The sequence below is a fragment of the Chelon labrosus genome, assembly GCF_963514085.1.
Source record: "Chelon labrosus genome assembly, chromosome: 6".
NCBI lineage: Eukaryota > Metazoa > Chordata > Actinopteri > Mugiliformes > Mugilidae > Chelon > Chelon labrosus.
In genome coordinates, this window is record NC_140342.1 from 18076646 (window position 1) to 18189018 (window position 112373).

The window sequence follows — 112373 nt, forward strand, 5'->3', positions numbered from 1 at the left end:
CTTTCACGTATTCTTCTACCGCCGCTCTTTCTGAGGATTTTGTTTCTCCAATATTTCAGAAATAACTTTATATCTGAGGAAAGTTTAACCTGACATGACATTAGTCAGTTTTATGCTGGTGGAGTGTAATGGGACCTTCAAACCTGTAGGGGGCAGCAGAATCAAGTTACACTACACTAATCTAACTCTTCAAGGTTGATTATTACAGATACAGAGCATCGTCACCATTCATTTGGTGTCTGAGTACACCGGATGAATGTAAATCCTTTCTTTTTTTTGCTCCGTTTTTGGTCTCAACCACCTCCTGAGGTAAATATGTGGTACTTTAAATTACACTGGCAGCCACCCACACGGCTTCAGACTCCTCTTTAAGCCATGATACACTTAAAATATATTGCACCACTGTTTCCTGTGTAAGTTAAAGCTGCTTTCAAATTAGTTTTTCAGCTGACACAATCATTTGTCAAAATCCTGAAATGAACACGCACTGCTTATTCTGCATTAAAGGGGATCTACTGTTTTTTTACAACCTGGACAATCTTTTTTTACAAAGTGGAACACCGCGTATATCCATATAGTGGGAGTGATTGGGGCACCGAAATGCAGCCTCTAAATAATGCATTATTTGCCGCGAAACTCGTTCATTTTACCAATGTTTTGTCATGATATGCTAGTGCTATTCCCCGTTGAGTCCGGAGTTACCTGTTATCATCATCCCGGGTCTGTAGATTGACCTACTAACCTCTGACATGGGTGATGTCATCTCTGCACCTGTAATTTGCTACTGCTAGTTTTTTGCAACGTGGCTGAATATTTTTCCAATTCTGAGGTTGCGGACGACGACTTTGTTTATGATGGACGTTCTTACGGTTTTGAGCCAGACTATACAGATGAGGAGCTCGTTGAAAGGAGGATTGGCCAAGGACAGCTGGCCAAAGAACAACAAACCGCTGCATCCGTAACTCCGGAGTAACGGGGAATAGCACTAGCGTATCATAACAAAATATTGGTGAAATTAATGAGTTTCGCGGCAGATAATGCGTTATTTAGAGGCTGCGTTTCGGTGCCCCAGTCACTCCCATTATATGGATATACGCGCCGCTCCGCTGGATCTAAATATTGTCCGAATGACTCCAAATGACACCAAAGTTATATGGGTGAGTAAAGGCTCCTATTTTATGCCAGAAATAAGGTCCAGGTTGTAAAAAAACGGTAATTCCCCATTAATCTCAACAAACAATAAAATGCAAGCAATACTAAGTCATATTAAATATTACAGTAATAGTAACAGTCGAGAGCATTGAATGAGTAAAAATATATAGTTATAACCATCACTAGAAAGACAGTAATTGAGTGATCATGTGTAAACTTATATTTTTGTCTATATTAAAACAGGAATAAGAGGCACAACTCTCCTCAGTCACCACACACACATCTATGGGTCTGGTGAGGCTGCAAACAATAAAACTTTCCTAGCTGCATTACAAGAAATTAACTGTGTGAAAGTTCCTGTTAAACATAACGTCCTGCTTTCATAGTATTGGACAGTACTGGCCGCATCTCAGGTGCAGTGTTTCCAGTGAGTCTTGAGCTCGCAGTGCATTCCCTCCTCCACCAGATGTCCTTCTTGTCTCAGTCACAGCTGAGGACTCCCCCTCGGGATGCACTTTCCTGTCAGGGATTTTAAACTCCACTGATGCAAACGAAGACAGGCTGCCATTTTTGTTTGTCCAAGTTTTAGAGGTATCAATGGTAGGGGACACCCTGAAGCCTCTCCCTCTGACGCTGCCTGAATCCTTTTTCCCACTTTTGACGCTGGACTCGTCCAGGAAGGGGTCAGAGTCGCTTCCGTGGGGCATGTTGAAGTAGCTGCACTTTGGGGTTTGAGGTTTCGCCATCTCCTCGAGCTCAGAGGAGGATATGGTTGTGAGAGGGTTGGTCTGGATTTTATGAGGGGGTGGGGAATCCTCGCTGTTGTTGTCCTGACCGGTGTCCATGGATGTGCTGTCCAAATTATCGTACATTCCCAGAGAGACTGGAGGAGACTTTCTAATGAGATGGTTCTCCTTTAGGAGCCATCTACCTCGATCAATCAAAACCCCATCAGTGGAGTTGAATGAAATGCACTGGGCGGCCTGCGCAGGAGCTTCGGCGTCTGCTTTTAATGAGCTTGCAGCACTGAAATAAGACAAATCCCTAGAGGCCTTGGTGCCTGAATCACTGGAGGAAAAACTACCTGAGCTTTTCGAATTACTTGCATAGGACAGTTTTGAGTTGGGCCGCTCCACATTTGCTCCTTTAGTCCTGACTGGAGAAGGTTTCTCTGCCGCCTCTTCTCCACTCTCTGAAACGATATCTACAGACTCCTGAGACTTGTATCCGCCGCTTTCTGATGTTTCTGGTCTGTAATCAGACAAATCGGAGGTGTTTGGGCTCGGGAGACGTTTCAGACCATAAGAACTGTCCTTTCTAATCTTTGTGACCGCGGTCAGAGGGGTTTGCACGACTCGAGCATTGTCAGGCTCGATCCTAATGTTCCCTTGGGTGTCGTATGTGAATATAAGCGAGGAGGACTGGAGGGCGTAGTTCACAAAGTCAAGTAATTCCTGCGATATTTCCGCCGGATGGGCTGAACTGTTGCTTCTCGCCTCGTCCTCGTCGAGTTCGTTGACAGTGTCCGTGCCGTTACCCTTGTCGTCCTCACAGGACCCCTCATAGGAATATTTAGTTGGCGATTCGGCGTTGGGTTCGGCATTTTCTTCTTCACAGCTACTAGCGTGTGGCTGCAAACAGGAAGCCTCTTCTAGCTCGTTTTTGCAATCCTTATCGTCAGACAGACTGTCCTCTGTGTTGTTTCCTTCTTTTGCTTCATCCTCCGATGGTTTTTCAGCCTGATCTAACTCCTCGTTTAACTCCTTTTCCTCCTCGTTGTCCGCCTCCTCTTCATCGAAAACTTGCCCAGCTAACTCCTCTACAGCCTCCTTCTCTTCTGTTGATTCTTCCTCCTCACTAGTTCCTGTTTTCTCCGTGTCCTTGTCACTTTCTTGCACTTCCTCATCTGTGACTTCCCTCGATCTAATGTCTTCTGTACTTTTTACCCCAATATCCTCCTCCTCCTTCTCCTCCTCCTTCTCCTCCTCCTCCTCATGTTCCCTTTCATCTTCCTCCTCCGTGTCCTTGTCACTGTCTTGGACTTCCTCATCTGTGACTTCCCTCCATCTAATGTCTTCTGCACTTTTTACACCAATATCCTCCTCCTTCTCCTCCTCCTCCTCCTCATGTTCCCTTTCATCTTCCTCCTCACTGTCCTCCTCCTCTTCGTTGTTTTCCTCTATAACCACCTCTGTTATCTCTTCCTTCTCTTCTTCTTTTCCCTGTTCCTCATCTTCCTCATTTCTCTCCTCAATTTCCTCCTCCTCCTCCTCCTCGCTGTTTTCCTCCTCGTCTGCCTCTTCCTCAGGCTCATCTTCCTCATTTCTCTCCTCAATAGCCTCTTCCATTTCGGCTTCCTCATCTGTCTCCTCCATAACTTTCTCCTCTACATCAATCGTTCTCGTAACGGGATCGGCTTCTCCTTCCTCCTCCTCCTCCTCCTCCTCCTCCTCTTCCATCTCTTCCCTTTTATTTTCTACCTCCTCTTCCTCATCTCGCTCCTCACTATCTCCCCTTATTTCCTTCACCTCCATTTGCACCTCAGTTACCTCTTCCTCTGCTTCCTCTACACCCTCAATCATATGATCTGACTCCTCATCGTTTACCTCCTCATCCATCTCTTCAATCGCATTTTCTACTTCTTTCTCTTCACCCGCATTTTTATCCACTTTTTCTTCTTCCCTCTGACTAATCTCCGCCCCTTGGTTCTTCTCAGTTTCCTCCTCCTCCTCCTCTCTGTTTTCTTCCTCGTATGCCTTTTCCTCTGGCTCATCTTTCATCTCCTCCTCTGTCTCGTCAACGCCTTCTCTCTCATCGGTCTCCTCAACGCTATCACCCTCTCTTGTTTCATTGGCCACTAATCCTTCCTCCATTTCCTCTTCCTCTCCTCCCTCTAATCTTTCCCCCATCTCTTCTTCATCCGCTGTCATCTCTTCCTCTGACCCTCCTACAACTTTCTCAACAGATTCGCCACCACTTCCTACGTCCGCTTTCTGTTCTGCCTCTTCTTCCGCCTTTTCCTCCCTTTCCTTATCTTCCGCTTCGTTCCCTTCATCATCATCCATCTCTTTCAGATCCTCACATTCACTGATCTTCACCCCTTCTCCATCATCTACTTGGTCCGTTTCTCTGTTTTCTTCTGTTTCTTTTTCTTCATTTGTAAATAACTCTTCTCTTTCTGTCTGTAATTCCTGAGCTTCATCAGGTTCTTGGTTTGACTCTCCTATAATATTTGTCTGTTGGTTATAAGCTGCATCATTACTCGGCTCCGGTGATAGCTTTGTTTCATCGTTGCATTCTTTGACAAACTGCTCAACATCTTCCTCCGAGTCCGACTGGTTTCTTTCAGGTTCTACAAACGTGCTCTCCTCTGCGGGATAAAAACTTTTAGTGTATTGGATCGCTGACACGATCTCTTCTCTGAGATCCTGTGGCATATTCAGCTCCTCCATCAGCTCATCGATGCCCGAATGCTGACTCCCAAACACATCGCCGCCTTCCGAGGCGACGTCCAGCGCGAACTCGGTTTCCGAAACTTTGGGGGAAAGCGGCTCACTCTCGAGCCTCTCCCTCAGAATCTGGAAATCCTTCCAGCGCTCTCTCATCTGAGAGGACGCTCTGCTTTGCAAATCAGTCAAACTCGCCCTCTGCTCCTCCTCGTCCTCTATGGCGGAGATTTTCTGCAGGGATTCCATCATTAGCATGGCCTCGGAGGTGGTTCTTGATTGGCTATTTTCTCCTGCTGCGGAGCCTTTTACGGTGTCATTTAGAGTCACGACTGACAAGAACGACAAGAAGGCCTTACACGACGAGCCGAACACTGAGGCTACTTGTGTAGGGAAATCTGGAAGACTGTGGGACTTTTCCAGGCTGGTCGTCGTGTTGGCGTCCGATGCTCTTCTGATGCACTGAATCGATGAACAAAGTTGCCGCAAGACGGGTTTTATCTTTGCTTTTGGGCTCAACATGTTGGATGAGGATGCTTCACTGTCAGCCGGACTGAGGTTCTCTGCAGATTTGTGCAACTTCAGCCTGCTCTCTTGCTGCACGGGGTCAACCCTGACACTTGGCATTGAAACACATAAACCCAGTGCTTTGTGTTCGGTGTGCAGCAGGGTGGTTGCAGGCCCTTCGTGGTAAAGAGGAACTGAGAGACAAGAAACAGATTTCTTGACTGCACTGCCGGGGTAAGCATAGTATTCCTCTAAATTAGTCTTGCATTCACTCTTTTCATCTGATTCAGAATCACCGCCGATCTGAAATACAACCTTCGGCCGAGGTTCGGTTTCATCTGCGGCTGCCTCCTCCGTGTATGGCACTGCTTCTGGGCTGACGTTCTCCAACCAGTTCTCGACGTATTGGTGGATTTCAGAGGGTGAAGGATTGAGAGAAGGCAGAGAAATGCTCTCGCTCTGCTGTAAAGACATTTTAGGCGACGATATCGTGTTTTCAGTCATGGATTTTGGCTTGCTAACTGTCTTCTTGCCTGACAAATTAGATTTCTTTGTTTGTAAAATATCTGATATGTTCTTTTTCATTTGAGGCCTTCCAGTTGGAGAATTTACATTATGGCCATTGTACTTAGCAGCTGCTTGTCTCTTTGGAGGGTTTTTTTTCACGTTTTCACTGCTAACTAATAAGGCTGTGTCCTTAGGCTTCTTTTCATCTTTCATAGATTTCTTAGACTCCTTTTCTGATTTCTTTTCCGCCCCTTTACTCTTCTGACCACTTTTAGCACTTTCTGATGAATTCAAACTCTTCTTTCTCACACTGGCATCGCTGCTTATCTTTTCAGCAGATGAATGTTTGCTATTTTTTGACGTGCCAATCGTGCCTTCCTTTGTTTTTTTATCGGGGCCGCTTGTTGAAGTTGAACTATTCCTAGTTGACTTAATCACTTTTTTCTTCTTCATGCTTTTGTCTTTTTTTACCATCTCCCGGATGTGCGCGTCTGTTGGAGTTTGGGCTTCGTTCTCAGTCCCGGAAGACAGATTGTTTGCAATCTTGTGTGCGAGAGATACTGATTCTGATGACAGTGACAACATCTCTTCTTTTTGCCTGTGTAGTGAGTCAGCAGTGGGTGGCTGCCAGCTACAATCTATATCACAATCATTGCTAGATGAACGAGGCCCTGAGTCAGTGGATGGTTTGCTTTCTGGCGCCGGGGTGGAGCCGTGCAAAGGAACGCCGTCTACGCTATAGTCCTCATTTGCAACGTAGTTGTCATAGCAGCCTTGACTCTCATAGATGTGCATCACAGTCTCTGTCACCTCCATACCATTATTCTGTATCTGAAGGACTTCAGCTACCCCTGCCGACCTGAGAGAAGAACTGGAGCATTTGTTGCTCGCTCCTGCAGACGCTGTTTTCCGCGGTTTCGGTATTGGTCTATTGCTGCTGCTGCTGCTGTGTCTGACAACGCAGTAGCCCTCAGTCGTCTCGCCATCAGCCGTCCTCTCCATGTAGGAATAATGTCCCAGGGTGCTTTCTTGAACCCCTGACTGTGTCACCATCTTCACGCTCTCAACAGACGCCTTCTTGTTAACATGTCGAGGACCTGGCGTAGGAGTACGTTTGAAACCGGTTTTTGATTTGCCCAAAGTACTCGAAGTATAGCCTTCGTACATTCTTTCGTCATAAAAGCCGACGTCCTTTCCAGCCCCAGCGGGATGGTTCTCCTCCTTCGTTTCGTCCTCACCAATAGACGAGGAGGCTTTGGCAACGGCATTGTTTGAGTCAGGTGAGCTGTTGCCTGACTCAGAAGCAGAGGCACAAACTGTCCTCTTGCTAAGGCTGGTGCGGCTGAGTGTGGTAGTCCAGTGGAGCATCTCCTCCTCTTTGATGGTCAGATGAACCTTCATCTCCACCGTCATGCTTCCATCTTGATTCACACGGAAAGACTTTTCAATATCGTCCTCCTGAGGTAGAATGCAAGGAGGATGATCCTTGTCCACCCTCTCAGTTCCACACGAGTCCACGGACATGTGCCGCTGGTTGACTTCTGTTTCAGGTGATTCTTGGTGGTGGTGCGGGTGGCTGCTCATGCTTCCATTTTGAGACTTGTTTATCTGGTTGACAATATATCGCTCCGATGACAGGGAGAAGTTCCTGGAGCCTCTTCCACTGGAGAAAGATTTGTTCTTCTCTTTGATTTGTTTGATGAAAATACAGGTGGGGGACAGAAAAAGAAAGAAAAATATTTCAGACATGAGTCATGTAGTATTCATGTTGGTTTGATAGGTGTATTTAAAGAAACACAGGAATATGCCCATTTGCTTTCGAGCTAATGTCTTGTTTAAAAAAATATAAGCTTGAATCTGTTGCCAAGTAGCTTTGCTTATCATAAAAGCTGGAAAAACCGTATGCCCACCAAACTGACCAGACAACCAGTAAATACTTCTCATTTTTGTATGCATTAAGTAAACAAGCTATAACATGAGTTTGCCATGTAGCCCGACTAGCTGGTTTCCCATGTTTCCACCCATGTTTACGCTAAGCTAAAGATTTTGGGCTGCAGTGTTATATTTACTAAACTGACACTTAACAAGAAAACAAATATTTCTCAAAATGTGTAACTGTTCCTTCAAAGGTTCATTTTCATTGCCAAGAGAGATGTTAAGTACATTCACATGGGAGGTTGTTGAGAAAGAAATATGTACGGTGGTCAATATCGAGAGACAAAATCATTTTTTGTCATTTACCATTATTTACTATGTTGGTCTAAGAATATACTGTACATCATATCACGAATACTAACATTTATCATACCTATGAGACTTCTTAATACTTACGTGTTCTGAGTTGCAATGTGGACGGTTCCGCGGTTTCCACGTACATGACCTGTCCCACCTGGCCAGCTCTGTGATAACCAAGGTTTCCTAATCTGAATGGCTCGTTGCCCGCTGCCACAACAACTCCAGAGCACAAGATGAGTGCACTGAGTCCATCAACCTAACGGAGGAGGATAAACAAGTTTCACACAATGAAAGGGAACAATATGTTTGTTTGTTTTTTTTTCATTTATATACTACGGTTAATTTGAATTTATCACACACTTTATACGTGTTCTACTCCTGAGCTTCCTTGAAGATTTCTGTTTGCAATATCACTTAAAATTTGCTTGAGCAAGTAGTACTATTTATTCATGCCACACGTTACCTTAAATCACAGATAAATAACGAGGTTCTGATGGTGTTGGATGTTTTTAAACCTTTAACTTGAAGCTTCCTGTTGCTGTTGAAGGACATACGGGATTATAGTGTTAACTCACTGTGGGGTAGATATTTAGATAGCAGCTCTTAGCTCTTCTTGGAATGCTTGTATCGTGTAAAGTAATATATAAAAAGCCCTGATTCTTAATCTCTGAAACATTTATGACAACAAAAATTAAGCACAAAGGTTGTTTTTTTAATTTTAGTTATGTATTTAGTTGAGCATCACCACTAAACAATCATCCTAAAAGCCATAAAAAAATACAAACATATAGACTAAATTTACTCATCAGTTCGACCACAGCCACTAAGTTTAAATCTTTTTAAAATTTAAAAATGAACATCTACGGTTGCGTGACATCTGGGGAGACTCCAAATGATGGCCGGACTAAGTCCATGTGATACAGTGGAAAGCCCAGGAACAATTGTCAAACCAGGTGATTATCTAAGTGAGGAAATAGAGAATAACAACTGTGTTTGTGTCCGTCTGTCTTGAAGATATAGCCTTAGGTATCCTGAGATAGAAATAACAGTATATTAGGGTCAAGAACCGTCCCACAGACCCACATGGCATGGCCCTAACAGAAAAGCACATTTTCAGCCTAAAAAATATATATATTTTTCAGGGATCGTCAAAAAAACTTAAACTCTGCAGCTGTTACATACATCTTTAGTAATCTAATGCGATTCAGGTTGACTAACCTGCCCATAAAACTAGCTTGCATCGGACCAATCTAAATTTTTAACATTAAAAAATATAATTGATTATCCAGTTCGCCCTTGTTCACCTTTGTATCTACCAATGTGGCTGAGGAAGATATAGGTCGAGGTAGACAGCTCTTTGTGGATATAGTACAATCAACTGTATTCTCTAAGCCATGGCCCCTTGAGCTTTCCAATCAAATTTGAAGGATTATTTCAATCCCCCATATTCATTATGATTTGTAAGTCATTACTTAATATATAGTATATTTAATGAGTCAATGTGACTTTAAACAAATAGGCTATATTTTTTTGTCCACTCTATATAAAGCTGGAGCCAGCGGCTAGCTACTTTAGCTTAGCATAAAAAATGGAAACTGAGAAAAACAGCTAGCCTTGCTCAGTCCAAATGTAACAAACGTAGTCTTCTACCAGTTTTAAAGCTCACGGGGAAACAGTGTAGACATTACCGTAAAACAGTTTGTGGTATCAGCTGGTTGCTTGTTTCCTGTCTTTATGCTAAGCTCCCTTGTTGCTTGCTTCATCTTTTGAATGTGTAGGTTTGAGAGAGGTATTTCGTTTTTGAACTGGTAAAGATGCTAACCTAGATCAAGCTAACATTTCATCCATTTCACTGACGCATCGATTCCGACCACTTACTCTTCTGCCTTCCAAAGAGTACAGCTTCAGCACTGGGAACTGCAGGATATGGGAAAGGTAATCCAGCAAAGCGTCAAAAGTTGGTGCTGTTCTTTTTTGCAACACAATTGTGCGTTTGACCGTGGGATCCCTGTTCTTGATGACCTCAAGCCTCTTTGGTGTCCGTACCGCTGCCCTCTCTGTGACCCTTGCTGGCCTGATGGTGACTTCATTCCTTCTCTCGAACTGACTAAATCTGAGTCCTCGACGCCTCAGTTGTCTTGCGCTGAGTGGTCTAGTTGTATTCCAAGGTACCTGCCGCCGGTTCACCTCATTCAGATTTAGCGGCTTCACCCGTTTCTGGTCAGAACACACATAAGCTCCTCCGTCTTGTAAGTCATCTAAAGCCCTAACCACATGAGTCCCCCGAGGGGTGGTGATGGTCCTCACTCCAAACGGCAGAGGCACTTTCTTAGACAGAGCGTCTAGCAGAGCATCAAATGTCTTGAAGGTGCGGGCGTTGATGACCATGCGATGCCCGCTGAATTTATAGTCACCGCTTTTGTAGAAGCACACTCGTTTGGAAGCCGAGGGATCAGAGATGGACTGTAAGGGTCGGGAGGGTAACGTCTGTCCACTGCCAGAGGACAATCCCTGGGCAGGGCGCTCCTGGACGGGTGTGTTGCTCATATTGTGCGGAGGTGGCTAGCAAAATAAAGAATGGACAGAGATCATAAGGATTCAGAATTTTAGGCCAACACATGTAAATCGTGTCATGTGGTAAATGCACTGACCGTAGATATCAGTAAAATGTTTTACTTTAAACTGCCTTTGTGTGAAAGGGATTGCTTACTCCATTGGTGATATCAGGATTTAAAGCAACTATTAACATTAGGTGACTAGATCTCATTGCAGTTAAGTCTAGACACTCTTAAGATGTGAGATGTGGTATTTTTCTGGATAAAAAAGTAAAGTATTCATGACAAAACATATGCTTGTATACTTCCTCTTCAGATATGAGCTCCATACTATAACACATTGTCAAATTAAATTACACAAATATTGTATCCCATCTAATGCTGCTTCCATCTCGCAGTAGTTCTCCACTGTTATAGGACCACTATCACGCCATCTTACTTTTAGCGTCAGTTTTGTCTCCTAATTGTCTTGTTGGTTATTTCAAACACGGTTGACTAAAGTGCTATGTCTTTATTGATGGATAATGCATGTTTGCCTTGTACTTTAGCATATCTACTACATAATACAAAGACATACCTAAGTTAGTTAGCCTATAACGTCATAAATGTTAATAGGTTGCAAAAGAAAATCTATGTTTTTCATGAACCACACCAGGATCGAGTGAGACTGCATCAAGTTTAGCTAAGCGTGCCTAATAAACTGGCAGTTTATTAAAGTTGGTTGTAGAATATATTCATATATTAATAGATAATATGGATGTGGTTGCTACAGAAAGACAATGCAACAGAATAGAAAATAGCATCATTTGTACGTCAAAAGAAAACATCATGTGTTAAAGAGCCTTTAGAGGTTTGTCTACAGTAAAGAGAACATATATGGTTTTAGGGAACAACGTTATGGCAATTCTAATGTAGTTCCCTGTAGCTCAAATAATAACCCACCAACAGTACTGTGAACACAGGTCGTACACAACTCAAAGATATCAGCCATTCAGACAAAATTACATCCCGTGGCTAATGAAGACAATAATTATCTGGCAGACAAACAAAAAGCTTACCTTATAGCTCACATTTCAGCTTAATTAACCGCTAAATTAACAGCCAAAGTAACAGAATGTGCGCCTCCGTTACTCCTCCGTGCGCTGGTCAAAGCCTCTCAGCAGCGCTCGAGGGCTATTTTGAGACGCGCAACATCATGGCCAATTTGCTTAATCTTTGCTCACACTTAATCAGCATATCAAGATAAGGTAACAACAAAGGGGAAACGCAGAGGAAGTGTGCCGCAGCAGACTGGGACTTCTTTCATTTGTGGGAAAAAAATAGTTTGTAGGAAATATTGAAAAACATTATTTTTCTCTTATGGTGTGGGACCATCATTTGCATTGTTCAAAATGGCGGAACATGTATTTGTCTGTATAAGAAATCTAACTTTATATTAAAAAAGAGATAAATGTTCCATTGGTTTTCTCTGTTCTCTCCACCACAAATTTCTCTCGTCATTTGCACTGGAAGTTAAAGCGAGAAGCAAACTAACTGAATGGACGAGTAAGTAAAAGGCTCAGTGAGTACCGCAATTAATAAATAACAGGGAAAGTAGTGGTAAAATATTGTGAAAGTATGCAGACTCTCTGGGGTTAAATGATATAAGTAAATCTTTACCGCTATCAGGAGATACCACAGGTGGCTAGGACTGTTTCTAATTTGCAGGCAGCCTGCATAATCAGATTTGAGAGGTCTTGGCCTAATAGGGATTAGGTTAAAGATTTTGCGCACTTGCTGACAGCATGAGGCAGAATAAGGTCTTTAGAGAGCACTTTTACCTCACAGCAGGTATTGGAAATCCACCGTCAGATTTCAGGTCACACAATGCATCCGTTTTTGGACTTGGTGAGTTTCACGCTACATCTAAATTAGTAAAAACAAGTAACATAAAAATGGATTTTAATTGTGGCTTTTTTAAATTGTGCGCTAATGGCCTAAATGCATCAGGAGGTGAGCGCTGTGTCACTAGACTGCAGTTACGAGACAACTTGCTAATTACAACTGCCCCTGACTGGGTAAAATCTGCTAATACCTCCCACGACCACGTGCTGTGTCCTAGAAGATAGAGACTGGCTGGTGGTGGCTAAGGGGTTAAGGAAGGTCCTGGGATGGTCACGCAGTCCGGTACAAGGAAATGGTCCTTAACATTATTTGTTCAAAGCGTGAATGGACGTAAAATCAATGTAATATTTTGCACTATTACCTCTTGCTAACTCGTCATATATTTGACCTTTTTGTGTTATGTACTTCATGTACTGTAATTGCCAGCAAACAACACTTTTTGCTCGGTTAAATTATTCAGACCGTTCGCAATGATTGCCTAACCTTCAATCACTGGGTGGTAATGTCACCTGCTGATCTGTTTGGATTAGCAAGATCCAAATTAGCGAATCAGTCGGTGCCACATGAATGCAGCATAAGATCAACAGCGTGCCATCACCGTGGCCTGGATCCTTTTACTCAAAAGGTCACCGGTTCGATTTTTGCAGTAGCCATGCCTTCATCATAAGCCAGAGTCCGACCTCAAAACACGGAGTCTCTTTCATGGATTTTTAATTAATCTCAATGATATAACTGCTATTTTTTTAATTATTTGTTTAGGACTGAAAATGTCAACAACAGTTCTGATTCAAAGTGAAGCCGTGTTCACTGTCACAACTTGAATATCACCACTCTGTCCAGAGTAATGTGATTTTTTTCCCATTCTTTATTTTAATTACTATCATAGATGTGAGGACATGGACTTATTTTATTAATTTAAAGGGCAGTGGAGCACGTGAAGACAAGGCATTCATGTTTTTTCTTGCTTCCTCATCTTGTTAATTGCTGCCGAATGTTAATTGTGATTTCTCAGATCAGGCCTTGCAGTCTGCGATCATAAGCCTTCAACTAATTATCAGGTGTCTACTGAATAGTCTTATATTTATTCATTTATTTATTTATTTCGTTTAATTAGAAGTTTGTGAAAATAGCCCCATCACAATTTCTGACATGTAGAGTTAATGTTTTCAATTTGCCTTTAGTCCACAAACACTCAATAATTATACTTAAACACGAGATAATGTTGCAGTGTTGATATTATCGTAAATATTTGGCTATTTAATGCTCTGTGGTTTTATTTAATATAACTCTGAACAATAGTCTGTTAATATTTTAATCTGAGTCGTCTTCACCAACACAATCTATTGTTGAACCAAGATGCAAGTGGCACTTTGGCGCTATCTAACGACCGGCAGCGAAACTAATTAAAATGCTGGCTTTGTTCAGGGAACCAGAAGAACAGGCATTTGTGCAGAATTAAACAAAAAGCAGAATTATGTCTATCTTTTCTGATTAAATCAACGGGGCGATGATTGTTATGACAGCTCCATCTTGAGTTCTGTCTCGATTAACTCCCCCTTGAACTCATCGTGCATCGACTCGTCAGGTCTGCTACACAGCGGAGGGTCAGTGTGCGGTCCCGGTCCGCCAAGTAGACGCCGCCGCTTTTACTTCAGTGGCGTGGTCTTTGTCGCTAAATTTCCTCCTCGCTCGCTCCTAATACCTTTGAATTTCCATCGCATCAGTCAACATGGGCAAAAAGGAGGAAGATGAGGTCATTAGAATCGCGAAGAAGATGGATAAAATGGCGCAGAAGAAGAACGGGGTGAGATGTGTGAGGGGAATGAATGCTTACCTGTCTGTCGTTTAGCCGATCGGGGACTGTTATGGGTTTAGCTGCTAGCTAATCGAGCCTTTAGCCGGTACCTCACTGTCAACAAAATTCTGACACCGTGTGTCATTTCACTACAGTATTATCTTCAACACTGAACCACACATTCACCCTAAACAGTAATCTCAACGGCTAGTGTACCTGAATCTATGGGTAACTAGCTAGCCGCGTACAACTAGCAGTCTTGCATGTCTGTTTATGTTAGCTGCTAGGAGTTAGCCACATAGCATCCCACTAATCATTGCTAGCTGTGTACGTTGTAACGCGATATTATGTTGTTGTCGTTTTAAGATTTGAAATAAGTATGAAACACCAGAAATAATACGAGTAAAAGCATTTTAATGTAATTTTAGTATACGTTAGGTTCGTGTAAGCGGCTAAGTAGCTAGCTTAGTTCAGTTGGAACGCTTAACTGTTAGCCGCCTAGCTGCTGTAATTGCACTACAAGTACGGTGTCGTAAAACAATAATAAAGATGCACTTGTGCGCATTAACAAGTAACTTGCCAAATATTTTAATTAATTGTTTTTAAAATGTTACGCGAGAATTAAAAATGTTATTACAGATTTTTTTTAGCCATATTTAAATGGATTATTATATCTGACCACCGAAACAAAATCGAAACTGAATGTTAGACATGAAAGAAACGGGAATCATCACACTCTAAATTAAGAACAATTTTTCCTATATATCTTTATAAAAAAATAAAATAAAATAAAACACTTTTGCAAATTGACCAGTCTATTGATTATGTATTTTTTTTTTTCACCTGAATGGAAACGTTTTTCACTAACATCCCAAAATGACAATCCCCTCCTCCCCTCTGTTATTCTTTGCAGGCCGGGGCTTTGGATCTGTTGAAGGAGCTTCGCTGTGTCCCCATGACTCTGGAGCTGCTTCAGGTATCTTTGCTCATTTTCGTCCTCGGACCTTACTCTGGACACAGGCAGCGTTCAAACCCAGAAACTCTGACACAATGTCTTCTCACAGTCCACCAGGATCGGGATGTCCGTCAATGCCATACGCAAACAAAGCACAGACGATGAGGTTACATCCCTAGCCAAGTCCTTGATCAAGTCGTGGAAGAAGCTTTTGGGTAAATGTTATTTTCAGTGACCGTGTCATAATCAACCGTGGCATGCGTTTTGTACCCTGTCTTTATAAATCAAAATATGAATATTTTTTTATGGAAACACATTGCACTCCAAGTACACTAGCTGTCAAAAATGTCCCGTAGCTGCTTACACCTATCCTCAACCCACTGAGTTGAAAGAGAGCAGTTCAGCATCACAAACAGCCATCAGTTTTTTGTGTAATACATGCATCCTCTCATATACTGATTTTTATTAATGGTAAATAGTGTTGGAACTGTGTAGCTGGCTACACTTGTGCAGTGAAGAAACAATATTATAAGAGAATACTTAAGAGAAGCTGTTCAGCTCTCCATGGTTTTTGAAATGATTATGACAGAGTTTGACTTTACTAACTTTAATGTCACTCCATCACTCTAACTTACTTGATATTGATGCTTGCACGATTTCTATCCCTTGCTCTCCAGATGAGCCCGGAGGTGGAGATAAAAATTCAGACGAGAAGAGGAAAGAACAAACGACGCCCGTTTCTCCCTCACAGGGAAGCCCGGAGGCGAAAGAGGAAAGGTAACAAGAAAAAAGACTTAGTGCTTGTGTGTAGAAATGAAACACATTTTTACGCATTTCTCAGGATTTGTTTTTAAGATGTGGTTCACTTCAGATTTGAATCTTTGTCATTCTGCTCCCATAGCAGCTCCAGTAGTAGTTCCAGCAGCAAGAGCGAACCCACCGAAGTCTCGACCAACACGCTAATCAACACCTTTCCTCGTGCCCCGGGTACCTCCGACTCCATCAGGATCAAGTGCAGAGAGTTGATATCCAACGCTCTGCAGACTGGAGGTAATCTGTTATGACCCACTTTTAACATTACGTTTCTGTCGTTACTATCAAATTGTATATGCAGTATTTCCCAACTCCTTGAACCCTTTTCTTCTTCAGACGATCATATTGCTATCGGTGCTGATTGTGACGAACTCGGAGCACAGATTGAGGAATATATCCTTTTCATTGAGTGCAACTGAAGCATGAGTTTGTGTTGTGTAAGGTGGAGTGGGATGCTGGGATATTATTACAGTGTTTTAAATAACTGCTGTTATTTATTATAGTGCTTATTATATGAATAAGCAAATCGGAGCTATACTGTGTCTTAGTCCAGTTGTTGATTTAGTTAATGGCTCAGATTTAAATTTCCTTGACCTGCTATCACGCATCTTCCAAGAGTTTAAGAACACAGACATGAAATACAAGAACCGCGTGCGAAGCCGAATCTCAAATCTGAAGGACGTGAAAAATCCTAATTTAAGGAGGACTGTGCTATGCGGGAGTGTAACCCCCGAGCGGATGGCTAAGATGACTGCGGAGGTGGGTCGGCGGTTGACAGCACATCGAGCACTTCATTCATTGTTGATCCGTCCCGCAAAGACGGATTTAAATTCCCTTCCTCAAATGCGTCTTTATTGGTTCTCTCTTGGTTCGGTAGGAAATGGCCAGCGATGAGCTGAAAGAGATGAGAAAGAACTTGACCAAAGAGGCTGTCAGGGACCACCAGATGGCCACCACTGGGGGCACTCAAACCGACCTATTCACTTGCGGCAAATGCAAGGGGAAGTGCTGCACTTACACACAGGTAGAGATCTGTCTGCAGAAGCCTTCGCAAACGCGATGACGAAAATACGTGTGCGATTTGAAGTTGTCAGACGATCATTTATAATGTCCAGTCGGTGTGATACTGTAATGTGCGGTTTGCGGCTTTTCTTCCATTCCTTTTCCAGGTTCAAACTCGCAGTGCTGATGAGCCAATGACCACGTTCGTCTTCTGCAATGAGTGCGGAAATAGATGGAAGGTATGTTGCCTGATGCGTGTTTTGTTGATTCAGTCGTGGAAGACTTCAAAGTCTTCCGTCCTGTAGACTTCCATCATCCATCAGTCTGTCTCCACAGCAAGACCATCGACAGTCTTTTGGCTGCGTGGCGTTGTCAGAACATGTTGTTATAGGCCAGGCGCATACATGCAATAAACGGAGAAGAGACGAAGTAGAGACCATAAAATCTTTCAGAAGAAAAGAATCGGTTGCCTTTGCAATCTTCTAGACACAAATGGAGAGAGGGTTCAGGATTCACGGTCACACGTTTGAAGACAACAACGTTCATATTTTACCCAGAGAAGACGGAAAGAGAAGTAAAGTAACCCATCCTTGTAAAAATGGAAAACCGTTCTCTGAACTCCCCCAAAAAGCTTTTCATCCTCTTCCACACCTTGAGTCTGGAGTCTCTGGCCATTAATGGGTTACTCCACTGGAGTACTGCTCAATGTGCAAAAGCAGCACACCAGCCAGGTTCATCTGAACAACATCCTCTAATTGCAGATGAAACGCAGGGTCGTAAATATCCATTTCCAGCACCTTCTCATTGGAAATCTCACAGTGGCCAGAGACGGCTTTCGCGTGATAAGTCTCTGTAGGAGCCGCACAACGAAATCAGTTCAGTGTGAGGGAGATCCAGTACATGACACAGCTAGGGCTGGGCAATTAATTGAATTTTGATCACGATTTCGATTCTTGGTTCAAACGATCTCCAAATTAATAAAATCGAGTTGGAACGATTCTTTTGCCATTTTCCGTTGTCTGTGAGGTTTTTCCTGAAAGAGACGCGCATGCGCAATTCAGTCGCTCCCCCAGAGCATTCAACGCGGCCCCACGAGCTCTGTGTGTGTGTGTGTGTGTGTGTGTGTGTGTGTGTGTGTGTGTGTGTATGTGTGGTGACCTGCAACACGCATCTTATTCAGAAAACAGCGCGGTCCCGTTTGGTCGATAAAAAGGGTAAAACAAGTTCTCTTGTATGGCAACACATCTGCACCCAGTAGCGGTTTTAGGCACGGGCGAACCGGGCAGTCGCCCGTGCGGCATTTTTTCATGACACGAGCACTTGGAAAATAAATAAATAAACAAATACATCTGCGCCACTACATGGTTTTCTATTATCTGTCATATCTGTGTGGGGAACTGGCAAATTGTCGCCCCCTGCAGCTGCAGGCGCCCCTGCTTTCTGAGAAGGTGCCATGCACAGAAGGTGTGCGTGAGAAAGGGAAGAGGAGGGGGGCGCGGGGGACAGTTCACCTCTGGGTCTCTCCCAAATTGGAGGGTTACAGTGAGTTTTTTTTTTTTTTTTTTTTTGCCGAAATGCCGAATAAATGCATTTTATTTTCCAACTCAAAAATAATTGTTTGAAGAATCGTGATTTCAATCTTGACCAAAAAAAATCGTGATTCTCATTTTTTCCAAAATCGACCAGCCCTAGACACAGCCCACCACTCTGAAGCCAGAATGAATCTGTCAACAACACATCGCATACGTTTTATTTATTCTGTGATTCTTGAATTACATGAGTTGGATGTTTTGACATTGTTTATAACCTTATGTTAACAAAAAAAAAAAACATACACTAGTGTTATCTACAGTTTCTGTTAAGTGTTTAGGTGGTTTTGGATTTATTGGCTTAACTGGGGTTAAGACTTTTTTCAACAATATATAACAGGTGCAGAAAATAACTGTAGCACGTTTTCTTCACCAAAAGCAGCTGACTCACACGGGATGTGAATTAAGCCCTCATCAGAGTGTGCTTCTTGTCTGACAGTAAATGTGTGACACTGGTTGAATGTGTGTCACACACCTGCCTGCTGCGTGAAAGCGCTTCACTGCTTCATATTGTAATTCAGTGCACTATACAAACAAGGGGGAACTTAAAAGTCTCCTTTTCAGTTTACTGGATTGATTATCAATTTAGCAAAGGCTCATGTCGGCATTTGTTACACAGTTGTTTGTTAATCTCTTGGTCTTTGGTGTAAATCTGCTAATATCTACATATTAATTGCGTGTCCCTTTGTGTGTCCCCCAGTTCTGCTGAATCTCCAGGCGTCATCCATGGCACTCCGGACAAGTAGCAAAATTCCTGGACCAGGTTCTGTCGATGTATCTGCAACAGATTGGAGTTTTGTACTCTGTGGTACATGGTGCACAACATGCCAGACAAAGATGCCACTGCGGTCACCGTTTGAATAAATTTCTTGTTCATAGATTGAGCTCATTGTCAGTTCCCCAGCGCCGCCGCCGCCGCCGCCGTTGCCCCCCCTCCCCTCCATCCATCCCCGAAAAAAAAAATCTTTTACCGTTGTTATTAGTTGTTCCTCACTGTCGGGATATATGCGATCGGTCGTGTCTCTTTTATCTGCATTTTTTTACATGTAGTTTTAACACTTTGGACAATGTTGTTTTGCTTTCCCACTCACAACATTGCATTGTTTTATTTAATTTCCCAATAAAGTGTAATCCATTTGATTAGAAAGAAGTGCTTTTCATTAGTTGTCTTTTATGATGCTCGTCCAGTCCCTCCTGGTTATGTAAATCTTTAACATTATACTGACGCAATTAAGGATCTGAGAGGACGGATGTTTTGTGTGTGTGTGTGTGTGTGTGTGTGTGGTGGAGTATACATTTGTAATTGGAGGAATATTCATCACATCAAAGTGAATGCTGATGTGTGCATATTAATCCGTCTAGGGACTGGATAATGTCATTGGCTGGACCAGGGAAGATGCACAATTGTTCTCCACCCCTCTTTCTATTTTTTTTTTATTTTTTTAAATTGCCAGGTGCAGCCACTCTGTGTTGATGAGCTGCTGTGCTGCTTTACCGACACACAAACTGAACCCAGAGCCGTTATGCAAGATTAAGACTGTCTAATCCCTGAAAAGAAGGTTTGATGTTGAGGAATCGCTGATCAAAACGGATTTAATTCAAAATGTAGTCCAAGTGTGCGACATATTTTTTTGCTTTTTTTTTTTTTTTTTAATTGTCCTGTTTGTGTTAAGTGCCTCTTCTTCATGTGTATTATATAAAAGGAGTCTGCTTCGTATTGACTTTTTGTTTGTGCCTCTTTCAGCCATTTCACAAACATAAATTGAATTATGAATTTCTTCATTTAGATTTTTTTATATATTTTTTTCACTTTTTATTTTGCACAAACATGATTCCGTCATAGGCCGTGAAGCAGTGTGGTGAGCTCCGGTTGGGACCTCTCATGTTCTCCCTGAGCCTTTGTGTGTTTTCTCTGGGTGCTCCCTCCAGCTTCCTCCTGCAGTCCCAACACATGCATTTCACTTTAATCGCTGATTCTGAATTAGTTGTGCCTGTGAGTGTGAATGGTTGGTTGTCTCTCCGTGTTAGATCTGTGATAGACTGGTGACCTGTCCACAGTGTACCCCGCCTCTTGCCCGATGCCAGCTGGGACAGGCTCCAGCCTCCTTGCAGCCCTCGGGATAAGAATGGATGAACCACTGCATGGTTGAACCGTTTTAGACCTAAGATCTTTACAAATGAAGCAAGGTAAAAAGTAAAATATCACAAAGTTATGTCACTATACACCGATCAGCCACAACATTAAAACCACTGACAGGAGAAGTAAATAACATTGACCATCTTGAGACAATTCAGTGTTCTGCTGGGAAACTTTTGGACCTGGGATTTGTATGGATGTTACTGAGACATGTGGCACCCACCCCATAGCAATGACACTCCTTGATGGCAGCAGCCATCCCCAGCAGGATGCAGCCTGACACAGATACACACACAAAAACGGTTTAGGAACAACTCAAAAGAACATGAAAAACAGCACAAGGTGTTGACCTGGCCTCCAAACTCACTAGATCCCAAACTCATCAAGTATCTCTGGGATGCACTGGAACAAGGATGATCCACAGGACCCAAAGGCTTGTTTTGGAGGCACAAGGGAGACCTACACAATATTAGGAAGGTTAATGTTGGGGCTGATCGGTGTATGAAACTGCCCCATGAATCCACCGGCTGACTGGGGGCTTTCTGTGTGGAGTTTGCATGTTCTCCCTGTGTCTGCGTGGATTCTCTCCAGGTACTCGGGTTTCCTCCCACCGTCCAAAGACATGCTCGTTAGGTTTACTGGTGATTCTAAATTGGCCGTAGGTGTGCATGTGAGTGCGAATGGTTGTCTGTCTCTCTGTGTTAGCCCTGCGATAGACTGGTCGACCTGTCCATGCCTCTCGCCTGTGGTTACAGAAGATGAATGAATGATTAACTTATTTTGCCCTAACATCCTCCTGCATTGAAAACACCCAAATCTACACAATGGTAGAGAACTGTTTCGCTGATTATCTGCTAATTTATTGAAGACATACTCATACTCTTTCCAGTAGAACGAGTGACTTGGGTGAAATAAGTTTCAGGGAAACTTGAAGACCTCGGGGGTTAAGTGATCAAATCATGCCACGAGCCAGTAAAATTATTGTGCTTTTATTTTTTATCTTAATCGAAAATGCCCACAAGTCATTATTTTCTTGGAGAGTAGCAGAAAAAAATAAATAACTAAACCATATACTGTAAACATTCACATTATTTTTTTTTAAAATGTATTCTTCAGTAAACTCAGCGCAAAATAACACATTTCATATAGTAAACAGAAGAAGAAACAACATTTATAGGCATCACTCCAAACCATTGGCTTAGATTGTGTTTTGAGGTTGATCTGCACGGTGCACCCATCAGCTCAAATTGCACATAGTTAAGTTACACCCTCCTAAGACGAGCAGAAGTGAAGCACACAGGTTGGCGAGGCGTTGCAATCAACCGCCCGTTGCCCAGTTTGCCCTCGGCTGATAAAGACCGTCGTCCCCCACCCCTCCCCTACCCTCTCCTCTCCTTTCCGAGCCACCAAAGTGAACTGATGTAGTCCCGGCTAAGGGATCAAGACAAAACACGCGTGATAATTTGGCCAATGAGAGGGACAATTACCAGTGAACTGGCTTCGTGCTCCGGCAACTGCTCTTGACGGCAAGAGTCTGAAAACAACAGGTTGCCCATGAGAAAGATGTCGTAAAACTTGAATGTCAAGGCACTTCCCCATGTGAGGATATTGTCTTTGAGTGACACGTCTGTGAGGCAACAACGTAATTCAACTAAAACTATCAGAATACACAAAAGTGTTGGAAAACTTGGCAACTCCAATTTTTAGTCTCTCGTCGAACATGTGGACACAGTTTACGTGGTGGCTTTGGTGCTGCTGCTTCTAACCCCGGCCCGAGCCCAGCGTCCATCCTCGCCGCCAAACAGTTTTACATCAATAATACTATCATTGTGTCACAAGTCAAATCTTCCAAGATGAATCTCACACAGCGGTGCTTTATTTTTTAACACGTGTGTCATTTCTGGGTATAGCAAGTTCTTGTTTAGTTTATTTGTAATTATTGCTAAAACGTAGAGTTTAATCAGTTCTCTTCCAATTAGTCTGTTAACGGCCGGTCAGCATCCACAGGCAAACATCTAATCACATAAATAAAGGATAAAAGTAATTTTTTAAATAGTATTTTGGGAACGCTTTCTTGCAAAGCCAGACAAGAAGATCATCTTACCTCTGCATGAAAGCAGAATCTGTGTATTTCTAAAACTCTTACTATATAAATAATAAATGTGCATTCTGGTTTAAAATATATTCCCCATATTTAGTTTCAATTGATAAACAAAAATACTTTATCTGGTGAATTTGGTTCTTACTTCTGGTAAAAAATATATTGAACTTACAAGGTGTGCAGTGAATAACACTTGATTAATAAAAAGAAAATAACAATAATAATAATGAAGTAGGCAATTCTCTGTGGTTAAGAGTAACGAAAGCTAACGCACCCTCCCATCATCGATTTAAGTTTCTTAAGGGAACAAATTGCACGCCGTGACAAGAGCTGCTGTCACTTTCTCTTCCTTCACCCGCTGCCACGCTTGTCTTTTTTTTTTTCTTGGATCACGCGCAGGTTCTATGTGAACTGGAGTTGCCAAGTCGCTGTCACAGGTACCAAAGTGTGAGGTTAGGAAACGAAACAGGGTGAAACCAAGGTAAAATCATACAGTACCCCACAAAGCTGCCTGCAAGTAGAGCTAACACGTAGCCTTTGACTTGAGCTTTGATTTTCATACGCAGTAAATAGAACCAGGCGTTTCCACATAAAATACCCCACAATTCCATTTTTACTATTTACAAACTCATAAATATATAGTCTACAGTAGGAATCATTTCCCTCCCCCCAAACAATCATACAAAAAAACAACAGACCATAAAAAACTCTGAACACAAATAAAATAGATTATTTCTATCAAAAGAAAGCAAAAAGAAAAACCAGAAATAAAATGTATTCATATTCCTTTGGAGTGTTTTGCTATGTTGATCTGTAGCAGTACTTGTGATGTCGAGCCCTCGGGAGATTTTGAGACCTGAGTGTCTTCGGTCAGGTGCAGATCACAATAGCGCTGAGATCCCTGGGAGGGGGGCCAGGCCTCGAAGCCTGGCTCATGTAATCCTACACTGAACATACAAAGAAACATTTAAAAAAAATAAATAAATAAAAATCAGAGTGAAGGATTATGGGGGGAGGAGGGGTAGTGGGTGGGGTTGGGAGGGGGGTAGTTAAAAGATCACAGGTCATCACCGCCCTAAGATTCGGGGGACTGCTCTGACAGAGTGTTGAGCAGGTTTTTGTAGGCCAGGGAGTTCATGTAGCGGGGATACGAGTCTCTTTGCATTAGTGTGTAGATCTGCAGCTGGGCGTCGTCGAATGTGTGCGAGTTGGGCTCCAGCATGTTCCTGTTGATCGCCTCTCGCACGCGGGAGTCGAGGCTCACCTGGGAGTCAAGAGAACAAACTGTCAGGAAATAAACTACGAAAACAACAACATTTGACTTAAAAAAAAACATATTGTTCACTTTCTAACAGGCAGATGTGATAATAAGTTCTGGGGTCGAGGCCCAGGCAAAGACGGTATGGTCCCCCTAGTCAAAACTAGCAAAATCTGTCATAAGGTAGATAGAAAGTGGCTCTGGGAGGGTTGTGGAGTCGTGTCACTGTGGGTTCTTCACAGGTTTAAAGGGTTTCATGGATGTCATTGCAAAATATGCCATTTTTTGCCCAAACAATTGCTTAGTTTGCCTGTCCTGAAATGACGTGGCATGCGAGTGGTCCGATCACAGCTTGAAGCACAGTGCGGACACAACCAAGAAGCACTAAAGACGCATTTGGAGTTTTTTTGGGCCACCTGTGACCGTGTTCTCTTAGTAATGTGAACACAAAGTGTGTCCCGGCCACACTACAGTCTGCCATGTCAGCGGACATCCTCTGCGCAAGTGAGCGAGTTCGCTGACAAGAAGCTAGCTGGTTAGCTTAGCTGCGCATAAAAATAAGAAACGGGGATGCAGCTTGCTTACATTTTGCCTAAAGATAATAAAAATACACCTTACAGATGTCTAAAGATAACAACATAACGTGTTTGTTAAAAAACGGACAATGTCTTATTTGGCGGCGGTTTTCTTTCTGTTCCTTGTTTGGGACCGGTAATCTCAGCGGGTTGCCTGGCAACCGCTCAAGGGTTGAGAGACAGGCTGGCATATAATCCCCTAAAAGACCTTCAGTTTTTCAACAGATTAAAGAAACCCTGTCCAATGTGATAATTAGCATTAGAGATGCTGGTAGGTGGACTATTTTACCAATGGACAGAGGTAAGGTAGCTTATTCCACAATCTTTATGCGGAGCTAAGCTAACGTGCTGTTAGCTGTAGCTTAATGTTTACCAAAAAGAACTTTAAGCATTGTTAATCTTGACCAACACAAATCCAAAAAAAGAACTATTGCTTGAGATAAGACGCTCTTTCAAGTTTTACTCTTGAAACACAAACATTTCTCATTATAATCATCGTGAAAATCAAGCCGTCAGACCTCTTTAGGCGACAGAATGGAGATGTAGTCCTCGTAGATGACCCGGGCCTTCTCCTCTATCGCGCTCTTATTGGTCTCTTTGCTGAACTCCTCGCAGGCCAGCCAGAAGAGCATGTTCTCCTCGCTGAACTCAGTGCGAAGAAACTGCCGGAATGAGTTCCTCCCACCCGGGCAGCACATCAGCTTGTCGAACGACTGGCCCCACGAGCGCACCTCCTCCAACGTGGGTTTAGGACTGCACAGGACACGAGGACAAGGAGGTGAGTGGCTTCAACATTTTGGAAGAAACAATAACAATAATAATAATAAAAAAAAAAAGGTATTTAATAAATGTGTGGCGGTTTGTGCTGACCAGTCTTCACAGTCTGCGGTCCCTTCCTTGACGTCATACGATGCCTTTCGGTTCCTGTCATCTCGGTCTTCATTCCTAGACATGATGTAAGTTCTCTTCAGTCATTTATTCATTTATTAAATAGTGATATAATAATCTTAATGTAAATATCTATATTTATATTCCGTGTATGGTTGTGTGTGACATAGACGTTCTTTCACTGTCACACTCAAGTCTGTGTAGACTGGATATTTGTAGCAATGCAACAAATGATTATTGCCATCATGATTACTCTCTTGATTGTGTATTAATTAGGGGAAATAATGGTCATTTTAATTACCCAAAGCCCAAAAAGATGTATTCAAGTAGCCTGATTTACTTTACCACTAGTCTGAGTAATACATGACGGAGAAAACCACCACATCCTCACCTTTAACAAGCTCAGAATAATAGGCTGTATATACTATATCCTTTTAATTTATACGCATTAAAACCTCTTTAACCGACTAACTGCATTCTTAGAGTACCAGTACCACAAACCTTTAATACAGTAAATGGTAATATTAATACATACTTAAGTTAGCTGTATGTATGTAACTGCACCTTGCACTATATGGCATTGCCAGACCTAATTTGTTGGCCAAAAAAGTTGATTACTGGCCAAGATTTTTTGAATTCTGATTCTGTCCGAATTGACATTAAGAACTGCTGCAGCACACATTGACCGCTTGTGATTCTTTGCCTAACAGATGTATTCCCAGCAGATATACGGGTGACGTTTCCGTTGCATTCCATGAATAAAATATGGCCCGTCCTCGACAAACGTCCACAGATCACATGCAAAAAAAATGTCAAGAACACAAGACACGAGCCAAAAGCCTGCTGTTGAGACACGGCGGCTCAGACTGCGCTGTCGGGTGTGCGGTAATGTCAGCCACGCTGGGCCGCCGATGAGAGGGTTCTCGGTCGGGGGAGACCTACCAGGAGCAGCTACAGCAGCAGCACCAGCAGAAGCAACATGCATTCGAGCCCCGTGGGTTGGCCTGGCCCGGCTGGTCCTGCTGGGCCGGTGCAGTTCCCCCCGCTGCCGACTCCTGCTGCACCGACATCTGCCTCTTTCGCATCTCCATCCGCTCTGATCCCATGGGCTATAGACAGAGGGGAAGGGAGAGGGAGGCACTGGGTTTTAGTCTGTCAGGAATAGTATTAAACTGAAATCTTGTCTAGTGATGCATTTGTGCAGTACGAGTCAGTGCCAGTGCAATATGGGAGGTGCCATAAGACAGTAGGGGTGATGGCAGCGTGGAATCCCGACCGTGAATCCCAATCTGCCAGCACTTTCACCGGGATAAAGACGGAACTGTCATTTAGATTACACTCACCAGTTGACACCCAGTTTGTTATATGTGCAGTGCTGCTGATGCCGTCCGCCTGAATGTGCATGTGCAGGCATGCTCAGAGGTCACACTGTAAAGGAATGCCTGTTTCCACTATTGAAAGTACGGAGGAGTAATTTGCTGATTTTGCCTTCCCTGCTGTCAAATATGCACTCGCCCGGGAACATTTCAGCCCTTCTCATGTGGCAGTGGGTTCCTTTACACTTTCACTGCATGTGGGGGGGGGGGAAAAAGGGATCACGGGCTCAATATCCATAATCCAAATTTGAAAATATCCCATTTCTGAATTAAAGGATTTCACCGGATCTGACTGGAGCGGTGAATGACACACTTGCAAATAACGCAAAGAGGCAAATCTCCACTTTACACTGAATTCATCATGTGCATGAAGAGCTGCTGTGCTGCAACTGTGGCTATGGATCTCTTGGCGTGTTCATCAGAATCCACTTGGTCTGTAGGCCTATAGGCTACAGACAGAATGACTTCTTGTCTGATTTTAACAAATGTGTCATCACCGGGTCAGACACTGCCAAATCCTGTCAGATCATTTATGTAACAAAGCTGTCGCTCCCAACACACGGCATCACCCGGCTACCATACCTGACACAAGAAACGATGCATTGGGAAAAAAGAAAAAAAAAAATGTCTGAAGATTTGGTACATGAGAGGAGGAGGGAGGGAGGAAGGGGGGGGCCTAAGGGCGCAGCTTGCAAATCTATAACCGCAGCATCGCTCTATCACATCCTTCCACTGAATACAATACCATTTGGTCATTTCTAAAATGGATCCGCCGTTTCGCTCAGATTTGGAGCAGGCTTCTGCTGCAGAATCCGCGCGCCTCGCCAAATGGCATGTTTTACGCGTTAGGTGTCGGGTACTTCAAAGCTGACACAATCGCAGTACGCTGTGGCTTGACTCAACAGCCAGGGACGATGAGATGGGGGGTGGGGGTGGTCGCATCCATTCAAAGGATAAATCATGATAACACCCGAATAAACCACAGCGGTCTCCTTACAGCAGCACGAAACGCCGACGACGCCGGGATCTAATGGCTCCTCCTGAGCGATTTTAAACACCAGAACCCGGTGCACACCACGTCCGTGGAAAGTGCCACCTCGAAGAACCGTAGAGCTTCATCGCCCTGGACGACCACCGAAAAGACACTGCCGAGATGTGTTAAAAGCCCGCTGCACAGCTAGATAGTGACATGCCGTTAAAAAAAAAAAAAAAAAAGAAGAAGAAGAAGAAAAAAAAAAGAAATGCCGGGAAACGGCCTCAAACGCAGCGCCCACGAAATGCCCCTGCAATGATACATCGGTTTTCTACAAGTACTTACAATTTCACCATGTATGCACAGCGCGAAGAGGTAATTCTTTGCCTTGATTACATCCGATGGCACATAAGGCTTTTTTCCCCCCCGACCGGCTGCTTCAAGTCAGTACGCATGCGTCTTCTCTCCAACTCGTAGTAGCCCAGTGAAGAGCGTAAAAGCCCGACAGTAAGGCACAGGTTTACTGCGCCTTGTGTTTGAGCGACTCCAGAAACGGATCATTCATGCACGGCGTCAGTTTGGATTAAACAGGAATAAAACATTATTATTTTTTTTAATTATTATTCAATCATCATCAATCATCTAAATATCAATTATCTAGATGATTGATATTCATAAAGGTTAAACTATATAAAGGGAAAAAAACAAATAATACTAAAAAGTGTCAGAAGAATCAGCTAAAAAGAATCAACTTTAGTTTGAAGTCGCTGTCTATGGTGCTGAAACAGCAGCTAAAGGAGTGAACAGGCAGACAGTGGTGTATAATGTGATACACATATATAAAGGGCCTAAATACAGGCAAACTCCAGGGGAGATGCTGCAATACATGCATGCAAATCCACATCTACACAGTCTGTTTTATTTGCCCTCAAGTGGTTTTATCCTGAATATGTTATATCGCTTTGACAATCAAGGGGTTTGCACTGCTTCTCCATCTCTAACAATCTCCCTCTCTAACAATCATGACCTTACATTTCATCCACACTGCCTACACTGCATCCTGGTCTGTTCCGTTTCCACCTCTCTTTGCAGATTACTACCAGGCTCCTGTGTGTCTCAAGTAATCCACAGTAAAGGCCCGCAACTGATGAAAATGTGGAAGGCAACACTGCCATCTGAAGGCAGCTGGAACTACAGCACGATATGAAGGAATCGTGTGCTGACTTATAGTGCCTTAGTTTCCACGTGCAACCCTGAGAGCCTCGGCCACGTTTCATAAGATGCCCTCTCTTTAATACGACCCCAGTGGTTTATGCGTATGTGCACGAGTCTTATACTGCATGGATCAAGATGCAGAGTCAAGCTGGAGTCAATGTGATCTGTTGCACGGCATCACTAATGGCTTTCCTTATAGAATGCACGCACATGCCTTGCTTTCTGTAATCACCAGATGGCACTCTGCGCTCAATACCTGTCCATTCTGCAAAACTCCACAGCAGCGCGCCCTTTTCCACGAACTTCATTTACACCAGTGCATTTGCGCTCCTGCCTTCCGGGGGCCATGCAGTCAACACCATGAAAACCAATCTCGCCAGTTGCACATTAAGAAGTGCCACAGGATGTGAGTGTGGGGAGCCTGTGGAGAGCTGTTCTTGCACTGTCCGCACAGACCCGGCGCTGCTCTGTTTCACCGCCGATGGACGTCAAGAAACGAAGAGGGGCGTTGGATTGCGTTCATTTCCTGATTGATCACCGCATTTCTGACTGCGCTTAAGTGGCGGCGTGCCCGGAGCATCCACACATCCTTACCCCACCACCCCTGAGATATTAGACATGTGACTTTCTCTACAGCACTTCATTTAACACCTTCCCTTGTGTTCATGTTACGCAACACAGACCCACAAATAGCGCTGTGAGATTGATACACACACACACACGGGCAACGAATGATACTCGTCCTGTTGTGACTCGGTGCACACACTCTTTTCCCTCTCAGGGCACAACGCCAAGTGGAGGAGGGAGTGTGTCTGAACACACAAGGTCGCAGGGGACAGTAGGCCGACAGAGCTGTGTGACAAGATGAATAAAGTATTTTTCAGTGTGTGATAAAGGGGATTCAAATCACAGTCTAGCTTAAAGGAAAGTAACTTCCGATTCAATCACTGCAGCTCAACTTGCAGATAGGGACCAGATAGGGAATGTGGTTACCACTCACACCAAAAGACCATCGTCTCGGAGTACTCTGCAGGTGAAGTTGTTCCGTCACAGCGTAAAAAAAAAAAAACGGCAAGAGAATAAAGTAGAGTCTGAATTTAATTTCCCCATCCAATACATTTCTCCGTCTCCCCCAGGTGTGTTGCTCAAGTTGCTCTTTGTACTGTAAATGTCAGGCTCAGGCTTAATAACGCGTAATCAGCGCGTTAATCCTCGTAACCAAGTTACGCCGACATCTGTTCTTTTGTTTTTTAGCTTAACGCCACATTATCAACACAACTGAATAAGCGGCAGGTCTCCTTCTTCAGAACACTATCTGCAACGTCTAGATCACAGGTGTCAAACATATGGCCGGCGAGCCATAAGCGGCCCGCCAAAGTGTCTAATCTGGCCACTTTCAGTGAAAATAACTGTTATTCCTAATTTGTCCACTGAGACCCAGGACTAAACAGCAGACGCTGTTACTTTTTTTAAAAAAAGGATACTTTATTAAATGTAAACTTTCTCCTAATTTACTTGTTCTTCTTTGCACTAAAACAAATGGAAAAAGTCCAGAGTTGTCGTTACTTATACGTTGTTACGCTATTATCCTACTGGGTCAGGCCCCGGCTGTATGTGGCCCCCGAACTAAAACGAGTTTGACACCCTTAGTCTAGATTAAGATTAAAATGAAAAATGCAAAAGCAAAAAGTAATACTACAAATAGATACAAGTACAATACAAGTATGTGTTTGTGTGTCCATATTTATATATATTTTGTGTACACAACAATCCTGTGTTCATATCAATACCTTATTCAGGTATACAGAGAACTACTTTTAACCAGAGTCAAACTCCTAATTCCGAATTCCCATGCGTGTGTGCACACACGGTCAAATAAAGCCGATTCTGATTCTGAAATGGATTAATGATTAAATCTGACTCTGCTCAAGATGTGAGCAAGTAAACAGAGGCTAACGCTGATGCTGCATCTCTTGGGAGGACTTGAAGCAACTTCCTACTGAACAGACCAGGAAGTTGCTTCAAGTCCTCCCACACCATAAATATGTGGTACATTCTATACCTTTATTCATCTTAATGGTCTCTATTGTAAATGTGTTATTGTAGGTTTGTCCTTCGTGGATCCCTGCGTCATCGCTCTCCCTGTTTTTTTTTTTTTTTACCCCCTGAAACGTTATCTGAAGGGAGATTTTATTATCAGAATCCAGTTTCTAAGGACTGAGAGCGTATCCTTTAAGATATAAATGCCCTTGACGTCGTTTTGCGGTATAGAAATACATAAATATATAAATGTTACTTGAATGGACCTGACTTGAAAAAGTGAAAGTACTCGCAAATGTACACACAGACAATAAATGTGCACACAGACAATACGGTTCACTACTTGGTATGTACAAGAGCGACTAAGGACATCAATAGTCACTAAGTAGAAGGAGGTCTCTCCGCTCTGTTGACGAGGATTCTGAAATGAAGGTTACAAGGCCCCGTCTTTTTCAGGACATGCCAATTATCATTCCCGTAATTGTATCTGGACTCTGTGATAATGTTTCATTCCGATCATAACAACTGGAGCCGTACCAAGCAGACCCAAGAATTTATTGTACTCTCTTGTGTACAACTGTGCCTGCTTATGATAAAGCTATGCCATTTATGTGATAGAAAAACAGGTGCACATCTACAGAGAGTAAAATGGGTGCATAACAATCATGAACTGACTGCATGACCGGTCACATTACATGCCCGATATTAAAAGCTTGATGTGAATCATTATCACCCTGTTTCCTAGAGGTCTGACCGTGTAATTCTGATGTTCGTGGTTCGAGTACGGCTGGGGACATTTTGTTGCATCCTTGAAAAAGGCCGACAGCTCCCTGGCTCTTAAGCTACTTTAAAACAGTTTGGGCGACACAGCTAACATTTTAGTCATTCCTGCTGGCGAGAGCGTGAGAGACTGATGATTTCATGGAGTTATGAACTTAAAAGCATCCTGCAGTCAGAATAAGTGAAAACACCTGTGTAGTGCAGGGTCTCATTTACACCTGTGTTTTACCTCCTATATCATTTAAAATGTGCAGTGAAATTTTTTCCATATCTGAAGATGGCATATACTGCAATATATCTGTAATGTTCGTACAAATAATCTTCTTGTCTTTTTGCATGTACTATGATTCGTGTATTTCTGGATACTGACAGAACATTAAAGTGTGGATGCTTTCAGTTAAACTATGAGGGTATTCAAAGCACTAAATGTAATGACACTAACTTAGAGGCTGTTTCATGGACAGGTTTGTGACATTATTTCATTATTTCTTTGTCAGTTAAGCGGGTAAAAGGTCTGCAGATGACTCCAACTGTGATGTTTGGGAGCTGTTGTAAATAAAGACAAAGCTTAAACAGAAGCAACTTTACTTGTTTTAGTTTTCTTGAAGACAATTCGGCCCTCGTCCAAGAGGCTTCTTCAGTTCCTAATGATGGAGTTTAGGTTTTTATTAGGAACATTTGTGGGTGGTACAACCTGAAGCTCACCTGACTAGGGTCTGTTAACGACCTGCAATTAAATCCTGTCCTGCATTTATCACATTTGGTAGCGCTGTAAGGACTCATTAAGGCGGGCGAGCTTTGGCTCATTAACAGACCCCAGTAGCGTGAGTTTCAAGTGCGCATGAGTGGCTTCGAGAAAATCTCCAACAGTTGCCTTTGTTTTAGCTGTGTTTTTGTACCATGACCTGGATGACCGAGAAACTTTGCAGACATATTGCGTTCTTAAGAGCTACCAGAGTAAGTGATGCAGGCCTGGAACTGCAGAAACAAACTCCATCCATCAGAGAGATAGCAGAAACCACATCAAGAGTTTGGTGCGTTCAGAGAAAAGGCCTATTGCAGGGCTAGCACAGAGAGACAGACAACCATTCGCACTCATACCTACGGCCAATTTAGAATCACCAATTAACCTAACCAGTATGTCTCTGGACAGTGGGAGGAAGTGGGAGGTACCCGAAGTGAACCCACGCAGACACAGGGAGAACATAACAACACAGAAAGGCCCCAGTCGGCCCGTGGATTTGAACCCAGAACCTTCTTGGTGTGAGACGTCAGTGTGCCGCCCCCATCATGTATGCGATGGATATATCTTTTGATAATGGATAAAAAAAAAGCAAAATAATTGTCAAACAGGACGTATGGGCCTATAGGACTCTATATGTAAGTGTTACAATATGAAACAGTTTGAATTCAAACCTTCCTGGTCATGGGATAACCATCTGTAAAGTAAAATGACCTGAAACGACTCCCATCCAATTCTAGAAGCTCTAGATCTCCTCCCCCGTCGTCCCCTCACAATCCCTTCCTCTCCGTGAATAGTAACGTAGCTCTCCTTACTACAGAAAGCCACTGGAAATCTTTATTTATCCAGTTACCGAGAATCATTCCGCTGCCAAACTCCAACTTAAACCACACTCTAAGCCTCTGTATTCACAGCACTTAGCTCCTTCTTATTAAATATTACACCTGGGTGTTGATGCTGGCTGCTGGCTGCATTTCACCTTCCTGTGTGTCAGACTTTGTTTGGATGTGTGATGACTTGTATCACACTATTTCAAGGCACACTATTTTCTTCTTTTAATCTTCTTAAGCCTCGATCAGACGGGAAGTGCGTCCCTAAATAGTGCAAAAAGGGCTGCTGATGCTTAGGCAAGAGATCTGCTGTAGCTGCAATAACAACAACAACAACGAAAAAAACTAAATACGGAGGATGTTTGATTTGCTGCAGGTATCTAATGAAAAGAAACTAACATTACCTGAAGCATATAGAGCCATGTTATATTACTGATTCCTTCACAATTAAAATTAAAATTCTCTTAAAGACTCTTAAAATTGACACAACAACAAAATAAACCATTAGCTAATCAAGTAGTTTCAGTTGTCGTTTTACTAACCTGGATAGTGACTGTATTTCCTTCATTAAAATTAGCTTCATAGTAATAATCAGTGGTAAGTTTAGGATAAAGTGGGTATTAAAAATACTACATGTCCGTACCTCAAGGCACACCATCTCCTGCTCTTCTCGGTCCGGGTCATTGTAGTCAACTGAGTACCCTGCACCATGCTGGCAGGCCCGGGCCAGACTCCGTATCCGCTGCCACATCAGGGCCTTGGTGCGCCTGATCCCCCGCAGAGCAGACGTGGGCCTGATCTCCCACTGCTTCACCGCTCTAGCACATGGCATGCTACGACCATGAGGCCTCACTCGCCACGTGAGGCTCGAGTCTGTTTGAGACCATAAGAAATCCACGCGTCTTGCTCCGTTCCTCTATGTTTTCCCGGCGTCTGTCCTGAAGCACATTGTGGCGGAGAGAGGGAGAGAGACAGGAGGAAAAAGCATCAGTGACCCTGACGAAGAGCAGAGTGTTTACAAAGGAGAGGGCAGAAGGGGATTAGGACAATGTTCCCACTCGATGCAATCCTGATTCCTCTCTGCTTTACTGCGTCTCACCAGCTTAGGCCAGATTAAGCCTGGAGGTCTTAGTGTCTGAGTTAGATGGACAGAGAGGAAGACTAGTGACAGGCGTGGAATCATTTGTGATTGTAAATGCTCCTTGATGAGTTCCTTTGTAATACAATAGATTAAATCATGTTGGTAGTAGTGGGGAACATATGGCCCTGATGTACATGCCTCATCATTAATACACACATACACTCTGGTGGCAAGTTTGGTGCAAGTTTTTTGTTACCGAGGAGATTCTGGCATGTCGTATTTGGTCGTGCCGCTCATTACAGACGGATAAACACTGATCAAAGCTCTTCAGTGTGAGCAATCAACTGACTTCAGCCCTCTGTCATCCTCACAGAGCCACAAAGTTAAAGCACATTGTCGACCGATAACAAAAGCTGATTGTAACTGATTGGCGGGAGTCACATGTGCTGGCTTGTCATTTTCTAGCTCTTCGGGATATTTTAACTATTACTGGAAGGGGAAATACAGCTTTAGTTTTGGCTCTCCCTGCTTTTCTTTGCAAGCTTTGCTTTGTTTTTATTGTCTATTCAAATTCATATCCATGGTTTGGCAGAAAGATTGTGGACAATCCCTTTTTTTATATAAATTGTCATATTTTATTACAGTAACCTTTCAGATCCTCAACATAAGATAAAATAATCCTTTATCCTTTATTTATCCCACGGTAGGGACATAAAAGCAAAAACTACAACAGGCTACAGTAAGAAATAAGACTAAGAATAACAAAAAATAAATCCGAATGAGCAACCTACATTTACGGATTTACATGTTGCTTTATTTGTGGTGCACAACTCACATACAAATACTGTTACCTTAAATATTTTCTGTCGGTGTGAAAAATCCTGAATTAAAAGTCTGTGTGTATCACTGCAATACTACTTATTTAAGTAACAGTAACTCATAAAGCAAGAAAGAAAACGTCCCTGTAAGTGTATTTAACAGTAAGCAGTGTGCGACTGGACTCTTATCAATGATGCGTAAATACATCAGTGACTTTTTACTGCTGTATCTGATTGGACGGGAAGCTCATTTATAATACTTTAAACACATTTGGTAGACATAAAAATACATTAGGCTATATGTTTTACATGCAAATTCTTAATCTGAAAACTACTAGTGACAAAATTTAACTGTAATGAAGTACAATGTTTGCACTGAGTACAAGTAAATACAGGAAAATAAGTACCTTAAATTTCCAGTCAAGTTCAGTTACTTAATGTACTTAGTGAATGTCCTTTCATTACTTAGCTGTGCAAAAATTAAATTATCATTAATATTATTATCCTATATTTGTATGAACCACTCCTAAAACATCCCAGGTAAAATGAACTTCAGCTACCCCTTAGTAAAAAGTAGTATACTTGAAGTTCATTTTATTAAGTATGCTTGAGTATAAGTATAGGTATAGGAAATATACTACAGACCATGTACTTGTAGTGTACTAGAAAGTATATTAATTTAATACTTCTACGGACTAAATGGGAACATTTTTAAGTTTACAAAAGTACTCTTTCAAGTATACCACAAGTACACTCGCCTATATACTGCTAGTGTACTAGGTATGTACTTCTAGTCTACATTTTAGTTTATAAAAGTATACTTAAAGTATACTTAAAACGTTCCAATTTAGCCAGAAGAAGTATTAAATTAGTATACTTTCTAGTACACTACAAGTACATGGTCTGTAGTATACTTACTATACTTATACTTATACTCAAGTATACTTAATAAAATAAACTTCAAGTATACTACTTTTTCCTAAGGGACTTTATAAGTGATTACAGTGTTTTTGGTATTAATGTGACTTTTTCAGCAGTTTCAGGTTTTGTTTGACGCTTATTTACAACTTCTACCCTTTAAAACTTATCAATAGCCTAAATATGTGTACTGCGGTGTTGTGGGAGTCTAACTGGAGTTTATTTCTGTCATTTAGAAGCAAAAACTTATCTGTCCTGTGTAACTTCTGCTGCAGCCTGAGGTTCATGTGACTGGATGTCACATGACAGATCGTGACGCCGTGTTGTAGTCAGTCAGCTGCTCGCACTGGACAGTAGTTGGGTGAGTAACTCAACCGTTTTAATCCGTTATTTGTTGTCATTAAGATTAAAAACCGGCAAATGTATGCTTTCACAAACTGTGTCATCTTAAACGTTACCGCACGTGTAGTTATTTCTATTTTTGACCAGTTACAGAACGCCTTCGAAGCTAGATTAGCACGGCTAGCTTAGGTTAGCATTCTCAACTGATTTTGCTACTGGTTGCTAGCTAGCCCCTTAGCTAACGGTGCTTGTGCCGCTGTTAGCGCTGTAGTATCGCCGATTTAATTGTATAAAATATGCCTAACTACAGTTTAAACACGGTTTAGTATCGCAGGAACTGTACCGCGATGCTTTATGTAAATTCTTCCATTATGACTTGTCGTGACATTGCTTAAGCTAGTTGTCTAGCATGACCTGCTATTGCTAGCTGGTACAGTTGTTTGTTAGCTTGTGTCAGAATTAAAGTTCTTGGTTGAAATGTCCGCACACGGAGAACTGTTGTTACTGTTATTAATGGTAGCATTTGCAGCTCATGAATCCCTCTCTAATAGCTTTAGTTCTTTGCTCACCATCACCAGCTAACCATCCTAGTTACCTGTCTTTTTTTTTTTACTCCAGTATTAAAAATGCAGCACATCATCAGGGGTTGTATTGTTTGTTTTGGATAGTTCTTGGTTTTCAGATTGTAGAAAACGTCATTTTTGCCTCCAATGTTGTGTCACTGTTCACTGAAATGATTTCTGTCTTCATCCAGGTGGTGTTGGAATTATTTTGCCAGTAATATACTGTAAGGGACATATCACAAGATGGATATCCGCGGGGCTGTGGACGCTGCAGTCCCCACCAACATCATTGCTGCAAAGGCTGCAGAGGTCCGGGCCAACCTGGTCAACTGGCAGTCCTATCTGCAGTAAGTTCACATCGCAACAGCCCATCAAGTTAACATACACCTCTATGATCTCTTGCAATTCACTGCAATAGCTTTACAAAGATTATAAAATGTTTTTGATGACCTGCTCCGTCAAGTTCTCCTTGGTTTATTATTAGGGATGTAGTGGTGGATGTGTTGTACTTGAATGCATCATATTCTAGTGTGTCGTCCACCCATTTGTATACACTTCGGCTTCAAAGAGTCTATTTCGTGTGAATCGGAGAGGTTTCAGTGCTCTGTTTTGCCCAGCACAACGGCAAACCTTTGTCTAAATATATTTTTTATATTTTGTTATTTTGTGATATTGTATTGAAACTCTCCTTACATCTACTTCTCGAAATCCATTACTGTAATAGTTGCCGACTGTGGTAATCTACCAGCTCTCCTCTAGTTCCTGGATTGTGATTCACTGTCTTGAGTTACACTTCCTGTTTTAAACTGTGTGTTTAAATACAGTTAAGCTGCTTTAAAAAAAAAAAAAAATCTGTGATAGAATTTCACAAGTGTAGATTTAATGTGCGTTTCCTTGTATTGTGATTGCCTACCTCCATATTTAGTGTTGTGTTTTGTCTTCACTCGAACATGTGGTATGTCCAGGTTAATTGCCATATTGTTCAAAGCTGCCCCATGCAATTTGAAGCAACAAATCAGCGACAAAGCAAAGGCACCACTCCAGTGGTTGTATTGTGCTAAAATGGCTGTGTCTTGATTTTCTTGTAGGAGTCAGATGATCTCAGCAGAGGACTGTGAGTTCATCAAGAAGTTTGAGGTGGCCAACACTGAGGAGAAACAGGTCATTCTGACCAATGAAGGACATCAGGTATAAAGTCATTCTACACTATCAGTGAATGTATTTATTCAATGCTTCTGCTGCTCTGAATCCCCCTAAAGCTTTAACACCAATGCTCACTGTGAAATCAATTCCTGTAAACCTAACTTCAGACTCACCGTCTTGCATTTATCTGACCTCAAATCGTGTCTGGACCCTTCACAGCAAAGACATTTTGTTCAGTTATGTGTTATTCTTTGTTGTTGTTCCTCAGTGTGCAAAGACATTTCTGAACCTGATGGCTCACATCTCCAAGGAACAGACAGTCCAGTACATCCTGACTCTGATTGATGACACTCTGCAGGTACACAGACAGAACCGCTGGCTTTGGGCAAATGGGGCATGCATACATACTGTATCTATAGACATTTTTAGAAGGCAATAGGACCATTGATCGAGCTTCTCTGGGAATGACAATTTATTTATGTCTTGTATGCATTCAAAGAATTAATACACCTCAGTTTTCCATGTACACATAAAAAGTGGTAGATTACTTTTGTGTGCTGTGAATGAATAGATAAATAAAAATCACTTTTATTCACTTTTTCCTTTTAATACCAATACTTACACACTGCTGACAGATTCCGGTTATTCATTAACTGATTGTACCTTTAATCTTGATATCGTCCCACTTTGTTGTGACTGTTTTGACATCTTGACTTATTGGGAAATAATATTTTTTTTCAATATCAAATGATTCCTCGTAAAGTTGGTCTGTGTTCCAGACTGCCAATTGCTTTGCAGTGAAATTTACTTTCCAAGAGCTCATCCAAGATTTCTTTTTGCCAAATGTCCCTCAGGAGAACCATCAGAGGGTGAACATCTTCTTTGACTACGCCAAAAAGACTAAGAACACCGCCTGGTCCTACTTCCTCCCAATGCTGAATCGTCAGGACCTCTTTACTGTCCACATGGTGAGTTAAGAGATTTGAGTTTGCAAAAGCATGAGCAGTTAAAATCCAAGCTGCCCCTGCAACATTGGCCTTGTTGGTGTATGTTTGTTATTGGGGACATGTTCGTAGTGGGCTGTGGATAAGAACAGAGAAACTCTAGCGTGGTATTTTTAGGGAAGGACAAGATAATTTAGCCGGTTCATAGTGTGCTGAATAGACTACACAAAAAAAATAAAGGTTTTTCACATCCAAGATGGTGTGGTCTATTAAAAATTTCACAGCCATGAATCTTTCACAGATATCTCTCTTTCTAATCATAGCGAGGCATCAATAATTCCTCACAAAGCAACCTTCCACTTTTTCCTCTAACAGGCAATTAAAGTAATGACTTCCCCCTCGTCTGCCCTTTTCAAATAAGAAATGTCCACCTGACAACAAACTATGATAGGACACACACACAACCTGATTAATAATACCGGCCAGATGGCTTCCAGCAGGTGGCCATAATGTGACCCAAGTCTGTAACACGGCACTTAAGTCAGTCTCCATGCTGAGTCTTGCTTTTAAATTACAGCTTCAGTGTTTCCGTGCATCCTCTCCTGGCGAGGAGGAAATTGGAGGACACATCTGAATCAGGACACAGTGTGCACTTACCAAGCTGAAATTGTTTATGAGATATTAGATGCAGCCTCAGTCATTTTGTGCTCTTGTAGATCATGGTCCGTGTTAAGTCTGTATTTTGGAGTTTCTGGAGCAAGGTATTTGAAATTTGATGAGCTCAGCGTTCACCCTACCTCTACTTAAGATTTAGCTCTTATTTTTAAACTCCCTCATCATCTTACTCGCTCTCAAACAAAGCAGGAGACACTGCAGTGAGCTGTCAGCTATCTGTCATTTTTATTGCCATATTTTACACACAAAAATCCATACAAGTACCATAAAACAAGTAATAAATATATGTAGTTGGTTACTGGCTAGCGTTATTGATGCTTTGCAGTAAATTTCTGTCGCTGGCAGATAGAAGCTAAAGCAATCTGAATATAAAATTTCCCCTCTTTGTTTATTAGGCAGCGAGGATCATTGCTAAGCTGGCAGCCTGGGGCCGGGACCTGATGGAGGGAAGTGATCTGAACTACTACTTCAACTGGATCAAAAGCCAGCTCAGTTCACAGGTACGTAAATCACAATTCTGTCGCAAATGTGGTTTGTTATGTCTAAAAAGCTTATGGTAAAGAGATGGTTTTAGCTTTTGGAGGCAACACTGAACTGCCTGGTATTTTCTTTTACTGTGATTTTTCTTACATCAAACTTTCAGCTGTCTGTTTGTCCGGCTGCCGGGCCACTACAGTACTGTACAGTTGTAATCAGTAGAATATATGTGTATGTGTTATATAGTGTATATATGTATAAACATGTTGTAGTCATCTAGAAAGGTCCAATTAATTGCAGTTTATCTTTCTGGTAGCATGAATACACAAATCCAATTCTGTAGCTGTATTTAATTGATTTTTGATAGAAAATAATTCAGTTTCCTTTTGTACATCATGGCACCGGTTATTAATTTCTTAGATACTGGCACATCAGCCTTTAGAGACACAAAACCCTTCTTTCTCCTATGGAGTTTAATTTATTTCCTCTTTTTTTCCAAAGGGTCTAATCATCTAAACAGAGTGATTTCTCATTCCTGTCTCTATTCATATTCCCTTCATTCAGTTCTCCTGTTTGGGCTCACCCTAAAAACCTTGTTTCAATCAATATATTTATTCATACTGGGTTTGAGCGGACGTGCGAGACCTTGATGTGACAGCTGCTCTGTGGGTGCTGGCTTTGCCTTGGCGAATGAGCTGAACATTGCGATTTCTGGTTCCTCTTGTGCTTCTGTGTCGTACCCCACTGTATCGAACGCATCCCAAGGTTGCCCACAAAACAAATATTCTTTCACAAACAGGCCTCTCTTCGTTTTAAACACTGTCCGTAAAATATGTTCTGAAACTGCTCCTTGAAATTGCATTTGATCTTCATCTTTCTCCTCGACAGCCGAGCGGGGAGTCCGTGAGCATCCCCCCCCCCCCGTCTCCGAATTGCATTTGTGGTCAAGCCGATAACTGTGTTAGTCCACTGCCACTGTGACTCAGCTCAAAGCGATGGATTGTGAAAAATTTTGCACCTGTTTCTTTTGTTTATCTCTCATTAGAATCTACATGGTACAGGTCCAGAAACAGGAGCAGGAACTATTTCCCCCAGTGAAGTGAGTATGAGTGAAGTGCATCCTTCGGTCAATCTGGCGCTTCCACCCCAAAAAAAATCTAACAAAATTAAAAAAAAAGAAAGGAAACAAACGGCAGGGTTTGTGAAAGCTGGCGTCTGTCAGCTGTCACTGGACTTTCACATCTTCTCCTTCCTCCCTTTTTCTCTCCCATCTTGTTCTTGCACTCCAGTGTTTCATGAATATTCCCAGGCTGTTGGAGACATTAGTCTGTTGACATGAGCATTTCCAGAAAGGCTCCTCCGTTTAGACAGCATGGTGTTTGCTGCCACTGGTTGATTTTAACTGTACAAGTGAAAATTGCATGCCGTGAGTCAGTTCTCCTTAATGCTGAAGGCGCATGACAAACAGGACAATTGAAATAGCTTTTGCACAGCAGCAGCATCATACTACCATTTAATATCCCAAACTTTGTAAAGTAATTATTCTGAAAAGCGTGCTCAGAAATAAATACCGGAACGCTGTGTAATAACTCATCTTTTCCTCTGCATTTTCAACCAGGTAACCTCTCTTCCTCTGCTCTTCTGTCTTCACCGCTGCCTGTTTCTCTTGCTGGACCTCTTTGCTTTTACTCTGCCTCCTTTAAATAACAGATTAATGTGGTCTACTTTCTCCTCTCAGCTTCTTCCACTCTAATCTCAATTTCCATTATTTTGCTCAGGTGTGATGGGACACCTTTTCCCTGCTGTGGCTCTGTATTGTACTATTAGTCTGTGATTTAGCATGTTTTTGATGTTTACATACTGTAGAGTGCATGTGCAATGCCTCAGGTTTGATAGGTGGTGGTAATGCAAGGTTTGGACTGGTCTTCTTTCGTGTGCTGTCTCTGCTTGTCGACTACTTCTAAACAAACGCGACTTTCTAACATCTCGCTTACTCTCCTGACTGCACAGCCAAAGCCCGTGCTTCTGCTTCAGTAAACGTTTCCCCTCTGTCTTTTGCAGAGCTCTCAGTACGTCCAGTGTGTGGCAGGCTGCCTTCAGCTGATGCTGAGGGTCAATGAATATAGGTTTGCCTGGGTGGAGGCTGATGGAGTCAACTGGTAAGTGAGGATTTCTTACGCATAAGGTTCCTGCAGTTTGTCACAGTCTGGAAAATATGAAAAACAAAGATTTTTATGATTAATCAGACTTCTTAAAGCATATACTTATTATGCAGTGTTTCCCATACAATGTTAATACTCTGTACTCAATGAAACCTGACAGAGAACGACACGGTCAACTCACGTAGCATGTGAAGCTATTTGTGTTGTTCCCTTATAAAAATATACATTACCGCCACTTTTTAAAACCCAGTATTTGTGCTCTTTAGCTCTTTAGACCATGGAGATTTACAATTATTTAAAGAGTGTCGGGCAAAACCCAGAGGAAACGACTCCAGACGTAACATGAACTAGCTTAACTTAATAAGCGCTAGCTAGCAAAGTTAGATTGAAAGTCAATTCATCTTACATACATTTACCCATAGGATGCCACGTGTCAAAAGCATTATGTTTAGTATTGCTGAGGATGAACTGATAAACTACACAGGCTGCTGCTATTTTTTATTAAATCCAATAATCTTGTTGTTACAGTAATTTAAAGATGGATTGATTAAAAAAAAAAAGCATGCTCATAAAAAGCGCATTTGATGTGCCATATACTGTATAAATAGTTTTTAATAGCCTGGATAGCATGATATTTATGGCCTTTTATTAAGACCCTCATGAAATTTCGTGGGAAACATTTTATTATGCCTATGGTCTAGAACAAACTTTTACTTTTTTAACCGACAAATCTGTTTTTTGTTGTTGTTTTTTTTTTTTTTTTTTTTACTAATCTTGCTTCTTTTCTGCTTTATAAAAGTGCACTGGCAAAAGTTCGCTTAGCAATGGGGTTATGTGTGCAAATAACAAGCCCAGACCAAATCAGAGTAATCTGAAAGACTTTCCAGAGTTTTATTCATCCAAATGTTTGTAGACTTGTGTGAAGTGAAGTTTCTATTATGTTACGAAAAAGACCGGCCACAACATTATTGACCGTGAGACTCAGTGGAATTGGTCGAAATAACAGATGGCCTTCAGATTTTCTATTTTGTTTATTTTTTTTATGTGTGTGTTTAAAAAGATTATTGGCCAGTGTTTCCCCTCCTTCAGTTCTCCTTATCCAGTTTATAAATTGAGGAAGAAAGCATATCAGAAAATCACTTTCTCAGTGGATGTGAAGTTTTTTGTTTTTTTTTACTTGCTATGCCATTTAGATTATCCAAAAACTTCTGAGCATTCAGTTTCATACCATCTGTGACATGGATGAAATTTATTCAGGAGCCACGTTTCTCAAAGGAGATGGTAGTAAAGTAAAGTTCTCAATTAAGTGTAGTAAAGCAGCCTTACTGCTTAGCGTGCACGGGACAATTACTGCACATTTATGATACCACATCTCTGCACTTTACAGCTATTTCTGCAAATGTATGACTTGCCGTCTGTCATTAGTAGTGTACTCTACATTTTGAGCAACTCTTCCGCTACCCATAGACTGCCTGAAGCTTTCAATCTCAGCCGTCATCAGAGATAATGGAAGAGCGGCGTGTAGGTACACAGCTGTAAAAGCTCCTCTATTAGCCAACGGGTAGCAGACATGAAAGTGGGTCCTCTACCCGGCACTTTGTGTTTTTTGGCCATTTTAGTCTTTATTTATTTATATTATTCTTGTCCGTTTAAGCATCACGGCGGTGCTGAGCAACAAGTGTGGCTTCCAGCTCCAGTACCAGATGATCTTCTGCGTATGGCTCCTGGCCTTCAGTCCTCAGCTCTGTGAGCAGTTGAGGCGCTACAACGTGGTGCCAGCCCTCTCCGACATCCTGCAGGAGTCTGTCAAAGAGAAGGTCACTCGAATCATTCTGGCTGCCTTCAGGGTTAGTGGAGAGATGCTCACTTTGTGTGTATGTGTGTGTGTGTGTGTGTGTGTGTGCCTCTAAAATGCTACTTTTCACTGAAAAAGGCTAACTGAATGGCTACTCCATTTTAGTAACCCCTTTTTCTTTGCTTACTCTCTTCTGTTTTGGCAAAAAAGAGGTAGCAGCTGATTATAATGGCTGTTATCAACATATTTATAGTAATAATAATGTATCACATCACATTGTAAAGTGAAAGGGGTCACTTTTGATGATACAGTGAATATGTAGACTCTTTCAACTGTATTGTGTCTGTGCACTCTCGGCGCTCGCATATTGTAATTTTCTACCTCAGCACCAAACTGTTTTCATGGAAAAACACACAAAACAATGTGCAGATAAAGCAAGGTGATGAGCTTAGTGGAGCATTTAGAAGCAGGTGGAGACCAAAGACAGAGCTAAAAGAGAGCGTATATTTGACCTTCATTCATCAAGTTGCTAGAAACAAGTATTGGCGAAAACTAAATAGATATCAAGTATGTCTATTATTTATACATTTATGGTAATAATCCATTACATCACAGTGTAACAATATAAAGTGATCACATGTGATGATTAACCCACATAATCTGCAGATTACTTCAACTTTGATGTTTTCGTTCACTCTCAACAAGCTCATTGTTTCAGATTCAGATTCAGAAAACTTTATTTGTCCCCGGGGGGCAATTTAAGGCACAAGTGAGCAGTTTAACGTGCAAGTACAGACATTTTAAGGAGCAAAAACAGAAATAGAACAAGATACAAAATACAAAGTATATACAAGTTACCATGCCATAAATGAGAGAAAGACTATCCAAAATGTCCATGGAGAATGTAAACAGGCTGTATAAGTAAAGTGACTCAAGTGTAAATGTAAACAGTAAACAGTAGTTACAGGGGTTATATATTCACAAGTTATAGCTGAGGTAGAATGGGTAATAAATAAAAACAACCAAGAGTCTCTGGTATTGTGTAATTCTCTGCCTCAGCAGGCAACTTCGTTGAGGAACAACAAAGTTATCAACTTGGTATTAGAAGCAGATATTTCTGTCAGGAGTTGGTGGAAACCAAAAACAGAGATAAAAGAGGATGTATGTGTCGGGTGGTTAAAAATGAGACTCGAGTCATATCTGTTTTAAATCCACAAAGAAACCCAAATCTGCAGATTTCTATACAGATTAACTGTTTTGGTTCACTCTCATAGCATAATATTCTGCCTAGCATGCAACTGTTTTCTTGGAAAAAGACAGCAGACAGCAGACAAGTAATGTAATGAATTAGTCGGTGAGCACAGTGGAGCATTTAGAAGTAGAAGAGATGTTTTTTTTCCCCCCATCAGGAGTTGGAGAGTCGATATGTGACTAGAAGCAATCCATAACAGTGTTGGGCTAGTAATCACTGGATGAGACTGTTTGCTAACTGTTTGCTAACACGATCAACTTTAACGAGGCTGATGTCAGTATTGTGCCAACGTGTTTCCTCTGCCCCGAAATTGATAAAGCGATCAGCTATTACAAGTTTGAGAAACTGCTTGAGAAAGTCCGTCGGTAAAGATTTCATGCTCATATACGACAGTCACTGTGCATTTTTCAAATCCTTGCATGACGCTTTCATTTTCGTCTAGGAGGCCTGGCTCTGTACTCTGAATTACAACAGCGGCAAACTAAAATGACAACTCTTAAACAATAGCCTGTAAAACAAGCGAGCCCATAAATGATACACAGAAAATGTGATATATGATTATTCTGGCCTTTCGGCTTCCTGCTGTGATTGCTCAAAACATCTGTTGAATATTTAATGTAGTCCCAAGAGATGTGTTCTGGACTTGCTCCGTTGTCTGGTGTTTATGTCAGGTAATGAAATCCCTGTAGTATGCTGCGACAGAATTGAATTGGGCCCATTTATCTCCCCGTTTTTAACTGCAGAATGTTACTGAGTCTGACAGGATGCCAATGCCATTTTGAAATGTACGAGAAAATGCTCTGAAAAATCAATGTGGCGACTTCCATGTCTTTAGAGGACTGAGTTAGAAGCATGGAAATTATTACTTGGTCCCCACTTATTACACATCTAAAACAGAGTATATTAATATTATTAACAGTAATCATCTTCTTTGTCACAATACATTTACCCAGTTGACGGTCTGCAGTACCTGGCTGCCCTTGGCGCACATCAGGTTTAATACCAAACAAAGTATTGCTGTCGAGTCGGGAGAATTACAGCCTGGAGGAAATATGGATTTTTATATAAAAATGTTCAGTGATAGGTCGGCTTTGTCCAACCCCGCGACAACAGAGAGCCTGCGACCTTGCTCAGAGCACAATGGTGTGATAAATGGCACTGATTACATGACTGAAACATGAGCTCAGATTTAGCAGATTTTCACACCCGAGGTAGTTTATTTTTTTTTGTGCCTCTCTTTCAGCCAGTGTCCATCATTACTTCACTGCTGTCATTGTGACCAGAATCAGTAGACGTCGTCTATGTACCTTTTTTTAGTGTCGTTTTATACTCGGAGACATTCTTTTGAGACGAGGTTTTTAAGGGACGCCGTGTGCTGTATTATGTTGTCCTCAGTGGGCGGCCTGTGTTCCTGCTTTTAATTTCAACCAAATCCCCCTTCAGTGCACCTCTCATGCCGCTAGAGCTGTCACATCAAGCGTGCGGCATAAAAAGGAGGGGCTTTGTTTTTAATTGGTCCAAAAAGTTCACACTGAGTGCTCCATTACAGCTAATCAAAAGCGATGGTGGGCAGCGAAGGGAGACCCTGAAACATCTTGACGTTAAGTGGGTTTTCCCTGGAGTTATTAAGCTTTACACGCAGTGAGTGTGCGTGTGTTAGAGTTACAGGTGCTTTGAGACCCAGTGTTGTGTCACTGCAGATTTTTGATTGCTACATACACCGATCAGGCATAACATAATGACCGCCATCCTAATACTGTGTAGGTGTCCCTTGTGTCTCCAAAACTGTTCTGACTCACCAGACAATGGACATGGGCCTTCTGAGGGTGTCCTGTGGTGTCTGGCAACAGGATGTTGTTAGTGAGGTCCTTTGGGTCCTATGATTTGAGGGGGTTGAGTTATTCCTAAACAGTTTTTGTGTGTGTGTGTCTGTGTCAGTCTGCATCCTGCTGGGGGTGGCTGCTGCCATCAAGGAGTGTCATTGCTATAGGGTGGGGGTGCCTGGTCCTGGTCTAGGTGGGTGGTACATGTCCTAAGTAACATCCACATGAATTCCAGGTCCAAAAGTTTCCCAGCAGAACATTGTATTGTCACAAGATGATCAATGTTATGCACTTCTCCTGTCAGTGGTTTTATTGTTTTGGCTGATCGGTTTATATTAGGACCTGTTACAGAATTAATTTACAAAATATTCAACAATACTCCATGGTTAGCTGTTTTCCCAAATGTCCCAATTATGCAAATAATTCTGCTCGCCACACGGGGCTAGCAAAGTGACATAAATTATACAGACCATCTGGAAGTCCTTGAACGTATCCTCGGAGGTAGTACTTGTGTGTTTGTTGTGTGGCACTAAATGTTCCTGTTAGAAAACGGATATTTGTTGCAGGTATCCTCTCACTGGTGGCTTCAAGTGGTCCAATCAGGGCGTGGAGTGTTTTCCACCGTCTCCAGTCTCATTGCTGGAGCCACTTTTCTTTTGAGCCACTCCAAAGTTTTCCAGCAGAATATTGTCTTCTTGTCTCTTTGACTTTGTCCAGACAAGTAAAAATATACTTGAACATTGTGTTCTTGTTGATGAGGAACGCTATTTCATCCCTTTCACACTCACACATGACATCTGAAATTCAAACTTGGTTCAACGGGTGTATGTAAACGCTGTTTATCACAGTATATGAGATTGGATTTTCCCAAATCAACCGAGAAATAGAAAGACCAGACAGTAGTTTTTGCCCATATTTAACATCACTTTGAATTAAAAATCACACAAAAATGTTATTGTGCCATAGGTCTAACCTGCATTATAAATACATCATAGTTAACCACAAAGTCTATTAAAATATCAACGGCAAGCTAAAATCCAAAGAGATTTAAATTACAGTCTTATAAATACACAAATCCTTATTTATGTGTTTGTACTTCATTATTTGTTTTCTTATCCATTCACTGATTCAATAGGACTTCTTGGAAACATGAATATGTTAGCCCTTCACTGAACTGCCCACATACTAGTTCAGTATTTCATTAACAACCTCTTTACCTTCATCTGTTGTTCTCTCTCTGAAGAATCTCCTGGAGAAGTCATCAGAGAGGGAGACTCGCCAGGAGTACGCTCTGGCCATGATTCAGTGCAAGGTGCTGAAGCAGCTCGAGAACCTGGAGCAGCAGAAGTACGACGACGAGGACATCACCGAGGACATCAAGTTCCTCCTTGAGAGGCTGGGGGAGAGTGTGCAGGATCTCAGGTACATGCAGGGCTGTCACTTTCACTACGTTATTCATTTTCAGTCGTAAGTACTTACAGTATGTGGAGTACGATGTATGTAAAGAATATTTATGGATGAATGCTCTCATTATAATTAAGGGCATTATCTTGCTGTATACTACAGTCTTATGAAAAGACTGAATTCAGCATTAACTGTGAATGCTGCGCTGATTACACAAAAGGCTTTAGTGTCAGCGCGTTCCACCGCACCTCTCAAATCACCGCTCTTCATATCAGACAAAGTTGCTTTTGCTTTTACAGTTGTGATCCTTTGATTGTCCTCCTTAATTGTTTTAAAATACCTTAACGTATATGTATTTTATCTTTTTTTTTTTTTTTTTTCAACAGCTCATTCGATGAATACAGCTCTGAGCTCAAGTCCGGCCGCCTGGAATGGAGTCCTGTGCACAAGTCAGAGAAGTTCTGGCGCGAGAACGCTGTCCGCCTGAACGAGAAGAACTACGAGCTCCTCAAGTAAGATGAAGCGTGTACTTGTAGCGAGACGGTTAATTTTCTCTATGGCTCTCGAAAACTGGGTATATTATTACGTCGACACTTCTGTAGCAGCAAAAAGAGGATCTGATGAGAGCGCAGCTTGTTCAGATACAGAAGGACACAGATGTATTCTTGTTTCCACTCTATGATGTTGCCACTAAAGGGAATTCATATTTGAAATCCCACTAAAATTTTGAGGCATGATTCTAAAAAGCTTACTTGAATTAAATGAATATAAAATTAGGCTTTTGAAGTTTTAATAGGGCTCCTAACATTGACAATTTTAAACGTTTTCAAATAACTTCTCTCGCAGCATTGATTTAGAGATGACAGCTGGTTGGAATAACCATTTTTCCAGACCGATATATCTCAGTAAGATCAAGGTTTTAATAGCTCAGCCAAGCTCAGGCGTTCTGTTGTGAACAAAATCAACTCAACGGCTCTAAGAAGATGTGTATGACTACGCCGTCACAACATAAAGTCCGCCAAAACTATTTAACTGGCCCGGCAGACATTCATCCAACTATATATCCGTGTGTGAAGGAATCCCAGGCTGGCTTCCAATGCCAATATTCAGCTGTTTGAGTGAAACCGTTCGTGCTGTTGCAGCTCCACATTAAAAGCTATCCGCAGACAGCGCAGTGGATCAGATAAATGTGCTGTTTGGTTGACAGATTAGGATTGGTACAAACAGAATCAGCCACTATGAACTGAAAAACGCTACAGGCTCTTAACAACTGTAAATTCACGTTCATCGGCCCTCTGGAAACACCTCAGGTCATACCTTTAACAAATCTGACACACACTTACTCAGACAAAAAGAGATAAGACATCAGTTTGTGTTCACGCTCTTTGTTATTCCGGTCACACGCCGTCGTGCTTATCGACATTCGGTTAAAAATCCTAATCTGCCGCACACACAGATAACACATCGTCTCATCACTGTCCTCTCTTTAATCAGCTCAGACATCATCACAACTTAAACGACCCCCTGAATCTCACCCACGCTTTGTCTCACGTGATGTTAAAGAAAATGCCTCGTCTGTGGTCTGATTTTAGGATTACCTCAGTTTATTTTATATTAGAGCAAGTGAATGGGTACTTCCAAAACTGCTTGTGTGGGAAACAGTCTCAGCTAATGTATTTATTTTTTTAGGCTTTCTATTTGAACGCACCACCTTGTGTCTGCCTTTCTTTAACAGGATTTTGACCAGGCTTCTGGAAGTGTCTGATGATCCTCAAGTTATCGCAGTGGCAGCTCACGACATCGGGGAATACGTGCGACATTACCCACGTGGGAAAAGGTAAGGCAACTTATTTTCTTTGAGTTTCTATCAAAACTTAAAGCCCCTCTGCTGGATCTCTGACTTTGGCAGCCATTGTTGCTGGGAATCCGTTTAGCAAATGAGATCGCATCAAGCTTGTAAGCATTGCTGTCCCCATGTGGACAAGGATAAATATGCTCATAGTCCAACTGGACTGGAAGCCTTATGTCCAATCAAAGTTTGGATATAGTGAATGAGTTTACTCCATATGAATAGTGACATATTTGTGTTATTTGAACAGCTGTCTGTCAAGGTTACTTTCCTCTGAGTGCCACAGAGAGGACAAAAATATTCCCATAGTTGCTCCCGTCACTCACAATGTTTGCGCGCACGTGTGTCGATACATAACATTAGTGACAGAGGTCAAAAGTACGTATGGTTTGCCTTTAATATGAATGAGTGGATAGCAACACCAGTTTTCAAGAAATAGAATCGACCATCAGTGAAAGGTAAAATTAATAAATAGTTATCATGATTTTATGATGATTATTGCATAAAAATGAAACCCACCGTGGCTCCAAGATGCCATTTGCAATTACCCTTTCATTATGATCTGCATGCTCTAATTAGATAAAGTGTTAGCTGAATTAAACAGCCTTGGAAAACAGCATATTTCAGGTTTGGTCCTATTTGAGAGGACGTCACGTTGGCAGTTTTACATGTACTGGAAGACTGAACAACATCATTTGCATGTTGTTCAACAGGTTCACTCATCCTGAGCATTTTCTTCCGTTTTAGTCGTTGAAAAAATGCCCAAAATCATTTCTGTAAGCCTGGCTGGAGCAGGTATCGTGACATTACAGCAAGTAAGGAGAACAGAAAAGTACTAAAATGAAAAACCTGCTATTTTGTTTGTTTATTCAGCTACAAATGAAACATCTCAAACACCTAAAGCGAGGGACAAAATACTCAAATTTCACTTTTTTTATTTTGACTCCCGTCACAAAAAAACACCTGTTCAAGAAAAATATATTGTTTGTCATAGATATTTAACAAGCTTGTCTTCCTGACGCTAAGTTTTGGTTGGAAAAAGTGAATAAATTGGGTAAAATGAAAGCAAGAACTCCTGTCATATGCAGCAAATCCAAACATATATTTGGTTAAATTTAGACGTTTAATCTTAAATCTATTGAGGTCAGTCAGGGCCTCAACATTTCTATTCATAAATACTCTATGATAAACAGATGAATATGTTTTTCCTCATCTCCCATGTCAGTCTTGCCACTCGGTATTTAAAATTTCAGGGATGATGTGCCCCATTTCCAGTGTAATTAAACCCCACTATGATCGTTTTCCCCTGAGATAATGTAACCGTACCAGTGCAGAGTTCCTGTACTTAGACCTACTTTCCCTTTTGTCTATTTCAGACCATTTACTTTATATTATTATTGAAGCACTATGTGGGCCTGTTTTCCCTTTTACAGCGTTACCTCATTTTTCAAGGCCGGTGACCCTTTATAAGATGCATCATTCAGGCTGGATTAGATTACCTGATGGATCTCTGAATGACCTAAAACATGAAAATGGCACCTGTTTTCAGTGTATAAAGGCCTCTCTGCCATTATTCCTCATAATCCTCCCATTTCAGGGTGATTGAGCAGCTGGGTGGAAAACAGCTGGTTATGAATCATATGCACCACGAGGACCAGCTCGTCCGCTACAACGCCCTGTTGGCCGTGCAGAAGCTGATGGTCCACAACTGGTATGTGCACCGTTACAGCCTCACTGATGTTTTCTGTTTAATGCGAACGGCTCACGTGAACTAGTCTCATAAGGTTTTGCTTTCTGACATGAAAATATATCTGTTACATCTCCATACAAATGAGTTGCACACCCTCATACATGCTTTCATATATTCTGCCTGATTAGACCTCCCCCTAGGTTAAAGCTTTGTGGAGATATGTTGGAAATGATGAAAGTCAGTGGACATCCGTGCTGATAAGAATACTTATAGGCTGTTTAGGCTTCTGCGTTGATTGTTTGGGATCAATACAGCTGGAGCACATTGATGAAAGGTTAACTGAGGAGGTGAGAGAAAGCTAACAGATGATTCACAGAGATGTCAATCAGTGCCTCTACAGGCCGGAAAAAAGTCTGAAGATTCTTCCTTAAAGGATGGATTTTTTATTATTATTATTATTATTATTATTATTATTGTTCTGCCTTGAATCTAGACTGTAGGTACTCTGCAACACGTAATGTGTATTGGTCTGTGCAGTAGCTTGACATGCACCTCCCCAGAAATATAACTACACGTTGCAGCGACACAGACGGCAGCAGCTGTGATTTGTCCAAAATGCATTTCCGCATAAAAAAAGCAGTAAAAGAAAATGTTGTCCAACATTTACAACTCCAAAATGAGCCCGCCAGTTCCAATCAACAAGTAGTACACAAAGCGACTCAAAGCCAGCTAGTATCACTATTCTGACAAACCAGTGCACCACCATCAATGCTTACTAAGGCATAGGCTCTGCTTAGATCTGTTGAGAATAAACCAAACCAAAGCTTTAGAGTTTATAAATGTTTCTTCAAAGGGAAAGTATGTTTTTATCTTATTGAAATCTAATGATTGCATGATATCCAGAAGCCCGTAATTGTGCAATATGAAACTAGTGTCATGTGGAAGTTTTAAAGCAGAAAGTGAAGTGGGAGATATCTTGTGTCCAGCATTCAAGGGTAGAAATTATGAGTAATGGCATATTCATAGATTCAGTGTTTTCCAATAAAGGCGAAGAATAAGATGGAACTTAAATACTTTTAACAAGATTAAACGTATTAAGAGATAAATTATTATTCATCAGGTTGTTACGTCTCATCTGTCAGGAAAGAACCTCTTAATATTCTCCCTTTGTACATTTGTGATGTTGTTACAGCAGCTAACCAGGCTTATGGTTGGAGAGAGAGCTGGTTGTCCAAATATTTGTTCTCATTTACTTACAGTAAACAGTCAGTAATTGTGTGTAATGGTCCACACAATCCTGAGAGGAGGTCTAATGAGCCAAAATAACTAGAAACACCTGCGACAGGGCCTTAAATAAATATTAAATATGTACAATCAACTGGACTTTAGAGGGGAAATAAATGAAGCAAGTGTGGCTCTTAATTCACACATTTGCTTGACAGGTAATTTAACTTTTTATTTATGCATTGCTGTCTTAAAAAAGCACAGAATTTAAAGTTTGAGGTACATATACGTCCACCAGAAAGAGAGGTTTATTTTTAACAGTTAAATGAATCCATGCATAACTTGGCCACAACTCTCAGGAACTTTCAGGATCTGCCTCAGTCGAATCAGACGAAGCAGCAGCACCGTTACAAACTCTACAACCTTTATTTTACATATATAAGCTCATGACTGTCTATAGCTTCTCACTTATCGTGTTTGTCTGCTTTTCTTCCTTGTCCTTGTTTGCTTGGAAACACTAAAAAGCAACAAGTGGAAATGGATTTGCGTTGCCGCCACTATCTAAAACACACACTCAGCTCCCTGAGCCACTGTGTATGGAGGTATTGTGTTTAATATCAGGGTGTAGTGCTTCTTACCCATCTAAGTAATGTTCCATGTAAACTATATGATCACTGGAGTGAAAATGTAATCAGGAATATTTATTCACGGCGACACAAAAGGTTTTCGGTCTATTTTTTGGTAACCAAGAAGAAAGAAAATCTGATTTCTACTGTTATGCTTTAACAGACATGAATGCTGTGACAATCAGTGGACGATTTAAAAGAAATGTAATTATTTATCTGCAAGTTACGTTTAGGAAAAAAACTGGAAATGTTTCTGCAGACGGTAAATAGGGCAGATGCACGAACCTGCTAAAAGCCCAGGGATATTTTTGTGACGTCGATATCTCTCTTAGGACATACACCGATCAGCCACAACATCAAAACCGCCCGTCTAATGGTGCACAATATTCTGACAGTTGCGACTCACTGGGAAATGGACACAGGCCTTCTGGGGGTGTCCTGTGGCGTCTGGCACCGGGACGTTGGTAGTTTGAGTCTTTGGGTTCTGGGAGGGTCCTCTGTGGGTCAGGCTTGTTCCAGTGAGTCCTGCAGGTGCTCAAAAAGTTTGGGAATCTGGATATATCACCTGGTTAAGGGAGCGCTTAAATCCTCCCGCCATGATTTCCTGTCTTTCTTCACCATCAAATAAAGGCAAAAAAACAAAATAAAAAAATATACTGTATGAACATAGAAAATGAAGAGGGAGAAAACTGAAGTAATAAAATAAAGCATTGCCGGTCTAATTTGCAAACTCATGTAAAATTCAGCGCACACCTTCATACCGGGACAAAGTTAATTAGATTTTATATGGAAATGGACATTTCATCACTCACAGTCTGTTTTTAACTTTGTGAAAGCAGCAGCGGGTCATTTAAAAGCCGAGGACACTAGTCACAGTTAAGGGCGTTAATCAGTCCCTGTATTTCCTTTGACTCTTTACAAGACATGACACACCTACGCGTTCCCTTTGTGACGAGCGCAGCTCCAGGTGACAGCTTGCTGTACTTGAGCTGTCAGAGAGATGCAGTGATTGGTTTGTTTTTCTAATGAAAGAATATAATTAGCTTGAAAAAGAAAAGAAGAAGATGAAAATAGGACATTGTTGTTCATGTCATCTGGCCGCGTTTCCACTCGACAGGACCTATTATGCGAGAGGGGGGTTGTGTCTTAAGGTTGTTCCGTCACACTGCATTATCTGCTGCCTACACTCGTCGCTTCCTTGATAACAGAAATGTGTCGGCGCGTTTTAGAATGAGGAAATTACAAAAAAAACATTTCTTAAAACTGAAAGATTTTATTTATTTTTTTGCCACTGTGTCTCACCGCACCCACCGTCACCTTGAGTGGGTTGCCTTGCCGTTGTTGTTTCCAGGAGAAGATCTTCTCGTCCCTACCCACCTAAGGCCCCGGCTGTCATGACAACTGCACAGATGAATGTGTGAATACTGTTATTTATCTTTGTGCCCTTTAGTGTGCTTTGAAAAGTAGTTTCCTTTAATGTATTTCTGGATCGTGAATAAGTTTGTTTGCTGTTGAAGCCCGTCGGCTATTGACAGTCCCTCTGTGCAGTACTTGTCTCAGCGTTGAGACGGAAGTACAGTCCACCCTACGGAACTCGGTTAATAGACTTTTTAATGATATAAAATAATGGACTGCATTTCAATAGCTGGCTTTTATGACCGTCATAACATCCAAATCTGTGTTCAAGATCAGTGTGTGCTCATTTTTAAAAAAGCCAGAGGCAAAGGGGGTGAAATAAATAGCAGAAATTGTAAATTGACCTTGGTTAGAGATTCAAGAGAACACATTCCTCTTTTCAGTCCACACTTTAATGTGGTGTGGATTTAAAGGGAAGAAATGCAGCTTTGTATTGCAATTTATTTAGTCTATTTACGTTCCTTTATGAACTGAGACAGTTTGTCCAGAAATAAGCCTAAAGCATGCTAGCCTTGATAGATTATATCATGTATTTATTTATCTCTTTTTCATGTTCTTTGTTAATTATGTGCAAAGTACAAAATGTTTCCTGGTGAGCTTTTTTGCAGATGCAGACATGCACTGAATGCTGCCTTTGTTGTGTACGCAAAATGTTTGCACCGTAAGTCCTGAGAAAACTGTTGCTAGGCAAATGTCGGCATCTCGAAGGCGCCAAGGCCAACAAATGTCAATATTTTGTTCGTGCATTTTATGAAACTACAACTAAATTACGGTTCATTAACTTCGTCGGCAGACACGCCACAACCTTGAACTTGGACATGAACAAAGAAATCCAATTTGCGAGGTTGTGAATACCACGAAAATAGTCCTTAGCGTCAACACGGTAAACACAACCCAATCTGAAGGCAGCATAAAAATAATGTCTCTGATGTCAATAAAAGCATCGGTGGACAATGCAGTGACCTGCTCATTCAGAAGGTTAGCGCTGTTTGTGGTCTTGATAATGTCGATGGTTACTGTAAGCCACTTGTCCTCACGGTATGTAGGCTGCCTGTAAGCAGTGATTCATACTTGCATTAGCTTGTTTATAAGCCCACATGCTTTGATTTTACTGCTAACTAGGTCAAAATGCAAGGTTAGTAGGTTTCAGCTGCAGTAATCTATAAAGTTTTGTGTCATTGTAAGGTAGCTGAACCTGCCCTGGGGCTGCGAGGCACCAAGCCCACGGTCGGCACATTTGCTGGTGTCGGGCAATCAATGAGAATCCGTGATCCCGGCTTTTCCATTGCGTCCCGAAGCTTGTTATTCAGCATGTTGAATCTACTCTGGAGCGAGTCCGTGAGAGGAATCACTTAGAGAACCACCGGGCGAGAATTGGTCGTGACAGAAGTTCATAGGGAACACACGGAAAGCTCTTCTCGTTTGACAGCTCTAATCTAATCTTAGCATTCGAATTCACAATTGTACGGTCATCTGGAATGAATAAAGTGTAGACCAGCTGATCTGCATGACGCAGGACAGGCCAGCTCTGCGTGATAGTTTGTAGCTCTCCCTAGCTTCCTAGCCATAGAGAGCCGAAGTCCCGCCCCCTCTACTTCCGGGTTATGGGACCTACCTTTCGAAAAAATATGAACGGCAGTCTATGGCGAAAGATAAATTATTTTCTGGTCCCGATCGACTTGTGCCTTGGATTATACATATGTTGTTTTTCAGAATAAAAAATGATTTTACATGTCAAGAATGTCACAGTTTGTCGCAAGATAGTTAAGTAAAACGCTATGGAAAATACGTAATTAAACGAACTACAAGTCCAAGTCGCTTACCGCTTACCCGCATGCTGGCGCGTACAGAACCGACCAAAACTCCCTTCGTGTAACTACAGCTCTCGACATGACCCGATTTATAATGATTGTCACCTCGTTTGATGCTTCTGCCTTCGTCCTGGAAGAAGACGGTAAAGCTCAACAAGGAGACAGCCATAGTTCTCTAGTGACGTACATTGTTCGAGACAAGAGATGTAGTTCACTAAGCGATCTCATACAAAACCTTATGTTGTTCAAATAATTGATCTCTTGACGTGAAAAATTATCTTTTAAATTCACACACATCATATGTGAAATTCATGCCACAATTCGAACGGGACCAAAAAATAATTATGATCTCTCCATAGACTGCCGTTCATATTTTTTCGAAAGATAGGTCCCATGACCCGGAAGTAGAGGGGCGGGACTTCGGCTCTCTATTAGTAGGTCTTTCAGTTTCCTGGAAGTTGCTTCCTTTTCAGAGCGTATGTGCCAGCTGGATGTTGGCCTTTACAGCATGTTCAGCTCTGCAACTTTTCTTTTTTTTTTTTTTTAATATCCCCCCCAGACACAGGTGATGTGAGGTGAAGTCACAGTCAGCCTTTGGTAGATGTTTGTTCAGCTTGATTTGTCTGTACCTTGACACCTCCACACTTGTGTTTCAGTTCTCATTTCTAAAAGTTCAAAACTTTCATGAAGCGTCTGCAGGTGAAAACACTCAAACTCCTGCGCGTTAATAGATCGAATTTGTACATTGAACGTCTTTTATTACATTCAAGTACGAGACTTTAAGCAACATTGAAGCTGATCATCACATCTTGCGTGTTGTAAAGCTGCCGGTTTTTCATTTACAGTGACACAAAAGTGAGGTGGACTGTAAGGTCAGCGCAGCGTGTTGACTATCATAAATTAATTGATGCGGAGTCATACTCAGAGCCACTTTAGTCAGTTTCTTTTCGAATATCGCCTCACATCACGCGGTGCTTAACCTCCACCACTCATTTAGCCGTGTAGGTTTCAATTCATAAAGCAGATGCGTGGACGCACGTCTCAAAGTGCGTCAGCAGCACAAAACTGACTTTATAACTCATCCTTCCAATTACCGCCGCCTGCATTTATTAACTCGCAGGCTGTATTTTGAATTAGCATGTAACCGCTATTTGCAAACTAGCTTAAGGTCGACAATTACCGTGACACCACGGGTGAACTCTTACATGAGATGGGGGATGTGAAACAAAAGCTGTGTTTGACAGATTTGTATTTGCATCTATGCTTTTTTCCCATTTTTTTTTCTTGTTCTGTGGTGGTTCTATTATCGACATACTAAACAAAGAGATAAACATTTCAGTGCAGATCTGGAGGCTGTAACCACAGATGAGCAATATTTGGCATTTTAAGGAGGACAGACATGAAACAGTAACACATAAAAGTACTGTGAAAGGTTGCTCTCTGTGACGGCTGCAGTATAAACTCTCTGCTGTGATTCACACTTAAATTGGTGCAAATATAGAAACATCCCATCCTGCAAACATAAAATTAGGAAGCGGTGGCGAAACGACGGTCTTAATATTCGCTTTTTAATGAGACGAGTCTTTTTTTTTTATTATCTTTTTGCATTTTTTTAGGCGTCTGACAGATATAAGGTGATACAGAGTGTGTGAAAATGTTACTGCCAAGACGAAACCTGAAAGAGAAATGTGACCTTTTTAAAATAATGGCATCGTATTTCAGCACTTGATCGTGTGTGGGTCGGAATAACCGCACGGATCTCATGTAGTTCTTTCAAAATGAGGGCTCCATCAAAACCCTCATTAAAGAAAAACAAGGACCATAGAGCCAGCGAGTGCGTTAACTGAGAGGAACAGTTGGACATTATTACATTATAATCAGTCCATCTCAAGATCACAAACCACAGATACTGTGTTTTTCATTAACTTAAAGAAGTGATTGTTGATGCTGTAATGTAGCCAGGAAATAACTGTATTTAATCATTTGTTGTTTAATATAAAAGAAAATATGACATATATTTTGTGACTCAAGTTTTTCAAATGAGAAGGTTTGATGCTTTTCATTGTAAAATGTCATTTTAACCTGAATATCTTCATCCTTTTGTGATGTTTTATAGGCTCTGGGGTTTATTAATCTAGAAAACATGCTTCACATTATCTGATGATGAAGATGACTTTGCACAGAAAACAGAAACTCCACAACTTGACATTTTAATAATTATTTTTTTTGTAAACAAACAAGATATAACATGTTTTATCAGTGAGCTTTCACTGTGGTCAGGTTTAGTTCTCCCTTGTTTCTCTAAGCAGAGCTGAGATAATTGGTTGCTTGTTGTAGTTTAAGACGAGAGGTTGATATTTTTTCTCCATAATTCTCACCAAGAAAACAAATGAGCATGCTTCCCAAGTTGTCAAACTATTCTTTGGTCTTAATTTGCATCATAACGCCAATATGTGTTAAGCCTTTTGTAGCCACACTCACTTGACATCAGAGTCTGTTTTGCCTGAAATTCAGACCGACTTCCTTCGCCCACAAAGTTTTTGCACCTGAAAGTCGGTCTAGGGTCGCTTCATTCATCAACTGACATGGCTCTGATTGGTTGCAGGAGTATCCAATCATGTGCAGGTCCTTTTTTTTCTGGGTGTTTTCTTGCCCCACCCATTTTATTGAGAACTTATCAGGGGGCAACTTGTGGGCACTTAGGAAAGTCAGGTGATCCATCGACAAGTCAGCTGTTGTTCCTGTTACAGAATGACGACGTTACGTCCTTCCATTTGTTCTTTTGAGTCGAATTTGTCAGCTCTACCAAGTACACAAATCTGAAGTTCGAAGACATATACACCGATCAGCCACAACATTATGACCACCGACAGGAGAAGTAAATAACATTGATCATCTTGTGACGGTTCAACGCTCTGCTGGGAAACTTTTGGACCTGGCATTCATGTTACTTAGACATGTACCACCCACCTAGACCAGACCAGACACCCCCACCCCATAGCAATGACACTCCTTGATGGCAGCAGCCATCCCCAGCAGGATGCAGCCTGACACAGACACAAACACAAAAACACTTTAGGAACAACTCAAAACACATGAAAAACAGCACGAGGTGTTGACCTGGCCTCCAAATTCCCTAGATCCCAAACTGATCAAGTATCTGTGGGATGATCCACAGAGGCCCCTCCCCTCAATCTATAGGACTCAAAGGCCCCCACTAACAACATTGTGTTGCCAGACACCAGAGGACACCCTCAGAAGGCCCATGTCCATTCTCTGATGAATCACAAATGTTTTGGAGGCACAAGGGAGACCTACGTGACATTATTAAGGTGGTCATAATGTTGTGCCTGATCTGTGTATATGACTACATTGCTGCAACTCCTCTTTCTATCATATCACAAAGCCCACCAATACAATTGGGCTCGAGACATGTCTTTGCAAGCATAATGAGCTCCCAACAGTAGAAGACCAATTTCCCCCTCACAAAGATTTAGTGGACGTAGTAAGTTCAGGCTGACGTCCAGGGTTGTCTGTTATGACTCTATAGTCTAATAAAGTGAATTTCTCGTCTTTCACAGGGAGTACCTGGGAAGACAGCTCCAGTCCACTGATCAGCAGCAGGCTCCAGCGGTGGCAGCCCGAAGCTGAACAGCTCCTGTGCATGTGTGTTAGTGTGTCGTCGTGTGGATGAGTGTGAACTGTGCGTACATCAGTCTCTGCCATTTTAATAATCAGCGCATCACTTTGTGTAATGACTTGAAAAAGAAAAAAAAAACGGTGTGGTTTCCCCCTTCCAGCCGCACCCCAGATGATCCTCGGTGTTACTTGATTTGATTGTCGTGCTTCGTGTCGTTGCCTCCAAGCTAAGTGACGTGTGGTGATTGAAGTCGCACTTTATGTCTGTGATGATGTACAAAACTACAAAAAAGTTATTTAAGTCTTACCTGTAAAACGTATGAATCTCAATAAAGATGTTTATCTGTGGCTCGTCTTTGTTTTCATCATTGGCTGGTGAGCTTACAAATGCAAAGATTAGTGAGTTTTGTTACCAGACTTTATTTCGTTTGCTCAAAATCTGCCATCGGGGGAGCGCCAAATGTAGCAGTGAGAGGAAAATTTTGCGAGCTAGTGAAATAAAAATCAGTTATTTATGTGTAACAGTCCTCTGCTGTTTGTGGTGAAAATGGAGGTAATGTAGAAAATTATTTGCTGGACTATCAAATGTTCTTCTCAAACAAGAACAAATAGAACAAATATCCTGCTTGCTCACAGAACATTTTTCCCAGTCTTAAATTCTCAGTCTGGACAAAGGAACAAGACATCAAGTGCAACACAAAAAGAAAAACAGTTCATGGTGCAGTTTAATCAGGAGAGAGCAAAATCTGTTGATGCTCTATGACGTTGCACAGCAACGTCATAGAGCAGAGTTGGGTTGAGATGCCCTGGACAACCAGGTTGGTGGAGGGTTTTAGTCCCAGTGATAGAACTGGTAGTATGAACAGAGGTGAACGGTTGTTTCTTATTGAAAATTTGCCTAATGACAATTTTCTTGTTAGTTTGTGCTTGTGGTCGTGAATATCAGTTTCTGTTACTGTAAGGTCAATACCTTTGATTTCTGAACTGTAAGACATTTTGGGTTTGACTTAACATCACTTTACAGTCACCCCACCCGGTAATTTTTGCCACCTTGATCCAATCCTTTAGTGACAAATGAGACCCGCCAGAGTCGCCTACAATACGGACTTCACACTGGCATTAACCGTGGATCCTCATCCAAAACTGCAGTACTTTAAAATGTTTTGATCTCTTGTCTAATGAGTCTACAAACGCCTCCCGCTCAGCATTTAGAGTGACTCAATGGACCAACTTCAAGGTCTTGGAGTAAATTCAGTTTCAAACCATCGCAGTGAAAGACCAAACACCTTCAGTCCTCGAGGACAATGCTAAGACACGTACGCATATCCATATCCCATTTGTTTTGAGTAAATGTCTTTTCAAGGAAAACACCTTTGTCTGCGGAGCATTCCCGTCTGAATATAAATTAAATCAGCAGGTCTCTGACTTCTTTTCATCTGACCTTGACTGTACGTAGTTTTTGTTTTTATTTCTGCTCATTCAGCACACACCGTATCAGCAACAATCAACAAGTTCAGGGTCTCCCTGTAGAGGCAGCTGTTTGAATGCATTTAGGTGTTGATGAGGGACAGAACCTAAGGCTGTTTTTTTTTTTTTCATCTTCAAGTATTTATTTTTTTCTCTTTAGTGAATCCCTTAAGACCAAAACGCCCCTATCAATGTCAACACAGTTGTAGGGGAAAGGTGTGGGTGTAATTATTATTATTATTATTGTGGTTTCCAATCGTTATGCTCAGTCGTAGGTTTCTGATGTAAAGTTTTGACAGCTACAGACGTACTTTAAGAAGCTCTTATATACTGTAGTGAACATTTAGCAAAGAGCCAGTTGTATACTGCAACAAAGGGATAATTAATTCAATCACAGCTGCAGATTGGCAATAACAACAACAGAAGGGTTTGGCAACTGATGTCATATGTGGTCTGCAACAAGAAGGGCTTCAGTGAAATCACGATAAAAACTAAAAACCTGAAATAATCACATGTAATCAATCAGTGACAAATTAAACTAGCAGCGGTTCGTCAAGCGTGTGGAAATACTTCAGTGAACATGAAGCCCATTCTACCGTCACATGTCAGTCCTGAAATACAGCAAAGTACTACTGCTGTGCACACTCATCTGAAAAGACATCCCCTAACGCTAACAGAGGAACGGTTCAAATCCTCTCCACAGGAGGCTGCAAATCAACTATTTGATGGTGAATTTCATTGTCAAAGTTATTAGACCTTTAGCTGCAAAACACAGAAAAGGCTTCGGAGATGTACTGCTTTCTTTTTTTTTTATCCCACTTAAACTATCCCATCTAAAATGCTATTGAGGGTGCTGTTTTATATAGGCTAAACATATCTGCAGCGCACAGTATTGATAACGCATGTGTTTATGTTCAGTTCTGTTGTGGTCTATCAGTAGACATTGTTGCTCTGGTTGTAAAGCACGTTGTTTTGTCCTTGATGTCAGTGAATGCACCATGTGAGAGATAGAAGTTATGGTAGAGCTGAGAGTTTGGCGAGCGAGAGCCGCATGTTAGAAGTGTCAGTGTCAGGCTGACAGTGTTTATGATGTTGACGTGGGCTACGGCCGACAGTATCCCGTGTTCAAGCTTCAGTTACCTTGCAGAACAACCTCCCTAGCTTCCTTTGTGTGAGATGTGTTCAGGTCAAGAATATAGATTTCATAATTACAAAGCATCAGGGTCTACTGTGTTTTTATGTGTGACGTCATCGGCGACTGGTCAGTCGCAAATGGATCATGATGGGAGTAATCTGTAGTTAGAGAAATTATCCATATCTCATTCATAGGAATAAATAACTTCAGCCCAGTGTCAGTGTGGAGAATGGAGGAGTGCACTATTAACCTACATAATACCTATTTGAAATGCCCTTTATCCAACTATCCCCACAGTGAAGCATGGTGGTGGTAGCATCAGGCTATGGTCCAGATTCTCAGCAGCAGGGGCAAGGACACAAGTCAGAACTTAGCAAAGGATGAATGCAGCCAAATTCAGAGAAGTCCCTGAGGAATATCTGCCCCAGGTGCGGAGAATATTCACCTATTAACGCACCAAGCAGAAACCAAAGCACGCATGACAACGCTGAGGTGACGTCAGGACAAGTCTCTGCCCTTGAGTGTCTCACAGGACATCTGTGAAGGGACCTGAAGATGACAGTTCACTGGATGAGATTGTTCCCCCAGACATGTGGTGTGAAGGGTACCACAGGGTCATTCAAAAATCCTATCACTATGCAAGTGGACCATCCGGCCACAACACAACTCCTCTGAAAGACAAAATTCTCTTTTTTTCAGTCATTATCTGTCCTCTAGAGCAAAGGTTTTCAACAGGGGGTCCGAGACCCCTAGGTGGTCAGTGGAGGTACTGCAGGGGGTCGTGAAATTTTAGATTTTTTTTTTAATGACAAATTTAATGGGGAACTACTGTTTTGTACAACCTGGACCTTATTTCTGGCATAAAATACGATCGTTTACTCACCCATATAACTTTTGTGTAATTTGCTACTGCTATGGTTTGTCCACAACCTCAGAATTGGAAATATTCAGCCGTGTTGCAAAAAAATGGCAGTAGCAAATTACAGGTAAACAAGTCGACCGTCGTGGGTCGGTGCGGCGCACAGAGATGACATCATCCAGGTCAGAAGACATTATTCGGGGTCTGTAGGTCAATCTACAGACACCGGATGATGATAACGGTTAACTCCGGACTCAACCGGGAATAGCACGAGCATATCATAACAAAATATTGGTGAAATGAACGAGTTTCGCGGCAGACGATGCGTTATTTAGAGGCTGCGTTTCGGTGCCCCAGTCACTCCCACTATATGGATATACGCAGATCTAAATATCTCCCAAACTACTACAAATTACACAGAAGTTATATGGGTGAGTAAACGATCGTATTTTAAGGCAGAAATAAGGTCCAGGTTGTAAAAACCAGTAGTTCCCCTTTAAATGTCTTTAAGTACACATTAACATGAATCCAACATATTGTAGCAGATGGATAAATGGAGGCAGAAGATGTTATCTTTCAGTCAGAAATGTACACATTCAGCGACACACAGGAGCTCTCTCAAGCTGGGCACTGGTTCACTCACACCACAAGACTATCCTGGACCTGTCCCTCCAAACCTCCTTCACAGTCTTCAGCTGACTAAGATCCCTTTCAAGGACACATGCTGCAATATTATTTGAAATAAGACTCGACCAAAAAACTCCAAAGAAAAAAAATCCATTTTCAGGCAATAATTTTTTCTTACCAGTAATCGTTATGAAATTCTTTGAAGCTTTCGCACAAAATTTACAAGTAACAGTGCATTAATGTGTTAAGAAAAGCTCATTTGTAAGGAATGTTTGCACAACAAATTTCAACAGAATGCGGCGTTTGCCCAGGGGTATCCAAACTTTTACATGAGCAAAATGTACAAGTATTTACAATAGCTACTGTGTGCTGTACCCAAAGCTGCTTATACACGACGCAGCCTGACATCCAGGCTGGCAGCAGCGTGCCCAGGGGAAATCTGCTTCCAGATGCCTTCGGTTAAACTCCATGTGGGTGATGTTGTTTAACTCCTCTGTGCAAATCACATATCCTCACAAATGACTAACCTTCTCCTAAACTTTCCAACAGACACCCTGCGTTACTGACGATTAGCCTTGGTAGATAACGAGCACCCATTCAGCATGAACACCTATGGCGCCTTGAGCATGTCCTTAATCTTTGTAAGGAAGCATTCAAATCAACTTAACTCTGATTCATGCATCTTTTCTGTTTCAAAAGGTGCGCAGAGGCGGAACGTGCCCACGGTCAATATTTATGTGGAGGCTTACCGCCTTTGGGCTGCGAGCGCCTGACCCTGCTTTTCTCCCCAAACACAATTTACGGGCTCACAGTGGTCCCTGTGCATGCTCATCTGCAACAACTGTGTGAACTCTGGGCCTTGAAACAGATGCTTTTTCTTCCCTCGTCGGCTTTTATTTTATTATTCTACCCACACTTGTTGCTCAGGGTCAAGATAAAGGTGAAAGTGGATGTTTGTGTGCACAGTCAGCCTCTGAGGTTTGGTGCTTTGATGAAAGTCCCTCGATGCAAGTGCCTTCTCACAGTATGACTCGTCTCAGCCGTTCGATCCTTTTGATTCCTTCCCTCTCAGCGCCGTGTTTTGTATGTTTCCTGAATATTCGTGTCGTTTAACACGTCAAGAGCAAACAAAAATAAGTTCACAGTTCACGCTTCCAAACTGTTTGTGTTTGACACCTTTGTGCGCCCGGCCCGGCAGATTGTTACATCAGCTTTCAAGGAGAGGAGTATTGTTGCCGCGCTTCATCGATCAAATCCCTTTGCTCTTGTAACCATGGGTCAGAAACTGTCCGTTCCCATGGCTACGATCAAAACAAGACTGCGCCGACAGCCGCTCAGCGTGAGGCTTGATTTAGGGCCGCGTCGAAGGGGAATGACAAATACGGGTGTGTGTTGCTTACGCCTTGAACTCATGCCTGGTAAAAACCGCTGCTGTGTGCAGCATTAACTTGTGGACACCCCACACTATCTCATGCATCACAGGCGCCGGAATTAAACCGATTCTCAAGGGCTTCAGAGCCTGATTTCGTGTCGTTTATGGCCAAGCCCAGGTGCACGGTAATCATTTTTTTGTGTGCAGTCACTCTAGGCTGGAACTTCACTCGCTGTTAAATTAAAAACACAGTTTAAATGGATCATTTAACGGAGATTTTCTCGTAGGTTTGCAGAGCGTTAGATAGCACTGACAGTCATCTTTCTGCTTAATGCTGAATGATGGCAGCTTTACTCACACTGTTGAAGCACAGTAGAGAATATATCATTTAAGAATGGATGATTTAAACCCTTTAAAATAGTTCTGCAATTCTTAAAATAAAAAAGAACCATCATATACTACAGCTTAATATATTTTTTACTTTGTTGTTTTCTCAAATTGACCCATGATGCAAAGCTTCAATGCATCATGGCGTGTACACTGTGGATGTTCAGTGCCGTGCAAACGTTTTATGGATGACTGGTAAAATGAGGACGCTTTTCTTAACACCTTCCAACACGTAGGACCCGTTCTGCTCGGGACACTTTTCAAGGTGCTTGGCAGGTGTGTGTTTTCAAGCTCTCCTGCTGACTTGAGCCGTCGCAGCCTTTGCACAGCGCCGACTTTTAAAACAAAATAATCCCTGCACCCTGACAAAAAAAGCAAACAAAGGGATTATTGTTTTTTTCGTTTCCTTGCGTCTAACGACAGTAATGGCCAGATCTGGTGTAATCTGAGGACATTATGCACTGCTCTCTTAACGTGCGCCTACCTTTGACCAAATTAGAGCTGAAAGAATATGCCTCTGCCAAGCTGCAGCTGAATCCCCTATGGGGGGGCCGGTGGAACAACACATGCCGATCACATTTTCGTAAACCAAGTCATTTTCATCCAGAGCAGAACCGGGAAGACCTGGCGTGACCGCACCATCTGGATACCTGTGGATGCTTGTGAGGCAGCACGGCGTCCGCATACAAAGCTCCTCTCGCTCAAACTTGCTGGACGCATTTGTCCTGATTTGTCCTGCTTGTGACGCTCAGTTTGCCGTCCTTATACCTTCAGCTGGTTGGATTTTATGCATAAAAAAATAACATCTGACTCACAGGACCATGGGATACTATTAGTATTTTAATCTAATCTGTGTTTTAACTGAGAATACTGGTGGTTAACTCTTGTTCCCGAGCACAAACCTTCCCAGTTGCTGATTTTGAAGACAAGATGAACAATTCCAGAGAAAATTCAGCGTCTCCATCATGTTTCTTCTCTCTCTCTTTCTGTCCCATTGTCATGAAGATAATAATTAGGCTATTTTCTGAGTCCGTCCTTGTTTTCACACTCTCTTGAGATCTCAAACAAAGCGCCGTGATTAAAATGCGTCTCAGGATAATGATGAGGCGCCATCATGAGTTCCTGCAAATGGACCTTGATGGGAGTAATCTGTAGTTATAGAAGTCACGGCACATCTCATCAATGGGAACAGATTACCGGACCCAGGCGTGAGTGTGGAGTACAGAGGGGTGTGCTATGATCCAAAATAACACCGTCCTTACTGTGAAGCATGGCGGCGGCAGCATCAGGAGGACGAGGACAAGGGGACAGGTCAGAACTGAGGGAGGGAGGAATGCGAAAGCAAAGCAAAGCCAGAAGGGTCCCTGAAGAAAACCTACCGCGGGATGCAGATAATGGATTTCTATTTACCTATTAGCACAACAGAGAACAAAAGCATACAGCCATGACAACACTGGGGTGGCTTCGGGACGAGTTATTGTCCTTGAGTGTCTCTCAGAGTGTTTGTGGAGGGACCTAGCGATTCAGAGAAGACTCCCGCCCCCCCCAATTTGATGTGGCTTGAGGGGATCAGCTGGAGAGAATTAAATGAAAATGAAACTGCACAAATCCAGATGCCTGAGTGAGATTGTGTCTCCAGACAACGCGCGGGAAGGGGACAAGGGACGGATGTTGCCTGGCAAATTAGGATGGGTGCTTTAAACTTTCTCCGAAAAAAGGCAGCACTATAGACTGAAACCACGATCATGTGATGGCATGAAAAAGCGACTGTACATTAAATTTTGCACGTTCAAAGTGGTTTTAGTGTTAAGTTCAGTTCGGTTTGATTTGTATGGCGTCAACAACGACACAAATTGTCTCAAGACGCTTTGCAGAACCGGCCCTGAAACCTCCCGGAGCAAGCACGAAAAGGCGACAGTGGCGAGGTTAAAACTCCCTTTTAACCCTTTGACAGGAAGAAACCTTGAGCAGAGCCGAGCTCATATGGAGGCAAATCTACATGGATTTAAAACCACAGCATTATCCCTGTTAAAAGAACGAGATAAAAGGGAAAATGAAGGAATGTCCTTGACTCTCATGTGTTCTGTACCAATACAATGATGCAAATTTGGACTGAAAAGATGATTTTCCACATTCAAGCTCCCATTTGCTGAATCGCGTGGTCAAATGTTTGTATTCTGAAAGCTCTGCAGTTCCCCTCAGCTCTACAGAGAACTTTACCCCATTTCATCGCATTATTTTGCTCTTATGACCCTTGATATAAGAGTTTAATTTCGCTCCTGTTGCTCTTACCAGCCTCATTTCCAGCAGATCCAGTAGACGTAACACTAAAACTTAAAAAACGTAAATCTGGTCCCCTTCTTTTCCTTTTTTGTTTCATTCGGTCACCATCAATGTCCAGGCCAGCTCCAGTTCTGCTGTTCCTTCTTTCTAGTTGCTCACGGTAACCAGTCTAATGTGGGAGTGGATGATTAATCAATGATATAGTTGTAGGATCTGATGGGTATCGCGTTGTGGTTAAGAAGGGTTCCTGTTTATGAAATCCACATTTTCCTCTGCATGACAGAGAGAGAGACACCTTCCTTTTATCTCTGTCAAAGAAAATTTAGACGGCTGTTTATGTCCGTGGCTGGAAACTTTAAAATCAGGATGAAGGATGAATTAAACCTGAAGCCACGCCGAAAAAAAACGGTCATCGCCCGGTGGGGAAGAACACTCGAATCAATTGTTGTGTGATCATTTGGGAAATCCCAACAATAGAGCGTAATTGCCTCACAGAACGTTTTCCCTTTGTGCCGAATGCACGTCCCCGCCGTGAAATCATTAACTGGAGCTTCTCACTGAATGGGCAGCACCTCGGGTTCAGTTCGCTGAAAGGGGGGAGTGAAATGCAAAAAAAAAAAAAAAAGAAAAAGAAAGAAAGGAATTTGTTCTTGACCTCAGCTGCTTGAGGTTACATAACAGGCTTCTTCTTCTCCTCCTCCCCCTGAGCTCAGATTTAAGAAGAAAAACAAAACGTTTCAAGTGCCAGAGGAAGAGCAGCAGACTGTATCTATGTGCAAGCAGAATTTTAGCACGGCCTTGTTAAGATTCAGGGCCAGTACGGCCTTTTTCCCTCCACTGGATTTCACCCTCTGCTACTGTTGGTTCAAGGTTCAAGTAGTAAACGTGTAGCAACCATTTACACTGACCAAAAAAAAAGAAAAAGAAACACATAACTCAAGCCTGTACCCTCCTTGACAATGGAAACACACCCACAGAAAGGCTTTGTCACTTAAGCAACACCTGGCCACGATGGGTCTCTAAGCAACAGCTGTTAGTGTATGAAACGAGGGAAAGGAAACTTCCTCCCCACTAAATTATGACCTGATATCTCCTATGTAGGGGGTAGAGGGGGAAAAGAAAAGGTGTCAAGAAGAGGAATGGTCTGCGATTCCTGTCGAAAGAGGAGAGTTTTCATTATTAAGAGGTTTTTCATCTTGAGCACTGGGTGCTGTTTTGACTGGGTGCCACTGCAGCGGTGATTATTAGAGTCGTGTTACGGGGATAAAAATGAAGGAAATGCACATGAAAAGAGGTGTAAATTATGAGCACATCTGAGAGGCAGTAATAAAAAAATATATATAAAAAAAAAAACAGGCTCCTCTGCTCTTAGAGCAGGGAGGAATTTGACCAGAGTGCAGTCAAAACATGGTGATGGGAAAATGATCAGTTTTTCTTTGAAGCCGTATTTCTCACCCCTTGATGCTGCTGGCGAGACGTAGATGCAATCATCTGAGGGTTGTTATCAAATGTCCTTCTTGCACTTCATGCCTCTTCAACGTAGCCTTTTTGTATTGCAGAGGTGCATCTCAGGGGGAGTTGCTAGGGAAGATTCTATAGCTGCGTTGATGGGAATTCAAACTATTTCAAGATGTGCATGTGTTGCTGGAGGAGTATTTGCCTTGGCAACTTGTGAACTCATCACAATATATTAAAAAAAAGTAAGATGCATTGAGGTTAAAATAAGATGTTGTAATAGTGGCACGTTTTAAGTGATCAGTCATTAGTTGTACCGGAAATAACTGCAAAAGCCAGTTTAAATAGAGAGTGGGACACCAAAGCTGGTTATATTTCCAGCTTATCGGGTTGATTGGAGACCTTCTTCTGGCTCGATACTCAGTCATATCTGTTGGCTCAGCCTCTGATGTCACTGAATGTGCAGTGCGGGCTTCCAGTGCGCACCGTCGGGGACGCAGCGGTGGCACAGGCAGCGCGTTTGCTCGTTCAACAACTACCCAGAAACCTGCCACATTCTCCGCATCTGGATTTCAGTCGCCTGCAGCCGCAGCGTCCTTAACAGCTACTGACTGAGGCTTTTATCTGTTTATTTATTTATTTTATTTAACTGAATCAACTTTCGGGAAGCAGGAAAAAAAAAAAAAAATCAGGTAAGGTGGTGTTACACTTGCGTAATGGTGTCCTTGAGCGCCGGCTGGTGCGCGCTTTTTCTCTCTCACAGATGCCACAGTCCGTGCCAATAGAGCACGTTTTTTTTTTTGTTTTTTTTTTTTTGTTTTCTTTAGCACTCGTGTGAAAATTCAGCTCCAGTCTCTTTTACGCCCCGCAGCGTCGTCGGCGACCAGCACCATGGAGAGCGGCGTGGTGCACATCTTCAAGGAGGACCGGTGTCCCTCGGGCCAGCCGGGGGAGTGCGTCCCAAACTTCACCTGGCAGCCCGGCGTGTCGGACATCTTCAACTACACTCCCAACGGCACCTGGGACGCCGAGCCCGAGCCGATGTCGCCCATCATCCCCATCATAGTCGCCGTGTACTCCGTGGTGTTTGTGGTGGGCTTGGTGGGCAACTGTTTGGTGATGTATGTCATCGTTAGGTGAGTTTTTTTTTTTTTTTTTTGTCTTTTTTCTTTTTTAGCTTGGAAATATGTAAGATGCCCATGTTGTGTCAAAAGCAAAGCTATGGTCATATCACTAAATGTGAAATAGTGTTAATAAAGCAAAAGGAAAATAATGTATTGCATTCATATATACTGTATATATATAGGAAATTGATTTATGATCATGTGCAGCCATAAATGCACCTTTAGGATCACATGCACCTGGGTCCCTGCAGGGTCACTAATGAAAGAACGAATTTAAGTGAGTCTATATTGATTTTATTATTATTATTATTATTGCACCAGTATTGGTTGCTACTAATATAATGTATTTCTCATTTATATATATATATATATATATATGTGTGTGTGTGTGTTTTTGTGTGTCGTTTTCTTTTTATTTTAGTAAAATTATCATTTTAACCAGTGACTACAGTGAGTGTAACGACGTCTAGAGCCTCATTCAGCCTTGATAGCCTGGCTGTTTTCACCTCTGTATACCTTTATGTGTGTGTGTGTGTGTGTGTCATGGTGACAACATCTGATCCAGATGACGCATCCCATAGCGAGGAACCACCTCAAAGGTTTTAACTTTGGCAGGTGCCTGTCTGTCCATCTGCCTGTCTGGGTGTCTGTGGGCAGGTTGTAAATGAGGCGACAAAGTCGTGGGGTGCGAGATCCATTCACAGACTTTCTGAGTTGTGTAGCTGAGATCTAAATTAAGGCCTGTTTCAAAGGCGGGTGTGGTCCGACCCGTGAGGGCTCAAATAAAGGCTTCAAGAAGTAGTGAGTGTCAAGTGGGGCCTAAACGTCCCGCTTTATGTCCCTGACTTTTTAAATGTAGCCTTTTAGAAGTATCCTTATCTGCAGTATAAACACAGCAAGCCAGCCGCAAGGCGATATATTTTTTACCTTGTGTGCATTTGTGTGTGTTTTATTGTGAGAGCGAGACATATCGCGGCACAGCGTGATCCTGGAGACGCTTACTGCCGCAGGAAATGCCACAAACGCAGTCCCGAGTGCAGTGGCAGGTGTCCGTCTGTTTGTTGATGTTCAAACGCGCCCCCCCCCCCCCCCCCCCCCCCCGCTTCATGCCACTCTCACACCACATTCTTTTCATTTTCGACTTCTGCTGTGTGCGACTACCCGTTGCAAAGTGTCTTTATCTGCTGTGTAAACACGGCCACAGCCTGGCATTGCTTTGTCTTCTTGCATGTCAGTGTACGTGTGGTCGTGCAAACACTTGCCGCTTGCAGGAACTACCGCAAACGTGGTTCCGAGTACAGTGGCGGGTGTTTACACGCCTGTCTGTGGGCGCGCTGAGTCAACATAACAGTGTCACAACCCTGCAAGACACAGGTGTGCAGCTGAGATCAAAATGAAGGCCGAGTTTGAGGATGGATGTGGGACGAGAACGCAGATTTGTAGAAATCAGAGACGTAGGGCTCCTTTTGTCTTACCTTGTGTCTCGTTGGCTGCTGAGCTAAGCCCCCTGTTAATTAACCCTTATCTCTAAAGGTGACTGCGTTAATCTCCTACTTCGTTTAAAGGATTTAAACGATCAAAGCCTCCCCGTTCACGCCCGCGTCTCCCACTTGCAGATACACCAAAATGAAAACAGCCACCAACATCTACATCTTCAACCTGGCCGTGGCCGACGCTCTGGTCACCACCACCATGCCCTTCCAGAGCACCGACTACCTTCTCAGCTCCTGGCCGTTCGGCGAGGTGGCGTGCAAGGTCTTCATCTCCATCGACTACTACAACATGTTCACCAGCATCTTCACGCTGACCATGATGAGCGTGGACCGCTACGTGGCCGTGTGCCACCCCATTAAGGCCTTGGATTTCCGCACGCCCGTCAAGGCCAAGATCATCAACGTGATCATCTGGCTGCTGTCGTCGGCCGCCGGCATCCCTGCCATGGTGCTCGGCAGCACCAACACCAACAACGGTACGCTGGCCGTTCACCGCGCTCTAGTTTCTCTTCTCATATCTCCCTGGTTTATTTGTATGTGTGTCTGCTGCAGAGGCAGAATTTACCTGCCATGCGTGGGGGAAAGGACAAGCAAGGACAGGCAATTTAAATCGTACAGCTCCTTTACATTCCAGCATCCTTCGACAAGATTACCTCAATTATCTCAGCTGGCTGCTTTAGATTCCATGATAAGCCCGTGGTGTAGGAGACTCTGCATTAACCAGAAAAAAATTGTGACCGACATAGTGGGATTTCCTTCCCTCAGAATAAAGCTCAAAAGATTTTCGTTTCTTTCAGGACCTGCCTGATGTTTGCAATGAGGCTCCTTTCACTACAAGTATACTGCACTTTACTCAGAGCTGTTAGACCAGATGATAGAAGTAATTTTGGACCTTCTGTATTGACGACACCACCACATCACAGGATCCCTTGGCGTAGTTTTTAGGCTTGCTAGGGGTCCAAGAATAGCATGAATAGCTGAATTGTTGGTCAACTTTGGTTTACAGAGGAATGATCTAGATTTACTATTGGATTGATTGCCTTGAAATGTTGCATAAACATTCATGGTTCTCAAAGGATAAATCTTGTTGAGTCTGGGGTTCTCAGGTACCTTCAGAAAACACGACAACTATTGGGTGGATTCGGATCAAACTTGATGTTTTTAGTTTGTTTTTGCTAGCACTTCACTTTGACCCTCCTATCTAGCATTTACAATAAGCATATCTGCTGTATGTGCACCAGAGGACGATTTCCGCTAATCGTCCAAACGCCAAAACACATTTGTGTCTTGTGCCATACCTCCCAAATAACAAAGATTAGCATGCTAAATGTGACTGTGTCATTTTGAGCACCACTGCATGCTAATGTTAGCATTTAGCTTAGAGAAGAGCAGCTAGCTTGGCTGTAGACTGTGTCAGTGTTTTTGCGTCTTCGTATCTTTTCCTCCAACTTTTTATTTTCACTAATTAACAGGAACCACAGAATGCGCTTTGCAGTTCCCTGAGCCGTACTCCTACTGGGACACCCTCATGAAGATCTGCGTCTTCATCTTCGCCTTCGTGGCTCCGGTCATCATCATCACCGTGTGCTACACGCTGATGATCATGCGGCTGAAGAGCGTGCGCCTGCTGTCGGGCTCGCGCGAGAAGGACCGCAACCTGCGCCGGATCACCCGCCTGGTGCTGGTGGTGGTCGCCGTCTTCGTGGTGTGCTGGACGCCCATCCACATCTTCATCCTGGTCAAGGCTCTGTCGGGCAACGTGCCCGAGACTACCGCCGTCATGGCCGCCTACTTCTTCTGCGTGGCGCTGGGCTACACCAACAGCAGCCTCAACCCCATCCTGTACGCCTTCCTGGACGAGAACTTCAAGAGGTGCTTCAGGGACTTTTGCTGCCCCGGAGCCCAGGGACACCGTGACTGTCAGGGTGTGAGCCGGGTGAGGAGCACTCTGAGGGACCACTCGTGCCCTACAGAAGCTCGCGGAGACATGAGGCAGGCCAGGCCTGTATGACTAGCGTTGGACGCGTCCTCTACGCGCTATCAGAGCTGGGAGGACTCCAATGACCTGGGGTTGACGCAGATCACCACTGCAATCTGAACGAATGTTTAGAGGGAAGGCTGGGGGCTATTTCTGCATCCAGCACATTGGTTTAGGGAATCAAAAAAATCTCAAATTAAAAAATAAACCCAGTGTCAATCTGTATTGTTCTTACTGATAACAAATCCCATGAAAAGACTTGAATCAATAACGTTTAGTCTGCTGCCATGAACACTCCACTGGACCAGTAAAGCTGTTTGAATCCCTCAATAAAAAATAGTTGCCAAAAAGTGAATGAATTCTTTTTTTTGGTGGATTTGTTAGCATTAAGAAAAATATAGAATAAAACTGGACCTGTCCTTTAAAATGAGCTTCAAAATACAAAACCCATTAGACATATAAGTCCAGCTGGAACCTAAACCACTGTATATTTTTTCATACCATACGACATCCCTTTCTGAAGAAATCAAAGCTTGACGTGATATTCGTTTTCACATGCGTTTTAACCCTAACCCTAACCCTAACCCTAAACCCATAGTAGACAAACCAAAACTACTTGTGTGGTGTCCGCTCACATTTCATTTAGCTGACTTGTACGTCGTCCTGTAGCTTTGACATTCAAGTGAATAACATGGTTCTCGTGTATATAAAAAGATCAAGCGGCGCTTCGGGGCACACAATGGAAAGTGATTGTCCCTGGTTATTCCGGGAGCAGCGCCCATGATGAGCATTGTGCGTAGGCTACGTGAGTTGTAGTTTGTTGCTCGGCTGTATTTTAAACTTGTGAAAGGCCTCTGACAGTGAACCTCCGCGGGACATTTGGAAAAAAAAAAACCTCTCAGGGACGAATCCTCCGTAACTCACGCCTCAGTCAGTCAAACAGCCCGAGTCGAAGCGTTTTCTCCTTGACCCGGGCGCTGGCTTGACGAGGCTTCACTGTCGACACATTGTTCTGTGAAGCTGTAATAAAGTATTATCACGTCCCACGCTGTTCCACACCTTTGGACGTTTTCAGCCGCGATGGCCGCGCCTCGTTCGAGGGGGATACTGACTGCGCGGCGTCGAGCTGGCACGTTCTCACGTTGTCTCGAACTTAATGTGAAAACGCGGGCAGACGGCTCCAAGGCAACAGCCAGCGTGATAATAACACACTGTATTAACAAAACAGGGTTTTAAGTGTTTAGTGCAGTTGAGTGTTAACTACTGTCATCTTCGCAGCTTAATAACTGTGCACTACTGAGCAGTTCATTGAAAAGAATCAACACACAAATGTGAATATATATATATATATAAATATACAAATATGGTACGCTTTTGACAGTGTTTGTTGGATTTCTTTTATTTCACATGGTTTGAACCTCAACGTCACACAGATCTTATTGTAGAGCTGGCTATTAATATATTTACTTGTTTAAAATTGATAAAGTATCTACTATAAATCCTGCTGTGCTTGCTTAAGAGGATCAGTCCATTTTGTACTCATACCTATATCCTGTATGTGCTCACTGCAGTAATTACAGCATAATGTGGAAATTAAAGCCTTACAGAGGATTTGTTTGCTTGGTCATGGTGCGCGTCTCTTAATTATCAACATGAAATAAATGAACTGCATTCATCAAGACAATATCAGCCAAATTAAGCCCAGGTCTGAGCCTCGTGTATATATATAATGTGCTGCTGCTGCTGCTGCTGTATCTGCTGGATATTTTGTTGTTAATCTTTTGGCTTTGGATGTTAAAGAAAATGCTCAATAAATAAAGTCACTATAAAGCCGTGAAGTGTGAACTTGTCTTGATTTTAGGAACGTGGCCCCTAATCCATGAGGGTTCAAGAAGCGCATCGCTACGAAACTTGAGCCCACCTCCCCATTCACTAGGTTCTTCAGCCTTGTAGTGACTCTACTCGAGTCGGATAAAACATTAGTGTTTCCATGGTGAGCATGCTGAAAGGTTTGTCGTGCTAATTGTAGGGCATATGTGTTGATGGCCTTGCAGAGGAATTTGCAGTGACTGCTAATTAGACCCTGTGTGAGTTTTTTTTTCTGTGTAAATATTTTTTTTTTAGGTGGAGGCTGAGGTAAAGATGCAGGCGGCGTATACAAAAAGACTTTCCACCAACCAGAGGCCTGGGAGCCTGATGGTCCTGCACAGTATCTTATCTGTTCCTAGTACTGCACTATTCCTAGTACTGCATTGTTCCTAGTACTGCACATTTACCACTGTGCCCCTCTTCTGTTGTTTGTCCACCACTACAATGTCAGGTTGGTTTGCCATCAACAGATTTTCAGCCTGTAGTCCCACAGGATCTCGGCTAACCCATTCTCCACCGCCTATTACAGACATCGTACACCTCGACCACATCAACTGTTAACGGTAGACGTTAGTTTATGTCCGTTTTTTTCTGTGATTCAGTCGTTTGTACCTCCTAAGTCCTCATTCGTGCCTCCTCCCCTGTGTATTCAGCTGCAAACTCCTATAAAACCTGTAGTCAGACACAAATCAAGAGGACTGACCTGACACAGACAGCAGCTGTGTTGACCTCCTTGTTGCGTAGAAAAACCTCTCAGAGGCCAGGGAGGATGGTTGAGTCAAATACTCGTAAGAATATATACCGATCAACCACAACATTATGACCACTGACAGGAGAAGTAAATAACACTGATCATCTTGTGACAATACAGTGTTCTGCTGGGAAACATTTGGACCTGGGATTCATGTGGATGTTACTTAGACATGTAGCACCCACCTAGACCAGACTAGGCACCCGCACCCCATAGCAATGACACTCCTTGATGGCAGCAACCATCCCCAACAGGATGCAGCCCGACACAGACACACACACAAAAATGGTTTAGGAACAACTCAAAAAAACATGAAGAACAGCACAAGGTGTTGACCTGGCCTCCAAATTCACTAGATCCCAAATTGATCACGTTTCTGTGAGATGCACTGGAACAAGCCTGATCCACCGAGGCAGGGGTACTAAGATGAATTCATTTCAACTGTGAAAGGAGGCAGTCAAGGCAACGATCACTGCGAATGACGGATACAGTGGACGACATATTGTGAATATTCCTGCATACTGTTATCCCTGATTTTGGTTCCTACCACCAACCTCACCATGCTGACAGAGGGCTCGGAGCATCGGTTGAACCCAGAAGAAGAAGAGCTAGCTCACTTTTTGGCTGGAGAACATGCAAGCGGGTTACCTGGGCAACTAGAGGACGGGGTTTGAGTGTCAAGGTGTTGTCCCAAATGCTCCACACCTAAGAGTGACCAGAGACTCTGGCTTTACAGAGCAGCACTACATGATATTATTGACTGAATGAAGTAATTCATATTTAAGTACTGTGTAAATTAATGTCATCAAGTCAAAGAAAGAAATTACAGCTTCTGATTTGATGGTGAGAGATAAAAAGAAAGAGAGAGAGAATACTTTTTTAAGCGCATGTCTAAAGGTTTAGGAGGGCATGGGTACATTAGATTGGGAAAAAGGTCATGTGAATCACCGCAGAGAGGTCTGCACTCTGTAATTTAGTTTGGAGGACTTGGTGAGTAGGAGTTACCCCTGACAGAGATGCAATACCCCGAACCACTGCACCACCAAGCCAACCCCTACTGCGAATCAAACTCCGGCCCCACTGGTGCATATTTTTTATTCAAAAGAATCTTTTTTTTGTTGTTGTTTTTTTCTACATCTGGCATTTGTCAAAGGCTCCAGAACAAGGAAGCTCTCTTTGCGGCAGCTGACAGTCCTAATTGTGCACAGATAACAGAGGTTTGAGAGGCAAATTAAATCAATCCGTCCTTGTGTGCATTGATGAAACCGTCAGCCATAATTACCGAGATTACGACTTCTTTTTTTTTTCCTGCTCTTTGCCTCTCTCTGTCAAGGTGTGCCTGTATTAGCGAGCCATTAGATGAAGCGAGGTTCAGAAACAGGCTTTTGCTTCTATTTTGTAATCTAACTGTCCAAAGGAGAAACTCGGTGCAGGATGCATAAGCTGCGTGCTAAAGATAACAAAGGTTGGGGGGAAATGAAAAAGGTCAATTTGCTATTGAAGACTACTGTATGTGTTAGTATTATGTGTTATTAGGTATTAACAAGCCATTAATCCATACCACTTTTTAATAAAGCTCCAATTAAAACGGGTTTATGAGCAATAATAGATATCGTCATTTGTGGTGAATAAATTGTTTGGCAGTGCCTCAGAGATTTCTCATGGGCACAGGTTAGGGTTCTGTAAAAAATAATAATAAAAAAAGGTCTTAGAAGGTAAGTAAGGTGTAATTGTCCACTGTAGAGAGGCTTCAAGAGCTAAAAAGGAAAAGTAATTGTCATGCATGGAGCGCGAGAGAGGTTTTTCGCAACCTTTCAAAGCTGAAAAGCTGCTCTGTAATGAGAGTTTTATGTATTACGTCTGCTTACTCCAAGTATCAATCTCCAAGGAAGGTCTGAATAAATACAATTTTTAAAATAAATTTGATCAGAATGATTCCTTTAGACTGCTCAGGTAAAATTATGTAAATTGTATGATTAATCCTGTCCATCTAAAACAGAGGGGTCCCCTGTCACATGGCTAATGCCTATGAGTTAGCAGCTCGGCTAGAAAGAGATTCTCAGACTTCTGGAGTTAGAACATGTAGTAGATCAGTGAATTAGCTCATTCACATCATCAAATATTATTTTAGCAACAAACATTTACCTGTTCCTGCTTTTTAAATGTGACCATCTTGATGTTTTTATTTGTGATAGCGAGCTAAACCTCTTTGAGCTTCTGCTGCTATCGTCTTATCCTCTCCTCCTACTGTCCCACCTTCCTCTTTTGGGACAGATGGGTCCCCCCCATATTTGCTGGGTTCTATACAAGGTTTCTTTCTGTTAAAAGGGGTTTGTCTTGCAACCGTCACCTTAGCGCTTGCTCTGGAGGTTTCATGCTTTGGGTTGTTTAAAGTATCTTGAGACAAACTGGATTGCTGCTGATGCAATAAATGAAACTGAATTGAACTGAGCACTGATTTGATAAAATAATAATAATAATAATAATAAGCCCTGCAATAGACTGGCGACCTGTCCAGGGAGTACCCCCGCCTCTCGCTCGATGACGGCTGGGATAGGCTCCAGCAGACCCCCACAACCCTTAACAGGAATAAGCGGGTACGGAAGATGAATGAATGAATGAATAATAATAATAATAATAATAATAATAATAATAATAATTTAAAGATGTTAACACTGATTACAGGAAACTACAGAGGGGATGTTTCATTATCATCTCTTATGATTTATGGACAAAAAAAAATGATAACAGTTGCAGCACTGAATTAATTTAGAAAAACTTGCTAAAAGTGGTAAAATAATTTAATTAACTGAGAAAGGAAAGTGCAAAACTCCATGAGTAATCGAATAAACCCTCACATTTATCTTGTGGCCCTTTGGAAAGGGCCCAGTCCCCTGATATAAAGTATGTGAACTAGCTTGCTAAAACAATGATGTCACTCACTCATATGTGTAACATAACTAATAACGTTGCATGTTAATAGATCTGCAAGAGGAGCCATTCATCAGCAAGACAAAATCTTGCACTTTTGTACCTACTACTAATATTAAAATTGAAATTAATACCATATCATATCATATATACCCACCAATCACTGTGTGCAAGACGGAGGGTATATTTTACGATGTGATATGTGATAAAATAAAGTTGAAATATTATAATCAAATAGTCCAAACCATATATTTAATTCCGGCTTTTCTGCAGTGGAGGCACAACAAAGACTGGTGATGGATGCTGTGTCAGGATCGGACAAAAGGTTTGCAGTGCCTCCGCTCACCACCGAGGGGCAGCCGCGGGCCTCGCCCCCTCATTGGTCGCCACCGTTTACGCCAGCCAATGGGATCGTTTTGCGTCCGAGCCGTTGCTTCCGGGTGTCCTCAGTGGAGAAATCCCTTTCCATTTTTATTTGTTGTTTTTGTGTATATTCTAAGGAACGCTAGTTGCTGCGTTTGGAAAAAATGAACAGGATATTCGGTCGCGGAAAACCCAAAGCGCCTCCTCCGAACCTGTCGGACTGTATCGGCAACGTGAGTACTGTCAGGAGGAGAGGTTTTGTTGTTTATGTGTGTGTTGTGCGACCTAACGGTCCAGTCACTAAGCTAGCATGGCCACAAAAGGGTAGTAAGCAAACCCTGCTAGCTAGCTAGCAAGCTGCGTTTAATGACCACTTTCATGCAAATACAACACAAACAGCTATATTAATCTCTGCTTAGATGTGGAACATGCTTATTTAACAGTCTTTTTACCTTCTTGTTATCCTCTAATGATCCACACACTCACTTACACAAGCAAGAAGGAGTGTGTCTGCTGTGCCAGGTTGCTGGGAATCGTTTCCTCTTACAGATCTCTTCCTCTCTCAGGTGGATGCCAGGGCAGAGTCCATAGAGAAGAAAATTGGCAGGCTGGATGCTGAACTTTTGAAGTACAAGGATCAGATGAAAAAGATGAGAGACGGGCCCTCGAAGGTGGGACAGTGTCAGCCACACTGTAAAGGTTACGGGACGAATATAGCAAACTTCAGCTTTATTTTTATTTATTTTTTTGTTCCTTCCTAAATGCAGAACATGGTGAAACAGAAGGCGATGAGGGTCCTGAAGCAGAAGAAAATGTGAGTCCTGCACTGTGCAAACATACACTGAATAAGCATAACATTATGACCACCTTCCTAATATTGTGACTCCAAAACAGTTGACTCATCAGAGAATGGACATGGGTCTTCTGGGGTGTCCTGTGGTGTCTAGTAACAGGATGTTGTTAGTGGGAGCCTCTGTGAATCATCCCACAGATACTTGATCAGTTTGGGATCTAGTGAATTTGGAGGCCAGGTCAACACCTTGTGCTGTTTTTTGTGTTTTATTTTTTGAGTTTTTCCTGAAGCATTTTGTGTGTTGCATCCTGCTGGGGATGGCTGCTGCCAACAAGGAGTGTCATTGCTATGAGGTGGGGGTGCCTGGTCTGGTCTAGGTGGGTAGAACATGTCTCATTAACATCCACATGAATGCCAGGTCCAAAAGTTTCCCAGCAGAACAAAGAATTGTCACAAAATGGTCAGTGTTGTCTAATTCTCCTGTCAGTGGTTTTAATGTTGTGGCTGATCGTTGCATATATGATAACTACAACCTGACTGACATATATTTATATAGTATCTGCACCGTTGATACCATGGACCTGTTACTACTGATGTTTCATGTACAGGCAGTGGGGGACATACATGTGGTACCCCACCAGTCTAAACTCACTAAACTAACAAAAGATCTGTTATAGAGCAGATAGAAGGTGGCCCCTGGGTGGGTTGTGGGGTATTAGGGCCGTCATAGGTTAAAGCGGTTGTTTTAGAGTTTTCATCACAAAATCTTTCAGAAAGATAGCTGTCTGGTGGCCGCCTTTCTCAATTTTGTCATGGGACCTCAAATAACTGCTTGGTTTTCCTGTCCTGACGATGCACCCCGACGTTTTTTTAGCTGTAACTGTTTAAATGTATCATGAATAACAGTTTAGAAATTAATAGTGGGCTGTAACTAATGATCAGTTACATTCCAGATGCATTGTTTGGTAAACGGAAAAATTCATGTCACAATTTCATCGACCTCAAGTGGATATTAGAAAAATATTTAATTGTGTCTCAAGCCAAAGGCTATTAATTTTGTTATGAAACAAGAAAAAGAAGCAAATTCTGACAAATTGAGAAGCTGGAACCGGTAAATCTTTCAAGAAAAAACTTAGTTGAATATCAAAATAGATTAACTGTCTTCTCTCTAATCAATTAACAATACTATTATGAGCCCTGTCATTGGTGCAGCTGATTAAAGAAAAGTTTATCTGGCAAACTATGCTTGTTTCAAAAGCGACTGTGCTGTTCTTACCCAGGTATGAAGGTCAAAGGGAGCAGCTGGCTCAGCAGTCGTTTAACATGGAGCAGGCAAACTACACAATCCAGACGTTAAAGGACACAAAAACAACGGTAAGGACGAAGACGCTGAGCAGTCTCAGATTTTGTTCTGTCAATTAATGCACAAACGTTGAGGTGGAGTTTACTTCTTCTAGGGACTTAACTTGGAAGGACAGATTACATCTCCAGTGGCTATATTTTTTTTTTTCTCTGACTTGTGAACTTTGTGTTCCCAGGTGGAGGCCATGAAGATCGGTGCAAAGGAAATGAAAAGGGCTTACAAGGATGTCAAACTGGATCAGATCGACGTATGTCTATTCTCCATTAAACTGTTCCTGATATCATTCAGTTCTAATTCACAGAGGCAAGGCATCAGTACTAATTAAGATGAAGTAAATTTCAGTTCTGTTTGTACCTAAAAGGTTACTTACTTGCTCCACATTCACATTTAAGTATGATAATGTCAGAATCACCAACATAAGATTCAGATTTGATAAAAATTTTTACACGTAAGGTAAATTCCTGTCTTGCGTGAAAGTTAAACGTTGGTTGCATGTTTTTTTTTTTGGACTTCCAGGATTTACAGGACCAGCTGGAGGACATGATGGAAGATGCCAACGAGGTACAAGAAGCCCTGAGCCGCAGCTACGGCACTCCAGAGATCGATGAAGACGACCTGGAAGCAGGTATACACGACTGTCTTTGACACTTTCGCTTTTAGCCCGTGTCTAAGAGCAGTTTGCAGCGAATGATCGGAATGAATCATGGCAGGGTTACACTGTTGCTATGGTGGAGGTCTCCTTTCCCACACGCAATGATGAATTAAAAATCAAGGCATTACTGAGAGCAGGTGAAAGTCAGGCTCACTGACCAGGGCAGAGCTGTGTTAATTAGACAAGAAATAAAATATGAATGAATATTTATCAAAATTCTGTAGAACCCACCTGGCCGGTCTCTTGATTCAATCTGTAACACTGTGGTTTCAGAGCTGGACGCGCTGGGTGATGAGCTGCTGCTGGATGACGACAGCTCGTACCTAGACGAGGCCTCAGCTGCCCCGTCTATCCCCGAGGGAATCCCCAGCGACACCAAGACAAACAAGGTAACAGTGACGAGAGCAGAGGGTTACCGTCACAAAAACACGTGAAAGGAAACTTAAGAATCTAATTTATTCATCGCTGCTATTAATATTCAAGCTTCAAATCATGTGTCTGTTTTTTTGTAAATTGGCTAAAAAGAGAAATACTACTTACATTCAGTTCTACTCATTTAATCGACATGAACCAATTAAATGAATAAAAACACAGAAAACTTGATTGTGTAACCCTGCCTAATTAATGTGTTTTTCTTATCTCGTTGTCAGGATGGTGTTTTGGTGGATGAGTTCGGCCTGCCGCAGATTCCCGCCACATAAGCGAGGAACGGATTAAAACGACTGCACTTCGACTGGAAACACTTTTATATGTAGAGTAACACTTATACATGCAAAAAAAACAAAAAAAACAATTTGACCTGAAAACACTACGATTTTGAAGCTGTCCCGGTGTTGGGTTGTGTATTGTTACTACTACCGTGCTAGCATGTGGCCTTGTAACATACTGAACCTTTTTTCTTACACCCCCTCTTGTCATACTCAACAACTTGTCCGTGTCAGTATTATAATTTATTTGTGTTACAACTTTTGTTGTGTTATTTAATCATTATCATATTGAGTTGTGGAGATGATTGTCGCTCGGCTCCGTGGGGTTATTTCAAAACATGCAAAATAAATGACGTGCTTTAATGATGTGTGTTCACATGCAAATCAGTCTTTGAGGATACATAGACTTGGTCAGACGTTTTTTTTTTTGTGAGTGATTTGCTTTCTTGCTCAGACTTGAGGGAGCTCAGCTAAGCTAACAGTTAGCTAGCCGGATGACTTAGCTGTTAGCTTAGCGCCAATGACTGGAGACGGGGAAACAGCCAAAAAAAAAGAAATAACTAAATCCATTGCACTTTTAAATCTCAGTGACTAATATTTTTAATGTATTTATTTTAAACAAGTACAACAAAACTGTATCAAGTCTAAATACCACTTTGTTTTTCTGTTTTTTTGCAAAACTAATTACATCCCCATCTGCCTCAGTTGTACTTTGTGTTTGAGCTAATTAATGCTTACTTCCTTTTTAAATTCCTTTCTCTCTGTATTTCCACAGTGAAAGCTGAAATAAAGTGATGACGTTTCAACAATGCAAGGGATTTCCCACATACATGAAGCAAAATTAATTAAAAGTCAATACATATAGAATAACGACTTCATATGTAGATTGAGAGGTAACAGTTGGAGGTAATCCCTCTAAAAATGCGACTCTGGTGGGACTCGAACCCACAACCTTTGAATCACTTCTCAAGTGTTTTTGACTAGAAGTCCAATGCGCTATCCATTGCGCCACAGAGCCAGCTGACACGCCACGAAGCCCACCCAGTTCACAAACCTGTGGAGCGATATAACTTCTAAATTTAACTTTGACTCCTTCATGTGATATCTACTAACACGTGGCAAAAAACAGGTGTTAAAAATAAGCTCTCTTGTTTTTCCAGGAATACATATTACCTTTATTATTATAACAAATAAGAGTATAACGAGTTGTGTTTGTTGTAGTGTTGTTTTTATGTGTTGCTCCGTTAAAATAAACAGTAAAAATGATGCACGATAAATGTAAAGTCTAAAAAAAAAGAGAAGAAGAACTATTTCCGGTGTATCCCGGAAGTAGTTAGCAACCAGCAACAGTTAGTTAGCGGTGCATTTTCATGTTGTAGTATATACAGTCAATGGTGGTGTTTTAAAGACGCTAAAAAAGCAAAAATGTCAGACCAAACGATAACCGTGACAGTCGCATATGGTACAGTAATATGATTCTTAATTACATGACGCGATAATTACGAGACGTTACCATTTAAAATGTACGTTTGCTGACCTTTGATCACAGCTAGGAGATGCTTAGCTAATGTAGCTAATGTAGCTGTTACCAAGCATTGCGAGTTTAGCTGTTACTTATTTCTGTTAAATGTTATTAATAAATATACTTTAACATTGCAATTAATATACTGTGCCTGCACTTTTGTCAAGATATGTGTATTTTTTCTTCGTTTTACGTTCATGATTTATTGGAGCTATCGGGTGATAATGAGAAATCTGTTGTCAGAAAATAATCGACACACAGGGAACTGCTCATTCTCATATTTTCAGAGTTGCAGCTTTATTTTTATTTTATTTTTTTCCCCCCCTTCCCCTACTTTAGGATCAACTAAGCACAGCATCACACTAACAGGTCAGGATGATAATGGCAAAGGACTGACTGTTAAAGACCTGTCAGAGGCTCTCATGCAAGCCACTGGAGTCCCATCTGCCTCACAGAAACTCATCTTCAAGGGTAGGCTGCTGGGTCTCTCACCTTTAACACCCAAGTGATCGTCAGTTTCATGTTTTCATTCAAACCAGCACAAACAGACTCGGGGACAGCTTCCTCCCCAGAGCTGTGAAAGCAATCATCCCATCCCCCTACATAACCCTCTTCCCCCCTCCAGCCACACACACACTCACTTTCTAACATACACGCACACACACACACACACACCCCGCTGATGACAATCAAACAGACCATCAGTCCTCAACAGTAATACAATCACACACTCACAACATTTCATAGACTGGGACTTGCACTAAGCTGCACTCTGTTTACATTTCTTCTCTTTTTAAATGTTGTGTTATTTATATGTGTGCCTCTTAAGCTGGGAGTCTCTGCAAAAGTTCATTATGTTCTCATAATGACAATAAAGACCCTTCATCATATTTATCCCAGGGAAATCACTGAAGGACATGGAGGAGAGTCTGTCCAGCTACGGAATAAAAGAAGGCTGCAAACTCATGATGATTGGAAAGCGGGTAAGCTCCTTTACACATCACGCACCTCCGCCTTTGTGTTTAGTCAAATATTGACAACAATCTACAAACAGAACAGTCCAGAGGAAGAGGCTGAACTGAGGAAGCTGAAAGACATTGAGAAATCTGTGGAGCAGACGGCTAAAAAGCTGGAGAAGGTAGATGGGGAGCTGACTGGACTAAAAAATGTAAGTAAATAACTGTTGGTTTGTTTTTTCCGGATTCCACAATACACTTACTTTGCGATGTCCTTTTCTCTTGTTTCATTGATGTTGTAATTTTTCCTCCACAGGGCTTCCTGGCCAAAGACCTCCAGGCAGAGGCGCTGGGTAAACTAGACCACAGAGTGAAAATAGCAGCAGAGCAGTTCATGAAGATACTGGAGCAGATAGATGCTCTGGTAATCTATTTTAGTTCATTTTTTTTTTTAAGGGCATGTTTTATTCATATGCGATATTTATAAAACAAACCATGAACTGCTCCTCTTTTAACAGAATGTCCCAGAAAATTTTAATGACTGCAGGATGAAGAAAAAGGGACTTGTAAAGACAGTGCAAGTGAGTATATATCATTATTTTTTCTGCAAATTAAACTGTGTCCTTTTAACTGAAAGTAAAATAATAAGTGACTATTCGTTCATAGGATTTCCTTGCCCAGTGCGACAAGATCGAGGCTTGCATCTCAGACCACCTGTCGAAGATCCAGTCGAAAAACCTCGCCCTGGCGGAGTAGCCAAGCCTCCAGTGTTATACATTGCTCTGTGAGCAGTGGCAGAGTGTACAGAAAGCTTCCAGTGTGAAGCAGATCCTGGTTTATTTATTGTTGGTGTGACGTGTGCGAGAGAATCTTCAACGTAAAGGATTCGGTGAAAAGATGGATGCCGGTTATCAGCGCTGATGATGGGTACATCGCAGACACATTCTCTGGTTTAAAGAGAGAAATGAAGTGCTGTCTGAGTTGTTGTAACCACAGACACTCCATGAAGTGATCGAAGGTGCTTTTATTTGTGTTTAACTATGTGGATCCTTTGAAAACACCCCAACATAGTGCTGAATAGTACTGCTAAAATCAAATGTCTATGAAAACGTCACCTTTTTATCACTGCTCAGTAATAGTTTTTTTTTTAGTGTGTTCATCATCAAGAGTTTGGTAACTCCTATAGGGCTTTGCTCCACTTTGGCCACAGGAGCATTAGCGATAACGTGTGCTGTTCTTTTAATCCCAAAAATTGTCAGATTGCGTTGAGGTCAGGTCCGTGCAGCGCAGTCAAGTATCCACAACAAACTGGGAACATTTCTTTAATGACGTCACTGTGCATAAGTGTTGTTGAAACAGGAATTAAGACAAGAAATCAAATTAGATTATAAACAAACAAAGTCTCTAAATGTCAGATTTTCTTCATATTTGATGATTAAACTAAATATCATTAAGGTTTGGGACTGTTGGCCCCACAAGAATCAACACAATAGGATATATGTGATAAGTACTTCTCATGATATATTTTGTCACAAACTAAAGGATACACTGATAAAATAAACACTTGTTGCAGCCCTGTTGCATACCAATAAAATAACCCAAGAAACAATGCTGTCCACATATTTTTGATTATATAGTGTAAGGATTCTGCATGAGGATTCGTCAACAAACCACCTTTGTCACAACTAGTGTCTGATTATGTATCTCTGGAACAACATATCCATATTCCTTTGTTTTAAAATAAACATTTTTAAGACTTAACAGCATCTGTGATTAATCTCAGAACACAATTTAATCTCAATCATTAAATTTCCTACAAAAAAAACATAACGAACACCTTGTGTCAGTTAATTTCCAGCTTTATCCATGAGGGTCTTTTTCGTACGTCTTTAACTAGCTTATATCGACCCTTTAGTGATGTCACAGATGTGCAAATGAGCTTAATAGTGGGATTGGAAGGGGTGTGACCCAGAGGTTGAAGAAGCAGCTTAAAGGAATGACCCTCAGTATAGCTATACCACAGTGAAGCCTTGTCGTGAACCAAGTTGCAAGATACAGCTGACCTAACTTAAACATGAAGTACAGATAAAACCTCATCCAGTGCTGCCCCTAATCATCCTTGTCCTTCGCACCGTGTTTCAGAATACGTGTGAATGCTACATAATTGAAGTTGCCTTTCTTGTCAATGGGCGCCTCACGGAAGAGCTCGTCCACGTCCTCGTCTGTGAACCTGTCGCCCATCGTGGTGAGCAGCTCCCGCAGGTACTCCTCCTGGATCATACCTGTGGGCGGAAAACGACTTACATTCTTGCAGAGGGGTGGTGGTTGCTGAAAGTGCCACGAAAAGAAGCACAAGCAAGTTCATTCAACTTTACATCCATCTCAGGTTCAACACTCCGTCTCACCTGTGCCTTCCTCGTCGAAGCAGGCAAAAGCGTTGCGGATCACGTCTTCGGGATCTGTGCCGTTCAGCTTCTCTCCAAACATGGTCAGGAACATTGTAAAGTTGATCGGGCCTGGTGCTTCGTTCATCATGGCCTCCAGGTACTCATCTGTGGGGTTCTTACCTAGAGAAAAACAAAAGGTTAGAGTGGCTCTAGCCCAGTTTTAAATGTAGAACATTTACTTTAAATCACTGTCTCTAAATGTGTGAAAACAGCAAGGTGTCTACCTAATGAGGCCAGCATGTCGTGAAGGTCTTCCTTGTCAATAAAGCCGTCCCTGTTCTGGTCGATCATGTTGAAAGCCTCCTTGAACTCCTGGATCTGAGACTGATCAAACATGGCAAACACATTGGAGGTGGCGCGCTGAGGACGCTTCTTGGTGTTCTTCCCCTTGGCCTTTTTGCTCGACATGTTTGCAGCGGGTAGGTCTTCCCTCCTGTAATGCAGACGACGTGAAGGCAGTGAGCTTGGCCTACCGTCAACATGATCCCACCGCATTTCCAATCACAGACGCTTTAGAGTTTGTGTCAGTGCGGGAGCAACTAAAGAAACTTTTTAATGCACAGGTTTGACTTCCTGAATGATGTTTATTTGCATATTTGACTGCACAAGAATATCTTTAATATGATAAACTGTAGGGAAATGTGACAGATTTAGTCTATTTTATGTGCTTTCTAGGTTAAAATATCTACTTAAATCTTATTTCCGACTTTAATAACATTATATTTTGAGTACCATTCAAGTTAAAAACATGTAATACGTGTTTTTATGCAGGATGTGTTGTCAAGCCACGATCATAACAAATTATGCTAGCATTACTTACCACATATTGGGTGACAACAGTTAATGAAATAACCAAAATACCACAAAATAGTTATCGAAGTGTGACAGTTATCATCTTTATGTGTGCTTTAACACATATCTAGCTACACACATTTTATTCACTAGCCAGCTAACCCACTGTTGACCTACATAGCCAGACTGACCAGGCTAGCTTTAGCCGAGCTAGCCGAGGTCAGTTCACAGGTAAGACGTACTCCCTTCTGAGTCCTAACATGACGTGGCCTCGACGTGAGGCAGACAGACGAAAATTAAAACACCCACCTTGGTGAAAATATGTAAGAGTTATAGCTAAAAAGCTGCACACACAGCTACCACAGCATCCACAGGCTGATAAGGAGGAACCATCAATGTTTTATTTCCTTCTTCCCAAACTGACCAATCAGCGTAGCCGGAAGGGACCAACCGTCTGGAATATTCCACGTTGCCAGGCCAACTTGTTTTTGTTGTTTTGAAATTAAAAATTATTATATGAACTGATACTGACACATATTTTCTTCTTATACTGGCACAATTACCTGCACAGCTTTATTTTAATTATTTTAATTCTATTTGCCCATGGCAGAAATACTGTAGTTAACACGTTTCACCACCAGGTGGCAGCAACTACCTGTGCAGCTGAAAAACATTGATCCAACGTTTCAAGCAATGATTTCAACTAATCAAGTCGTTACTCAAATTCTTATTTTGAGTTCTTTATCTGAATATCAAATTTACGACGATTAATTAACTGCACATTGATTACGAATAAGTAAGGTGGAAAACTGATCTGTAAGAAGAAGGTAAATTGAGTTAGTCATAGCATAGTTTGTGGCCTCATTTTCATGCAGCCCTGCCACTGGAAGCATGCGGTAAAAACCCAGCAGACTTACAGGTTTTGCACAGTCAGACAAACTAGACGATGTTTGTCTTTCTGCTGTAAGATGTCTGCTTGCTTTGGCACACTGCATGTCAACTCACTCAACCGGCTGAATGCACTTAATCTCCTATCTATTGACATTTAATTTACCAAACCCACTGTCTGTCACCACAGATGCCTACATTTCCCCCTTAAGTTCAGTGCTCAGTGAAGGGCCAGGCCGTGCAGAGGCTCCTCAGCTCCTCCGGCCCTTCTCATGGTCTCATGGTCTAAATTTAAAGCTGTCCCAGCCTTAAAAGGTCCTGACGGTGTCTTGTGCATTCTGCCGAGTGGCAGCATTATTTTTGTTCTGTGGACTGCTGTCCTGTCCACTGCCCCTCACCCTGCTGCTTTGCCTGGATCTGAACTTGCTTTAGCTACTTTTGGAATAACACACAATTTCTCGTCTTCTCAGAGACTGTGGATTTTTATTACTGGTGAGTGATACATGTATTTTCTCTTTGATTTTCTCTAACACTCACTAATTGCTCATTTAGTTTGTTTGGTTACCTTTTAAGATCCTGAATCGATAAGGCCTGAGGCCTGCTTCCACTTTACTGATGTTTTATTTTTTTGATTTTTTTATCATGTCTTTTTAATTCATCTATTTCATTGTCTTTATTACACTAACGAGGTTTTGTTGTTTTTAAGACACTGTGTTTTTTGTAGATTAGACTGCATGTGAGATTGTAGTGAAATTTCATCTTAATCTCTTCATTCAACATTAACTTCACATTAAAGATGTTTTAACCACGCGGATCTCTCTCTATGCACTCTCTATGTGCATTCACGGCTTACAGTTCTGTTTGGCGTGTAGCTCTAGAGAGCAGTAGGTGCTGCTCAAGGACATATCCAGTAGAAATATATTTCTGTAGTGCATTGTTATCAAGTGCAGATGAACTGCAGTTCTCACATTAAGTGTTAATCTCCGAGGTTACATGGTGATGATGATGGGACTGTGCACGGAGGAACCTGCTTCTGTTTTCAACCTGTCTAATTTGAGCGATACCTACTGGGGCTTGAGCTTTTAGTCGACTAACTGCTCCACTGGGATTAAAAAAATCTTTTTACTTCTGTAGTTTTGCTTTTCCTCATGTGCAAATATTAAAAAGTCACAGATTCTGATCTGCTATTTTTCTGACAGCTACGATTTTTAGTAAAACTAGCAAGTTTGAATATGTCCACACTACCATTAGGAATTTCTGATGGGCATTTTATTATTATTTCATCAGCCAAATTGATAAATATTCAACTTATTGTAATATTACTGATGATTGACCAGTAAATTCATTCAAATAATATCAAATACATTTGAACCCTTTTCCAGCAAATCCTGGCGTGTCACCATTTTTTTTAGTTTTCTGCAAAATATTTTGTAATTCCTGCAGATTATCTAAAGACTTAAAAATCACATGTTGAGTTTTGCGAAATCAGTATTATTCATTACCTGCTGCTTCATTTAACATGTTAGAAGTAGATCTTAACCCGAGCTAACACGCAAAACAAAAATCATCATAACACCATTTTAACGCCATCATTAAAAAAAATAATAATAAAAAATTAAACCATCACTCTAAATATCTAATCACCATCACCGCTGTAAACTAACCCCCGGCTCAGAAACCAATCTGCTGTAATAATAGTTGATAACAGTGAGATTGATTTGCAGAGCTGGTAAAGTAAAGGACAGTCTTTGTAAGTTGGCGGAGCGGCCTTCAGGATGTCACAGTCGTTACAAGTGACAAAGAAGCAGCAGCATCAACAGGAGGAGAAGCAGCAGCGTCAATATGAGAGCCGCTATTACCTGGGCACCAAGTCGTCTGTTAGCCAGAAGTCGTTCTCCACTTTCAAGACCACCAGCCATCGGTAAGAGGGTGGGAGTGAAGCAGATGCCAGGTCCAAAACACACATAACCAAGCCCGGGCGATATTAGAAAAGCTTTAAAATAAAAATGAGGCGTGACCTGCAGCTTCCAGAACTTTAGTGGAGATGAAAGCATTTGAGCTTTTAAATATTAAGCACTGTCTTCTGGGTCTGAAGTGAAGTGCAATGAGTATAAAGAAAGAAAAAGCATGTAGGTCAAGTGCTTTTTATCTGCTGGGGCTTCATATATGCACAGATGCCCATATTTCATAATGTCAGGCTTTTCATTTTCACAAGATCACGTCTTATTCTCCTCAACAGCAGAACAGCAAATTCAAGTTAATAATCCAGCCTTTCTTAGCAAAGTGTGAGGCTGGCCAGCACCAGTATTTGAACCATTTTCCTTTCAAAGATGTGTGAATTGTATTCTTTCTAGGGATGCACCGAAAATTTTGCTGCGGTTGTTCCTTGCATCATCACAACATCCTGTTTCTACCGTGTTGTTTCGGCGATAAATTTTCGGTGCATCCCTAATTCTATCCATATGTTTAATACTTATATATTCAATCTGCGAGTGTAATACAGTTTTGCAGAGCCAGAATTTTGTGTTTTTACTCTCAGATCTCACAGCAGGTCAGATTATTCGCCAACAAATCTCAAATCAGTCAAGTCAAAGTCAGATTTCAAGACCTATTTTGTGTAATTGTGTAATCTGAGTCTCTTCTCAAGCCCACATCTCTGCGTTGTTGTGATGCTTGAAGCTGTGTTTCAGAACATTTTTTTGCTATTGTTTGAAATTTTCCAAAATTTGTTAAAGAAGAAAATAACAGAAACCTCTATCCTTTGCGGCCTTAGCTTTAAAAACTCATTTTGTAACTTTCTTCAAACACTGTTCAACACTTTCAACTGGTTAAACTTGTACATGAAATTCTCTGTTAGATGAGAACGATGTTTTGTCAAAGGGATGCCAACGATCTACGCCCTCAGATTTGTACATATGTACTGTATCTGTTATTGAACACTTGTCAACATGTAAGCGGTGAGACCAGTTTCTTTGTCCTTCAAGCTGCCTGGCACAGTGTACATGCTGGAACCAAGAAAGCTTTCTAAATGGGGCCGAGGAAGGAATCTCAGCTGTAGTGAAGGGCTGCCAGATACATTCGTGGACAGCAGGGCTATTTCTGTAGACATGGCATGAGACGTTGCCATTAGGCCAACTGTAGGGACACTGTATGGAAGTCATGAAATTGCTGCCACAGTCACAACACAATACTCGTCGAGATAATTAGTGAGTGTATTTTCTTTTTTTTTAAACTACGTTCAGAGTTTCCAGTTGGCAACTGTGTCCTTCAAAATTTAAAACCAGAACCGACAGTAGCTCCTCAACCTGTAAGAAATGAAAGGCTCTGTTCAGCTGTAAAACTTTTTCTACTTTTGACTTTCTATCACACTCAACCAAAGACTTCCTTTCAATGCACATGGTGACTCAGCAGCAGAAGGAACTTCTTGACACCGCAGAAGTCTTCTGTGAGACTCTTCTTCGACTGCAAGTCTCTGCTGTGCATTGAGCCCCTTCCATCGACTTGATCCTGCCTCGCCAGTATGGAATACAGTTTATCAAAGCCGTCAGATCCCGCCTCTCCTGCCAGGCCAAATGGAAAGACTAAGGCTGGCTTGGCGGAGATTATGAGCAAAAGCGGAGCTTTAAATTGAACCTTTCCACCTTGCTGCATATCCACCAGTTCCGCTTCCATTTATAAACCCTAGCTGACAACGTGGAGGCCAGAAAGGCTGATAGGTAAATGAGTCAGAGTGTAATATGGGGCAGGGTCCTGGAGGGTGGACGGAAATATACGCCTTCGTCTCTGAGTAACTGGACTGCAGCTTCGGCTGAATACGTATTTATGTAACCAGCACATTTATTTAAAGTTTTATACACGCAGTATGTTGTTATTTTTGGATTGCACTGCAGCTTTACAATCTTTCCCCCCATTTTCAACAAACAACTGTGATGCATAAACTCAAAGGCCGGTTTTCTAGTCAGTGTTTAGATCACACCAAATAAAATACAGCTTCCTACCTGATCCTCGAGTTAAATTGATAGTTCTACAAATTAGAAGATAATATATAAGCTTAATGAAGGTTGGAGTGTTTTGCAGGGTTGTTGTAGACCACTTTTGCATGTTCGTTTTATGTGCTCAGATTGCACATGGTTCAACTAGAGACAACTGCACTTGCTTGAGGTTTCTTAAAGGTTTAGTTTGGGAACTGAAAAAAAGCCTCTTGGATGATTGGTGAAACATCTTCAGTAAACCCTCAAGCAAGTTCTGCTCGTTTTAGTGCCTGAGTTTGTCCAAATTCAACTCAACGCAAAGGTCCATTTTTTGTTTTTCAATGTCCACTGACTGTCACTTTATTTCTCCTGATGATGACAAATGCATAGATGGCAAGAAGTTTTTGATGTTTGGCACTATAGCATTTAGCAAATTGTTGTTTGGGACCATTTACCTCAAGGGATTAACGCAATTTAGTTTGTTGATGTGTTGTTAATATTCAGTGGAGGTCAATGGCACAGAGAAATAAGCAAAATCAGTCTTTGACAGCACTCTCTTCTTGGTACGATCATGTGATTGTTGGTTTTCAGTTTCAATTTTAAGGTGTTGCGCAGTACAGTTACTATACATCACAATCTGTGCATGGAGCTATTTGAAATTTTAACGCCCAGTAATCTGACTGTTGCCTCTAAGCTTGAAGACGTCTGTGAAGACAGAGAAGGGGCAGGAGGTGGTTAAACTGAGCCCGCTACCCAAGAGAGCCAAACGCACCTACCTAGCGATGGACACGGACAAAGAAGTTATCGGCTATGTTATTCCTGTATTCAGAGCCAAGTGAGTAAAGAGTCTGCCAAACGCAGCTCATGTTTTTGGGGATTTTTTTTTTTTTTTTTTTTTTTTCTGCCCTCTCACGTTGGTGTTTTGGTTTGTTTCAGTCATGAAGTGGTTCGTGGTCTGATGGAGGCCCAGGAGGAGGACGTAACAGAGGAGGGGATTAACTATGTGGCCATGAGGAACCTGTTTGTCAGGGAGGCCAGGGAGGCTATGGAAGTCAAGGTGGAGAAGAAAACCAGAACGACGCATATCAGGGAATCCGCCGAACGACTGGAACTATGCAGGACGGTAAATAATTTTCATTGCCCTTGGGATTTGCAATGACAAAACAAATGAAAATTAAAAAAAAAAAAATCTATCAAATAAACTTATACAGTATATATCACAACCTGGCTTCACTCTCATGTTGTAGATGGAGGAATGGGCAGAGTTCCGCAAGAAAATGAACCCGGACAGCCTGATGCACCTTCCAGAGTTTATTGTCAAGCCCCGTGGGCAGACTGTTTGGGAGGGCAAGACTGTGAAGCTGCACTGCACTGTGGCTGGATGGCCCAAACCCAGGATTACTTGGTAAGTTACATTTCAAGTTCATTGGCCTCCACCTCCTCTGAGTCACAAAAGGCCGATGAGAGCAATCCGTCATGTGCATGTGTGTCATTAGAGAAGTTTCCATCCAAAAGCTGCCGTCATAGGTCCATTTTCCATAGCTGCAGCGTGAACACTCCTCTGCAATTAAAGTCTCTGAAGACAAAGGTAAAAATAAACAAGCTGCCTCTCTGCTGTCTTCAAGGTACAAAAATAATGTGGTCATTGATGCCAAGGCCCACCCTGACAAGTACACAGCCGAGAGCAATTACAACATGCACTCCCTGGAGATCAAGAAGTAGGTAATCATTCACCTCTCACTGCATGGCCTCAGTTACAATTCATGACGTGTTCCCACGATGCACATTATCCAGACCTGACTGCTTTTCTCTTCTGAAGTACTGCGTGCAATAAAGATAACTTATGACGCTTTATTTTCAGCTGTGATTTCTTTGATACTGCTCAGTATCACGCCTCTGCCCTCAATGTGAAAGGGGAAACTTCTTCCTTAGCCACTATTGTTGTCAAAAGTAGGTAACCCCTGAAACTGTTTTTCTTACCTTCTTCCCTGCAGCAGCTCTTGTTTCCTTCAGTTCAGAGGTCAAAGTTCAAAGCAGACGTTTAAAATAGCGCCCCTTTAAACTCAGTATGATCCCACGTTGTGTCAAAAGTATTTTTCAGGAGTCAAATAACTTTGGAGGTTGCTGCAGGAAAGTCTATCCAGCTCATTCACTAGTGTAAACGTAATTTGTGTGCTCACGTTACAATTTGTCAGAGTTATAAGGTTACTGACCGAGAGGTTTCTCCACAGGGTTCCAAGAGGGCGAGGAAGCAGGCCCACTTGATCCTAAACCACGTAAGACAGTTTAATATACTGTGTATTTGCCATGTCATGGGTGATTTAGTTTAAAATTCATCATTTTAGAGAGTACTTGGCGTCATAATGGCTACATGACTTTTTAAAAGCTATGTACCATTTGGACATGAAGAATTTTAGAAACTATGTAGTGAATATAACATTTTTGTAGCTATGTAGAATTTTAGAGGCAATTTAGCATTTTAGCAGCTATGCAACTTTTTAGAAGATATGCTATGTAGCATTACAGCAGCTATGTTACATTTTAAAGGATCTAACATTTTAGCTGCTATATAACATTTTAGAGACTGTGTAGCATTTTGGTAGCTTTGTAACATTTTAGAGGCTATGTAGCATTTTGGTAGCTTTGTAACATTTTAGAGGCTATGTAAAGTTTTAGAGGCTACTTAGCATTTTAAAAGCCCTCTAACATTTTAGAGGCTATGTAGCATTTTGGTGGCTTTGTAACATTTTAGAGGCAATGTAAAGTTTTAGACGCTACTTAGCATTTTATTAGCCATATAACATTTTAGAGGCTGTGTAGCACTTTGGTAGCTTTGTAACATTTTAGAGGCTATGTAGCATTTTGGTAGCTTTGTAACATTTTAGAGGCTATGTAATGTTTTAGAGGCTATTTAGCATTTTAATAGCCATATAACATTTTAGAGGCTACGTAAAGTTTTAGAGGCTACTTAGCATTTTATGAGCCGTACAACATTTTAGAGGCTGTGTAGCATTTTGGTAGCTTTGTAACATTTTAGGGGCTATGAAAAATTTTACAGGATACGTTGCAAATGTAGCTGCTATGTAACATTTTACCAGATATGTACCTCTTTAGGGGACATTTAGCATTGTGGAGAAGGTTTAATATTTTAGAGGCTGTGTCATTTTAGCACCCTTTGTATTTCCTGTCATCACCTCCATTACCAGCCATTACAGGCAATCTAAAAGTTAATGATGTAAACGACCTGCTCAATGCCAAATGTCAGTCAGACTAAGTTAGCAACCGGCAGGTGAAGATATCTAAAAAGCCCGGTATTGTCCATCAGGAGCTGATGGAGGCTGAAAAACAATAAGATGACTATTGAAGAAAAATGTCAGCTGAGCATGATACTATGTTTGTATCAGGTTCATGATATTGATATTGTTTCTATATCCCCAGATGGTTTCTGTCCTGAGCATGGTGTCACTTTTGAAACAACCATCATTGATAAATTCGAAGTGGCCTTTGGCCGTGAAGGGGAGACACTGAGTCTGGGCTGCACTGTCATCATTTATCCCACTGTGAAGAAGTACCAACCTGAAGTCGTGTGGTACAGAAACTGTAAGTAGGAGAATGAAATATAAGTAATGTACTGTGTTCTTTCATACATAGTCTACACTGCTTTTATATGTATTAATCCATTCATGTATCCACTCCCACCTTACTTTTGTTATTGACTTGTCTTACCAGCTGTCCCCTTGAAGCCCTCTAAATGGCTGCACACCATCTGGACTGGGGAACGTGCCATTCTCACCCTCACCCACCTTAACAAAGAAGATGAGGGCATGTACACCCTGCGCGTCAACACCAAATCCGGATTTGACTCCTACTCTGCCTATGTGTTTGTGAGAGGTACAGTTCTTGAAATCCTCAGCTGGTGATTTCAGTGCAAACATAGTGAAGCAGTTTGGCTGATCTGTGGTGCTAGTGACCCTTGAGTCTGCACTTAAGTGTGTGGTTGTGTGTAAACTGAAACAGCATATTACAGGTGTGGCAGGGAACTGTTCAATTCTGCTTAATGTCTGTAGCTGACATGACACTCTGTCTGACTTGAGGTGTTTGGTTTCCTCTGAGGAATGTAGTTTCTATATCTGTCCGCATATCAGAAAAGCCACCACAGCAGGTGTGATTGGTTTGAACCAAAACGTTTATGCATAGGAGAAAATATTCAGAAATTATTTTTAATGTACTAAGATATAAATGAATCTAACTTAGCAGGCTGCAGTGCTACCACACACACACCATACTGTAAAGACATAAGTAGGCCAGAAAATGGAAACTGAGCATGTAATAGAGATCAGCCTGATTTAGAAACAGTGTTACTCACAAGTGGGTGTGTGTGGATCAGATGCCGATGTGGAGGTGGAGGGGGTTCCCGTGGCCCCCCTGGATGTGCGCTGTCATGATGCCAACAAGGACTATGTGGTGGTAACCTGGAAGCAGCCAGCGGTGGAGGGCAGCAGCTCCATCCTGGGATACTACATCGACAGGTGGGTCAGCTCACCCTCTCGCAGTTTACAATATATGGACCAAGGTTTGACAAGGAAACTATGATTCAGTTTACAATTAGAAATGTAATTTACATATATTCACAGGTGTGAGGTGGGCACCCATCACTGGGCTCAGTGTAATGACGTCCCAGTGAAGTACGCCCGCTTCCCCGTCACAGGACTGGTGGAGGGGCGTTCTTACGTCTTCAGAGTGCGCGCCCTGAACAAGGCGGGAGTCAGCCGCCCGTCCCGCGTCTCTGACGCCGTGGTCGCCATGGATCCCTCTGACAGAGCTCGCCTCAGAGGTGAGAACTGCACGAGTTGACGCATTTCAACAAAGGCAGTGGCTAAATCTTTTATGGATTTTCTGTTATTTTGTCTCACAGCCGGGCCCTCTGCACCTTGGACTGGGATGATCAAGTTCACAGAGGAGGATCCCACAGGTATGCCAACTTTTTTTCTATGTTGGAGCTATTAATGCATCTCCTTCACAGAACTCTGTAAATCTCTGCTGTCGTCATCACACAGCAGGAAGTGGAAGCTATTTACACATATGTGGCACAGCGCGGAAGCCTATTATCTTATTAGCACATTCTGTCCTGCAAACAGGGCTGAAATATTGTGAAGTCATGCAAATATTTTATCTGGTATGCGAAAATATGTGCAATAATGGCACATGGCACTTATTTAATATCTCACTGTGAGTAAACAGAAATAATGCAGCAGATAGGGGGACAAAGCGTGAAAGCACAGTTTATTTAACTTACCTTTTAAGTATTTAAGTTGAACCAGTGCAAATATGTGTTTTAGTTTTAGATCTAAACAAGCCTAATTTCCTAAAAATCTTACCAAAAACTTAAATACTGTGGTCGTATTTCTGCAATAGACTGGAAAATACATAACCCTGTTTTGGTATCGGTGCTGAAATTAAGCCTCACCGGTAATGATAACCTGTCCAACTGACTTGCATCAGTGATCAGCTGAAGCGACTACCTCCCAATGATGTGCGTCTTCTCCTCTCCCCAGTCGGCGTGATCCCCGGAGAACCGACTGATGTCGTGGTTACCGAGGCAACCAAGAGTTATGTGGTGCTCGCCTGGAAGCCCCCTGTGCAGAGGGGTCACGAAGGAGTCATGTATTACATTGAGAAGGTGAGGAGAAAACAGATAACTCCCTCTCGCCACTAAATCCAAATCTCAGAGGCTACATGTCAGTGTCGCTACGCTAATGTAAAACTGATCACACAAGAAATACCACAACACATTTATGCCTCCCTAAATCCTTTATATATTATACAGACATATGAGTAACCTTCACTAACCTTCCTTTCAGTCATGTCATCGGCCTCCATCTCTAACATTTCTCTGTTGCTCACAGTGTATTTCAGGGTCTGAAACCTGGCAGAGAGTGAACACCAGTATGCCGGTGAAGTCTCCCCGCTTCGCCCTGTTTGACCTGGCAGAGGGTAAATCCTACAACTTCCGTGTCCGCTGCTGCAACTCCGCAGGCGTGGGCGAGCCCTCCGTGTCCACAGGAGAAGTCACAGTCGGCGATAAACTGGGTGAGCGGGCAAACCTTGCAAGAGTGTATGTAGTACCGCCGTTGCGTACAGAGACTCCTGCACAGAGGCGCATGATATTATTACTAATTCCAGTCCTGTTCCTCCATTAAAGAGCGCTGCACCTTTCTGCATAAAAGGTCTCGTTAATTCCACGTTTCCACTGTGTTTAGTCACAGCCCCTTTCTCATTTTCTTACTACTCTCTTTCTTTCTTTAACAGATCTGCCATCAGCTCCAAGCAATCCAGTGGTCACCAGGAACACCGCCACCTCTGTGGTGGTCTCCTGGTCGGCCTCCAAGGATGTCATTCAGTTGGTGGGCTATTACATTGAATGTAACGTAGTGGGCACGGATGTCTGGATGCCCTGCAACAATAAACCAGTGAAGCAGACCAGGTGGGGAAGGCACAGTTATTCTCCCATTGTTCACTCAAATGAAGAGACTTTTTTTTTATCTGCTTTTGTATACTATGTGTTTTTAATGTGTAAACTTGATAACTGCAAGCTGGAAGTGCAATGAAGGAATACTTATCACAAGAAGAATTCATTTTTTTATTGTTTTCATGATTGTCAATCATTTAGTGTTAACCTAAACAGCAGATTTTGTAGACAGCACGAGTTCCCACTAACGTGAAATCATAACGTCTTTTCTCCGTCTAGATTTGTGTGCCACGGCCTTACCACTGAAGTGAACTACGTGTTCAGGGTTAAGGCGGTAAACGCGGCCGGATACAGCCAGAGCTCCTCCAATTCTGACGCTGTGGTCGTCCAGGCTGCCATCTGTGAGTGTCCTCCTCATCGTAATTCATCTCCACCATTCGCTTTGCCTGCGGACCTGAACCCGCTATCCCCCTCCCTCTGCTCCATGCTCCCAGCAATTTTTTAAAAATTCATCCAGGGTGTGATTGTTAGGAAGGCGCACATGTTGCAAGAGGATGTCATAGTTGTTTTATAACTTTCACCACTCCTTTTCCTTTCCATCTTTAATTCTGTTGACGTTTTTGACGTTTCGACCTAATACACTCAGTTTGTTCCTCTATACATGTAGTTTATGCAACAGCTGGTTGATGTACAGTAATGCATGTGCCTGCATGACATACTCATCACTAACTCTACCATTTTACCATTCTTACATTTTACATTGACAAATCAGATTGTGTTTTACGATGCTTTTTTTCCATCTGTGTAAGTGTTGCCATCTGTATAAATAAACGCTGGGGGTTTTGTTTTGCTGTTTGATAAATCTTCAGGGGCGCCTTTTGCTGCATGAGCAAGGTGAAGGCTTAAACATTGTGTTCTTATAGAGCATGATCCTAATGAGCGTCTCGTCTGGCATCGGAGATTTTCTTAGTGTGCTTCTGGTCATGAGCGTAAGTATTTTATCCTTTATACTGACCCTAAAAAGAATGTTGGAGCATGTAGCGTGTAATTGCTGTGATATCTTAACACTAATGACCACTAAGATCTGTATAATGTTTAGCCAGTTGCCGGGCTATCTGTAAGACAATATGCTTAGGACTTTTTCATTGTATAAAGACAGTTTGAATGTCTGAAAAATATCTTCCAGCACACCGACTTGTATATTGCCCTTCACAGCCGTCCCTGGTAAGCCCACCGGTGTAACCCTGGTGGAGGCCGTCAGAGACTACATGGTGCTGAGCTGGACCTCGCCTGCTAACAATGGAGGAGCCGACGTCAGGGGATATTTTGTGGACTACAGGACCGTGAAGGGAGATGTTGTTGGGAAATGGCATGAAATGAACCACCAGGCGCTGACTACGACCTCCTATAAGGTAAGTTCTTGCACTTCGGGAAGCCACTGAACAGACTGAATTCATCTTTAAGCTTTTTAATTGCCTCTAAGTATTTTCCTTTTGTTTACGTTAGGCTGAGAACCTGAAGGAGAACGTTCTCTACCAGTTCCAAGTGCGTGCAATGAACATGGCAGGTGTGAGTAAGGCCTCTCTTCCCAGTGCAGCTCTGGAGTGTAAGGAATATACCATCACTGTTCCAGGTATGAGGCAAACATGCTCGCCTAAACATAACAAATGCACAAAAAATGAAGTTTGTAGATATTAGAGTGGACTATTGTGATGATCAACCAATCAAATGCTGCTTTTATTCAAATATAAATGCTGAACAGTACTGGCTTTTAGCTTTTAGAGCAGTTCTGATTCCACTTCTTGTCTAATACGATAGAAAAAAGTACAATAAAGAGAATAATTGTCAGTCTTTCACAATTTGAGCCCCATGAATCCTGGCATTGTCATCCTGGAATATGCCCGTGAACATCAGGGAAGAAAAAAAATCCATTGACGGAATAACCTGGTCATTCAGTATATTCAGGTAGTCAGCTGACCTCATTCTTTGGGCACATAATGTTGGTGAACCTCGACCTGACCAACTGCAGCAACCCCAGATCACAGCACTGCCCCCACAGGCTTGTACAGTAGACACTAGGCATGATGGGTGCATCACTTCATCTGCCTCTCTTCTTACCCTGATGCCCCCATCTCTCTAGAACAGGGTAAATCTGGACTCATCAGACCACATGACCTTCTTCCATTGCTCCAGAGTCCAATCTTTATGCCCCCTAGCAAATTGAAGCCTTTTTTTCCAGTTAGCCTCACTGATTAATGGTTTTCTTAAGGCTACACAGCTGTTCAGTCCCAATCCCTTGAGGCAAATCCATGAGGCAACTTTTTTTTTGTTTGGCCAGGCAGTGTATGTCCGTTTTATGATCCAGAATTATCCCTACATTCTTCACACTATGTATTTTTATATTCTCCAAGGCGGTCCTGTTGGTCTTCATGTGCTGGAGGTTCGTGACACTTCTGTCGTGGTCCTGTGGGAACCACCTGCCTTTGACGGACGCACCCCGGTCAATGGCTACTATTTGGACATCAAGGAGGCCTCAGCTGGAGAGAAGGGCTGGAAGGCTGTGCATGAGAAGGTCAACAAGATGAAATATATGAAGGTGAGGAAGATGCATACCTGATATTTTGAACAACACAGCCCTTCCCGTGTGAAATGTGCTTTTAAATGAATAAAGGGTGCGTTGTTTTTAACCATATCCCTCCCTCGACTCCTCACGTGCTCATTCAGGTTACGGGGCTGAAGGCTGGTACATCCTACGTTTTCCAGGCACGTGCTCAAAATCTTGCCGGAGTTGGAAAGCCCTCATCGGCCTTAGGTCCAATCCTGGCCCAGACTCGTCCTGGTGAGTGTGTTATTATGTAACTCACGCATTCACTTGCATAGTGTTCCTACGCAGGTCTGGAAAGTCTAGAGGGAGCGCAGAAAATTGCTATTTCTCAGCGTTGATCCATGACTTCGGCTGTCAACTTACTGTCATTTGCACTCGGAGTGTTTCTCTCACAGTGCCATCTTTTCTTTTCTCAGGCACCAATGAGATTTACGTGGATGTGGATGATAACGGTGTGATTTCCATGATCTTCGAGTGCTCTGAGATGAAGGAGGGCTCTGAGTTTGTTTGGTCCAAGAACTACAAGGCAATCACAGACACCTCTCGGCTCACTATCGTCACCCAAGGGGGAAAGTAAGTTTCCTTAAAATGCCCCGATGAACAAAGCATCCATCCATCTCCAAATCCAGGTCAGAGCTGCATTCCTCATTTCCTTTCTTTTCAGATCCAGAGCCATCTTCAACAGTCCTTCCCTGGAGGATCTGGGCACTTTCTCCTGTGAGGTCACCAACACTGATGGCATTTCCTCCAGCTACACGCTCACTGAGGAGGGTGAGTCTTGGCCGTGTGAACTCCCGTCTGTCATCCTGCTCCAACAGCTGCTTCCTGTTCCCCTCTGTTACATTGGGATATTTTTGTCTTGATTAATCGTTGCTGTAGGTCTAGGTCAGTTTAAGGAGATCATTCACCCCATTTTGTCTTTGTGTTGTTTTCTTATTCGGCAGGTCTCAAACGTCTTCTGGATCTCAGCCACGAGCACAAGTTCCCAGGTGAATATCTATAACACAGATGTCACTCACACCAGGATTATTTTGCATGCGAGTTTGAGATATGGTTGGTTCCATGCAACATACCAAATATTTCTGCCGCTCTCCAGTTATCCCCTTCAAGAATGAAATGGCCATGGAGCTGCTCGAGAAGGGCCGCGTTCGATTCTGGACCGAGGTTGAGAAATTGACTTCTGATTGCCAAGTGGAGTACGTCTTCAACGACGTCATCATTACTGAGGGAAAGGTAGGAATCCAAATCTGATTAGCCGCTCTTGGCGACGGCGCTGTTATGCGTCAGCCGGTCGTCTCTGATCGCCGCTTCGTTGCTTTCCAGAAATACACGATGAACTTCAACAAGTCCACCGGCATCATCGAGATGTTCATGGACTCTCTGGAAGTGACGGATGAGGGGACGTTCACCTTTAACCTGGTGGATGGAAAGGCTAAGGGTACAACTAGTCTGGTGCTGATTGGAGATGGTAAGAAGAATGTTTTTTTAATTTACTTGTTGAAATTACTGTTTAGATTTTCTAGTATACTAACATTAAATGTGGAGAGAGGATAGCCGCCCCTGCTTTTTGCTGCAGTTAAAGCGTTTATCCATGGAGGGGCAGCAGAGGACAACCTTTTCCTTACTGTCATCTCTTATTTTTGGATGGAGACGATTTGCTCATACACTTTACACTTTAACATTTGCATTTACTTTGTCCAGAATTCAGGGAGCTCCAAAGGAAATCAGAATTTGAAAGAGCAGAATGGGTCAGGAAACAAGGTAAGGAGTCTCTCTTCTCCCGCCACACAATAATTTTAATTGCTCAAGCATGTTTCTGTAATTACTTTTTTTATTCACTGTCCACAGGCCCTCACTTTGTGGAGTACCTTGACTTCACTGTTACTCCTGAATGTGACGTGCTGTTGAAATGCAAGGTAATAAAAGTAACTGTAAACGTTTGTACTACTGTCTTTTTTAAAAGATGACCCAACTATTTTCCCCTCCGACGCTTTTTTTGTGCCGCAGATCGGAAATGTCAAAGCGGAGACTGAGATCACTTGGTCTAAGGACAGCATTGAGATTGCTGACGACGACGAGGACGCGAAGAAGATTGAGAGAAAGGAGGGCGAGCTGACCTTTAATATCGGAAAGGTCAGCCGTTAGATGGGGGAGGCCTTGGCTTTGTGAAGAGCTTATGAGTAGAGAGCTGAAAAGCGATGTTGGCGCAGCTACGCTTCTGTTGTAGAGCTTGACCGGATGCTGCACTGCCGACCATCCCCTCTCTGACGCACAGAATCATTAATGATGGAGCGCTTTTAAAAGAAATATGAAGTCCCGATGGAGCGCTGCTGGAGTCAGAACAATGTACAAGAGCCAAATGATTCTCTTTTGAGCTTTTCATTCTCGCTATTTTGATATTATAGGCTCGGAGGTTGTACTTTTCAACATTTACGGTCATGTTACGGCAGTGCAGCATGTGGTTCATCTGTGTCATTCATTCATTCATTCATGCAGCCACTTCATTTCTAACGCTGTGTTCACTCCTCTGGCTTCCTCACTCAAACGTTTAAAAACTCCTTTTGTGACAATATTGAAAGGACAGTTTGGTTTCGTGCGACGTGAGTTTGTATGAGACACTTATCTACAGTCAGTGTAGATGTTGGTTAGAATCCACCCCCTCACAGTTTGAAGCAGCAGACGGGACAGAAGCCAAGCAATAAACTGATGTGGATGTGTCAACAGTAAAATGTATTACTGCCACCCAACAAAATCAATCAGTTAAAGTGTTTGCTATATTTAGAATACTATCACCATTTAACCTACAGCCATAGGGCATCGGAAGCCGTTATATTGATCTGTGCCCTCTTCAAAGCCACCAGACTCCATTGACAAAAACCTTCGTTTTACCACGCAGCTATTGCTTGGCTTCCGTGCCCGCTCTTTGAAGGCACGCTGACTTCTATCTACTATAACTGACTATGGATGAGCACCTTACACAACCTAACTTCGACGAAGCCCAACTTTCCCATTAATCATGTTTTGTTATTAAGAAGCCAGTGCCAGTGACGTTATATCCATGCTCCATTGAAACTGTGTCATCATTACTCCATAACGGAGGGTTGGTGTCATTGCACGAGCTTCTGTCGCATTTGCAATAACTGGCTTATCTGTCTAATTCACAGTGGGTTATTAAGCAACAGGAAAAGAAAGAAAAAGAAGGGAAAAAACGACCAGCAGACGACGTTCCTCCGCCGCCAAGACCTAAAGTCTGGACATAATCTTTCTGCCATAAGTTGACGCCTGATTTCTCCATGTGTCCCCCTCGTCTTACCTTTTTCATGTTTTCCTCTCCACCCTTTCCGTGTCCTCCCTTCAATCGCCTGCAGCATCACGGGCGGGAGAAAAGCTTGCCTTTTCGGTTTAGTTGTTCTCTGTGTGACTATTCTACTGTCTGTTATCTGTCCTAAGAATGATTCTGTGTTTGCCTCTGTTTGAGGTTGAAGGGAGTTCATTATCGCCTCAAGGACACTAATGTGACTTTTATATGACACCCTAGATCTCCAAGCAGGACGCGGGCATCTACGAGGTCTTCCTGGTTGATGAGAGAGGCAAAGATAAGAGCACCTTCAATCTGACAGACGCAGGTACCCTAACCCCGTTCATGAATTTCATGAGCGGCAAATTAAGTGGAAAAGTGGAAATCGGTGCTGCGGGGGAAAAAAAGAGAGCGTGACGTTAATTAGTGCTGTCATCCTTTTCCTCAGGATACCAGGCTGTAATGAATGAGCTGTTCAGGGTTATTGGTGAGTCATTATAATTCACACTTACCAGGCAGTAATGAAGCACATCATGTAGTCCACTCAATGAAAGAAACACAGACAACAAACTCGAGCAATAAATGCCTGTTTTTGATTACTTCCCCTCTAGCCAACTCTTCCAGCGACATCCAGATTCTCAGCACTGAACACGGCATCACCCTCTATTCCACGGTCACGTATCACCACGAGGACCTGCGTGTTGGTTGGCTGCAAAAGTACGTAAAAAAAAACAAAAAAACTTTTATGCACATATTTGATATCCTTTTTAAGGCTTACCGGTCATGAAATATGCAGCCGTTTTAAAATATGTAGTTTAACGCAGTAGTTACTGGATCATGACTCTCTCAGGAAGCCTTAAGATGGATAATGTAACATAGCAACGCACTATAAATGTGTCAGATTTAGCCTTAAAGGGGAACTACTGTTTTTCACAACCTGGACCTTATTTCTGGCATAAAATACGATTGTTTACTCACCCATATAACTTTTGTGTAATTTGTATTCCGTCAGGAGATATTTAGATCAGCGTATATCCATATAGTGGGAGTGACTGGGGCACCGAAACGCAGCCTCTAAATAACGCATTATCTGCCGCGAAACCCGTTCATTTCACCAATATTTTGTCATCGCTAGTGAAATTCCCCACTGAGTCTGGAGTTATCTGTTGTCATCATCCGGGGTGAAATGGTGAAATGAACGAGTTTCGCGGCAAATAATGCGTTATTTAGAGGCAGCATTTCGGTGCCCCAGTCACTCCCACTATATGGATATACGCAGATTTAAATATCTCCCGACTGACAAAAGTTATATTAGTGAGCAAACGATCGTATTTTATGCCAAAAATAAGGTTTGCAAAAAACAGTAGTTCCCCTTTAAGGCTGATTTGCAGTCTTTTTGATGCTACACAAATAAAGAAATCAAACAAAAAGGTGGCAAGACAACATCAAAGCACATAAAAGGGGCTACAGTACATACAGTATGCATGACAACAACCAACTAAAGTTCACACGGAATGAAAAAGTACAGTCTTGTTCGCAGCACGTGAAGCAGACACGCGTCAATCAGCAGCATCAGTAGAGCAAGCGTGTGTCTTCATCACATGTCACGATGACGGTGGTGGTACCTACAAAGCCTCTATGTATTCTATCACAACAGGAGAGCAGATATATATTGTACACTGCATGAGACAATATCCTTCTATTCTATTCTGAAATGGTTTCTGCATCTATAGGCTCCGGTGATTCATATTGCACAGTAAAGCGGTGCTTTTGAGGAAAATCTCAGCCTCCCTGAACAATCTTCTGTTATATTACAGGAAGACAAACCGCAGATGGGTGCAAAATCTCATCTCATGTGTGATTTTGTTAAAATGCAGGGGTTGCTTGTGCAGGTTTTAAGAGCGAGCTGCTTCCTGTTTGTGTCCTACATCGCAGCGATTTGGAACTCACAGTCGTATAGTTTTCAGCAAATAAAAAAACATCACTTGATCTCTGTGTCCCTGGTTTCTTCCTCAGAGATGCTAAGATTGCTGCCTCGGAGAGAGTTAAGGCCGGAGTTACAGGAGAGCAGCTGTGGCTTAAGATCAATGAGCCCACTGAGAAGGACAAGGGCAAATACGCCATGGACATCTTTGATGGCAAGGACGGCTTGAAGAGAGTCTTTGATCTGTCCGGCAAGGGTGAGTGAAAGTTTTAAAGTCAAAAGGAGAGAGATGCACCAGGCTCAAGGAGCCTTACGTCCTATTAACTTTGGCTTGTGTAACTAAATTATAATTGCTGATTTGTTTTGGTGCAGCATGGGAGGAAGCGTTTGAAGAATTCCAAAGGCTCAAGTAAGTAAACTGAGTCATCTGACTCGATCCTTCTGCGTTTTTTTTTTCCCGAAGAGGATGTTTACACGAATAAATAGTAACAGTCGTCACAAACTTAAAATAGTATCCGTGTACTTTCCAAGCCCTTTCATGAGCACTCAAAATACACTTCCTGGTATTATGTAGCTTAGCACTAACTGATATCATTTTAAGATGCTTCTGACAATATCTGTCTATTTTCCTTCCGCAGAGCTGCTGCCATCGCGGAGAGAAGTAAGTGGTTATTTATTCCTTTCTCCCAGGAGACACGGCTCTGTGACATGATGTAACTGTTCCTGGATATGAAGACCTATATTTTATTTTATTTTTTAACTCTAGTTCAGGGGAATTGAATATGCATGTATCTCATTAATAGAAATGGGCTTATCTGCAGATGAAATGCTAATCAAATATTGAATATTATTCCAGCTAAAAGTGGCAGGTTTAAAATGCATATGTCAACAGGGAAATGCTCACTATTGAGTGACTGTGGCGGTTGACATTCTTGGCTCACCTCTCTATTTCTTGTTTAGATCGTGCTCGTGTTGTTGGAGGCTTGCCAGACGTGGTTGCAATCCAAGAGGGCAAGGTAAATAAGTCGCTCTGTCACTCTGTTTCCTTTTGAGTCATTCTCTTTCCTCTGAATTTTGATACCACATCAATATCCTTCTGCTTTCTTTTTCTCCCTCTATCTTTAGTCCCTGAACCTGACTGGCAACGTCTGGGGCGAGCCTGTGCCTGAGGTTTGGTGGGTAAAGAACGACAAGGAGCTGCAGTCCGACGACCGCTACAAGCTCAAGTTTGAGCACGGCAAGTTTGCCAGCATCACTATCGCCTCCGTCACCACCGCCGACTCTGGCAAATACGCCCTGATGGTCAAGAACAAGTACGGCACGGAGGCCGGCGAGTTCACCGTCAGCGTGTACAACCCAGACGACGAGGAGAACAAGGAGGAGAAGAAAGACTAAGGGAAGATGCAGCGTAATGACGTAAAGAAGATTAACGACTGTGCTGTCTCCAAAGCATTTTACCCCGGCACATGCCGGTGCAACAAAGCAGTTCAATAAATCTTGAATACAGCTGCTTCCTCTTGCGTCTTTCATGTGCTGGGCTAAAGAGCTTTGGGCATTTCTTGTGAAGGAAGGAAACAATGAATGGGATTCAGAGAGAATAACTGTGTGCTTGGCAGGTCCCCTGTCACCTGTGGCTACTAGTAGCAGTTAATGCAATGTGTGGGAAGTAATTTATCTGTTATAAATCTTTGTTTAAAACAAGGCCATAAAAAGCAAAATGCTGTATTCTTACATTACAGTATTATATGTAGTTGACCTCTCGGATCAAGTGACCCAGAGGTTTTTGCAATGTAAAAAAATAAAGGAAAAAAATGTGACATGACTCTTTATCAGTTATCTGGTTTGTGTTGAGAGCCACTGGAAAGAAATAAACATGTCAGCATATACGTCACAGTTACTACGTGCGCATTGTATTGCTTGAGTGTATCGTATGTACGCACGGACTGCGATCTATAGGTGTTAAGTCATCAGCTGTTTTTTAGGAAAGGTGGAGCAGGTAAACACTGCTGACGTGATGAGTAGCGTGAGCGTGACAGCACACGAGGCCTGGTCAGAGCCGCCTCATTTTAAGGTGTTAAAGTGAAACAGCAGAGACACACCTGACATCTGAGCTCACATGAGCTTCGCGGGTACGGTCAGAACGTTGTGCTGACAGTCGGGGGAATGTTGTATTTCAGGTACAATAGAAGGAAATCATGTACAGAGAAACATCCCTGCAGCGTTTGGTTTGAGGCTGCGTAATTAATTATCAAGTTTTTGTGTGCTTCTTGTTAAGACACTCCTTTTATTAAAGCTGCAGCTGCTTTTGAGAGGTTTGCCTTTTGTTAAATAATCTCCTTTAACAGATCATTCATTTTCTAAAGAATAGATTGGATTTGATTCATACAGCTGCATACACAACAAGTTTGGCATCTAACCAGAAAAAAGTGCAAAATTAACCCAATAATAGGGAACAAGCTACGACTATTGTACAGGGCATGACTATTGTGTGTATTTCACAATAATTAGTATATGGGAAAAAAAAAAAATACTAATGTATACACTGATCGGGCATAACATTATGACCACCTTCCTAATATTGTGTAGGTCTCCCTTGTGCCTCCAAAACTGTTGTGACTCATCAGAGAATGGACATGGGTCTTCTGAGGGTGTCCTGCGGTGTCTGGCAACACAATATTGTTAGTGGGGGCCTTTAGGTCCTATGGGTTGAGGAGAGGGGCCTCTGTGGATCATCCCACAGACACTTGATCAGTTTGGGATGTAGTGAATTTGGAGGCCAGGTCAACACCTTTTCAGTTTTTTATTTTATTTTTTTGTAGTTGTTCCTAAACCGTTTTTATGTGTGTGCCTGTGTCCGGCTGCATCCTGCTGAGGATGACTGCTGC

At 42.2% G+C, this 112373-nt stretch overlaps 9 protein-coding genes across 11 annotated transcripts; 6 read left to right on the top strand and 3 right to left on the bottom strand.

Moving 5' to 3' along the window:
* Window positions 1-1532: 1532 nt before the first annotated feature.
* On the bottom strand, window positions 1533-10504 carry LOC311489909 (uncharacterized protein; the record flags this gene model as incomplete). The annotated part of the gene is made up of 5 exons (XM_084547220.1): window positions 9726-10504; window positions 7944-8103; window positions 4415-7297; window positions 3633-4264; window positions 1533-3269 (listed from the first exon to the last, which is right to left on the bottom strand). Exons 1-5 carry the CDS (start codon window positions 10392-10394, stop codon window positions 1533-1535), a joined length of 6081 nt encoding a protein of 2026 aa, XP_084403346.1. The 5' UTR covers window positions 10395-10504.
* A 3269-nt stretch (window positions 10505-13773) lies between these two features.
* Window positions 13774-20219, top strand: tcea1 (transcription elongation factor A (SII), 1). The gene is made up of 10 exons (XM_084546663.1): window positions 13774-14090; window positions 14995-15057; window positions 15146-15251; window positions 15714-15813; window positions 15938-16086; window positions 16186-16242; window positions 16454-16608; window positions 16727-16873; window positions 17019-17090; window positions 19141-20219. The coding sequence occupies exons 1-10, from the start codon at window positions 14016-14018 to the stop codon at window positions 19147-19149; spliced, it is 933 nt and encodes a 310-aa protein (XP_084402789.1). The 5' UTR covers window positions 13774-14015; the 3' UTR covers window positions 19150-20219.
* Window positions 20220-23731: 3512 nt separating this feature from the next.
* On the bottom strand, window positions 23732-34187 carry rgs20 (regulator of G protein signaling 20; the record flags this gene model as incomplete). The annotated part of the gene is made up of 5 exons (XM_084546121.1): window positions 23732-23942; window positions 25030-25264; window positions 25382-25456; window positions 26342-26508; window positions 33999-34187. 5 exons carry the CDS (start codon window positions 34185-34187, stop codon window positions 23754-23756), a joined length of 855 nt encoding a protein of 284 aa, XP_084402247.1. The 3' UTR covers window positions 23732-23753.
* A 2274-nt stretch (window positions 34188-36461) lies between these two features.
* atp6v1h (ATPase H+ transporting V1 subunit H) lies at window positions 36462-61373 on the top strand. 2 transcript variants are annotated; one of them, XM_084545884.1, is made up of 14 exons: window positions 36462-36533; window positions 37269-37424; window positions 38166-38265; window positions 38489-38578; window positions 39075-39188; window positions 40235-40339; window positions 41362-41415; window positions 42378-42475; window positions 44133-44325; window positions 48592-48770; window positions 49139-49264; window positions 50488-50589; window positions 52199-52312; window positions 60950-61373. In XM_084545884.1, the coding sequence occupies exons 2-14, from the start codon at window positions 37321-37323 to the stop codon at window positions 61017-61019; spliced, it is 1449 nt and encodes a 482-aa protein (XP_084402010.1). In that variant the 5' UTR covers window positions 36462-36533; window positions 37269-37320; the 3' UTR covers window positions 61020-61373. The 2 variants fall into 2 exon arrangements, with proteins under 2 accessions (XP_084402010.1, XP_084402011.1); XM_084545885.1 differs by lacking the exon at window positions 41362-41415.
* A 10110-nt stretch (window positions 61374-71483) lies between these two features.
* On the top strand, window positions 71484-75220 carry oprk1 (opioid receptor, kappa 1; the record flags this gene model as incomplete). The annotated part of the gene is made up of 3 exons (XM_084546122.1): window positions 71484-71728; window positions 73333-73685; window positions 74682-75220. The coding sequence occupies 3 exons, from the start codon at window positions 71484-71486 to the stop codon at window positions 75218-75220; spliced, it is 1137 nt and encodes a 378-aa protein (XP_084402248.1).
* Window positions 75221-81207: 5987 nt separating this feature from the next.
* On the top strand, window positions 81208-85341 carry chmp5a (charged multivesicular body protein 5a). Its single transcript, XM_084547349.1, has 8 exons — window positions 81208-81334; window positions 81668-81772; window positions 81869-81915; window positions 83175-83268; window positions 83433-83504; window positions 83774-83882; window positions 84183-84298; window positions 84560-85341. The coding sequence occupies exons 1-8, from the start codon at window positions 81266-81268 to the stop codon at window positions 84608-84610; spliced, it is 663 nt and encodes a 220-aa protein (XP_084403475.1). The 5' UTR covers window positions 81208-81265; the 3' UTR covers window positions 84611-85341.
* A 514-nt stretch (window positions 85342-85855) lies between these two features.
* On the top strand, window positions 85856-88703 carry bag1 (BCL2 associated athanogene 1). Its single transcript, XM_084546420.1, has 7 exons — window positions 85856-86078; window positions 86478-86609; window positions 87039-87121; window positions 87193-87306; window positions 87411-87518; window positions 87613-87675; window positions 87761-88703. Exons 1-7 carry the CDS (start codon window positions 86042-86044, stop codon window positions 87848-87850), a joined length of 627 nt encoding a protein of 208 aa, XP_084402546.1. The 5' UTR covers window positions 85856-86041; the 3' UTR covers window positions 87851-88703.
* A 151-nt stretch (window positions 88704-88854) lies between these two features.
* Window positions 88855-90803, bottom strand: myl12.2 (myosin, light chain 12-2). Of its 2 annotated transcripts, XM_084546422.1 has the most exons (4): window positions 90643-90803; window positions 89766-89974; window positions 89500-89661; window positions 88855-89376 (listed from the first exon to the last, which is right to left on the bottom strand). In XM_084546422.1, exons 2-4 carry the CDS (start codon window positions 89947-89949, stop codon window positions 89204-89206), a joined length of 519 nt encoding a protein of 172 aa, XP_084402548.1. In that variant the 5' UTR covers window positions 89950-89974; window positions 90643-90803; the 3' UTR covers window positions 88855-89203. The 2 variants fall into 2 exon arrangements, with proteins under 2 accessions (XP_084402548.1, XP_084402547.1); XM_084546421.1 differs by lacking the exon at window positions 90643-90803 and having other exon boundaries at window positions 89766-90082.
* A 2192-nt stretch (window positions 90804-92995) lies between these two features.
* myom1a (myomesin 1a (skelemin)) lies at window positions 92996-111486 on the top strand. Its single transcript, XM_084547095.1, has 37 exons — window positions 92996-93142; window positions 95887-96027; window positions 96129-96315; window positions 96440-96597; window positions 96818-96910; window positions 97054-97142; window positions 97424-97468; window positions 98631-98792; window positions 98922-99083; window positions 99580-99721; window positions 99827-100026; window positions 100108-100164; window positions 100748-100872; window positions 101099-101282; window positions 101502-101676; window positions 101941-102062; window positions 102877-103073; window positions 103168-103294; window positions 104073-104257; window positions 104386-104500; window positions 104683-104839; window positions 104931-105037; window positions 105211-105255; window positions 105363-105499; window positions 105590-105734; window positions 105968-106027; window positions 106115-106182; window positions 106274-106399; window positions 107431-107514; window positions 107805-107892; window positions 108013-108051; window positions 108176-108281; window positions 109581-109744; window positions 109861-109897; window positions 110127-110149; window positions 110449-110504; window positions 110614-111486. The coding sequence occupies exons 1-37, from the start codon at window positions 92997-92999 to the stop codon at window positions 110881-110883; spliced, it is 4524 nt and encodes a 1507-aa protein (XP_084403221.1). The 5' UTR covers window position 92996; the 3' UTR covers window positions 110884-111486.
* The last annotated feature ends 887 nt before the right edge of the window (window positions 111487-112373 follow it).

Bases quoted from the DNA above. Each gene is read 5' to 3' on its own strand.
- tcea1 (XM_084546663.1), top strand. From the start codon at position 14,016: ATGGGCAAAAAGGAGGAAGATGAGGTCATTAGAATCGCGAAGAAGATG. The intron at 16,243-16,453 runs ATATCCTTTTCA...ACCTGCTATCAC, and splicing joins CGGAGCACAGATTGAGGAAT to GCATCTTCCAAGAGTTTAAG. The intron at 16,874-17,018 runs GTAGAGATCTGT...TTCCTTTTCCAG, and splicing joins AGTGCTGCACTTACACACAG to GTTCAAACTCGCAGTGCTGA.
- chmp5a (XM_084547349.1), top strand. From the start codon at position 81,266: ATGAACAGGATATTCGGTCGCGGAAAACCCAAAGCGCCTCCTCCGAAC. The intron at 81,773-81,868 runs GTGGGACAGTGT...TCCTAAATGCAG, and splicing joins TGAGAGACGGGCCCTCGAAG to AACATGGTGAAACAGAAGGC. The intron at 83,505-83,773 runs GTATGTCTATTC...TTGGACTTCCAG, and splicing joins TCAAACTGGATCAGATCGAC to GATTTACAGGACCAGCTGGA.
- myl12.2 (XM_084546421.1), bottom strand. From the start codon at position 90,036: ATGCGGTGGGATCATGTTGACGGTAGGCCAAGCTCACTGCCTTCACGT. The intron at 89,662-89,765 runs GTAGACACCTTG...GTTTTTCTCTAG, and splicing joins CGACATGCTGGCCTCATTAG to GTAAGAACCCCACAGATGAG. The intron at 89,377-89,499 runs GTGAGACGGAGT...TTCCGCCCACAG, and splicing joins CTTCGACGAGGAAGGCACAG to GTATGATCCAGGAGGAGTAC.
- atp6v1h (XM_084545884.1), top strand. From the start codon at position 37,321: ATGGATATCCGCGGGGCTGTGGACGCTGCAGTCCCCACCAACATCATT. The intron at 38,266-38,488 runs GTATAAAGTCAT...GTTGTTCCTCAG, and splicing joins TGACCAATGAAGGACATCAG to TGTGCAAAGACATTTCTGAA. The intron at 38,579-39,074 runs GTACACAGACAG...AATGTCCCTCAG, and splicing joins TGATTGATGACACTCTGCAG to GAGAACCATCAGAGGGTGAA.
- myom1a (XM_084547095.1), top strand. From the start codon at position 92,997: ATGTCACAGTCGTTACAAGTGACAAAGAAGCAGCAGCATCAACAGGAG. The intron at 105,038-105,210 runs GTGAGTCTTGGC...CTTATTCGGCAG, and splicing joins CTACACGCTCACTGAGGAGG to GTCTCAAACGTCTTCTGGAT. The intron at 105,256-105,362 runs GTGAATATCTAT...GCCGCTCTCCAG, and splicing joins CCACGAGCACAAGTTCCCAG to TTATCCCCTTCAAGAATGAA.
- bag1 (XM_084546420.1), top strand. From the start codon at position 86,042: ATGTCAGACCAAACGATAACCGTGACAGTCGCATATG. The intron at 87,519-87,612 runs GTAATCTATTTT...CTCTTTTAACAG, and splicing joins TGGAGCAGATAGATGCTCTG to AATGTCCCAGAAAATTTTAA. The intron at 87,676-87,760 runs GTGAGTATATAT...ATTCGTTCATAG, and splicing joins GACTTGTAAAGACAGTGCAA to GATTTCCTTGCCCAGTGCGA.